This window comes from Calonectris borealis, chromosome 1, assembly GCF_964195595.1.
Source record: "Calonectris borealis chromosome 1, bCalBor7.hap1.2, whole genome shotgun sequence".
NCBI classification, from domain to species: Eukaryota; Metazoa; Chordata; class Aves; order Procellariiformes; family Procellariidae; genus Calonectris; species Calonectris borealis.
In genome coordinates this window covers 83,716,123-83,846,431 of record NC_134312.1, presented here as the reverse complement: position 1 = coordinate 83,846,431, position 130,309 = coordinate 83,716,123, and the positions used below count along the sequence as shown (strand labels likewise).

At 41.7% G+C, this 130,309-nt stretch overlaps 3 protein-coding genes across 4 annotated transcripts; all 3 read right to left on the bottom strand.

Annotated features, from left to right (window-relative positions):
• Positions 1-28,026: 28,026 nt before the first annotated feature.
• LOC142088103 (killer cell lectin-like receptor subfamily B member 1B allele B) lies at positions 28,027-42,514 on the bottom strand. Of its 2 annotated transcripts, XM_075163085.1 has the most exons (8): positions 41,900-42,514; positions 39,964-40,032; positions 35,555-35,644; positions 32,548-32,613; positions 31,757-31,837; positions 31,511-31,653; positions 30,745-30,854; positions 28,027-30,165 (listed from the first exon to the last, which is right to left on the bottom strand). In XM_075163085.1, the coding sequence occupies exons 1-8, from the start codon at positions 41,979-41,981 to the stop codon at positions 30,018-30,020; spliced, it is 789 nt and encodes a 262-aa protein (XP_075019186.1). In that variant the 5' UTR covers positions 41,982-42,514; the 3' UTR covers positions 28,027-30,017. The 2 variants fall into 2 exon arrangements, with proteins under 2 accessions (XP_075019186.1, XP_075019178.1); XM_075163077.1 differs by lacking the exon at positions 31,757-31,837.
• Positions 42,515-51,246: 8,732 nt separating this feature from the next.
• Positions 51,247-72,047, bottom strand: LOC142083372 (putative DBH-like monooxygenase protein 2). Its single transcript, XM_075153138.1, has 14 exons — positions 72,003-72,047; positions 69,130-69,342; positions 66,003-66,149; positions 64,286-64,441; positions 62,987-63,070; positions 61,630-61,797; positions 60,576-60,678; positions 59,623-59,789; positions 57,698-57,789; positions 53,996-54,092; positions 53,720-53,779; positions 52,602-52,732; positions 52,212-52,326; positions 51,247-51,486 (listed from the first exon to the last, which is right to left on the bottom strand). The coding sequence occupies exons 1-14, from the start codon at positions 72,045-72,047 to the stop codon at positions 51,247-51,249; spliced, it is 1,818 nt and encodes a 605-aa protein (XP_075009239.1).
• A 3,775-nt stretch (positions 72,048-75,822) lies between these two features.
• Positions 75,823-109,546, bottom strand: DYRK4 (dual specificity tyrosine phosphorylation regulated kinase 4). The gene is made up of 14 exons (XM_075162887.1): positions 109,269-109,546; positions 105,284-105,367; positions 103,763-103,912; positions 95,723-95,858; positions 94,367-94,530; positions 93,849-93,985; positions 92,782-92,922; positions 90,629-90,767; positions 88,222-88,303; positions 86,304-86,476; positions 85,081-85,141; positions 84,416-84,545; positions 80,635-80,789; positions 75,823-80,183 (listed from the first exon to the last, which is right to left on the bottom strand). The coding sequence occupies exons 1-14, from the start codon at positions 109,290-109,292 to the stop codon at positions 79,948-79,950; spliced, it is 1,812 nt and encodes a 603-aa protein (XP_075018988.1). The 5' UTR covers positions 109,293-109,546; the 3' UTR covers positions 75,823-79,947.
• Between the last annotated feature and the right edge of the window lie 20,763 nt (positions 109,547-130,309).

Below are 130,309 nucleotides of genomic sequence, written 5' to 3'. Positions count from 1 at the left end.
TGTAACACGTACTACTCTGTTTCTTCAGCGTAAGAGGACTCGACCTTGTAGGCTTTCCATGGCTTTCAGGGTCCTCCGTAGTTAGCTCACTGCCAGCGCTGGCGGGTGCAGTGTGCATTGCTCTAGAGAGCCAGCTCTGTGGGTACAGCACGGATTTCCTGAGCACAAGGCGGTACGGCTTGTGAAACGTGCTGACTCCAGTGTGTAGGAGCATGTTGACTCCAGAATGTAACAGCTGTCAGCATAGCCTGCCCAGTTACCAACCAATTTAATTTTTCTCTTGCAGCTCCAGATAAGGCCCCCCACCTTTTTTTTTTCTTTTGTTTTCTAGTGAACCCATCTAAGACAGTGGCACATAGCAATGCGCCCATCGTTGCTGTGCTGGTGTGGCTTTCAGATGTCGCTTCAGCTGCAGCTTTGCAAAGCGTGGCACCAGCAAGTGCGTTGCTACTGTTTTGAAGAGCCCGAGTGCTAGTTTCCTGGGTGGGCGATTTCAGTGGGGCTGGTCCAGCGATCAAGATGCTGGAGAGTTCATTGTTTGGAGGAACTTGGAACGCTTTTATCCTTGTAATTTGCTTTCAGTACTAGCAAATCAGTGTCAGATTTTGGCGACAGGACTGATTCGTCGCTTAATGGCATCTTTTATTAACGGGGTAGTTATGCCTTTATTCAGTTTTCATTCCTCTAGGGTTGGGAAACACTCTGTTCCTTTTTGCATTGGCAATATTTTGTTTCTTTAATTTAAAGACACATTTAAAAACACATTTAAAAATGTGTTACAGATTGTTGCCATAGATCACTTGTGCACTGTGTAATAAACCAGTTGTTCAAAGCACGATTGAGTTTCTTTCTCACTTGTTGAATGGCTGCCAAGGAATGAGTGGGACTGTGTGTTATTCCAGGTCCCTGCACTGGGAGCTTTAGGGAAAGGTACAGGATGTAGTGTATCCATCTGTCTTTTGTGATATAACCTGGAAAAGTACAGAGACTGTATCATGGTGTGTGAGAATGTGGAACTGTGCTCTCTGCATGGAAAAACCTATTTAATAAAGTGTACCATAATTGTGCTAGGCAATGAATAGAGCTCTTAATGATGAAGAATTAATTTGTGTGAGATGGCGTGCGTCTGTGTGCGTCTTTTTTGCTCAAGATAGATATCCTACTATGTTCTGGAAAAAAAATAGAAGCATGCATAGCCTCAAAATGTATTAATATAAAGCCAGGAAATGCTAACAATTTCTAAAATGCTTCTGAAAGTTTTGATTCATTTTACTGCACATCAATGAGTCAGTGGTCTTATCACTGGAAACTTTTTAAGAAGATCTTGCCTCTTTTGTCTTCAGAAATTGTTAAGTTCTTGTTGTTTTATAAGGACCCTATCTTGTCTAGATTTTATCATTCTGCCTGTGTAATCTACTTCCACATCAGTATGAACTCAGACTAATTTCTTCACTAGACAGTTTCTTGACTCATTGTGGTCATTGTAAATAAGACCTGGCTGAAACCAAAGCACAGAACCATATGATTTTTATTCCATTTTCTGTGAATTCTTTGCTGAAATTCAGTGGCTATAGTAGGGCACAGCTATAGACAGGGACATGAGTGGTGTTGGCCAAACTTTCAGATTGGTCTGTAGTCACTGAATTGGACCAAAATATAAAGAAGCTTCTGTCTTTACCATAAAGTACTGATGTGTTCAGTCGTACAAAAGATTGTCTTTCTATATCTCTGACCCACCGTGGCTGAGAGGGACCGGTGAGTGGCAACCCAGCTGAGGAGCTGTAACTCAGCACAAGGAGCTTCTGTGAAACGGAGCTGATCATGCACTGCAAAAGAAAGGTATTCTTCAAACTTTGGAGAATGGCAGATGTCACAGACAGCAGCGGTGTCATCTTCTATAGAGACAAGATTTGCCAGGTAGGAGCTTGTAAGAACAGGGTTTTGTGACTTCCTAGATCTTCTTAATAACGCAATTCTCTTTGGTGGACAAATGAAGAAAACACATGAGAAGCACCACACAAGTGAGTTCAAGTGATCTGCAAAACCGATGAATGTAGGGTATTGCGTGAACTTCAGTGGAAGCCATAAATGAGTGACAATGTGACCTTCAAGAGGTACTAGATCACAAAAGGTTCTTCCTGGGTGGAAAAATAAAAGGGTTTTAAAATCCTTTTATGTCTTGGTGTCACAGACAGCTGAAGTGATGAGATGGCTTGCCCTCCCTGTATGCACACCAGCTTTCGTGCTCTTTGGATCCCTCTGAGACTGGATTTACTCTGTCAGCCTAGAAAGAAATGATGCATTGTTTTCTTGGGTTGATTTTCTGCTGAGCTAATGAGCTGTATGGGCTTCCTACAACTCCCTCTCGGTGGTGGGGAGCTCTTGGTTTGGCTCATGCCATTTCTCGAATGTGTCTTTGTCTTTCTTATAAAACTAATAACACAGCATGAAATTCACCTGTAGGATTTCTAAAAGGATGGGGTTTTGACTCCCCTGTTGAAAAATCATAGCTGGTTTGCAGATGGATGAAGAATTATTTTGTGTCCATTTATACCAGTGTTTGGACAAGATCATACGCTCACAAAAGGGAATCTGTGGAGACTTGGACTGTAGTCCAAAGTGAAGAGCTCTCTTTGGTAATTGCAATGAAATTAGCTTTCCTTGTCTGCAGTAATAGAGTCTGGAAGATTTTTTGAGTCCTCCCTCAAAATCCTCTCCTTGGGCAGAAGACATTTTTCAATTTTGTGTAACTGCACTTTACACTATCAAATTCTTTATGCTTGAGACACACTAATTAAGATTCAACAGAGAGCAGGAAAGACACACAGAGTAGATTCCTGGCAATTACATTCGACAAAATATTTTCTTAAACTGTAAAGGGGTGAGATAATTACAGTAGATAGGGCTTAGTATGTCAGAGCTCTTGGCTGTATACCCTCCATTTATTCAAAAATTTTAATAGTAAGCTAGAAAAGAAAACCACTTTAAAATTTGATAATCATGGTAATGCCTTCGGCATTTTTTCTCACCTTTTATGGAATACTCAGTTGCTTTGCAAGCCTACTTGGTGTGTCCGAACTTCAAGGTGCATGTATACCAGCTAGCAGACCTCTCTTTTTTTCCAAACACACTCACGCACAGGCAATCATACCTAGGCTTTAGATCTTGAGTGGATGTTTTTATTTCTTTCATGTTACTGACTCAGACATCTAATTTGTAGAGAAGGGTTGGTGTCCGGACACAGCCTTGTGCTTTACAGTTCCTGGTGATTAGTGAAAAGTATTTCATACCCCATTCTAATGCACCCAGTTCTTTTCATGTGCTGCGTAGGGAGCTGAGGTGCTCTGGATTAAACTGGAAGCTAAGGACCTGATGCTCGGATACTTCAGGACCTTGTATGTCTGCAATGTGCAAGGAAGCACAGTCCAGAGCTACACAAGCTAGGACTGTCCAGACATGAATATTTATAGGATGCGCTATGAGGAGACATTCCGTGGAGCATGAAAGCAATTTAACCATGGCAGCGTGGGGCTGTATTTGGGTTCACCCTTCCTCTCTGTACTGGGCAGCATAGCTGCTGCGACAGGCAGGCTCGTGAAGCCAGCAGAGGCTTTGGCTATACATTATACAGTGGGGTTCTGCATTCAGGTTTTAAGCCCAGCTTTGTTATTTGCATCTTGTTAACGTGGTGGATGGTTTGCTTGCAGAAGCTTTGAGCAGCCCCTGTGCATTGTTTTTGTTGTCAATGAGTCAGCACAGATCCTGTATGTCTGTTCTGAAGAGTGTCCTAGTGTGGCCTCTAAACCACTCATTCGTGACACCGAGGCATAATGGCTGCAGCATTGAAAAGAAGCAATAACGAAGTAGAGAGAGAATGGGAGGTGGAAGCAGGGATGAGGCTTCACCAGACACATTATTCTGAGTTTTGCGGTAAGTGCTAAATAAATGCAGTAAGAAACAAGAAGTCAGGGGCAGATATTATATGTGGTAGGCTGGACATGACTGTATCAGTCAGCATACACGTGGTGGAAAAAATGCTATGAGTGTCTTGGCAAGAATCACAAGCAAGGGGTTTTTATTTTTAGGAGGAAACAGTAAATGAAGGCAAGGTTCTTAAAAAAAAAAAACAACAACCCAGAAGCTGTTGTATCTGCTAACAAAAAGCAAGTACAGTAGAAAGTGGATGAATAGCAGCCAAACCAGAACCATACACAAAACAGAAAGAAAAGATCAAATCCACCCAAAAACGAGATGGGGAAAAAAAAGAGGTGCGTGTGTGGGAAACACAAACTTTTGTCTCTTTGTGCTGAAAGCTCTCTGAGTACTGCTCTCTCTTCTTACACATCTGAACCTCTCGTGTTCTGGATAGGCTATTCTTCTGTTTTCCTTCAAAGGATGAAGCAAAGCCCAGGACCTTCTGCGTCGAATATTCTCATACCATGGTATTTAGTTTGTTGCAAGCAATTGTGGACTCCTGCAGGAGCTGCACTCTGATCATCCAGGTGCAGAGTACAACTTGCTTCCAACCTGAGTTACTGACTTGAACCTCCAGCTACCCAACCTATGCGGCTGTCACAGAGGAGAGTCAGATGACTAAAAGGACTTGCAGGAAAAGTATGCAGGGGAAACTGAGTAGCTGTGGTTTGTGTCTAGTTGAGTGCAAAATGAAAAATAAGGTTTTTTTCTCTCACCACGGGGTCTGTTGTCTCACTGTTTCAGCTTGCATTTAGCTTTACATGCAAGGTAGGTGGGCAAAAAACCAGGAAATTACATTTGAGAGGAATGAACAGCAGTAGCACCTCATTGAACAAAGGAGAATTTGCAGGAATCACCTATTGTTTTAAAACCAGTTCAGACAAACAGAACCAAATGCATTTGAACAACAAGAAAGGAACTTCAAGAAAGGAGTTCTGTGATCTCCAAGTGTACAGAGATGTCCGGGCAATGTGACAGAAAAGATTAGGGTACCCATGTACCATATGGTTTAAGATAATGCCAGTTTATAGAAGGCTGTGAGAGGTTCCAATGGGAAGATTACATGAGGTTTGTTCCTTGCATCCCTTTAAGGAAGTGTTTTTTGGGTAACAAATCTCATACTTAGAGAGATAGAGTCTACTGTAACAATTTTGTATTTACGATGGTACAGCTGAGCTTTTGTTATGCATTTTCCAGTTGGATCTTACTGTAAAGAAAAAGCAAAATGGGAATAAATTATGAAGATCTGCTTTATGGAAGGCTAAGATTTGCAGTAGTTTTGGCTCATTTTCTGATAACGATAGAAAACAGAAAGCCAGTCTTTACCTTGGATAAATGAAGAAGTAAAGGATAAAGCAAGATGATTTGCATCTGGCTTCGATTAAATGTGCTAATATCCCCTGCCAAATTGCTTACCAAAAGTAAATGGTGATCTCTCTGCTCAGTGCTGTTTCTCTGTGATGATGTTCCACTGCCCAGTTCAGTAGCAAGTACTTATACTCCAAGGTCTGATTTTCTCTGGCAACTAAAAATGGAAAAACACTATTTTCTATTGAGCCTTTCCATTTATTTAATTCATTTCAATATAAAAGTGTATGACTCCATGAAAATTCAGCTTCATTTTGAAAGTGTTTTCCTCCAAAGGTAAAACTGCTGTACATGAGTGCAGGTACTGTATATATGCTTTATTGCAATGCATTGAATAAATGTGTGCTTACACACATTTTTCTGCCAGTAGGACTTAGAGTTGTATCAATTATATAACTCCCACTGAAAATAAGTGTAAGTGCACAATCTATATTTGTTGATCTATAATGATGTTTTTTCAAATAAGGAGTAATAATTCTGTTTCCTGCTAAAATGATCAATGATGCCAAGAACGTTGAAGCAGAACCATTGAAAAGAAAAGGTGTAAAAAGCATCAGCTACCAGCACATCAGTTAGCAGTAGTGAGAGATGCAGCTGTGTGCAATCCCATAGCGGCAAGCGGGGCTTGCCTGGAAGGTGGGTACCCTCGGGCCACGCTACCCTGGGTGCTTGCGCCTGGGTGTCAGTGGCCTGCCTTGCCCTTGCCATGGGGATATGCCCTCTCTCCTCCGCCCTGTCCCCATTTCTCCACCCTGTGTTGGCACGTCTCTTGCTGTGTGCAATGACTTTTTCTTCCTCTTCCAGTCATGTAACAAAGAGTTATCCCTTGTGCTGAGGCCCTTAAGGTCGCTGCCGGTGTGATGGAGACAGCTTTGCCAGGCTGCTCCTCCAGACCTGCCCTTCTCACCTCTTCACCTCCACGCACCCCAGCTGGAGCTCCACCAAGTGCTGGGACCAACCTCCTCACCCACCTCCCCGAGGCCTGACCAAGCTAGCCTCCACTCCACCAGGAAAAGCAGTGTGGGCAAGTGGCTCCTGGTCTCTGTAGGACCTCCCGACAGGGAAGTCAGGGTCACTGAAACCAACAGCCGCTGGGGCTCGTGCCTCGCCTCTTCCCAGGCAGTGGGTAAATGCTTCCCTCCTCCTTGCCGCGCTGCTCTCCTTCACGCAGCGGCGGGGATGCCCCACTCCCAAGGCAATGCCCCACTCCCAGCACCCAAGGGCCATGGTGGGAGATGTAGGGAAAGGAAAGATGGCTGTTGCTCGGGCTCCTGGTCTCTCTGCTGGTGCTGGCAGCTCTGGTTAGTTTTGGTTTCAGGTCCTCGTGTGAGCCCAGCAGAGGGGAATTCCTTTTGAGGTGGAGGAGGAGAAGGGCAGGAAAGGGAGAGGAGGGCCTCACATGCAATCAGCTGGCAAAGGTGGGAATGAGGAGGCTGGAGACATTGGAGAACACCCTGCGCCGCTCACACAGTTCTCAGCAAGATGCCATGTGGCTTGTTCAGATGCTGGGCTTACCGGTGCTGGGCTTACCGGTGCTGGGTGAGATAAGAATATTTGGCATTAGGACACACCTGGTATTTACAACTTTGTCACCCCTTATTTCTTTCTGCTATCATAAAGCAAAGTTTCTTGAAAATTTGCATGCCAGATCTTTGCAAAAGGTAATATTTTCTAAGACTAATGAGGCCTTGGATGATGCAGGGAGCAATGTAGAGTGGCAGTACCTGAGCCTACTACACCCTCGTTGTCCATGGGGAACAGGCATCTTGCACCTTGGGTTTTTGGAAAGGTCAGTGTATTCTCCCCCAGCCTCTCCAGCGTGGATGGATGGACCGCTTCAGAGAGATTTTCACATCAAGAACAAAAACTCCCACAGTGAGTACATCTAGCTCTTATAAAGTGCTCCAAGGCAATCTGTTTCATTCCTTCTTGTCTTGCATAGCTAGGCTGAAGGGAAGGACAGCCTGTCTAAGAAGGTTCAGGACACTTTCTGCTGGTCTGTGGACACCTATCTGAAGAGGGCTGCTGCACTTACGGTACTTGCTCTTCTTCTTGCTTCTCCATGTTGATAATATGAAAAGCAGTGAACAATATTCTGTGCATTCCTAATGTTAAATCCCAAGTAGATAATACTGATATGTATCAATAAGGAGCTTTGCTGTTGCAAATGCCCAAACGGAATATATAGTTACTTATAATTACTATAGTCATTTAATTAAAATTCTAGCTGGATTAAAAACATTGGCCCCAGAAACAATTCCACTGGGTTAAATTAAAATTATGAAGCAGTGCTCACCAATGTGATGGAAGGTGAGTTGAAGCCAGTGACTAAGCCAGATGCTTGACACCCCAATTCCCAAACTCAGAGTCTGTCATCATTATCAGTGTGTCTGTGTAGCCAAAATCACAAGTGCATAGTGTAGCCCGAGAAGAGAAGCATGGACAGGCAAAATGGTATGCCTTTGGTAGGCAGAAGAGTTTGCAAAATTATGCATTTTATTTCTATCTGTTTTTATGGTGCATGATTTCATCATTTATGCTTTCATGGTTTGCTTTTGCAGCAAAGAATGATGGATTTCAAAGAGGAAATTAAACCCATTTCAGATACTTGTATTAGTGAGATCAGTTCTGCATTATCTGCAAGAGCAGAAATGACAGGTCTTCAAGGACCACAGGTGCTTCTTGAGCTGCCTGCACTGGCAGCCGATGAGACTCACCACATCGTTGTCAGTTATAGTAACATCCGTTCAGCCTGGGCGAGGAACCTTATCCAGAGCTTAGAAGGCATGATTCCTAATCTGAAGGCCTGTTATCATGAGAGGGACCTTATATCAGGTAAAACAATCGTTGAAAACATGGTTGAGACCGTTAAAGGAAGCCAGAAAATTGTCTTAGTCCTCAGCCCTGACTTTGTCCAGAGCAGGCAGTGCCTTCTGGAAGCCAGTCTCTCTGTCTTCCAAGACTGTGTAGAAAGGAAGCCAGTGATCCCCATCATGCTGGGCCCTGTTCTGTGCTGCTGCACCTCACCCATTTGACTTATATTGACACCAGTGATGCCCACTTTTTGGATAAAGTTATCAAGGTCATTTGCACTCCCAACCACGAGATGAAGAATGCCACCATGGTTCCTTATAGCCTTCCATCCCTTTACAATGGAAAATCCCTCCTGGCCCTACCTGAAGTGGATGATCAGGTCATTCCAAGATGGAGAGGAGGCACATTCAGTGAGGCACTGCCTGACTAGCTGAAGATAGTCTGTGAAGATGCTGAGGTCTACAGAAAAGTCATCTGGACGATTAATGAGGTATCATCTAGCGTAGCACCTTGTTCATCAGTCAGTAGTATCTTTGGGATATCAGCTTGCCTGTAAGGAAGCTTACATTTGATGATTGCCATCTTCTTATTTGCTTTGTTAGGCCAGGACTCTGGTGACTCCTATAAAACTTTTCTTGGCTGTATTATGGTCTTTGCAACTTTGTCTACCTTTTCTGCTTTTGTTAATTGTACCTACAACTACAAAATCAAATCAGCTGATGAGAAACTTCTGGAGATGTCCCAAGCTGCTGGTGAGGCCAACTCATTGCTGATAAAGAATTCCCTGCTGGTTGGCTGTGATTCCCGATTCCTTCAATCCAGAATGACCAAAATATTTTAGAACAAAAATAAAGCCAAATTCTGCTTAAGCACAATGAACTTAAGGAGGGTTTATATAGGATACAAACAATGGCAACATTTGGTCCACTGTATCCATCTATGAGTTTTTAAAATAAAATAAAGGCTTATAACAAAACACTTGGATAAAAATCAAGGTGATAGTGTTATTCTTTGTTTGTTCTACTTGCTTCTTTGATTTGTATTGCTGCTTAGGGGATCATTCATCTCTTAAGTCTTAACTGCACTTCAGCTGAAAGTTTTATTTATAAATAAAAAGGGTGATGCTTTCCATCCAACTTGCAAATTCAGCTTGGATCCAGGAAAGCAAATCTTGTCTCTTAAGCATTCCTGTCGAAAGGGACAGGCTCATCATTCACATGGTGAACTGGTAAATTTGATTAAAAGAAGACAAATGCATTACTGTTTATAGTAACCAGTAACAGCATCAGCTTTGTATCCCACAGCTGTGCTGGCTTTGCATATCCAAAAGAGTGAGGAAATCCCTGTGTTTACACTCTCCAGTTTTGTGTTTTCAGCTGCCAGCATATGCCACGGTATCATAGCAAAGCATGATTTGTTTCTTGTTTTTCTATTGCATAAAATAATTGCAGATTGCTTTATGGGTAAATGGACATGGATTCTCTTTTCTAATGAAACTGATAATCAGAAAGATAAACTTTGGTCAAAACTGATCAAAACCCACCACCATGCTGTCTGAAAGGGTAAGATTGTCTAGAGAAGAGAGAAGAGAAGAGAAGAGAAGGGAAGGGAAGGAAAGGGAAGGGAAGGGAAGGGAAGGGAAGGGAAGGGAAGGGAAGGGAAGGGAAGGGAAGGGAAGGGAAGGGAAGGGAAGGGAAGGGAAGGGAAGGGAAGGGAAGGGAGGGGAAGGGAAGGGAAGGGAGGGGAAGGGAAGGGAAGGGAAGGGAAGGGGAGGGGAGGGGAGGGGAGGGGAGGGGAGGGAGGGGAGGGGAGGGGAGGGGAGAGGGGAGAGGGGAGGGGAGGGGAGAGGAGAGAGAAAAGAGAAGAGAAGAGAAGAGAAGAGAAGAGAAGAGAAGAGAAGAGAAGAGAAGAGAAGAGAAGAGAAGAGAAGAGAAGAGAAGAGAAGAGAAGAGAAGAGAAGAGAAGAGGAGAAGAGGAATCTTGTCAATGTGGAGGGAATAAGGAAAATGGAACCAGACTGTTCTCATTGATATGCAGTGAAAGGACAAGAGGCAATGGGCACAAATTTAAATATAGGAAATTCCACATGAACATAAGAAAAAACCTTTTACAGTGAAGTTGATCGAACATTGGAATAGGCTGCCCTGAGTAACCTGCTGTAGCTGACCCTGCTTTGAGCAAGGGGTTGGACCAGATGATTTCTAGAGGTGCCTTCCAAACTCAACTAGTCTAGCTTCTGTGATTCTGCGATTTTGATATAGCTGATCACGTGCGAAGCAGAAATAAATGGGTCATTCACAGTTGAATTGCTGTATTACTACTGAAGAAAACCTATTTGTTACATGATAAGAGCCCTATAGTTCCCAGTAAGAATTTTACAGAGGATGTTACATTTAGCTTTGTGTTATTGTTTATATATGGCCTAGAAGTAGCATTGTTCATGTGCAAGTGGTGTGACAGCAGCAGTGAAGGAATGTTCAGAAAGACCTTGCCATGCACAGCAACAGTTGTTTTTTAATTATATATTTCACAACATCTGAAGAAAGAAAGGAGAATCCAAGGGAGGAAGAGCTCACCACTTGTGCCCATCTGCCGGCACTTGGGATGAGGAGGAATGGGGTTTGTCAGAAAGAGCAGCCTGCCTTGTCTGCTTTGGCACCATATCTCCAGCAGTCTGACTGGCCAGGGAGTAGCTTTCCATCACAGTGACTGATACATGTCTGTTATTCATCCCACCACTGGCTTAGGTGCTATCTACTGGCTTGTGTTTGACCTGGAAGTGAGTACAAGTGAACATGGAGAGTGCACAGGGAGAAGCCAGTTACTCTCATATCTCCCATTTCATTCCCTGTCTTCCTTGCCTTAGTGTGGCCACAGACGGGTATCTTATCTCCTAGTCTACTGATTAAAAAGAGGAACCACCTCCTTCTGCAGTTTTGTAAACTGAACATATTGAGCAAATAATGTGTACCCCAAATAAATGAAAAACCCACCATGTTTTGATTGAAGGATAATGGAATGATTTTGATTGTTTCAGTGTCATGCTTTCGATTTTGCAAAATATCCTTCCTTGTTTGCACTAAAAAACCAAAACCTAACAGACTTATTTGGTGTCTCCTATCACAATGTGTCTATAGTTTTACATATTTTGCATATTTTTAGTTTGTCTTCAAGCAAGGAACAGAAATACAATATGACACTTAAGTTGTAGCCCAGCTCTCCGTCTCACTTGTGCTTATGTTTATGATTTTTGTGCCTTTTTTTCTGATGCGTATGTCTACTGCAAACCTGTCTAGTCACTGTGCTGAACATCTGTGTGTGAGGGCCTCGAGTGCCTCCTCCTGGGGTTGGGCTGCCAGGGCTCAGGACCAGCTTGGAAAGAGCACAGCTGGTAACCTTGGAGAAGGCTGTTGTGAAGAAAGCTAGAGGTTACAGCAAGGGCTGAACCACCCCCCTGCCCCTTCCCTGGGACTATTTTAGGATGAGGGTCTCCCATTAAGTCCTGCCCGAGCTACAGCTACATCTGGGTCACAGCAATGCCTGTGCCTGGCCATGTACCCTGTTGATCCAGTCCCTTCCCCTCGGACTGATTTCTCGGCTTAACCTTGGACCTGCCTCACTGCTATGGAGTCACTAGACTGTCTCCAGACCTGATCCTGACTCTGACTTCCTGGCTTGACGTCTCGGCCTTGCATGGACCTGGCAGCTCTGGCTTTCTGTGGTGGTCTGGACTCTGGGCTGAACCTGGCTGCCACCACCAGTCCTGCGCTGCTCGCCTCGCTCTGTGGGACTGGGCCCTTCCTTGCTGGTGAGGCCACTGCCTCCACCAGCCATGTTACTGTGCGTGGCTCCTGGCTCCTCTTCCCTTAGGGAGGAGCTGGCCCTCGTTGCCCATTGACACTATCTATCTGTCAAAAAATGGATATTCAGTTTCCTAGCTGTTCCTTCTGTCCCTCCTCATCACTTTTTCTTCTTCTTGAGTCTTATTCAAACTAGTTTTTGTCAGAAGTTCCTATTATCAAATAGTGAGAAGACTTCTGGTTTCATTGGCCCATTCATCTTTGGGAAGACATTATCACTGTATAGTTATCACTGTACTCTCAAGGTGTGGTCAGAACTGGCTGCCGAAAACATTTAGACTTTAGATTTTGATAGCTCTCGTGGTTAGACTAGCTCAGGCAATGCAGGTATCCTCTCGGTCTTACATGGTGTCCACTGCGATCTGCATCTAACTTTTGGGTTTTATACACATACGTAGGTAACACACCCTGAGTCATACCTATCCATACAGCTCTTTCCCAAGCATTAAAATCATGTGCCTTGTGCTTTGTTCTGCTATGCCATTTGGGGCTTCTTAAGAGTAACAAGTTGTGGGTAAGTCCTGTCTTTCCAATCTGCACCAGTGCTGGGATGATGGGAGAACTCTGCTAAATCATCGCAGGTCTTTCCCGTCAGAGCACACTGTAGTGTCACACTGTGGTGAAGTCTCTAAGCAGCTCAGGCAATTGAGCAACACTGAAGACTGAGAAAGAGCTGAAAAAGTTAAATGAAGACAACCAGCGGTTGAGTGGTCAGCACTGGAGCAACAGCCCCAGTACAACCAAAGCCAATGTGGTTAAAACATTCCTGCAATCTGACGACAGCTTATGGGATCTAATATGAACTCTAGTTATTGCTCCAATGCAAATTGTTGTAGTTCTGGTAAATTTATCATAACTTTCATGATCGTTGGCATTTTCCTTAATTTTCCAGCTCCTGGAAACACCAGGAGTGTGTAAGAATCCATCTGTGTTTTTTTAAAAGGAAGCACCTAGCTCTTGTGCTTGGAGAAAAGGGATGAGAAAGCAACCTCCATGTAATTTAATGTTGAGAATCAGAATAACTGAAGTAAAAATAAATTACTATTATTTTAACAATAAAAGTGTCACAGCCCCTTGGAAGCTTACACCGTTTGGTCCCAGCAAAATGCATCTGTCAGCAACAGGTGCTTGTTAGCAATTTTAATAGAGAAGCTATGGAGGGCATGACAGGCTGGGTAGCTCTTTGATATCTCTATTCACAGCCGGTTTTGTCTATTTATGACCTGGGTGGCAGCAAATCCTGAAGGGAGGAAAGACTGTGCCTTCTCTGAGAGCATCCAAGCATGCTCAGCTGGGCAGAGGGAAAGGAGATGCTCTGGCAAGTAAGGCAGGGGTTCTGCAGGATATCCAGCAAGTAGAAAGACATTTGAGTGGGGATAGAGAAGAGCTGTGCAGCTTCATCTTGTCATTAATGAAAAAAACCCTTATTTTCTATTGTTTTTTAGGCATTGTTGGAACCCAGAAAAGTATGGCAAGCGTTGCTGGACTGATAATAGACTGGAGGAAAGGAAGGTGCTGTGGGTAGGGATGACTTGTTCATCGTTCCATTGTATTTGTCTTTTGTTTTAATCTGGGGTCATTGTCATGCATTTGCACTAGTAAAGGTTAGCTTTAGTGATAAAAAAGCCCTTTGGGATGCATATAGTAAGGGAAAAGTGCAGACTGCTCTATTCCAAAGCTTTAGAGATGGATCTTTGCACAACAGAAGTCCCTGCACAGATGGCAGTTCTCTCTGCCTTTTGGAGCTGCCCTGGAGTTTCCATGTTAGGATACGTGATCAGTGACTCCGTGGGATGCTTGCTCTGGTATTGCCTATACGTACTCACGTAGGAACTCTTTACCTCCCCTAATCAGCTATTTAAGACTGTGGAAGTAAATAATGTTCGATTCCCTCTAGACTTTCTGTTGAAAAAACGAAACAGCTTGAGCTACTCTTGTTTTGGGGTTTTTTTGGGTGATTTTTGTTTGTTTGTTTTTTTTTTTATTTTTTTGAACTAGAAATGCTAGAAGAGTAAAATCTGGTCTAAGGACATCCTACCGAAGTTCCCCATGTTGGTCATGGAGAAGAGCAGGGAGCCTGTTGTGTCCCCAAAGAAGCGGGTTGGCAAGGTTCAGAATGGAACAGACGACTTCTCCACTTTTTCTGTTAAATACATGTGAACAAAATTGGCAAGGATCAAACAATTTGAACAGTCAGAATTAAAATAACTTTCAACTTCAGTTATTGTGGGTTTGTTTCCATGCATCTTCTGATATCACATGGACTTCCAAGAAGACCAGGAGCAGAATGCCTGAATTTCTGATGAAAAAGTAAAACACCCTTATATATGTGCACAGTGTTTACATATAATGAAAACCTACCCCCAATTTCATAAACACTTAAAAAAAAAAAGGGCAGCCTTTCTTCTCTGTTTCCCTCTTCCTTTTTTTTTAACCTGTGAATCATCCTTCATTAACAACTTAATGATAAAAGCTGTTTAAGAGTCAATTGCTTTTACTTAGGAAGATTTCTATAGAGCACAGTGGAAAGGGCTGGAGTAAATCAGAAAGAAAAAATGAAAAAGGGAAGAGAGGGTTAGTACCCTTAGCATACACTATTGCTCCTGGTTTTATACAGCCAGTTCAGTGTACCTTAAGATAAACAGCTGGAATACATGAGTCACTGTGTAGCCTCTGAGGAAAAGATACTACATAATTGGGCCCATGAACTGCAAAGAGCTCCCATTTCAGTGCAAGCACTAGAAGAAAGATGAAGAAGGCACTGCCCAGCCTCAGAAGTTTTCTGGTAGAACAGGAAAAAATAGAAGAAACTATGTTGTGGAAGAGAACAAAAGTAGAACCTCCAAAGTAGCTGAAAAATCACAAAAGCTCTAATAAATCTCATTGGTGATTTTCTTAGGCTGATGTCTGCTGAGGCCTATTGGTGAAGAGCAGGAATTTATGATGTCTGCACAGAAATTCTTTGCATAAGTATACTTGTTTTTTACCTATGTTTCTACTCAATATGATTTTAATTTTTTCCTTGAGTCCTGAGTTCCTCTAGATTTTAGTGATTTTTTTTAGTGAATGATAGTGAATAACATTAATTTTGGAAGTCTTAACTTTGATGTGTCTGTCTTCTAAATACCAGCTTTAAAAAGACATGTGAGCAGCCCTGAAAACTGTTTATTTTCACGCAAAGCGCACAAATGGTGCCACAAATGGTTGAATGTGACTGGAACGTGCTATAGCAGCTGCTGAGAGATTTGCTGAAATGCTGGCATTCTACCATTCAGTAGCATGCAGACATGCCATGTGGAGAAGAACTTATTTGTAGATCACTTGTAAGATATTTGAAACATCCTAGGTCAGTAGGCAAAAGCAATTTGAACGAGTATATGGTGTTTCCTTGACTGATTATCATGCTCACATAGCTGGTACAAGACTCCTTTTTTTGTTACCTACTCCGAGTACTGACATACCTGTATGTTTTTTTCCACTCTCTGTGGAAGAAAACTTCCTGCTTATTTCTGTGGCAGGATGAAAACCAAGAAATGGTTGGAATTCCTATGCTAGGCTAGAAAGTGTATTTTGAAGTAAAGAGAATAACTGTGACGGCTGAGTCCATTTGCATGGGCTATCCCTCCATGGGAGCTAGGAGGCAATGATTCACATGCAGCTGTGAGTAGCCCAGAGGTACCTCTTCTCCAACCCCTGAGAGGAGGTGAGGTCCCACACAGAAACCCACGGTGCAGGGAAGCAGTGGCTGTGGGTGCACAGGCACCATGCACAAATCAGGCCAAGGATGTGTGCTAGCGTCAGCGGTTGGAGTTCATAAAAGGAATTTGAGGGGTCGTCCAGTGTGGGCACAGCTGAGGTGACCTGACAACATACTAGTGGCATGTGGTTGGGGGCAGTATGTCCCAGGGGCATGTCCCAGGGGGAATATGATGAGCACTGTGCATTACCTGCCTAGGGCAGAGCAGTAACTCTTCCCAAGCTCACCGTGACACTGTGGGCAGTCACTATCTTCTCTTGGATAAGAAAGGTAAATGCCCTGCAAACTTCTGCTAATATCTAAATGTTTTTACAGATATTATTAACACTCTTCTAGGTATCAGTAATGAGGCTTGTGTTCAGTTCCAAAGATACACACTTCCCAGGGACATTTAACTTCACAGATGAGAAGAACAGGACAGGCAATGAGGAACTGGAGAGGTTCAAGTGCTCGCTATGAAATTCTGTTGTCCTTTGCTTCCTTGGTAACAGCTGGCTGCTGAAGCAGCCTGTCTGCACTAACAAGCATGTTCTCAACTGGAGTTGCTGCCATGAACCTGCTAAGACAAGCGTTATGTGCTTACCATGGTGGAGATGACTTTCAGGTGGTTGGCAACATACCCTGTAACCCATCCTCTGTTCAAAACAGCATCCTGGGCCTTGAAAAGCAAGATGTTTAGCAACATGGCACCCCAGAAAGAATTGAGTCAATTCAGAAACATTTCAGAAACAACCCCATTGTCACCGGGGCCAAAGAATGTGGCATTCATTGGGTGCATCACATCCCCTGCCATCCACCAGCCTTGGAAAGATTGAGCAATACAATGAACTGCTAAAAACTATGCTGAGAGTGATGAGTGCTGGGACATGGAAACACTGGGATGTAAATTTAGCAGAAGCCACTTGGCTGGTTAACACCAGAGGTTCTGCTAACTGACCTGGCCCTTCTCAGACAAAGGCCCTACACACTGCAGGAGGAAGTAAGGTTACCATAGTACATGTAAGGGAACTGCCTGGGAAAGACAGTGCGGGTTGCTCCTCCCTTGGGAACAGGTAAATCCATTTGTGGGATTGCTTTCACTCATGGATGTGGGTGCACTTGGGGGGTAATGTGGGAGGATGGGGAAAACCTCAAGGAGATTTGACCTCGGGGGAAAATAAGTCCTGATTTGAGTTGTGTGTTATAGGAAGTACTATAGCAGGAACCACCTGAACCAACGGTGACTTGCGGAAACCGGACTCCACAATCTATGAGATTGTAAAGTAGGTATGTTTATTCAGCGCTGGGCGGCACGGGGGAGTATCCCACCAAAATCGTGCGCGCGCCAGTGCGGCACTCACCATAAATATATACAGTAAAATATTACATATTCATAAAGTTTTGTAATACGCCTATACATATGCATGACCTGTCCCCGCTTTGTATTAAAATGAGTTCTAAGAAGTCATTTCCATAGACCCCTCCCATCTGCGCTTGCGCATTGCCTCCTAGTGGTGGTCGTCGGGGGTCGTGGGGATGAAGGCTGATAGTTCCTCTTCATCACCGCTAGTAACCTTTTGTTCTTGCGCAGGCTCAGTTGTCTTCTTACTTTTGTCCATACCGCAGGGTCAGTTTTAGCTGGCTTCTTGAGACAAGTTTTTAGTCTTTATCAGGAGCTGTCCTTGTGAGGCGCCTCAGTTAATTTACACCATAGCTAAGCCGGCCTTATCAGGCTGAGCCGGCCTTGTGAGGAACAAAGTATCAAGCCCCTACCTACTGATTCAATCTTCTAACTACTATTAATCATTCAACTACTAAAATTCCTTAATCCCTTGTCTCAGTCCCCCCTTTTCTAAAAAGTTAGTAAATTCTTTTACTCTATACTAAACCCTACACTAATTTTCTTTATATTATCCCATTCTTCTCCAGGTCCTTTATAAGATTTCTGCCTGTTTCAATTTGTTGTCGGTGCTGATAGTCATACCTCAAGTGCCTTATTTGTTTTATCATTCGCCAATTTAAAACATACAGTATTGCAGATAAAGCAATACTAATAAAAACTAGAATTAGGAGATATCCTCCCTTGTCTCAACGGAGGATAAGAGCCTCACAAGAAACCAGGCAAGTGCAGTGGTAACCCTGCACAGACTGGTTTTAGCACCCAACAATCCATGACAACATGCCACCTCTCCTGTCCTGAGTGACTGTACAGATAGAGCCCAGGTCATGGACTAAATTAACTGAACAGACTTTAATAGATATTCGAAAGGATATTGGAATCAACATTTGATGGAGATGGCCTGTAGACTTAAGGGAATGACATCTGTGCATATGTCAAAGAATGGGACGGGTGTTGATGAGGGAACATAAGCATGATGCAAATAATATGGAATAAGGGTTGGAGATTGTACTGGCCATGGCTGGGATGGAGTTAACTTTCTTCATAGCAGTCTGCATGGTGCAGTGTTTTGGATTTGTGGCTAAAACAGTGTTGATAACACAGTAACATTTGTCTGTTGCTGAACAGTGCTTGCACAGCATCAAGGCTTTCTCTTTTTCCTACTCTGTCCCCTGCCTCCATCTGCCACGAGTGGGCAAGAAGGTGGGAGAAGACACAGCCAGCACAGCTGACCTAAATTGGCCAAAGGTTTTTTTCATACCATATAACGTCTTACTCAGCAATAAAAGAAGGAGGTGTGGGGGGTTGGCTTTCAAGGTCACCGTTGCTCAGAGACTGACTGGGCATCAGTTTGCTTGTGGGAGGTGGTGAGTGACTGCTTTTGCATCACTTGCTTTTTTCCTCTTACCTTCACCTATAAAACTGGCTTCATCTCAAGCCATGACTTTTCTTGCTTTTGCTTTTCTTACTCTCTCCCCTGTCTTGTTGCTCTGGAATTTCACTGGGACTGTCCTGTAGGAGCTGTCTGCTATTGAAGTTGGTATTTTTTTCAGTGACATCATCTCACTTTAGTATTTTCAGAGAGCAGTACTGGAAAATATACTGCTCCATCAGCAAGTCCAATGGATAAAAGACAGACACTGCATTAGTTGACGCCATGTTTTTAAATACTACAGATTCCCACTCATCATCCTTTCCATATACATTTCTTGATGCTGATTTCTTTTCTGTTAACATAATTTATTTAGAATTGTCCATTGTCTCACAGACACTATGTTTACCTCTCAGTTGCACAACTTGAATTTTGCAATCCAACAGAAGGAAATGAGAATGAGGATTTCAAGGTATGTTATAGGTGTTTGTGGTGTAAATAAAAGGAATTGAACTTAATGCACTAAGATACAATGAAAGATACAGTACAAATCAAATGATCTAAAAGAAAAATGATACACTAATCTTATATGATATTACCCTTATGTTATGGTTAAAAGCAAATTGTAAATTTAAGGCAGGAATTCTGAAATATTATGCATCAGCTAAAGTAATGAAATGCTGTAAGAGACTTCTCTCTAAAGATGAAATGCAGTGAGAATCCTGAGTGTGATATATGTATGGTAAAACTATTTGGCTTATCAAAAATCTCTACTCTGCCATTGAAAATAGGTGGAGTGGAGATAAATACATCTAAGGACAATTTTAGAGCAGATTTTTAAAATAGCCTTGGATACAGCTTCAGTTGCCGCTCGTGAAGCTTTATCTACATTTTCTCATTTCTGACACTCTCCATCAACAATATCTCAACTTACATCCTCATACAAAGTGGTTTGTTTCAGGATGAATTTCGTAAAAGCTTTATCTAGAATACACTGAGACAGGAAGAAACGGTTAGAGAAACAGTCATGCATTGCACGTCTTCTCATATCGTTGAGCTTAGTTGCACAAATCTTCATTTTCTCTGATATATAATAATAGAAATTTGGAATTTCTATGTTTCACTGCAAAATCAATGGTTTCATCTGCCAAAGTCAGATCCATTTCCAAGGAACTTGCTAAACCATTAAATAGTGATGCCATCTATGTTCTTAATAATCTGTAGGAACGTGCTTGTCTACAGGTACTTGTCCCTGTGGCTAGCTTTCAGGTCTGGCATTGTCTTCTACCCCAGACTCCTGTCCAATATGGAAGTTGAGTATACTTTTGTAGTCTAACAGGGTGGGTAGGCACAAGGCAGATCATTCAGAGCATCTAGTTGAATTATAGCACAGCTGAAACTGTAGCTTTCAGACTTTCAATTTGAAATAAGAAAGAGAGAAAGAAATGAAAGTCAGAATCTTCATCCTTATTGTCTTGTGTCCCGGCTGTTTTTGAGAACGTCACTGAAAATGAATGATATTGCTTCTACTAGTCATGCTCTATGTTGTATAATGGATGTTAAATTCTCCTGAGACTTGCAACTTTGCCATCCTTCTCACACACACACACATGCTTCTCAAGGTCCACAACCTTCTCCAAACTATGCAGAAACACAGTCAATTATTTCTGAGTAACTCATTTTTATGAGATGTTTCTCATTTGCTCTGGTCATTTGTCAGGATTATTTCCAACTCACCAGCTTATTCTAATGAGTTTTTTTCCTTAGTCTCCCTCCTTGCCCCTCAACGATATTCTGTTCATCTAAGAAAGCTGTGAGAAAGTAGCACGTCAAGGTATCTTCCATTCATATGCTAGAAGAGGATCTGTTATCAAATTATTATGCCAATATTAGCCATCTGTTAATTTATCTATTAACATGCCCATTGCTTTCTTAACCAGTGCATCTCTAATGTCTCTTGATACACATCTGGAAGATAATACTAGCAAGAGTTTCCGTGATGAGGCCTTTGGACTCATTGCGTGAAAACTGATCATGTCTGTTATTTCCTATAACGAAGGAAAAGAGTGCTTCTCTCTTTTCCAAAGTAGAAATTTGCACCATCCAACAATCTCCTTCCCTGGATATTATCGGATATGTAGTTAGAATGCAAATGATAACACACACACACAGAGGGTGGAGGGTACCTCCATCGATGGTCCAGGTACAGGTGTGCCCTTCCTTGGCCAGTCGTGCAATCACAGAATCACATCCATTTCTTTGTTTCCTCCATCAGTTGTTTCTTTTCTTGTGTTTGGGTTGCAGAGAAAGCATCTTTTATTTGCACCTGCTAAACTAGGCCCTGTTCTGTGGCTGTGACCTCAGTACTAGCACTTTGAACTGTGTTTGAGGAAAACATTGCAATGTAAAAGGGATTGGACAAAGCAGAATATATGAAGGACAGAGATCAGAATAGCAGCAAAACCTTCCTAGGTATTCTCTTGCTTGTAGGCTGCTTTAAAACTCAGTGCTATTGAGTTTTTACACTTTCTTTTGCTCAGATTTAGCCTGAAACACTTGCATTCTCCCACAAAAAGCTGAGCATGATCTGGTGACTAGCATGTGCCAAGGGTTATTCTGGTTACGTAGTTTGCCTGCAGCCAAACTGCTTTGGAAGGAGAGCTTCGCTGCAGAGAAGTGAGTTGTGTCAGATCAGATGTCATCTGAGTCAGAAAAGGATACTGGCCCATTTCACTTCCTAGAATAGACATTACATTAATAATCCTTCCCCCGTCCACTTGCAGATCTTTTTCCAAAGATTATTTTTTTTATCAGCAGAAAGATTTGCAGAAGTTTAAGCATGAAAGGAAAAAAAAAAAGATCAAGCAGCAGAGAGCTGCACTGCATTGTCGCAGGGCGTAAGAACATACAACTACAAGGGCTGGAATTCAGGTAGACTCTGAATTCAGGTAGACGCTGAATTCAGGTAGACGCTGAAGTCATTATGTCCCATAAGTGTGAAATACACATAATACGGTGAAGAATATAAAATATTTTAATTCAATTCCTCTGAGCTATTACAACTAGACCTTGGCCCTTTCCAGAGAGAGGCACTGTTTTGCTATGAATGGATGAGCTGCTTGTGTTTTGGAGGAGCTTGGCACAGCCTAGTGCCCAAGTGCTGGGTATTACTGCCCCATTTCCGATCACAATATCCATAAAATTCTCGTTGTGCAGTTGTACATCTCAGAGCCAAATCCAGAGCCCCAGGTCTCAGCTGCTTGGAGACACAGCCAAAACTCTACCTGATCATCCAATTTATGATTTCAAGTTAAATTTTCTAAAAAACTAGGTCTGGAAATCAGGGAATATAGACTTCAGAGCAAATTTTCCAAAAAAAAAAAAAAAAAAAAAAAAAAATCTTATATCCTAAAATGAATACATGGTTTCTGAACACGCTTTATTTTTAACACTGGACTGGTTTTCAATGCAATCCTGACATATCTTACCCTAAATCAAATTTTCATCTTAAAATTAAGATGGACAGTTTATTCCTTCCTTCATGCCAGATTTGTACTTCACAACTTTTCTCCCTCCATCTTAACCAATTCTGATACACTTATGGACAATAAATGCGTTCCTCCATGTATGTCATTTCAGTAAGCTAGTCCATGCAAACTTTCTTAATCATCTCTTGTAAGATCCATCCTCTCCATATTCTGGCTCTGCTAGTTATTATTCTCTGTACTTGTTACAGCTGATGTTCAGGTTCAACATGTGTGGCTTGAACTCTTTATATTACTACAGATAAGGGTGTTTTTTCCTGTAGAATGGTAGTAATATGTCTTCACCTCTACTGGAAATATTCATCCAATATATTCTAGGACTGCACTACTTTTTTTTCACAGCTTTGCTACAGTGGCGGTTCCCTGTCACTTAGCATTGACTGAGGTGCACAGGTCTTTTGTAATTTCCAACTGCTAAACTCCCAATTTAATTCTTGTTATTAGTCTGTACCACTGCACTTTCTGCTGTTCCATTGCATTCAGTGTCTTTTACTACAGTCCTCCTCAGGTCATGCAGTTTTTACTGTATTAGGCTTGGGTCTTCTCTCATTTTGACATTGTCTTCCAGTCCTGCGTTATTCAGACATAACCTTATGTCACTTTAGACATTACTAGCAGATGTCTGCGTTTTGCCACTACTGAATGTATTAAATACGACTTTTTTTCCCAATAAGCTTGTTAATGATTTCCTATGTGGAATCCTAGTCAAATTTTTAAATAAAATCCTAATTTCAGATGAATCAGTCACCTCCTCAGAGAAAGCTGACCAGGATGAGCTATCCTTGTGAACAAATTCACGTTGTTTTTTTCCTCCCGTTGACCTCTGTGATTTGTATTACCTTTTCCTTCAAAATTTACTTGAAAACTGCCTATCTTATTGAGGTGAGTCTAGCAGTCTGTATTTGGTCTAGATATGAGGAACAGGCAATATCTCTCAGAGATGGTATTTGGAGAGGGTTAGCCGGTCCCTTGTCCATCGCAGTCAGTGATCTTCCAGAAGCCCTGCGTCAGCAAGGGCTCTGACAGCCAGTGGAAGGTGCTTCATCAAGGCTGCATCTATGCTTTACTGGCCCTTTGAAGAAGACTGGATGCTTTAGAGTCAACAAAGGAAACGGGAATGATCAGATGCCACAGAGTTACGGTATTTACCACCAGTTTTAACACCAGCTGGCAGAGGCTTGTGACCCAGAAAGTCCTCTGGGATCACAGACATCTACACATTACTTGCGTTTCATAAAAAATGTCGCTAAATGGCATTAATTATACCCAGTTTTCCTGTACTTAATAATTTCAGACTTATAAAAATAAATTGAATAACAAACAGGCCTATTCATGCTCTGAACCTACCTCCCGCATCCAAGGGAAATGGATGCTATTCTCACGCAGTGAAGCTGCATTGAAAACATCATCTTAGTCTCTCAAGACCCTTTGTTTAATTAGGTATCACAAGTGGCTTTTGCAGATTTTTTTCTGTAAGGGTAATGGTGTCATTGACATTTTTCTAAATTTAATTTGCATGATTTAGTCAGAATCTGGCCTTGAACAAACGTCCTGCTGAACTGGCAAAAGGGCTTCCATAGGAAAGGTTCGGCATAGCTTCATCTCAGCCACTGACACCAAATCCAACTTCCTCACTCATCCCACGCCCAAGCTCTACAGGCAAGACACAGGCATCTTCAGCTTTCATGAAGCAGGTCTCTGTGTCATACAGTAATCCAGTGCTAAGGAGAGAGGAAAAACTACTAAACACAGTAAGTCAGGAAATGGACGAACAACATGTACAACTGTAGACAGATTGTGCGTCCAGTACATGAAAATGATACCTGCTTTACTGAGTTTTATTGGCATAAAGTAATAATGTGCTATTTGCAGGGCACAAAGTGTAGCTGAATCCAAATTCCTGGGGGAAAATGAAGATTTCTTAATTGATCTGACCTCTAACGCTGCACTAGTACATACCCTACATTCATTTTTATACTGTGTTAATTCTCCCAGAGAATAACTTTTGTGTCAATATTTTTTCCATTTTCAAACTACATCAAAGTCCTCTATAGGCCCTTCTGTGTTCCCAGCTCTACCATCTGAAGTGCTCATTACAAATTCTTGCAAAATACTGGTGCAAGTTATTTTCTGGATATTGTGTTATTCTCCTGCTTGTCTGGTAAAATACTACATGTTTTAGACTCATTACCCTTAGCAATTGTTATAGAATAATTAAGGAGCAAATAGCAAATATTTAATTTGCCTGCATGCTCCTTGCCATCTCTAGCTTGTAATGTTTCAGCAGGGTTAGTCTGTGGGCTGCTTTTCCTTAATATCATCACTGGGTATCACTGATACACAACTGAATTCAACAAGCGTGACTTCTGCTTTTGGAAACTGGATTTCTCTTGTCTTTTCCAGTTCTCTCTACAGTCAAGATGGCAATCGGGGAGCCAGCCGGGCTCTCCAAAAGCCTTTCATTGTATCCCATTGTGAAATTCTCATTGAAGAAATGAAGTAACTGCACTTGCAAGATGAAATCCTCTGGTTGATTTATGAGAAAGGAGACATGGCATATTTCAGTTAATGGTAAAGCATGTCTAAATGTTGTGCAAGGCTGGAAGTTGCTGTTAAATGACCTGGAAAAGATGGTGAGCAGGAAGTGGGAAAATAATTTACATCTAAAACCAAATTTTTGATATTTAGTAAAACATGTTAGTATGACAACTCCTACCCTCAAGTCTTTGGGACAGTTGCAAGTTTTTACAGTCACCTGTGCTATCATCAGTTCAAAAAATAAATTCCTAAGCACATTCAGAACATGACACAATATTGGGTCCTGTGTTATTGTTTATTCCAATACTAAGTTTCCTGATATATAATTTTCTGTTTGATTCTTAATTGCAAAAAAAACCCCCACGGTGTGTTGAAGCCCAGTGTAGAGAAACTGCTTTCTCAGCAAACTCCATATTTTTCTTAAAAAACACAATCAATCTGTTCTGTAAATGCACTTTATTCTCTCAGAGGATTCCTGCACAGTTGAAATAAAAATAATTATTTAATTATAATAAAAATAGTTTTCTATTATGTGTCTGGTTGTTTGATCTTCGGATTTTGTCCCAGCCCTCATATTCTCCCTTTTGATGATGTTTTACAATTTACACTCCTTTCCACTGACTTCCTGCAGAATATATTCTGATGTTTAAAAGAGGCCTATGGGACTCACATGTCCTTGAAAGCTGAGCATTTGTCATACTTGTTTGTTGCTATGTTGTTTCCTTTTCTACTTGAAAATGTAAATGCTGTTTTGCTAAGTAATTTCTGCCGCAATCTAAAGCTTTTGTGCTAACTTGTCCTTTTGAACTCATTTCTTTAAAGCCTCTTTCCCTAAAACTGTACTCAGTTCCCCTCAGAGCAAAATACCTCGGCTAGTTTTAAACACGTCTACAATCTCCATCTCTAGCAGATAAATCTAGCATCTTGGCGACACTAGAAGTGTCAGTGTCAGTGTTTTAGTTTCTGATTAGCACCTAGTTGTCTAATCTCCAGCCGGGTTTCCCTTCGGTGACTTCGTTGAGGTATTTTTGTCATAAGGCTACTTTTTCTAGCAAACCATGCTGATTTCCCAAATTAAAAAATGAAAGCAAAAATATGTTTCCAAAAATACGGTACGTCAAATGTGTTGGTTTTTTCTTCATACTCTGGGGTTGTCTAGTTCTCTAAAAAGATAAATACATGTACATAAACACCCACAAAGTCTGGAAGCCAAATTAAGGCCTAGCTTTATCTTTTTTTAGAGATGAACCCTCAAGAAAGAAGGTTCACACATTTTTAGTCCTTTATAACATTGAAAGTTTTAAAACTTTAATCACACAGGCATAGCTACTATGTAGTCACTCTGCTGTTCAGCTCATGAAGGAAAGAGAATATGCTTTACAAGTAGAAGCTACCTTATATCAGATCTAGATTAGAGAGAAATAACTGACCAATCTGCTTCAAGAAAATATCACACCTAGGCAAAGTAGTTATACTAATTGCAACATAGAGTTCAAGCGCTGGCTTAATTGTAGGAAGCCTTTGTACCGCTTGCACTCAGACTCCAGTCTAGGACCAGGAGGAGCAAGGGGGTCTGTGCGAAACTCCTGCCAGTCAGGGCTGCGCCAAGCATTTGTGTTCATATAGAAGGGTCCCTTTCTTAGCAAAGAAAGTTGTAGGTGAGAGAGCAAAACTGGCCTTTTAAAAGCAAGCCGATATGAAAGGCACTTTTAGAAACATTTGGTTTTTTCTTTTTTATAGATGGAGCAAACAGTAACGCCTATAGTTTAAGCCTCAGTTAAGCAATTCTGTTATTTCTAATGCTGAAATAAGGGAAAAAGCACATTTTTAGTCATGTTAAAAGTACATGTACAGCCATTTCACTGAAACTTTATAGCATCTCCACCAATGGAGATTAAAAATTTGGTAGGGAAATTACCCTTTCTCCTAAATACAGTCTCCCTATATCTCTGTTTGTACATGCTCATTAGAGACTCAGTAGAGTAAGGTAACTTCCTCTCCAAATATTTGGTAGGTACTCAACATGCTCAAGCATAAGCTAGCAGAACTAGGAAAAACACACACAAAAAAACCCAAACAAACACCAACCAACCAACCAAAAAAACTCTGTATGGATGAAACTTGCATTTCCTTTGCTGGAATTGATCCTTCTCTCCTCCCATGGTCCTCCTCCTCATCTGGTAGTTGAATCAGCAGAAAAGGAAACATTGGCTTTTTCTTCTTTTCAGAATGGCACCTCCTTAAAGTGGAATGTGGGCAGAGCTTAATCAGCAAACAGTTTTAACCAGGGAAGCTTTTCAGAGGGTTAATGTGTATATTTCTCTCTATGTATATGCATATATTCGCACACACACATTTTCTCTTCAGCATGTACTCAGCCACTTAGCTCTGTTTGTTGATACTTTCATGAAGGGATCATTCCGGTTAACTAAAATCAAACTGAGCAGGTGGAGAATTGCATGGAAATCATGCTTATATGTCAGCGGCGTCACAGCTAAAAATGGAGGAGACAACGCTCACCAACTAAAGAAGTGAGGCTGGAGGAACATTGCCCCTGTTCAGCAACTGAGCAGAGTAACCCAGTTAATCCCGAGTGGCTGCGAAACCTGGTATTTCCTGACTTGCAAGTTTCGAGGGTTTTTCAAATGTTTTTATATAGATTTTATATAGGAATACGATAACAGTCTGTGATGGGAGCATAAATTGCCTACCATCTTAACACAGACTGTAGGGGATAGCATTCTTGCAAGAATGGGAAATCCAGTGTGATAAATGTATATTTTAATTTTAAAGCTGCTGAGCATTTGTGTGAAAATAATTCTAAACCAAACAAACCCTGCCTTTTGTTGGCTCAAGGGTAGACAGGATGGTGGAAACAGGGCTGCAAAGAATGGCCCTTCTGGCAAAGGAGACCAGGATGGCAGACTTCAGCTCTGCGTCTCACTGCCAGCATGCTGAGCCCACTTTCCTAGGGCCACTTTTGCGTTGTGACTACCCTGAGTTCACTTGGTTAGCTGAAGAGATTTTTCTTGAAACACACTGGGATATAGGTCTATGAAAATAGGACAAGCCCTGAGGAACACCTCTTGGAGGTGTCCCTCAGTTGCAGGTTCTTCTTGATAATGGTCACTAATGTAGCCTGCCATGTGTCTAGGATGTGCCCTATAAGGCTGACACTATGAGCCTGACCTATCCAAATGAGTGTCAGCCTATTGCCCAACTGCAGAAAGAATTAAAACCGGCCTTGTAATTCTCTGCAGGCACCAACCAGAGAAGCTCTGAGAGGCTAGGCTTGGGTTGGTTTGGGATTCCCTGTCCTTGGCATCAGGATGAGACCCTGACCAAGTCAGAATTAGTGTGACATGTTTCAACTTTTCCTTGCAGTGGGCATGCCAAAAGATAATCAAAGAAACCCGAACTGTAAACTTAAAGTTTATTTGAAAACTAAGATAACAAAACCAGAAAAAGATAACTTTGTGAACAAAGAAAGCATAGAGGCAGAGTAAATAAACCACTTTAAACCAAACTTCCTCCCTTGTTAGAGATTTCCTTGTAAGCCGTATTTGCTCCTTAGTCCTGTGGCTTTCTGTGGCTTTCTGGGTTTGATGGACTTCATGTAGTTCCACAGTGGCCTTAGGGCAGCTTCCCCCTTTCTGTCACCTGTGATGCATAGCTGCTTGGATCTGCTGCTTGCTGAAGCCTCCAAACTCCCCCTAGGTCCAGGGTCTCCCAGGGAAGAGAGATTTCCCTGCCCCTTGCCTTCAGTAGAGCCCACCTGATCAAAGGGCAGCAGCTGGAACATGAAAATCAAAGGGCAGCCCTCTCCCAGGCTGCTCCGTAACACGATAGAGAGCCCTCTCCCACCCCTTCCAGTAAACTGAGTACAAACAAATAGCCCCTCCAGCACAGCTTCCTTCTGAAATAATAGCTTAAATTCTGGTTTCTGCCATTGGGATTATTCTGTTACAGCTACATATTCTTACTTTGTTGTTGGGTGATTAAAGGTCAGTGGGAGAACTACAAATACGTTTCAAAAGAGTCTTGATGAATGAGGGCAGTGAGAAGTATTGCTTGTCTGAGGGACAACCAAATGTACTTTTAGGTCAGAATGAGAGAGTTTTTCCTGTATTATTCCATTATCACTACCCTTGGCCACAACATTCAGAAATTCTTTGATTAAGCAAAAACTTTTTTTTTTCCAATGAGAAAGCATGACATCACTGTCACTTCATCAAGGAATTCACAGAGCTTTCTCCATCCTGCAGATGAAGGAGAGAGCCATGAATGGCACCATTTTAAGTAGGAATGATTCTGCCTCAAAGGACATGGAAAGAATGATAATCCTCAGAGTCACAAGAGCCGCTGAAGCACATTGGAAGAGCTTTGGTAATATTCACTGTTTGCTGGTCACATCTCTGCTCTACTGATACCACCTGTTTCTGGTGTTGGCTTTAACTTTTCTGTGCAGGAAAAACCTTAATGCATGATTTTCTCCTTTGATCATTATCCAAGAAAAACAGGACAGTCCGCTGCGTTGTCATTCTCTGTAGGTCACTCTTATACTTCACACCAGCTTCTTCACAGGTAACTGTGTTTTTGATTTGGGTATTTTCTGTCCAGTTGAGCCACTATTGTGACTCTGTCTGTCAGCTTTGGTGGTCTCTACTGCTCTTCATCCTGAGCCCTTCCCCAGCAGAGCTAAGTCTAAATCTGATATACTTTTCCTGACCTACACAGGACTAATGGTGATTTTATGCACAGAGCTGTGGTATAGGATCATTTCCCTTTTGGTGAATCACATTTTAGCCCCAGAGGGGCTAATGTATCCAGTGTGGTTTTTTAACAGCGACAGTCTTTTACACAGTGAGGTGTACACACACATACACATTTGGCTTTGTCCTGTCAATCATATCTATGACACATGGCAATGAATGTGGTTGCGTTTTTCTATAGGATCCAAAATATAAGTATGTGTTAACCTTCACTTGTGGCTGCAGGGAAGACCAGTGCATGGCAAGGCTTTGAAGTGTCTCCTTGTACACAAGCAGGACTGTGAATATATGGGTATATATGCATGTGTCTATGAGAGGTAGGATCTGTTTGTGATCACACCTGTCACCGAGGTTGGACTCATATCACCTAACAGTGGCTGCCTGAAAGTCAGGCATCTGGTATGAGCAAGCCACCCGGACTCCTAATGCGTGAAAATGCAGTCTCCTCTAGAGGGGGATCCATCCAGTCTGGACACCCATCTTGGGAAAGAATGTGCTAAGCTTGGCAAGGTGTCTAGAGGGAGCCTGTAAGAGTCCCTTTGACCAGGTATTTAGGCAGATTAAGAGAAGTGAGACAAATCCCATCTGCCATTCCTACAGGAAGCTGGGGATGACTTTCCTGCCTGGACCTCTTGTTTTTAGCTCTCCTTCTGCCTTTCTGAAATGTTGGCAGCTTTTTCACACATATTCTGTGTTGTTGAGGATCCACTGCAAGATGCAGTTTCTACTTTGCCATGTCCAATGACAGTGCAGAAATAGTCAGTCAAGTCTCCTCCTATAGTAAACCTGAACAGGAAGAGAAAGTCAGATTTAGTTGCATTCCTGACCTAGCTGGATGCAATGCAGTCAGTATCACTTCCATGAAAGACAGAGTGGCACCTGGCCTTGCTGCTAAGCTATATTACTGTCAGTGGGATTAGAAGATGCCTTGTTAGAGTTTCCCTCCCATTCCTTAATTTTCTTCCCCAGACCTCAGCAAAAGTATATGGGCTATGCTTTCCCATCCAGAGACCTTCCCCTTCTTTGGTAGCCTCCATTCAATGGTGCTCCCTCTTGTACCTGCCTGGTATATCCTTTCTTTCCGCACTGAACTCCATCTAGTCAGATTCCTCCTTCCCCGCCAGAACTACAGCTGTGTCCTCTCTTGCCATCCTGATGTGACATTCCTCTGTTCCCACGTGACTCATTTAAAGGCTCCCTTTGACTTGTCACAGGGATGTGCTGAAGCACCTGAATCTCAGGGAATCAGGTTGCTACAAATTGCAGTCCCTGATCTTGCTTGTACTCCTGTTGTTGGCTCTGGGTTTGTTTTTTTTTTACTGTTTCCAGACGTCACATCACAGTGACTTGCTGGAATAAGCTTACATGTCTGTGCTATGTTCCACGTTGTTAATCCACTTCCACTTCTTCTCGCTCTTAGAGTATGTGAGACCAAGTAAGTAGTAATGACCTCTTGATTGTGAAGTAAGATAATGCTAGAAAGGAAACAAACAATGATAATACATTAAAATTACATTTTCTTCAAGGTAAACAGAAAGCTTAGTGCTAAATAGCTAACACAGAAAAAACTCTGCATCCAGCGACACCATCTCTTTCCACAGCTTCAGAGGCTGAATTTTTCCATTTTTATCTAATCTCATCTCTCTTCCTGGGGCTTCTTAGGAATAAACTAAATAAGATAATACACCTGTGATACCATTAAAGCTATACATTGTAGTTAGCCAGGTGTGACTTGTTACCTGGAGACACTTTTCTATTCTGATTGTGAGGGAAAGCCTTTTCAGTTTTCATCAAAGCAATGGCTCTCACAAATAAGTGTCTGTTCAACTTGCTTGGTCTGGGTTTGTGTGCTACATCGCTTTAAAACATAAGCCAGGTAGGCAGAGAGTTTGCTCCTTCCCGTGGGAGCATGCTTGGGGAGAGAAGCTTCCAGATACAAGACTCCAAGAACTAAGGTGCGTCTTACTGTGAAGGTGTTTGCTACCATACAGAGATGCTTGGTGTATACTGCTAGCAGTAGATTAGAGACCCCCAAAGACATCTAACATGAGAAGACAGAAGTGTAACCCATCAGCCCTTTAGCATACAGGTCAAGCAACCCTCGAAGCAGCCACCTGAATTTAGATCTCACCAGTTCTTCCTTGTCGTCAATGATCACCAGGTCTGAATTCATGTCAGTACATTCTTTACGGGAGGCGTTCCAGTCTTTTTTTCCCTGGATTTCAGAAAAGAAGTAGCATTTTTTCCCCTTTTTTTCCCAATATGGGGGGCAGCCTGCAGGAGGGAAGAACAGGTGTGGAAAAATCCATGTTCACACTAATGAAGGGATCTCATTACGAAAGAAAGGTAAGAGAGTAAGTTACAGCCAGAAAAGTACCTGTGTGGTCCTGCTTATAATTTTCACCAGACCACCAGGGATCCCTGCCAGTCTCTGTAGCTAATACCAGCGCAAGAGTCACTAGGCATGAGTCAGAGAAGTAGAATCACGGATAACATTATCCAGCCTTTTAAATCTTTGCTCAGGAGATAAAGAGAAATGGTCAGGCTAAAAAGCAGCTTTCAGTTTTCAAGTGTCTTATTTGCCTGCTGCAAAATACAGCAATAGTGATGCCACCGAAAGAAAGAACATTCCTCTCCGCTGCCAGGCAGGGTACCGGGAGGAACAGAGAGTGGGACCTGCAAAGGGTGATATGATTTAGGGAGACAGGGACTGCGTGATACAGTTTTGTTGGTTATCCAGCAGCTCCTAAACAGAAAAAGGGAATGGCACTTAGTTAAAATGCTGAGAATGGAGGGGTATTTGAAAAGCAGTATGCGCACATGCTCACTACAATGCTGTGATACCAAAGGGACTGTTACATTCATGTCTGTTCAGCTAGCCACGGGCTCCTCTGCACTAGCACAAGAGGACTAAATCAGTTCTTCTTCCCTCTGAAACAGTAATGCAGTGCTGACCAAGCACTACTTTTAAAGAAGACGAAAATGTGAAATGTCTCTGGCCTTGAGAGCTCATCCTATGAGTGTACAGGACAAGGTTGTTTATTCCTGAGGTGTCAGACTTTTTGTTTGTTTGTTTTTCTTCTGAACAAAATCTATTCCCCCACCACCTTAAAAGGCAATCTAACAGGCTTCTGGAAACTGTCTTTTGAATGACAGAGGATTACCTACCTAGTGTCTCTTCATAGGTGGTGGGTAATGTTTTTGAGTCAGGTGGGCTGCTTGCAGTTGGATGATCTGGAAATAAGAATACAATTTCTGCTTTGAATGGCTGACCATTTTGCCATACGCTGTTAGAGCCCTTCTGGACCTCTTTGATCCCCACTATCACACCACACAGAATGCCCTCTCCTCACCTTTTTGCTCCTCCATTGAAAATAATAACCCACCTGTAGTACCACACTATGAAGCAGATTTCCAAAGAGCCTGACTCTGAAACTTAACAAAAAATGCTCCGCACATTTTCAGAGTAGAGGTAAATGTGATGTATAGTATGCACGTAACTATAGCAATAAGAGCCGACCTTGAGAGATCAGTGCTCAAGCCAATCTGTCCTTGATTAAGCCTGCTCCCACACAGCTTGGAGCTGCGGTCACTGTCTGCTCCTACCCCAAAACAACTGGGGTGAGGTATTCCAGCTATGCCCTAGCTGGAAGCTGGTTTAACAGTGTTGGTCCCCCAGACCAAAATGAGACAACGGTGTTCATTTTAGGTTTTAAAGCGGATACCCAGGCTGAAATAGCCTTGATTTTCCTCTTTCTTCTGACACAGTGGTTGTGAGGGATTTGTGCTCCACAGGAGGCTTCTGATTCCCGGAAAAAGAGACCGTGGAGGGAGGCTTACAGATTAATTGTTATTATCTGATGACTAGCTAGACTACAAGAATTTATCACAGAGAAAAAGGAAAAAAAGAGTTTTGAGAGGGTGGAGAAAATAGCTGAGGCCTCAGATGAAATAGACTTATGCTTAGTTTACTAGAGAAGCTCATGTGATTTTTATGTATTTTTCATACATAAGCCCTTCTCAGGGCTTTGGTTTTATCAGTTTAGAAACTCCCTCAGGAGTTTAGATTCTGTTGAAAGTATGGAGTTCAGGGACCACTCACAGTTAACAGGCTAAAGGAGGATTATGTTGTTCCAGCTGGCTCCGTGTAGCAGTAAGAAAATCTTGATATTCTCCCGGCTTCTCTGCTCAGGAAACCTCAGCTTGAAAGACACAGTTGCCCATGCCATGAATGGGTACTATTAGTTCAACTGGCTGGGAGTTACTAAATCGCCTATAACAAAGTTTAAGGAGGCATTTCTGAGGTGATTTGGAGTTGAACAATGAAGGGATGAATAATAACAGTAAAGAAACATTGAACTAAAAGTTGTAGGGGTAGAATTTTTATACTTGAAACCAGAATTGATAAATTGCTTTTAAAAAAGAATGTATTAAATGAGAAAAAAGATTGGATTAAAGAAAGTCCTAAGAAACTTGTACCAGAATGGCATGGAGCATGAAAGAACTGACATCTCTGCAGACTTCATACTAGAGGCAAACGATAAAAGAAACAGAATATTAAAGGAAGAACTCTGTTTACAGGCAGTAAACTCAAAAATAAGATGAGGGAAAAGAAGTCAAGAGGCAGTTAGATTAGGTGACACCTAATCTCTTCTGGACATTGAAAATTGGTAGTGAAAGCATGGATTACTAGCCCAAAGCATGCAAACTGCAACTATCAACAAGGAAGGTGGCAATCCTGAGCTCTTACTTTCCTTGGGGTAGAACCACTTCCCTAGGACCTATGCATCCTTACAGATGCAAGACTCTATAGTGAAGTAGGAATGATACCTTGGAAGGGGTTCAGCCCGCCAGAATGTAGCCGTAACTATGCCAACAAGAAGTAACTATTGAGTTTGAGAGACGAGCGCCTCTGTTACAGAGAATCCATTTTTGCTTTGTACCCACATCTGGCAAAAATAGGTTATTTTATCATAAATGTAGCATCTCTTCTTCCAATACATTCTCTGTAGCCAAATTTTTATTGACAAAAATCCTGAGGAGCATTTGTGCCCTGATTGAATATCTTATTCCAATAAGATTGTCAGTTTTCAGAGAATGCTGCAGAAGTTAATTTTTTCCTCAAGAAACAAAGAATACTGGCAAGGCAAAGGTTTTCAGGAAAGGGAATACCCTTCAGTAGGCACACTTTTGCCTGTTGTGAGAAACAACCTGACCAGCCTTTAACATGTGGGGATTTTTTCCACCAACTCCATCTCAGAGAGTTCTTCATAGCCATAGACATCTATCCCTTACTCTTTGCCTTAAAAAAGAAAAAACAATTTCTTCTCCAACCCTATTTTTTAAGTTCCATGGATCAAAGGTTTTGGCATGTCTTTACAAAGCGTGTCTCCAGGTGCATCTCTGAGTAGGTGGCAAACTCTGGGACTTGAGTGTGATTGATTGTGGAAACCTCTTAAGCTTGCTCAACTATCAAAGGATGAAAAGAAACAAGCAACCCTATCTGAAATTTTAAAATGTGTCCTCGAAAATATTGAAAGGAAAGTACCACATGGCTCTATTAAAATTTGTTTCTTTCTAATGGAGATAATAATGCTTTATTTCTAAATAAAAATATATGTATCTTTCTATGTAGCTCAAAGATTGTTATGAACTCCGTGATACATATGCAGAGAGACCTAGTATTAGGCTTTTATTTGAGTAAAGTGCAAACAAATTTCTTTAAATTGTGACTTAGCTACCTCTTTCAAATGAGCTTTTATTCATATTTATTTAAAGACTTTTAGTGTTATGGACATCTTGGTGACATGATACAAGATCATCTCCTTGAAATATTCTCATGGATAGCAATCATATTACTAACAGGCATTATCTAATCTTTAATTGTTTCTTCAAAACATTTGTATAATAAATTATTTATTGTTTGAACATTGTCAAACATTACAAACCCATTTGTAATTGGGTTTTGGCTTTTTTTTCTTTTGGAATTTTAAAATTTCAAACCACTCAACTCTTACGGATTTCTTCTTACGGCCACGGTTGGCTAAAAACTACTACCCTGTGCCTTCAAACTAGCCTTCTGTTCCTACTGGTTTTGGATGTCATGATTTAGATGTCAGTCAGTGGGTGAGAGTCACAAATTAATTGCAGTTATTACATTTTTAGCAGGACTTACAGATGAGTATCAGACACACCGCTAAGACCAGTAGGACGGTTATCACAGCAACCAATACAGCGACACGTGTTCTGGAGCAACAGCTTTTACCTACAGAGAGACAGCAAAAATAAAGATTAGGGGAACAACTGGGAAAGGAACCCTTCATCTTCATTCAAAGATGCCCTTTTCAGGCTCACTCTGAGACAACTCTTTCGAGTTAGGCAAAGCCCTTCAGTGCTGCCCCTTCTGACGTTTGTTCTTCTTGTGGTAGATACGTTGTGGACACATGGGGTTTTTTTGCTTCTGTCTTGGTTTCGGTTGGGATAGAGTTAAAATTTCTTCCTAGTGCTGTGTTTTGGATTTAGTATGAGAAGAATGTTGATAACACACTGATGTTTTCAGTTGTTGCTAAGTATCTTGTCAAGGACAACTACCCCTCAGGAAGCTACCAAGCTACTACCTTCCCAAGACTGGGAGGAGGGAACACAGCCAGGACAGCTAGCCCAGCTGGCTAATGGGGTATTCCATACCATGTGACGTCATGCTCAGTATATGAATGGTAGGCGTGATCCAGGAAGTACCAATCGCTACTTGGTTATCGGTCAGCGCGGGTGGTGAGCAATTGCATTGTGCATCACTCATTTTATATATATTATTTTTTATTATTATTTTCTCTTTTCTGTTCTATTAAACTATCTTTATCTCAACCCACGAGTTTTTTTTCCTCACTCTCACTCTTCCGATTCTCTCCCCGCCCCACTGGGGGGGCGGGGGGGAGTGAGCGAGCATCTGCGTGGTATTTGGCTGCCTGCCAGGTTAAACCATGACAGCTTCCATGACAGACATTCAACCTGAATCCTTCTGCCGTTGCCTAGAATACTTTGTTAAATTCTGCTGCACTTGATACTAGAGTTAAGTGCTCACTGAGATCCTTATCTGCCCTCTCAAAATACTGTGGAAGCAAAACCCAATCAACCTAGCAGATAAAGGTCCTGCCATGTTATACTCCTTAACAAAGCAAATTTTTCAGAGGAGTTGAACTGTCTCCTCTTTCTGTTTTGACTCTTGTTTATGGACTTTTGTTCAGGATTTACTTCAAGGGGATCCTTGCGATATTCATTAATCTGCCAACTCAGTGGATACTGACCGGGTGCTATAGAGCACAAGCAGGTCCAAGAGGGGACAAATAATAAGTTCAATGGCTGACTGGACTCATCAGACACTGAATTAAAAGCTAAAGGAGAGCTTTCCATCTCTTCCCGCTTCACATATCTGCTAGAGTATTTACTTACCTCTTCTGCTATCTTTGAAGTTTATGGTGTCTGTGTGACAACTAGGATCTGAAAACCAAATTGAGGGTTTTGCTGCTCTGTAAAGTAAACTGTTTTAGATAAATGAGGAATCTTCATCCTAACTGCAGTCAATATCTGGTCTGTTCTGACTGGTAACCTCATTTTCGCACCTACTTGTGCATTGCTATTTAAATTACTGAAATGCTAAGAAGCTGTCATACATAGAATAGTATTAAACTGGACTGATTTTAAACCAGTCTTTGAAAGAAGGTGGCACACAAGAAGAACTCTGTGCTGTCGAGTTTTCTGCCTGAGGAGGTTTGGTCAGGAAATGGTTGCACCCTGAAAACATGTTGATTGCACTAATCAATAAATCTATTTGATAAGTGCAAACTATCTACTGATACACTAGTCCATGTGGCTACCAACAAGGCTGGGAAGGGCGGAGAGAAGTTTTAGTGGCAAAATGGAAGCTTGTAGGAAGGAAGTTGGTGACCGGGAATCCTAAGGTGGCATTTCCAGAAATGGTCTCAGTACCCTATGCAGGACTGGAGGGAGAAACGAAAAGGCACCATTTTAGCAGCTGGCTAAGAAGATGGGGTAAGGATCCAGGTTTCTGATTCTTCAGGAATTTGGGACACATTTGGCGCAGAGTGTCCAAACACTCTGGAGGAACAGATTTCATCTGAAATATAAGGGAGTCAAGCTGCTGGACATGACACCTAGAATGTTTTCAGTAACTTCTTAAATTAATAAGAGCAAACTGACAGGTGCTGAAGGTTGTAACTAACTCTTAAAATGAGGAAAGGGAAGTTGACACGGGCTAAAGAGCAGTTTAGGGTGATATTACCATATGTGTGACTTCAAACCACTGTGTCCTCAGGAAAAGGAAGGGTCAGCATGTAGAAACAGTCAAGCAGAAGGTGCAGAACTGACTGTGATTTAAATAAAGTGTTAAGAAGCAAACTACAGCTATGGCACACCTGCTTCTACACGTATACTACAAGTTTGAAAAAAAAGCTGGGAAGACCTGGAATGTCCCACCCTAGGCTAAAACACTCAGATGTCAGGTAACTGAAAATGGGTGGCTTCTGCCATCTGAGATACCCTCAGGTATCAGATAACTGCACAGACCTGGAAGATGTTACTCAGGACCTCCAAGAATCTGTGGCCTTCTAGATTTGCATACTGAAGCCAGACCGAATGTCCTGATGCTTCCCAGATGGCTGTGGACACCTGTGGTTAGGTAACTGAACAGCATCCCAATATGCTATGTATATGGGGAAGTGGTTAAAAGGAAGAGAGTCGTCATAGTACTAAACTACATGAGGAAAAATAGTGCTAATGGGTAAAAGTGGGGAACTACAGGAAGCTTATTAAAAAGAAGCTAAAAAGGGCTGCTAAGAGAGAATTAAATCCACACAGGCAGACTATATATTATTGAAGGACAGCATCCTGACAACACATGGCCAATACAAGGCACTTACTAAGAATGATCTGGGAACAGGTGAAAAGAAGTTGACACGGCTACTAGAACAGATTGTTAACTTTCCAAAGCTGTAGACAACAAATGAAGAAAATAGAAAGTATCACAAACCCTGGGAGATCAAAGATTATATATAAGAAAAACCAATTAGATAGAAAAGAAGTTGAGAAGGAAAAGACTTCAAACACGTGTCTTTGAGCACATGTGTTTTCAACACATTGTGTCTTCAAACACATCAAGAGAAGGTATGTTCCTGGAGATCTGTAGGCCGGTGGAGTGTAGGCTACCCAGGAAGCTTTCAGAAGATAAGACTATAGCAGAGAAGCTAAACTAATCCTTCATGTCAGGATCGACCGGGTAAGAACTGGGTAGATCTTCCATTTCAGGGCAGTTCCTTGTGAGGAGCCACATGAACTGGAAGACCTACAGCCCAAATAAAAAAATGGATATAGTAACAAATTCCAAGACACATTAGGTGTGAGATAGCTGGATTACTAATGCCATTTTGTAATCCCACTCTTAAAGCTACCTTTGCACCCAGGGATTAGAAGGTAACAATCTAATGTGAATTAAAAATAAAAAATAAGAAAATTCTAGAGGAGATCTGTGAACTTCAGGTCAGCTGTCCTGACCACACAGTCACAGAATCATTTAGGTTGGAAGCGACCTTTTCAGATCACCTAGTCCAACTTCCCTGCTCAAGTGGCATCAGCTAGAGCAGGCTGTCCAGGACCATGCACAGTCAGGTTTTGAATATCTCCTAGGATGAAGACTCTACAACCTCACGTGTTAGGAATTATGCAGGAGGGAAATGAACAAAAATCAGGGATGTTTTGTCTGCCACAAACATTTATCTGTTTTATAAATCCATGATTCGCCTCTACCTTCAGTGGTGCATGCAGTTCTACCACCCCTGTTTCAAAAAACACATAGGAAATGGTTCAGAGAAGAGAAGCAGTAAATGACGGTGTAGACTAGAGTTCTGCAGTGTGGAAAAGATGTGACTAAGAAGAGGCTATGTCAGAGTTATATAAAATCCTGAGTGTCATGGAGACCTTGGTTAGGGTTTGGCTGCTTACTATCTCTTTCAGGGAACATCAGCTGAAGCTAATAGGAGACCAGCTCAGAGTAAAAAAATACAGCTGGTTCTTTGTGTGATGTCAGAAAGAACTGTGGATTCCCTCATCAAAGAATGTTATAGAAATCAGGGCTGTGTATAGAACCAAGAAGAGTTTGGGCAAGTTTGTTGAAGAGAAATCCACTGAGGGTACATAAATGTCTTAGGAAGTCCCTGAGTAGATGCATGCATGTGAAAGTATTACAAGAAGTTATCATATATGCCTACCCTCTTCTTATTCGTCTCTAGCTGTTCACTTATGCCCGCTGTTGGAGACAGGAGGCTGGGCTAGATGGTTTCTTGGTCTGGCCCAAAATTGCCTGTGTTCCTATGCCAGTGAAGCCAACAAGTGTTTAGTTGCATATAACGCAACACATCAACTGCACCCTGCTCTGGCTATATAAACCAGACAACTGTATCTTCCTGTCTCCCATACGGTTTTATATCACTGCATTTTTAGAAAATAAGGAACGGACTCCTCTCCTCTCATTGTTTAAATTCATATCATTCTAGCAGACAGCTAAAAACTCACCGGACGATGTGTAGCTAGCTGCAGCGTTTGCGTCTAGGGATTGCACTTTCACTTCTGCATATGTAGAACCTAAAACCAGGCAAAAATAACAGAGAACACAGAAAGTTGAGAAACAACTTAAATGGAACAAAAATGACTGAAATTATGAGAAATGCTAAACACATGACAGCACCTGGTTTACGTGACTGTTTTTAGCCATGCCCGAATAATATTTTTGTCCATTGCATTCACACCTTAGAGGACTTGCTATAAGCAGAAACAGAGCTGGTTTATCTTCAGTGCAGACAATAACAGAGGAGACACGGGCACATGCACACACATTTTAAATCTACACAGAAGTGGAGAAAAATGTCTAAGGTTGTCTGATTGTCTTACTCAATTCACATCCATATGTGAGTGGTGAGAATGGCTACAATATCGAAGCAAACCTGAAAACTGCAGATCATGCTAAATTTGAAGGGGTTACTAGTTAATAATAAAACGGTGAGAAAAGTGAAACCTATTCCAACATCTGCAGATAATAAATACAAACGAGCATGGAAGAAAGCACGTGGGGAAGGAAGGAGGGCAGGGACACATAAAAAGAGGGTAGAAAGTAAGAAATACAATTTTATAAATGTTGCGATTTTATAAAACATTCAAAGTCATCCTGATATACAGCACTGAGCCCCTTTGTTTCTATCACCATATAGAGTTAATGTCTCCTATGAGTTTAAATGCATTCTTCTGGCTTATGGAATTAATTTCATTCCTTTGTGAACACTGCATTTGATCCAGGGAATCAACTATCAAAAAGAAAATAGCAAAGTGGAGGAAAAGGAAAAGAAGATAGAAGGCAGTGTTTGAGCTCTTTTCTGTAAGATATGCGCAATCATTGGGAAATACTGTGCATAAATAAAGTGAACACATAGAAGGAAAGAGTTGATAGGGCTTTTCCAGAAAGGCACAAGCAAAGAAACATAAAAATGCTATAAAAACTGTATAAAAGCTGTAAGCAGGACTACATGGATTAAATTATAAGGAAAATGGAACTTTTAATCAGGTGGCATCTATTGTGGGTGCCTGCCAATTTAGTTGTGAAGTAACCTGTTGAAAGAGGTGATAGAAACGCTGTTTCTTGGGGCATTAGAAACTCCAGCCATCTGAAAACGGATGTCAAGGGATCACACTTTATGCAAAAGACAAGCACAGTATGTCAAGATACAGAAACTACTATTTCTGTCAAAGAGATAGTAAGGTTAAAAAGAAAGGGAAGAAAAAAGAAAATGAAACACAAAGTGTGTGAAGTCTGTTATTTTAGGATGTAATTTTATGCAGATATAGCAAAACCAGTGCAAAAGTTTATGTAATAATTCTTAGTGCATTAAAGAAAGATAAATTTTAGGTTAGAATTTTGCAAAGTCATTTATACTAAATCAAACTAAATTTGTCCATGAAACATTTTATGCTTGATTCATTAAACAAGTAGTTTGTACAGACAAAGCCAGGAGGAAAAAACCCTAAAGCAATGCCTACTATGGTCAGCAAGCAGAAACAGGCTACATGCGAGACTGCTTTGAACAACAGAAACATTAGGCACTCAATCTCCTGATTGTTTTGCTGCAGGAATCAGTCTCCTGCGTGAGATCACGCCTGGTTCAGGACCAACTGACGTTCAGCTGTGGAATAATCTCTTAAATTGATACAAACTACTCTTAATATCACACAAGAAACTCCCCCTCACATTGGCACCTTAATAAATGACAAGTAGACTTTATAACAGTCCCCTTTATTTTGGTAAAAAAATTATGTGGACACCCCATCTGTGCATTTTTCACAGCTCTACCCCCCATATTTTCTTTGTCCTCTTTGGGGCTTTGGTGCTCCACTCTTTCAAAATGTGTGTTAGGGATGCTGAAGAATACAAAGAAAGCTCAGTGCAGACCGATTGACCCACCTTGGACATCAGTGATCTTCTGTAGTCTGGGCCTGGTTGATTCAGTCAAGTTCAAGTCAGCGTAAATGAGATTTTCTGACATTCTTGCTCCCCCTTTTCCTTTTTTCCCCCTTGCTGCTGTTTTTAAAATGGTACTCTAGACTGAGAACGACTCACAGCTCCCTCCCCTTCACGAGGAAGTTCTTTCCTCTTTCTGTAATACGGAAACTCATAATGTGCGACGAGCGAGGGAAGGCAAGCAGTCGACTCAATGTGAGTGATAGGGCAAGCTTTCACTTTATTGCAAAACTCTATACATATTTATACACTGAGTTCTACCTTATGCATACTTGTCTATAAATCATTGGCTTAGCTCTAAGGATTACATTATCATACTCCTCCTACTTGCGGTTACTGCTACGTGGTCCGGGTTCCATTCTGTTTTTCTTATACAGTGCTTCTTCAAAGTTGTTTATCTGCACAGTGCAAGGTCAGCACGACCTTCTTTTCTCCCTTGTCAGCATGACTCGGAATTTACCGCCGCGGCCTAGTCTGGCTAACTTATGTCAAGATTGAATCATGACCGCGTTCCCTCATCCATTCTCCAACAATTCCCCCTTTTTCTTTTTGGACCACCAATACATTGTGGTTCATTTTTGCAACATTATGTAAAATACAGTGATATGCTATTTTTACTATAACTATAATTGTTAATAAAACGCCAAGCCAGCGCAATCCTTCTTTAATCAATGACAAGAGCCAAGGAGACAATCCTCCAAATATGGACTTGAACCAATCGTCAAAAGGACTGTCGCTCTCAGTAACCCTTCTTGTGTGGTCGCGCAGCCACTGCAGTTGCTTCTGAATAGAGTAACTGTGATTTGTGAGATTAAAACAACACATACCATCTACATCTTCACAGCCATGTCCTTGAGCCAATAATAGAAAATCAATGGCTGCTCGATTTTGTAAAATGGCATGGCGCAAACTGTCCATGTCTTGAGCCATTTCTGTCAAGACTTTGGTGGTCACATTAGCTTGTTTCACCGACCAACATGCTAACTTCTTGAGTTGAGCCAGCGCTTGCGCAGTGCCTATGTTAGGCACTAGGGAAGCAAATACATTGGCTGTGGTCGACCATAAATCTACATTGTCGTTACAATCTGCCTGCAATTGTTGTATAGACCTTTTGTGTCGATTTGTCGCTACTGTAGTTATATTGAGCCAACTTTGTCGGCTAACTGTGAGCAGAGTTAATTTACCTACATAACAAGGCCCTCCAAAGGCGTTCTTTGAGATACCAGGCCATGCTCCCTCCCAGCCCCCTGCACATCTGGCAGGGCATGGGAAGATGAAAAGTCCTTGACTAGCGTAAACATTACCTAGCAACAACCAAAACATCAGTGTGTCATCAACATTATTCTCACACTACATCCAAAACCACAGCACTATACCAGTTAATAGGAAGAAAACCAACTCCATCCCAGCCAAAACCAGGACAGTATCCACCCCTTATTCCATACCGTTTACATCATGCTCAGGTCCCACACTATCCAATACATTCTCATTACCCACCATCCCCCTTCCCATCTTTTGATATAATACACAGATATCATTCCCTTAGTCTATGGACCACCCCTGTAAAATGTCCATAAAATGTCCATAAATGTCCACAAAATGTCCACTGCGTTCATTTAGTCCATGACTTTGGGCTCCATCTGTTATGGTGGTCACTCAGGTCAGCAGAGGTGGTGCGTTGCGTGGAGTTACTGGGCACCAAAGCCGGCTCAGGTCGGGTCACTGCTGCACTTGCGCTGCTTCTTGTAAAGTTTGTCCTCCGTTGGTTCAGGTGGTTCCTGCTGCTTGGGCATGGGCTTATCCACAGTCACAGACGCCTCGGGGTGTCCTGTCCCGCATGGACTCAGCCACAGGTCACAGTCCCTTCGATTCGAGTTCACGCTGCAGTTCCAGCCTGTCCAGCACAGCAGCACAGAAGCAGCAGCGATGCCCTGGCCATCTGCCGGCCCAGGCGCATCCCCATTGCTGTTATCAGAATGTTCCCAGGCACAGCACAGTAAGACGATCAGCAGTGCAGCAGTACAGCAAGCAGCGAGAGCAAAAAAGCAGCCACTAACGAGCACAAGACTCTAATACACATTAAGGCAAGCAAGCCCCATGGCAAGCACAAGAGCCTGCGAATTAATAGCTAAACAGCAGTAACAGCTATAAATTCAATCTAGCACATTCCAATCAAACGTGTCGTTATCTTGAACCCTTCGAGCCCCACGTTGGGCGCCAAAAAGGACTGTCGTGGTTTAACCTGGCAGGCAGCCAAATACCACACAGCCGCTCGCTCACCCCCCCCGCCGGGTGGGATAGGGGAGAGAATCAGAAGGGTAAAAGTGAGAAAAACTCGTGGGTTGAGATTAAAGACAGTTTAATAGGGAAAGCAAAAGCCGCGCACGCAAGCAAAGCAAAACAAGGAATTCATTCACCACTTCCCATGGGCAGGCAGGTGTTCAGCCATTGTCAGGAAAGCAGGGCTCCGTCATGCGTAACGGTTACTTGGGAAGACAGACGCCATCACTCCGAACGTCCCCCCTCCTTCTTCTTCCCCCAGCCTTATATGCTGAGCATGACGTCATATGGTATGGAATAGCCCATTGGCCAGCTGGGCCAGCCGTCCTGCTTTGGTGGGCATCCAGAGGCTTCAGTGGGGCAAGAGCTGCAAACGCCTGTCCCTGCACCTTGACTAAATTTTCCCCTAGTTCTTTGATTGTTTCAACTAACGTGGCTTGAGCTCCTACAGGAACTCTACTCATTCGCTCTAACATGACTTCTATGGTGGCGTCTAAGGGTAAGGTGACAAGGATTCCCTTCGTATAAGTATTACAATTCTCTAATACACACTGTCTCAGCAAAGGTCCTTTCATAAAATCCGCCATATCTGCGCGGTTAATAGCGTCTGTGACTCTATCTACAAAAGATGCAAAAGGCTCCTCTCTTCCTTGTTTAATTGACATATATGAGGGAGGAGCTGGTGTAGTTTTAACTTTCTGCAAGGCTTCTCGTGCTAATTTCATAGATTCCAACAACACGTCTGGGCCAGTTTGCATCTGCATTTCTACAGAGGCAAAAGGACCTATACCCATTAGTTGTTCTACAGATACTCCAGCTAAACGATCATTTGGGGCTCGGGGCGAGTGCACAGATATTTCACAAAGTCTTTGCCAGTGGGCTTGCCAAAGTAATTGTTGTGATTGCTTCAAGATAAGCCTCATTATGTTCTTAATATCTTCTGGACATAGCATCCCGCTACCCCAGATATAGTTTAGCATTTGCCTTGCAGGCTCGCTATGCACTCCCGACTCATTAACTGTGTTTCGCAATTGATTTAATATTTTCCAATCTAGGGCCTCATGCACCCCAGTCATAGCCCCCGCGTTATCTACCTGGTAGATTACCGGGAAGGCTTGAGGGCTAATTTGATCTAATAAATCAAAATCTTTTTGTTCAACAGCTTCTCGTGCTATTTTGTCCCAACCAACCCGCACTAAATGCGGCTGTTGATGAGCTCGGGACGGTTTGAGGGGGGACGGTTTGGGGGTGGCCTTTAGAAGACTTTCAGCTTGAGCAGTCTCCTGTCCGCTACTGTCTACCCTCTCATCTTCACTTGGACCCTCCCTCTCCTCCTCCCTCTCCCCCAGCGGTGCGGAGGGACAAGCCCTTTCTGTTGGTGGATCAGGAGGGGGATGAGAGGGTCGGCGAACGACGGGAACAGGAATTCCCGAAGGCGGAGGTGAAAAATAGTCACCCCCCACTGTGAGACGTCCAGCGGCAGGATCAGACTGCTCAAGCTGATCAGAGGCAGCTGTAGCTATTCGCTTTTCAGTTTTATATCTTTTTATGCAATTAATAACATCTCTCCAAGATTTCATTAATTTTTTTGCTGATTTATCATCATCGATTACTAGATCCCACAAGCAATCTCCATAAGAACGCCACTCGTCTACTTCAAACATACTTTCAGGGTCTTTAAAAAACCCTTTCGCTTTCCCTAACGCAATTAACCCAGCCAGGTCTTTCAATTGGCTTACTCCCCGCTTTTCTAAAAAGCGTTTTAAGATATCGAACGCTACCTCTGTTTCCATTGCGCGCTATGTTGACCTTCTTAATTATCCGGTCGTTTGCAACCTTTTCCCACGGGTAGCCTTCTTTCGGACGGCAAACCCCTTCTAATCGTCCTGGGTTCAAGCACGGATCGGGCGCGCCGCGACAGCGTCCGCCGATCTTCTGCTCCCTGGTCGCTGCTACCAGTGCTTCTCCGATCTCGCTGTCCGGTGAAAAACAAGGATGGGGGGTCCCTGTTCGGGCGCCACTTGCGACGAGCGAGGGAAGGCAAGCAGTCGACTCAATGTGAGTGATAGGGCAAGCTTTCACTTTATTGCAAAACTCTATACATATTTATACACTGAGTTCTACCTTATGCATACTTGTCTATAAATCATTGGCTTAGCTCTAAGGATTACATTATCATACTCCTCCTACTTGCGGTTACTGCTACGTGGTCCGGGTTCCATTCTGTTTTTCTTATACAGTGCTTCTTCAAAGTTGTTTATCTGCACAGTGCAAGGTCAGCACGACCTTCTTTTCTCCCTTGTCAGCATGACTCAGAATTTACCACCGCGGTCTAGTCTGGCTAACTTATGTCAAGATTGAATCATGACCGCGTTCCCTCATCCATTCTCCAACAATAATGAGAAGGGAAGTCTACTTCTAATAGATCTTTTGATAGTAGCGTGTTAAATGTAAGGTTGTGGCCTTGATGTGGTCGTCTTTGTCGGGAAGTGGTTCTAGCATTAGTAGTATTTTGAGTTTCCAAATATTGACACCCTGTTCCCTCCCCACCTTGTATTTTGAAAAGACAAGCTTTATTACATGACATGGAAAGGACAAGAAAAGTACAGAGATTCGGAAGTCAGCCCCAGGAAGCAGAGTGAAGCTCTCAGTGTGGACCCAGAGCACATCACGGGGAGCAGCCCTGCAGAGTCTAGAAGGCACTGCTCTCAAAAGCAGACATCTGAAAGCCTGATACATTTGCCCCTGATACATAAAGGAATGTACTCAATGCTGCTGAAACAGGACCCTGCCACACTTCGGGGCTCTGTCATGTGTCTGCAGCTCTTCTAAACCAGAACCAAGCTGACTTGCTGTGTCTTGAGGAATGTGGGTCTCGTGCAGCTCAGAAACATGTTCTTCCGCTCTGTAGGTAACTTCTGATGGCAAATGGGGATTCATAAAGTGGGATTGGTCCAGCCTGTTTCAGGAAGGGCGAAGGGCAGCCAAGAGGGCAAACCGCATCCTGGGGTGCATCAAACACAGCATAACCAGCTGGTCACAAGGAGTGATTATCCCACTTATTCAGCGTTGGTGAGGCCTCACGTTGAGTACTGTGTGCACTGGGCCTCTTCTAGTTTAACCCCAGCTGGCAACTAAGCACCACACAGCCGCTCGCTCACTCCCCCCTCCAGTGGGATGGGGGAGAGAATTGGAAGGGTAAAAGTGAGAAAACTTGTGGATTGAGATAAAGACAGTTTAATAGAGAAAGCAAAAGCTACACACACAAGCAAAGCAAAACAAGGAATTCATTCACTGGTTCCCATCAGCAGGCAGGTGTTCAGCCATTCCCAGGAAAGCAGGGCTCCGTCACGCGTAATGGTTACTTGGGAAGACAAATGCCATCAGTCTGAACGTCCCCCCCTTCTTTCTTCTTCCCCCAGCTTTATATGCTGAGCATGACGTCATATGGTATGGAATATCCCTTTGGTCAGTTGGGGTCAGGTGTCCCAGCTGTGTCCCCTCCCAACTTCTTGTGCACTCCCAGCCTACTCACTGGTGGGGTGGGGTGAGAAGCAGCAGAGGCCTTGACTCTGTGTAAGCACTGCTCAGCAATAACTAAAACATTCCTGTGTTATCAACACTGTTTTCAGCACGAATCCAAAACATAGCCCCATACTAGCTACTATGAAGAAAATTAACTCTATCCCAGCCAAGACCAGCATAGGGCCCCACCATTTAAGAAGGACGTGAAGGTCCTTGAATGCGTCCAGAGGAGGGCAACAAAGCTGGTGGAAGGGCTGGAAGGCATGTCCTGTGAGGAGCGGCCAAGGACTCTGGGTTTGTCTAGTTTGAAGAGAAGGAGGCTGAGGGGTGACCTCATTGCTCTCTACAGCTTCCTGAGGAGGGGAAGTGGAGAGGGAGGTGCTGAGCTCTTCCCCCTGGGATCCAGGGATAGGATGCGTGTCAAGGGAGGCTCAGACTTGACATTAGGAAGCTCTTTACCGAGAGGGTGGTCAGGCACTGGAACAGACTTCCTAGAGGGGTGGTTGATGCCCCAAGAGGCATTTGGACAATGCCATTAACAACATGCTTTAACTTTTGGTCAGCTCTGAAGTGGTCAGGCAGTTGGACTAGATGATCGTTGTAGGTCCTTTCCAACTGGAACTATTCTATCCTATCCTATCCTATCCTATCCTATCCTATCCTATCCTATCCTATTCTTGTGTCTTAGAATCATAGAATCACAGAATCATTAAGGTTGGAAAAGACCTTTAAGATCATCGTGTCCAACCGTCAACCCAACACACCATGCCACTACACCATGTCCCTAAGGGCCTCATCTACACGTCTTTTAAATACCTCCAGGGATGGTGACTCCACCACTTCCCTGGGCAGCCTGTTCCAAGGCCTGACCACTCTTTCAGTAAAGAAATTTCTCCTAATGTCCAATCTAAACCTCCCTTGGCGCAACTTGAGGCCATTTCCTCTCGTCCTATCACTGGTTACTTGGGAGAAGAGACCAACACCCACCTCGCTACAACCTCCTTTCAGGTAGTTGTAGAGCGCGATGAGGTCTCCCCTCAGCCTCCTCTTCTCCAGACTAAACAGTCCCACTTTCCTCAGCCGCTCCTCATAGGACTTGTGCTCCAGGCCCTTCACCAGCTTCGTTGCCCTCCTCTGGGCACGCTCCAGCACCTCAATGTCCTTCTTGTAGTGAGGGGCCCAAAACTGAACACAGGATTCAAGGTGTGGCCTCACCAGTTCCAAGTACAGGGGCACGATCACCTCCCTGCTCCTGCTGGCCACACTATTTCTAATACAGGCCAGGATGCCGTTGGCCTTCTTGGCCACCTGAGCACACTGCCGGCTCATGTTCAGCTGGTTGTCAATCAGCACCTCCAGGTCCTTTTCCTCTGGGCAGCTTTCCAGCCACTCTTCCCCAAGCCTGTAGCGTTGCATGGGGTTGTTGTGGCCGAAGTGCAGGACCCGGCACTTACCCTTGTTGAACCTCATACAGTTGGCCTCGGCCCATCGATCCAGCCTGTCCAGGTCCCCCTGCAGAGCCTTCCTACCCTCGAGCAGATCAACACTCCCACCCAACTTGGTGTCATCTGCAAACTTGCTGAGGGAGCACTCGATCCCCTCGTCCAGATCATTGATAAAGATATTGAACAAGACCAGCCCCAAAATGGAGCCCTCGGGAACACCGCTCATGACCGGCCGCCAACTGGATTTAACTCCGTTGACCACAAGTCTCTGGGCTCGGCCATCCAGCCAGTTTTTTACCCAGCAAAGAGTGTACCTGTCTAAGCCGTGAGCCGCCAGCTTCTCTAGGAGAATGCCGTGGGAGACAGTGTCAAAGGCTTTACTGAACTCCAGGTAGACCACATCCACAGCCTTGCCCTCATCCACCAGGCGGGTCACCTGGTCATAGAAGGAGATCAGGTTGGTCAAGCAGGACCTGCCTTCCATGAACCCGTGCTGGCTGGGCCTGTTCCCCTGGTTGTCCCGGACATGGCTCATGAGCGCCCTCAGAACGAACCGCTCCATAATCTTCCCCGGCACCAAGGTCAGGCTGACCGGCTTGTAGTTCCCCGGATCCTCCTTCCGGCCCTTCTTATAGATGGGTGTCACACTGGCGAGCCTCCAGTCGTCCGGGACTTCCCCAGTTAACCAGGACTGCTGGTAAATGATGGAGAGCGGCTCGGCAAGCTCCTCTGCCAGCTCCCTCAGTACCCTCGGGTGGATCCCATCCGGCCCCATAGACTTGTGAACGTCTTGCCCTCATTAAGTACAAGGGAGGATGAATGTGTCACTCAGTACTACGGGCCTTGCTGTGACTTGGCTATGCTGTGAGTGAGAAGGAATGTGATATATTCCCATAGGAATTTGAAGAGGAAAATGTTTAGTGAGAATGAAGATCATGTTACTAAGCCCAGCACAATGATCTCAGTAATGTATGTTTTATCTGGGACATGGCTCTGGGTGTCTGGATGATTCTCTTGGAATCTCATGGATTCTCTTCATGAGCTTGCCTTCAAGGCAAATATTCTTTTTTTCTGTCCATGCTTCAGTTTTAGCCAAGATAATTACTAGCTAAAAAATGTTCATCAGCCCAACGAGGAAGGAATCTGCTCTGCGTGATTAGTTACCCTCCTAATCACTCTTTTTGTGATGTTTTGTGATGCTTGCTTTTAAAGTCTGAGGGTGTTTTTACCTGGTATACTAATTATTGTCAAAATAAGCAGAGACTCTGCCTTGGGGAAAGTGGGGAGAGAATTTGTGGAAAGCACCAGCATGAAATATGAAATTTGGAAGAGTCAGTATGGTGGCAAAGAACATAACTATCATCAGATTTGCTCTTCTAATTCTCATGTATACATTGGGGAAAAATACAAGAAAAGAGAACAGCAAAGGGTTTAGCTTTTGTAAAATTGGAATTCATAGGTTTGCTATGTGACAGTGTATAAGGTCTATTTTTCAGTAAACACCAAGTCATTACCTCATTATTACCTGTCAATCAGCAGGTAAATTCCCTGCCATGCAGTCATTGGAAAATATACTTTCTTGCTGGATATGGCAGGACTAGTCTTAGAATCAAATGCATTATTTAATAACTAAGGAGCTTAGTTTTCTATACTGACCTAAGTACAGGGAGTATAGCTTGAGACTAGAGAATGATTACTGAAATGCCAGTGAGCAAATACATATACCAGCCCATCTGTGAAAGCTCTGGATTTAATAATTAAGCAGCAGCAGCTATTGAAGAGATGACTGTATTCCTGTCTTTACTGCATTATAGTACATTGCTTTTCTGATTTAGAACAAACTATACTAGAAAGTATTTTTTATGAAAATAAAATAACTGCCAATGCCCGTTGAACCTATTTCTTCCAAAGGGAGTCAATTTTCTATTATGTGAGTATCCTCGCATGTTCAGGGCCATCAGATCTGGAATACCCCGCTACCAGGTGGTAATTACAGAGACTTCTTCAGCGGGCCAGTGATCTGTTCTGGTATTCTGCCCCTCACTTCCCATACTCAGAGGCCAAGATAAGCCAAGCAAACACCAGCTGTGTGAGAGAAAGTAGAGGAAGTGAAGCAGTTTCTTTGGTGGTTGATGACTCAGAAGTGCGTACTGCGGTCAAACAAAGATTTGCAGCGGCCCTCAGACCTGGCAGTGAGAGGCGTCCAGAAAGATTGTGACAGGCAGCCCGCTCTGGAATAATAATGTCTCTGACTAGACCAGTCTCGTTTCTCAGGAGTTCCTGGGGATGGAAGGAGAGAGGGAAAAATAAAATTACAGGATCTGTTTTTAAGTTGGGAGCCGCAAGACTCCAGCATAACACTGCAAGTTTTGGATGCGTTTTAGTCAGTTTTCTTGCTGTGTGGATGCATAACTAAGCAGCAGAGAAGCTCTCTGAGAGAGGAGAAGATGGAATCTTGATCCTTTCTCAATGTAAGAGATTTTTTCCCTAATTTACCTTTAAGATGAGTAGGTACTAGACTGATGCACTGAAATACAGCCAGACAAGTAAGAGCCAGGAAGCTATGTCCCATGTATGTGGATTTTCTGGATCATCCTAACTCCCTTTGTACGCACGTTGTCTGAGGGACCTTCAGCACTATTTTATTGCTCATTCTGTCAAAAATGCACTGCCATGGCATCACCCCTTGTTATATTACCAAGACGCAAGAGTGTTTTTCCTCTTTGGAGAAGAATTTTTATCTTTTTAAGTTCAAAGCTAAGTGGTCACTAAATAGTTAGTGGTGACTAACTGTCTTGGACAGTTACTTGCCACTGCAGCCTAAGAGACAGGACTTCATAATTCATGTAATCCCTTTCAGTTCCTATAGCCTTGGATAAGCTGTGAATAGTTGATGTTACTCAAGGTGGTGTGTGTTGGCTCTCTCTCTTAGCTGTGCTTTACTCTTGGAACATCAGAGCCAAGTCCATTTCCTCAACCACAAATTGCTCAGAAGGGGGACTTACATCAATGGTTTTAATGATGACGAATTGATCTGCCTCCTTGGCTGCATGCTCTGCAATTTTGACAGTCTCATTGTTCCAGTCAACAAAGTCCATGGCCATCATTCCTTCCAATGCACTGAGGACAGAATAAGGGGCAATGGGGAGGTGGAGAAGACAAACAATGAGAAGATGAGGAAGGAGGGAAAAAGAAAGGAAGGGGGAAAAAAGATAAAGGAGAAGAGATTGTTCAAGTATCACAGTTGATAGATTCCTGCAACAAGGGAGCTGAGCTTGACATGGCTCTTTCTTCCCTATCAGCAACATTTCATTTTCATTATCTTTTCCTTTTGCCATTCTTCATAGCTACATTTTGCTCTGCTACCTCCAGAAACATGTTAACTCAGGACTCACTCTGAGGCCTCCTGCTTGAGTGCGTGCACAACATGCAAAATATCAGGGTAGCCCATACAACTGGAGATGTTGTTACGAGGGTAGTAGAAGAGGAATGTGAGACACATCTCATTCATGGTGCTTGGCCCACCCTGCAAAGACACAAGGATGACTCAGAGGTCTGCTGAGACACAATGAGGAAACTATTTCTCCTCAGGAAAGCACTCTTGTTCACAGCTCATGCAGATCCTGCCTGGTGAAAAAAAAGGAATTAATTTCTTTGTCTGAGAGTTAGAAACAGAGAATCAAAGTATCCTCACAAGGGTCTGATAAATAGGCTGCTCTGTGGTTTTATAACTTAAATCTACCTATTCTCTCCTTCAGGAAGACTACTGATCCCAAAATCTGAAACTTTGGAAAGTTCAACTAAAATATTCAGGGAATTAACTGAGTGTGACATCCAGATCAGAATTTTTCAGTTGATCCCTATGCTTGGAATGGGCCCAACCAAATCAAACACTGTTGCTCTCTGTGAATATAAACTCTGTAACCCTCTTTAGGTCAAATCTCAGTTTCTTGTGCCCATTTCTAAGTGTAATAACGTCATTAACTCCTCCACATGGCATATGCTCTAAAATAAGTTATGAAGTATGACAATAATTGTTTACATGCTAAGTTCTGCAAAACTGATGCCTGGTCTGAATATGAAGAACAAAAAAGAATGTGTTCATGTTTTGAGAAGTCCAAATCAGATCCAGCTGCCAGATTACATCAGTTTCCGAATTTGACTTCTGCCTGTCTGCTAAATCCGAGTGTTCAGTGATTGAAAACCAACTCAGCTGCAAGTTTCGCTACTTGCACGTGATGTTTTGGTCAAGAGTCAGCTTGTATGGTATTAGATGCAAGATAGCTTTGGGATCTGTACATAAGTAGGAAGGTCTTGCTGGAGAGCTACTCTCCAGCCATGGCGCAACTGTGCAAGGCATGCCTCAGTATGTCTATGATATTGTGTCTGACACAAGAAGCTTTTGCTAGGGACATATTTGCTTGGGGAAGAGATTTTGATGCCAAAAGATTTTGATGGTGATAAACTAATTTTAAAAGCAATGGAAGATTTGTAGGTAGAAAAACAAACTTACAAAAGTACTCTGTGACCGATCCAGTGTCTGAAAGTTGCATTCGACCAGGATCTCATCCCCCTAGGGAACACAGTAGGTCACACTGTCAGAGCCGTACAGGCAAAGCACGCAAAACAACCGATCACGACATGGGGAACCAGGAAACTGTGTGAAAACAACGGGCCATAGCCTGAGGTGGAATGAAGGACAGAATATATCAACGTGCTCTGACATCTCTGGTGCTTGCCAGCTCCCCAGCCTGCCCGCCCATGGCTACATCCCAGAGGCGGAACATACTGATTTGACTATGACGATGTCCTTCATGTTCCGTATCTCCTGCAGACCAAAGTCATACTTATTGTCCTCACAGATGATCACCAGCTGCTCACCATTCCTGGGGAAGACAAACGAGGGGAGAAAGTTATAATGTTTCCAGGGAGGGGTGTGGAATAACTGATTCCTGGATGAAATAAACATAGGCAAGAAAAATCCCCTCCACAAATCATGCCTGATCTCTTTTGTACTGTAACTCACAGAACGTGTTTTCATCGACAGTCAGTCCCAAACATACACTTGAAATTTCTTACCCAACCCTCTCTGGTCTGGAGTCCAAATATGGACTTTTTACATGTTAGTAATTGTTGTGCCTTGAAACTTTCGCCTTTCAGGTGACAGTCTGGGATCCCAGAAGTAAGAATTCCAATACTTGCATTACAAAACACTGTCCTAAATAAGAAGACTCTCTGACCTCTCTATATTCCTTAAGTACAGATTTTTTTTTAAAACAATGTCACTTTATACAGAAACCAATAGCTAGATTCAATGCACCCTGATTAGTTATGTAAACAGATAACCCAAAAAAACCTCGTCAACAGAACTAATAAGTTGGTTCCTTCATAGAATGGAAATTAAAATCTCTCCCAACTTGAGGTTAACATGGTCAGGAGAAAAGAGCCTGGCACATAAATCCATCCAGGATGTGTATAAATTGCACTGTATCTGAATTAACAAAGTTGTGCATAATGAAATGCACAGTTTAAATTCCTCTGACCCTAGCACAGTAGAGTTGGCAGGCTCTTTAGGACCTCCCTTGCAGATGCAGAAGTATCACATGTGGATTCTTCCTTGCTATTTCTACAGTGTTTTGTGATATTGCTTCTCAGGTGGTCTCTGCTCTGCTTGAGTGCTGTTTCTCCATCCTTACAGGTTGGAGTTACAGGTCCTTAGATCTTGCTAAGTACATCCACAGTGCACACTGCAAGGTGCATCAAGGCACCCAGCACACAATCCTTGTGGCACTCATGGCCAGGCCGTCCCAGCAGCTGTTGCACACCCTGCTTGCTTGTTGTAGGCCCACTTTGTGACTGCTGGCAGCTCGGAGCAGGTCAACTGGTAGGCTCATGCTACTTCCAGCTATTTTTTTTATAGAAAAATGGGTTCAGAAGGGAGGAACCTGGCTTAGAGGCCAGGCTTTACAAAAGTTCAAGTCAAGAAGGAAGATGCTCTGTCACATGACACACAGTTTATGTGTACCAGGCGACTTGCAAAAAGAGCAGGAGCCAAAAACTATTGCTATTGTATGGAACAAAATAGCTCTAGCTAAGTCACTCATATGGCTATGTGTGACTTTTGGCCTATGCTGGGGTATTCAGGAATTAACACCTAAAAAGGAGACAGGCCTGCCCCTAAATTGCTATCAAAGATCACAATCTGCTATATTCTGCCAAGGTCAAGCTCCAAAGAGTCTGGGGTCTCCACTAATTGGACAAGGAACTAAGAACAACACAGTTATCCTACATGTTATAGGGGAAATCCCAGAAAAAAAATGGTCACCCCAACTGCTTACTGTACCCAAATCATCTCTGTTCAGAAGGTGTTTCAAACACTTGACCTTCTGCTCTGGAGCCGGTGCTTGAGATGGCTTCAGGACATGGTCCTAGCATGGTAAAGTCTGTAAAGGTCCTTTCTCAGATATATGCTCATCCTAAGTAAATTGAACGGTTGCCTTAGTCCTCTTTAGACTGACCTCAATTGATTCCTAGCAACGAGACAGAACCTTCCATTTTCTTCTGAAGCCTAAGGAAAACTCTCCTGATTATATCACTCCCTGCTACTTGGAGCATGGATTTGGAAGATGCTAGCTAGTGAGACAGAGGGAGGCTCACTCCTCTTCTCTCGCTGTCTAGCATAGCAATCCAAGGGTCAGACCAGTTTGGGCTGGAGATCACTAGCATTGAAACTGAGGGATGGCTTTGAAGCCAATAGGTTTTACTGATGTCTGCTTTGCTCCTTTTCCAAGAGACAACCACATTTGCCAGCTATAATGTGCAACTCCTGAGAGACACAGACAGGCATAATCGGGGAGCAGACATATTCACAATGCACCTTTCAAGTTACAAAAAACACGTTTCTTTAGGTTAGTTATAGCAGACCAAGTTTGTTTCCTAAGGTTCTTAAAAAGTTTTCCCCTGCTTTTGCCATGTCACAGTTAGGCTACAGAGGCTTCTAGATGAGTATTTTGCAGATACCACTGGCCAGCAAGGGGAAAATACCCATCAGAAAGTTGTGTTAGTCCCATGTTTCTGAGATTGCCTTTGAAGGAGCTTCTAGTCACTTGGCCCCATTCCTTCGCATGCTGGGGAGTGGGTAGAGAAGTGCAGGGCCAGGGTGTTTAAACCATGTTTGATTGTAGGGTGCCATTGGTGTTCAACGATAACTGAGGAAGGCCATCTTCAAGGGCAGATGTGCCACTTTGGAACAGCCTAGATTCTTCTGAATGGTATTTCATATGTGTGCTTAGAAGCCAAACTAGACAACATCTGCCCTGCTCATAACTCAGCTTTGCATTAGTTGTGGGGGGCCAGGTACTCTCCTGTCTTCCACAGCTTGCCTACAGTGCAGTTCAGGTTCCCTGCATACCTACACGATCAACTCAGTATGTGTGGAGTCTCTGCAGAGTGAATCAGCATGTGAGGCAGTATGTGAGACAGTGCAGGGGTCTGGGGATTTGGCGTTAAGCACAATCATCTAAGGCAATGCCAAAGTTTCCCCCTGCCATTCGAGATGGGACTCACATCATACCCCAGAGCATGCACCAGCAACGTCATGTAGACAAGCAGGGAACTTGATCTTGAAGGTGTCGCAGTGAGCACTCTAAGTTTAGAGTGTCACTGTGACATCTTGGGCTACATCCATATTGCTAAATACCATAGGATGGTGCATTGTTCTCTGGCTCACTGGCATGGACTAAGTGCGTCTCCCTACAACTGTCTGCAGTGTGGTGCTTGTCTCATGTTGGGTTGTTCTGAAATTAGAAATCTAAGGAGGGGTTAGGCCTTATACCTACACTATGAAGCACTTGGACCTCTGTGATGTCTCTTTGGCCTAAAGCACAATTGTTTTTTAGTTCTGGGTTTTGGGTTTTTTTTCAAATTCTGAGTGGCTGAAGTAGTGTTCAAATGCTATGCTGCAGACCATGATTTGCTATTGTCATAGCTTGAAACTGAGAATTCATGTTTCATGGGCTGTGGTGTGATCAGAGAGTGCATAGGGGTGCTGAAGTTTTTAGTGTGGGAGGATGGTGAAGGAAACTAAACCCAGTGTAGTTTTGCCCATGCGGCCCATTGGAACTGGTACACGCAATCCCCAGAACTGTGCCTGTGTAGCCTCAGCGTGAGTCTGGTTAGCAGGACCAAGCTATGCAAGGGCACTGTCTAGCAGCTGACTAGTGTGAATGAGCAGCAGTCCAGTGCTTGAGCTCACTGCCTGGACCTGTTTTATTTAAGAGGAGGCACGGTCCCGGTCTCATACTCTTTGCTCAGCTGACCCTTCTTTCCCGAGGAGTAGTTCTTTGTACTACAATTCAGACACTGCAGAGTCTCTTGCACTGACAGACAGATGGAGACTAATCTGGGAATATCATTCTCATCCAGTCTAGCCCAAGAGGCAGGGACTGATCCTGTGGCACGGGCAGCAATACTGTGAGTTTGCTTCTCTTACCGGTATTGAACAGCTTTCAGTCCTCTTCCAGCCAGGTGGGTGTGAAGCAAGTAGGCAAAGACATGCATATCTGGAATCGCCATCCCGTTCATCTGCAGTTCAGAATGAAGTAGGTCAGAGCCTGGCAGTCAGAGCTTAGCACTGCGTTTCAGGCCTGCCCATCAAGTCAAAAGCTTGATGGAACTTGTGTAATTGTCAGCTTACTATTTTTTTTTAAAAGGGAGGTTTAAGCCCGTTTCCTCATGTAGGTCACTACTGATTGAAAGGTTGCTCTGGTGAGCCTTTCTGAAAATTGCTTTTCTGGCTTTAGGTACTGTGGCATAGTTGTGTGAGTTTGTGGTATCTCATGCTGGGTACTGTAAGCATATCTTGCTATATCAGCTATGTAAAAAACTAAGACAAGATACAGGAGAGATAATAAGTTAAACATGCAGATACATGAACTTTAAGAAAGAGCAGATAATAGAAAGAGTAAAAGCAGAAATTGTAAGACACTGATCAACAGGCTGTTAAAAGAACCATCAAAATGTAAACCTCAAAAGGTTCAAAGAAAAATCTTTGAAACTTGATGAAAAGACAAAAACCAAGATTACCCCAGGCCTCGTAAGGGGAGCAAATTTATGGGTTGTTTGAGGGGGATTGTGGGACTGTGTAAAACTTATGGGATGTTCTAAGTGGATTGTGAGAATGTGCAAAATTTATTGTGGGATGCTTAGGGAAGAGGTCAAAGGTAGGGAAAGAGAGAAACAAACATGGGAAAATGGAGAGAGGAAGAGGAGAGTCCGGTTGTACTTAAGCAGACTGCTGGTCAGTATGTTTGTCTGACTAAACCTGGTACCTGATCTCTGCAATCTAGACTATCTTATTAAACTCTGTTCCTAATTATTTTCTGTGTGAGTGTGCTCTCTATACTGTGTATATGTGTGTGCCTGTGGTTTTGGAGTGGGATGATCCACCAGGGAACTTCAAGCTAGAAAGACCCAAGGTCCAGGCCAGAGACTGCGTGACACAGCCCTGGACCTGGGCACGGGTGCTGAAAGGACTTATGGTCTGCACCAGAATTTGGAGTGACCAACAAATGTGATTATGTATGGGAGCTGAGTGAACGTGCTTACGGTTATGTTCCTCTAATGAACTTTAAGCCTGATCAGTCAGAGAGGAGGAAGAGAATTGTGTCATTTGTGTTGTCCATGCTCGTGTGGGCGTTGTTCGTGCCTGTGTGGTGCCTGTAAAGGTACTGTACTCCTGTCTGTGTTGATCTGCTGGTGGCCAGCTGAGTCTGCTCTCTGAGTGTGTGTGTTCGGGTGTGGGGGGGTGTCTATATCTTTGGAATTTGCCCCCAGCCCTAGCACCTGCTGGGCCTAGGAAAGGGGAAAGTGGCAACCTCACATCTAGCAGTCCTGGAGGGACCTGTGAATGCCCTGGATCCCACAATCCTTCAGAGCTGATTATTGTTAGCAGCCTCTTGGCTGTGATTTGAGGGATGTTAGACCTCTGCTCTAGAGGTATCCTCTTGACCTGAGAGAGAGCACCACATCCTTCCAGCCTAGTACCTGCCTTCCTACACCAGTACCACACACCTATGGCAGGACAAAGGCCTCTTGCATGTGGTGGAGCAATCTCTCTTGGGGGTCTTGGGAAGTCACTGCATCCCTTGGGTTTTGTTTCCCTTTCACTTAGATGGGGTGAATGGGTATTCGAGCCATGGTTCTGACATGCTTACACAGCTCTGCTAATGCTCTTGGGCCAAATCTTGGGTCTCTGCTGAGCAGTTTTATTGGAATAGATACTCATTTTGCAACATGCAGAAATGGAGGGTAAGACGGCACCCTGCACCAAATGGCTTTTGGACATGTCTAGAGCAAGATGAAAACCCAAAGTGGGAAAGATCAAGAAGGACTTTGTATGGCTTTCCCCACACTCACTTCATCAAACTGGCTGGAATTGCAAAAGCCATAAGATCTGTAGGATTCTGCTCCAGGAGGAATGAAATGCACAGGGAAAGAGAAGATGCCTGTTTGCAGAATCCCCACATCATGTTTCCGTAGCTCTGGAGTATAGTAGATTCGTACCCCTGAGCTGTCGATCAAACCTGTAAAAGAAAAATGACCACTCCTTCAGCAATGTCTCCAGAAACAGCAGAAGTGGGGCCTGAAGCGACAACACATATGGTGTCTCTTTCCCAATCACAGGTTGGGAGCAGGGACAGATTAACAGGAAGACCTAAGCCCTCCACCCTACCCCTGTGGTATGGTCCACTGTAATGTGCAGCCTCAAAGTCATGCAAGGTGCACAGTTGCACAGATCTTCACTCATAGTGCATCTGGATCCAGCCCTGCTTATAGTCTCAGATGATTCCCATAAAATCGCTCCACACTTTTTTTTCCCCTTCTGTAAAATGATAGCAAATACCGTGGTGGCATTCTTCACCATCTGTCATAGGGATTGAGTGCTGGAGGTCATAGTAGAAACCTGAGGTGGTATTATCAGGTTCTCAGGACTTCATCCTGACCCTTGGTACACCTATTTCTCCCACAGCCGCTCTGTCCCTTCCCACTCTGCTCCCTTTTCCCATGATGCCCACATTTCCCTGACGTTTTCCCTGACACTCCTCCTAGTATCACAGCAGGAAGATGTGCTCAGCTTTTTCGATGGTAAGACGTGTCTAATCCAAGCAGATATAACTATCTATGTTTCTAAAGTTAAAGTTCTTCCTGAATGGGAGCCCAGTCCAGTTCTTCTTACTGTGCCGAAGGTGGTACTAAGCAACATGTGGAAGTGTCTCCTGCAGAAGCTGGTTTCTAATGGCCACGTAGGTAGGTCTGAGGCTTCCATCCTGAGGCTGTTCTTTGTCAGACAACTGCCCAGCATTACCCACCTGGTAACAAGTCAAAATTGCTGTAATGGATTTCTAGCCGGATATACTGAGGATCCAAAGGTGTCCCTATGGAAACTCCAGCTTCATCTGGAAATTGATAAGTCTTGTGGAAAGAGGAAGAGGAGGAATAAAGTTATATGAATTAGTTAGCTTTTAACACTTCTCTGTTGTTTCTTGATTGAAAACTTACAAAAAGAAAGCTTTTATTTTCTTGCATCTCTGAATATTTATTGAGACATTGTTAGAAATCAAAATGTTGGGGGAAATTCTGCCAGTTCCATTTCTTTTCCTTCTGAATCAGAACAAGGAAGAATTTTCAAAATTTATTTTTTAATTTATCCTTTTGATTGGTTTCATTTTTATTTTTATACTATTTTTAATAGGAAATGGTTATAGTATGTGTATACTTCTGCAGCAAATTTCATATCAGTATTGGCACTGCATAATATAAAATCTGAATAAAATTAATATAAGGGTTTTGTCCAAAACTTACCTCCTTCCTCTCTCCATCCCCATGTACATGCATACTATAGAAATACAAAATACATTTTGCTCTGAAAGGCAAAGTGACCATCACAAGATAAATGCTAAAATTTGTGCAGCACTGACTACTAAGTAGGCCACTCAGCCACAAGCACCTATTTCACTGAACTTTTAATTTTACTCTGCTGAAAAAGAAGCAGAGCTAGTAGAAAAAAAAGCAGAAAGTAGGTACACTTCTTTCTGTTATGCAAGACTAGCACAAGGAGATTTTTGTGCAATTAATGGCAACATTATCAAAAGGTCAGAACGAAAGCCTTCCTATGTGACATATAAAACTTGTTTAATGCAGGTATGCTGATAACATACACACATATGCAGGGTATTGACAACTACGTAGAAATCACCACTATCACTTGATGCAGCAGAAGTAGACTTGAGTGGGGACAGTATGGGGAAACTTCCCCAGTTTGGTTGGCCCTGCAGGACTGTGGGGTCTTACTGGACAAGCTGACAACAAGGTACTACTGTTCGTAAAAAGAAATGGGGAAGGGAATGGGCCCTGCAGACTCACCTCTCCTCCAACAGCCCAGCCCATAAGCACCTGAGAGCACAGGGAAAAATCTGGATTGGCTCCATAGCAATCATCTATGCCACTGGGTAACACGCTGGCATTGCCACAGCCGTAAATAAGAATATGATGAACCAAGGTTATGTTGTGGGGTGTTATTAGAGGATCGAACTGTAACCAATAGAAAGAGCAAACAAAAGTTATTGTCAACCCTAAAATATTTCTTTCTCAGGCAACCAGAAAGAGCAGTTAACCATAGCTTAGGCAAACAGATAGAATCTGATTTGCAAAATGGATGGTAAACTGGGTGATTTATCTACTCACTTCGGTATGCACCCAGCAGAGTCCATTTTTCCAGAACGGATTTGCATCTTCCTATAAAGCACATCCCCTTAATCAGAATCACAGGGGTGTCTATTTGACCTGTTATGCTGGGCAGTTGTGGCTCCAGACTAGAAATGTAAATAGTTTACCTCATACACCATTTTCTTGGCTGCAAAGCAAGATAAGGGACCTTGATCTCAGGTTCACTATAATTCACTGCTCCCTCAGTTGTGCCAAAAGTACTATAATCAAGACAGTTTAAAATAAACCCCGCAAATAACCTGGATCTGTTCATTAATCACTGAACTTCTTAGCAGCACTGATGAGATCAGGCCTCAAAATCCTGATGTTACTACAAGAACTGATTAAAGCTCCTGAGTTTATTCTGTAGGATTACCTGTCAAATTCTTTTTTCCTGTCCATGGAAATTCTTCCTTATGAAATTTTGCCTTATGCCATTGGAGTGGAACATCTGCTTTTAAACCTTCAAAACCCACAAAACTAAGAAGGGTCGCTTGACCTTGAAGCAAAGTTATCTTAATTTCAGAAGTAAATTAGGCTTGCTTTGGAAAGTTCCTGTTTCTTTATTTTGCTCTTCTTTTTTGCATATTGAATCTTGAAAACAGGACTGCAAAAATGTTAGTTTTGCTTTTTACACAAATATTGTTAGCAATTCCAAGAACAAAGGCAAAAGTCCTTTCAAATATAGAAAATTCTGGAGGCTCCTTTTGCTCTCAAAGTTACCAGTAGGTAACATGACCTGAGCTCGCTACACTGAGACATCAGGCTTGTAGCAAGGTTTCTTCAGGTGTGATGTACATAAAGGCAAAGGTACTTCCAAAGCTAGAAACAAGACAGAGTTTATCTCCACACAAGCCAGACAAATTAGTTAGCTCATCCCAATGGCAGTGAAAGACAGATGGAATGCTCCCAAATTTATACCAAAATGCTGTAAAAGACAGACTTGTACACATGATTGAAGAAGCAAGTCTGTCCTGTCCTGTTCTTTCCCCAGTAATAGAGCCTGCAAGTTTACCTTGTAGATATGGTGCTTCTGCTTGACCATGGGCAGTGGGATAAATTTACAGGCATACTTGGTTTCTTCAACTGGAACAGCAAACTGGAAAAGAAATAGAGACACGAGTGACCCGAAGGTTCCCTGACAACTCAATAATGTGCACAGGGAACTGGAGAAGCCAAAGGGAGGCAGTGCAAGGAGAAGTGGAGGGGGCAGGAAGGCTGATGCATTCAGCAAGCGTCTAATCGGGTTTTGGTTGCAATGAGTGAGAAGATTAAAGGGTCAAGAAGACGAAACTGTATTCTGGTGTAGGTAAACACATTTGTCAGCTCCACCAGGTCTTAAATCCTTTTTCTTTCAGATTTTTTCTGTATTTTTTCCAAAAGGGAATTGCATTACTAATTTGCCTCTTGTAACATGAACCGAGCATAGGAAATGTCCATTCGGTTCAATCCACGTTTTTAATTGCCGGTTTTCTGGAGTCACAAGCACAACACATGATAGCACTAATCCCACAAATCTTTACATAAAAATAATGCCTTCTTTACTATGGAATATTGCCCACACTGATCAGCAGATGCTGCTGCGCCTTGAGTGAGTGCTGACTGTGTGGGCTGATGCTGTTTAAAGAAGGAAGGTGTTAATGCAATACCACACTGAGCTGGTACTTTTGGACTCCATTTGACAAGGATGGCGCATGTACCATGAGGTGATGCTAATGGGGGGCTCCAGCTCTCCTGGTAAATTCTTATAGCTGACACTGAGATGCTGCATAAGTTAATACTGGAGGCAGTGCACACAGTAGTGTGTATTGCATTTTCTGAGCTCTTAGCCAGACTTGTCACAAAGCATTTAAATGTATTTCCATTATTTCTTTTCTCTGTGATATGGTGTAGTTCCCACAAAACTAAGATGGGAATCAGTAAATATCTTCAGTATATTATAGATATTTTTCTGTGGGTCTCCATGGATGGGACAATAGACCTGTATACATACATGCCTGAGTTAATAATTATATTGCAATTCAATAGCACCACAGCCTGTCTTTGGCTCCTTAAACTCTAGTCAAGGGAACAGGCTGCACCTTACAGCATTTTCCTAACAAATAAGCCCTTTACCCTCCACACAGCAAGCCTTCCCTTTCCACTTCATTCCTACTCTTGCCAGCTCTATTTGCATGTTTCAAAGATCAGTCATGTCCATTTCTTGACCTGTGCAATCCAAACCTCCAGCATGGGCATGGTCAACTTTGCAAAAAAAGGAGGAAGAAAGGGAAATTTTTTAACATGCCAAGTAAAGCTCTTGTCCAATACTTACATTGTTCAACCTCAGGTCATAGGTGAAGAATATTTTGGGGTCAGTTGATGGGCTTCTGAACCTCAGCAAGAAAAGGGACTTGGAAAATATTTGGCCTTTAAAGAATGGGACTGTGTCATCAGTACCAAAGGCAGCAACGAGGCGTGCTGTGTCTACCTGTAATGGGAGTGTTTAATTGGAAACTCTCCTTCATTCCTTCCCATCAACCACACACACAGGTATTCACCCCACATCACATGCCTTATACCACTACACATGTATTAAAACACGATCCACATACTAACCATATGCAATGAAAAGTAATCTAAAATAATATGACTGTGTGTATTTGGTATGTACCCAGACACTCAGACAATACGTCAGAACACACAACAGAAAGTAAGCAGTTTAACACACAAGATTTGTCTTGGCCAGACACAGACATGATATTTTTTTCCCAAAGAGAGGGTGCTGGCTAGAAAAGACCTAGGAAAGCTGTACCCACTGTAATTTCACACACATTATTGAAACATGCATGGATTTAAAGTGTTGGTATGTGAAATAAAAGAAAGCTGGGAAAAAGCTGTAAGGGATTTGATAAGATTTCAGAACCTGCATCCTTTTGTGTTTAAACATTTAGATGCTGAGTGTCTGGATTCTAGCTGTGGGAGCTGTACAATGGTGCTAAAGATTGGATTTTCAGATCTTTGCATATCCTAGAGCAAGCAGATGCAGTTCATTTGTCTGTATATACTGTTAATGCTCTTTGGGCGATTTTTACAAAGAATTACTAAGGGACTTACACAAAAAGCTAACAAAACTGTAGTCCCCTGATTCCCCACTAGCAGCTACTGTCGAGCATGAATGCACTCAATGATCCACCTGCATCTGCCCCATGGACAGCAGCAGCCATGGAACTCTGTAGGTTCTTCCCATTCAGAATGGGATTATATTTCTTTCAGTTAGTAAAGGTCATTAAGAAGGTTTGTGACTACAAAGGCATCTATCCAGTCATTTGCACATGTATTTGAACTCTGGAAAAATGGTGAATGCACACCCTAATTCTGGACAAACATTTTTGAGTGGGCTAAGCCTTGGATAATGCTGATTTACCCAGAGGTCCCTCAAGTAAAGGTGAAACAGTGTAAACACTGTTTAATATGCAGAGTTCTGAAACGGTGTGCATTACTGTGCTTGTGAACTTTGGCAAAGCATATTTTTGAAAAATCTCTGACTTAAAATACCGGTTTGGGTTGGCCAAGTTTTTAATGTCAGTCAATACCAGTATGAAGCTCTTCCAAGAGAGAAGGACCGAGATTATCAAAGCATTCTGAATTTTCTAAACATAATTCTTACCGAAATACTGCCTTATATTAGGCACATAAAAACCGTATATCCCATACTAGATTGTTTTTTATATGTGGCAAACAAGACAGAGACAGAGAAATGAGCAAAATTTTGAAGAGCTGTGTTCAAGCTTAAGAAAATGTTGAGATTTATATCTTCCCTATTCTTTGATGGAAAACATTGTAAAAAACATCAAATACATCAATATAGTGCCCTTGAAATGGGCATTATAAATGTGGCCGTAGGGTCCCATATTTTTCTGTATATTCCTCTTATTGTACTGTTGTGATAAAAACCTGTCATTCTCAGATCTGATCCTAGGGATCTGGGAATACAGTGGGACATGAAAGCAGGTTTTTTGGGATGTTGCTTCAGCAGTCCCCTGTCTTACTGTGATATCCAGGTCGTTTGGGTCACATGTCCGGAGGTGGCGTTTGAACAGCATGGTGGTGGAGGTCTCATTCTCTGTCACTGACAGCAGTTGGTAGTCCTGGCTCTCATCTTCCTCAAGGGTTTCCTCATCTACCACATGACAATCCTGGAAAAGGAACAGTGGTCAAAGCCATAGAAAGAAGAGAAGAGCTTCCTACACTCCGAGAAGTCATGTTTCCATGTAATGCTGGTGGGACCTGGAATCAAAGCATTTCATTCTCCAAAAAAGCTTCTCTGCTTTCACTGGTGATTTCCACAAACCAGTCGAAGAGAAGTCACAGCCAGTCCCTGCTATATCCAGCTGCTCAAGGAAAGAGCAGCCCCTGGGTCCCATCACCCAGAGCATGGCCTGGATAGGATGGATCCTAGAGGATCTTCCCTGCTCCCTGAGTGACCTGCTCATTTTGGCACATCTGGCTCAACCACACAGGGTGGGAAGTAAAATAACCTACTACAGAGGTAGTTCAAAAGTAAAATATTTTGGGCCTACCAAAGCTTCTACTTTAACTCTTTGGTTTTCCATACCACCTGGAACCTGGGCCTGGTTATGGATGCTAAGCTCTCCTAGAAACTACAAGCTGACCAATGGCTTTAGCAGCATAGGCATTGTGAAAAAGACAAATAATGCATGACTGAGGTAATCAAATGCAATTGTTACTCCGTAAAAAGGCACAGAAACGTGAGGCAGAGTTTGAGAAGCATCTAAATGTCTAGTTCCTGTAGAAATCTCACTGGGAACAGAATGGGCCACAATAACTGCTGCTATGAAAATACGAGGTGAAAAGGTGGGACTGTGGAAAGGGAAGAAGAATAAAAAGGAATAAAGCTCCAAGTTGACTGACTGAGATCACATCATATTTTTCTGGCAAAGGAGTTCAAATGACCAGAAATGAGAAGGCAGTGGCTGCAGACGTGATGAAAATCTCTCAAAGAGAAACCTGAAACATAATAAAGCAAATGTCTCCCTAATGTACAGCTGTTAAGTGCTACACTGACAAGTTTTGCTGCAGTACTCAACTTTGGAGGGATAGAAGAGAAGAGAAAAATTTTACCAGACAACAGTCTGGTCAAGGAAGAATATTTTTATGTGAAATCCTTCCTGATATTTTTCCTCCCATCTCTGTTCCTTTAAGTGATTATTTCAAAACCTGCTTACAGCTTTTGCTAAATTTCCCAGTATCTCCTCTAACATTCTTTCTTCTTATTGAATTTATCCATGGAGTTGGACTTTCAGAATACTCTAAACAGTTTTTCTGTAACCCAAATGATGAACTTACAGAGGGACATATCATAGTTTGAAAATACAGCTTTTGTTTAGCTACTATTTTGAAATACCTGTTGCACTCTTTCATTAAAAGATCAAAGTTCAAAGATAAGTAGTCTGCAGATGAGCTACTTTGAAATAAATAAAATATTTAAAATTAAATACACCTTATGAAAGAGGAAGGCAGTGAACAGCTGAAAAAACGCTGCACCTTTGTGAAAACAAGCCTTTTTTGCTAGTTTTTCACGCATTGGACATTACTCAGGTGATGATTTTGTTATGGTTGTAGTAAAAAGGAAAATTAAAACAAAAACCAAGGATGTGAGAGAGAGAGGGTTAGAAGGAAGAACGCAGATGGAAAAAACTACTTAAAGTCCATTTACAGTAACTAGCATATTTTTCCTTCAAACTGTCTGTTCCATGGGTTCAGTAGATGTGATACAGTGCCTACTGAGCAAATGTGGATTTTTGTGGTCGTTAAATGTGTTAGCTTAGTGGAATGTCTCTAGACCTAAATAATTGGGAGATATTTCCTGATATGTAAAAGAGTTGAAAAGAACTAAAACTTTTGTAGGACCAAAATTATTTTCTAATGTAAACAAAGAGTTTCAGCTACCAATGCAGAAAAACATTGAAAATGTTAAATATCTCTTTTGAAAATAATGGAATGTTTAATATTTTTGAAACCAAACCCTTAATTTTTTCCTTTCAGGATGTTCTTTTAACAGAAAATAAATGCTTTAGTTTTACCCTAAATAACTTTTTAAAAAATCATTATTAAAGAATAAAGAACAAGCGTTTCTTCTAAATTGATGATAATTTTTTTTCCTGTGGTCATTCACAGCCAAAAATACCCTGTCACAATCACAAAAAGATTTCAAAACTTGGTATTTCAAGAGCGGTTTTGCAACCACCTCACCCCCTTCAAAGTTCATATATTTTAGACAAGTACCAAGACATATTTCATGCAAAACACATTTTACTGATGTGTGAAAAGGGAACTGAAAACAGCTGAACAAAATAAAACCGCTGTGACTGGCAAACACTTCATCAGTGTAAACGCTTTTTCTTTCTGTATCAGAATAACATTAAACTGCCTGTTTCTCTTTCACGGTTAAAACAAAACAAAACAAAACAACAGCCTGGTTTTGTATTTAGCACCTTCAGTGGCATTTTGTTCCTCTAAACTCCAGCTGTTTTAACATCAGGCATCTATCCTTAGTGGTTGCCTTTACAGACAATTTTAAAAACAGCAAGTCCCAAGGATGTCCTATCCTATTCCTAAGGGAGACATTTAAGACCCTCAAGAAGAAGCAACCTTTGGAGGGGAACACACGTCTCCACTTACTACAGAAGAAACCAAGTAAATTAACCTTTAAAGAGCTTCAGTGAGGGAAAACGGGAAGTTTCACATCTGACTCCCACCTGAACTGACCTCTGGTTTGGATGAATCAGAAGTTACACTCCCAGCAGCCTCTTCTATGTTCATGGCAAGTGATTGCTTCAGTCATAGCTAATAGGTTCTGGCTGTGGTTTTGACTTGCAGGTGGGATCAGTTTATTTGCCTAAACAACATCGTCTAGTGCCATCTGGGATACCATAGGGTATCTCAGGTATCTGTTATGGGGCTAGCAGGCATGACACAGGATCTCCAGAAGACCTGGGCTCTTCTGGACTGTCAGTCAGAGGCCATGACAACTAAGGATCTCAAATGGCCTTGGACATCTATCTTTAGCCAGTTGAGCCCCTATGCTTTCAAGCCAATATACTTGGAGCATGACCCTTGGCAAAGGGGGATGCAGATGAAGTCTTTTCAACTTACAGAGAAGTAGATGCTGCCATTTGGGAAGACACCTCCTATCACAATGTCAGATCCAGGCAACTCTCCATGAGAGCTGAATCCAAATGCCACCCAGCCAGTTGTATGGACCTGCAGCTCAAACGTCATCAGCTCCTGTTCGTCATGGTCCCAGCGGAGGTAGACCATCTTTGAAGGATCCAGGAAGATGGAGAAACGCAGTGGTGGAGGTGCAGGCTGACCAGAACAAAAGCATGGGAGGAACAAGAGGAAGAGCATACCCTTGATTCTTGATAAGAGAACTGCCATCATCAGCAGGACCAGTGCAGTTTCTGAGTCTTGCTGATACCTTGGGCAGCTGTTCTGCTACGAGGGGCCCAGTTTATATGGAAGGGCATGAGGCTGGGCCTATTGCCAAAAAGGAGGAGTGGAAACCAACTGTTCTATATCCAATTTAACATGTAGGAAAGATCAACACTTTACATAATATGGCTGGCACCCTGCCTCAGTGAAACCGTACCAGGCCATCCCATATATATCCTAAAACATTTTTAAGAGCTGTTTTGTACTACACAACCAAAAAAGGCATCAAAGTGTTTACCTCCTGCCTAGTACTCCTTAGGGTGGGTGAATGCTGGCTCTCCTCACTAAGGAAAAGGGGCTAAAATGCCACCCTATTGGCTGGTGTGATGATTATTGGCAAGTTTGTTGGGAATGGGCTGGTGAGTCTTGGTGCCATGGCTTATCAGAGGAAGCTACTGTGGCACATAAGGGCTGGACTGTAGTGGTATAGTAGAGTAAGAAAAATGCCTTTGCTCCGTGCACTATACCTTGGTGGGAATGAGTAGAAGGAGAAAAGGGCATCATCTGTTGCCCTGCCTAAGACCTTTCAGCATAATGATATGAAAAACAAAGAGCCTCAGCAGGTTTCCAACCGGTTCTGCCAGGAAGTGCCTTGTGCATCTCATCTCCAATTTGCCCAGTTGCATAATCCACTACAAAACATAGCCCGGGTCTGTGGATTTTAAAGGACACGGTAGTTTATTCCTATTTACTTGCTAGGAAAGCCTAGAAAAGCTCATTTGTATTAATCTTCCGAGACAAGTGCTTGCAGAACAGATGAGTAACAGAGAAGGAGAGATATCTAATCTGATCTTCAGGGACAGGGCTTAAACAGATCAAATTCCATATAGATTGCTTGAATCCCAGGTTACTTTGTCGACAGTCCTGCTGTAGACAGCAAGTATATTTGTGGTTTCTTTTGTGAATTATGTAATACAATGCCAACATTTTAAATTCTCTCTGCTCCAGAGAGGCCCAAGACACTCACTGTTCTAGGGGCGCTAGGCAGAGCTGAGGGATACGGTAATGAAAAGTGAGTATTTCAAGGCTAGGACAGCACAGGGATATCAGAACTGAGGGACTTCAGCCCCTCTGTGGGGAGAACCAAAGACAGAATTAATGATGAAGGGGGGAGGGAAAAAGGGAAGGGAATCTGCATGGTTGCATTAGGGTGCTTTGCAGAGCTGCTGCTGCGAGAAATTTTCACCGTTGCTAGTTCTCCACTCTTTTAAGCAGAAAATCCCTTTCTCACATGGAGAGGAGCGTGAGATTAGGAAATGCAACTGAGACGCTGCTGGAAGACATGACTATCCTGGGATTACAAGGAGGGATGGTTTAGCTGTGTGACAAAGATTAAATTGCATGGTTTCTTTGATGGAGCAGGATGTGGTGTTTGCATGCCACTGCTGAGGGGCGGGGGAGAGAGATCCAGGAACAGGAAGATACCACAGATTGGCAGTGAGCAACATGCCAAAGAAGATTATAAAATTATAGATGACCTGAGTAGAGGAATGAAGATAAAACCCCTTCCTTTAGAAAACTAAGTGCTCATACAGGATCCAAGTGTGAAAAGAAAGAGGAGGATCAGAACCATGGGGTGCAACAGCACTTTTGAGGGTCTGCCTCATGTGGCAGACGGAGACACCCAGAGAGACGAGGAAAGCAGTGATGTTTCACTGTGTTTTCTCTTTGCGGATTACGACGATGTGCAACAAACTCGGGAGATGAAGAAGAATGAAATTGTTATGCCCAGTACTCTTTGGAAACAACCCTGAAAACTCCACTGATGAAACCTTTTGCTGGCAGCACACACATTCCAACTCCAGCCAACTCCAACCCCTATATCTCCCCAGCTCAACAACTCCCTGTTGCAGTGCAGCGTAGAAAGCATAAGATTCCTGTTACAACCAGTTGAAGCAATGTCAGTATTTAATTTCACAATATTTGACCTTCTGTTGAGGTCACCTGACACCTTTGCTTGTTCTTTTAGGCCAATTTTTAATGAAATACTGCATTTTACAATTAAAAAAAAGTCACAGAGTCTTGTTTTAGAAATGTGGAAAGAGATGCAACCTTCACCCCAAAGACTGCAAGCTGTCAAAATTGGATTTCCAGTCAAAGGCATTTATTTAGGTAGCCTTCATGATCAGTGGCAGAGGGAGCCTAGACTAACTTAGAGCAAACAACTCGTTTTCAAATTACTTAAGTGACATGGAATGAATCCAGAATGCAGCATTTCTATACCCTTTAAATTTCTTCTCATTTTTTTAGTATAAAGCTAATCACTCGTTTCGATACATTCAGTTCTAATCCCCCCAAACTCAAATTTAGTGTGAAAAACCTCAAAATCTTGCTGAAGATTAGCTATGAGACTTTTAGGGAAGGATTTATTTTGAGAGTAACGTGCCTAGATATATAGAGGTCTAAACATATACTGGTGCATCCCTATTCATAAACTGTCAGTGGAACCCTGAATTAAGAGACCTAATTCAGTTGCCCACACATAGGTGTCTAGTGCCATCTGAGATGCCCGCTTGTATTTCACCTGGCCTCACCTGCTGCTCCAGGAGGGCATGGGTTTCCTGCCATGCCTGTCTCATCTCTGTCAGCTCTGTGTGGATATCTTCAGTCACTAGGCCATCTAAAATAGCTATTTATGTATATGTTAAGACAAGAGATTCATGCCTGTAGTGACAATAAAAAGCCTGGACAACAGATTTATATCTCCTCAAAATGAGGGATTGATGAGGGAGAAAGGCAGCATTTGAAGAACATTCTGCCAGTGTTCATGTGTAAGGATAGTTAAAGGAGCCTACCTCCAACAATGCTGACACTTCTGCTGTGATGGATGATAGGAACAAAACTAAATATTGCTGTTTAAAATGGTTTAAATTACGATTTTCTGACTTCATCCTGCATTTTTTCAAGTTATTAAGCAACACTGCTCTGCACCTATGCTCAGACTAAGATTAAAATTTACTTTTTTCTTTACTTTTTGTGTTTGTTTTTTTGGGGGGGGGGAAATATGGAAGTTATGGAAGTATGCTATATTTTGGTTTATAGCAAAATGGTAGGAAGACCTTTGCCTGTTAGACAATACAGGGAACAATAGTAAAAGCAGCAGAGTCAGTCACCTATTTTTCAAATGAAATATTTTTCTCCAAAAATGTGGACTTACTGAAACCACAGCTTTTCACATAGACATACCACACTGCCAACAGTTTGTCGGGAAGGCTTTCAGTTCCAGGTGGAATTAGGGACTGAAAAAAAGATAAAAAGAAACAACTGCCCAAAGGAACTAATAAGAAAGGACATTTGGTACATTGATATCCAGCTTCTGGACCATGTGTTGTATTTGGAGCAAGGCTTGAAGCTGAACCCTGTATCTCAAGTCAATACACAGTCAACAGAATATCCGCTATTTTAGCATTGGTTCATTACCCTCCTTTAAAAGGTCTTAGCTGTATTATCCAAGAAGACGACGTTAATGAAAGGCAAGTGAAAGGACAGTGGCAAAGGGAATGCCCTGGGTCAAAATGAATGGGTTGTAAGCATTGGCAAGAAGCAGGGGGTGTCAGTGGGGGAATCCAGGTTTTCAACACTAGAACAAGTGCAGGCAGCTCAACTCTGTGCCTCACGCCCAAAACAAGGTTTGCTTGATAGAACTTGTAACAGTGCTTGCAATAATTATAACTATCCTATTCTCTGGACAAGGCATATTGGTAGAGTGCAAGTGTGTAGGTTAGTGGTGTATTGGCTTATCTGCTGACATGGGCAGAAGCAAGGCTGCATTAGAGAATTTGCTAACTTTGTTTCCCGATTCTCAGCAGTTAGGTTTCATGTATGACAAACACTTCTTGTCCCTTCCCATCTCCATCCTTCTCAATGACTGTGTCCTCTAGAAGACCTTAAGGCAATGCAGGACTACTTTCATTTGGGAAATGCATTATGTTGCAATATGTTGCACTATGAGCTGCTGCAGTTTAGATTGCTACGCGTTGCAATGTGGTGCACAGTACTATATCATACTGAGATGGGTGAAACTCCCTTATAAGATATTGTATGATATGTTATTATATTATGCTCACTATTTGAAGTAAAATTACCAGCAGGTTTAAAAAGGACTGGAGACGGATACCCAGACAGATAGGCTAACAGAGTGACAACTTGAACGTTTGTTAGCCAGGCTAAAAATATCCTTGCATTCAGCACCACACATTGCTGCACTTCTTTGACAGCCTTCCTTTTCCATGTTTAGATCCATCCCAGATCCTCTAGGTTTCAGAAAACTGTAGACTTTGTCAAAGATGGTGCCAAGCTGACTTACTTTTTGCCACACACCTGCAGGACTGCTTCTGCCAAATCATATGGGGAGGCCGTAGCAATCAGAGGAGATACAGGCTCCTCATTGGGTAAAGCATGCAGTCCCGAAGGAAAGGTGCTGGCAGAGATTTTTTCATGAGCTGCCTTGTGAAAGGACTTCACCTTTGCTTAACATAATTTTTCAGCTCTTTCACTACTGGCTTGTTTTCCCATTGCAGTGTTGCACAAACACTCCTGTTCCTGCAGTCATCCCACTGTAGTGGTGAAAAGCCCTCTCTCTTCACAGGCTGAAAATCTTGGATGCTCAGAACAAAACTCTGAGGACAGAGCGGGGATCATTTTCTTTATATTAAGTAATTTGCGTATTGGGCTAGGAAGGAAAGAGACAGTACAAGAGCATGTGAGGGATATTTAGGGAAGGGGGAATTGTAGGACTGTAGTACTTTTGCCCCCTTTCCCTTCCCAAGCTTCAAAGGGGTGACAGAAGTACTGTTGAAGGCAGGGGCATCATAGGTTATGGATAAAGGTCTTTCGGAACAGATATAAACAATGCAGTGTCTGCCTAGTCATTTTGCTGACAGACTTGTCGTTTGAAAGCTAAGAGCACTGGGAAGGATAGAGGGTCAAAGACAACCAGTTCCCAGGCTGACAAATTGGCTTTTGCTGTCTCACATAACAAATAGGAGGGCACATGCATACCTATAGCCGCAGAAATTTATGCCTGCTGATAAACCCTTGCACTGTAGACCAGGAGTAATCAGGAGGGTCTCTGCTTGTGGAGGTCACAAGCAGGCAGCAAAACCAGAGATTCTTTTCTAGCAGAAGGACCATGAGAGGAAGTGAAGAAATTGTCTGAGCAGTGCGTTGTCTGGAAATATGCTTGGAACGGTGAGAGTGGAAAGTGTCCCCTGCCGTGTGAGTCTGGCCATGCCCCAGGAAGCAGGAACCCATCTATCTCCCACACAAACACACAGGATCCCACTAAAGAAACTCTTGATTATTATTGCTTGTTTCTTCCTAGCAGAAGCAACAATTCAGTCAATGGTCAACCTTTTGGATGTGAAGAACTGGCAGTTTTAATGTGCTTAAATGATAAAGAGTGACTGTAACAACTTTTTTATTATTATTATTGTGCAATCTAGTTCCCTGTGTATAATCTGCATTATGTCCACCCCATTCAGTGCAGTGACATGTGGATACCGGTGCTGATACAAAGAAGGTCCAGTCAAGTAAAAGATAAGATTGGGTGTTTCATTGGAAATAATTCTTAGTGCTTTGTCTGTTAAACAAGTGACTGGTTCTCACAGCATGCAAGTAATATCCTTGGAGCATGAGGTCACTGAGCTGACCGTTGGGAAAGATTTACTTCTAAGAGCTTCAATCTTCCTAGATTTTCCCTGCCACAAATTACTGTAATTCTTCAATACATTGTGCCTACCAATAATTTTACTATGACAATTCTGCTTTAAAAAAAAAAAAATTCTGGAAATAACATGACCAATCTCTCAGTTTCTCTGTCAAGTCTCTTTGCAGACTGAAAAATTCAAATGGCTCTAACCTGTCCAATCTGAGAAACATTAACTCTTTTCCTCATAAATAGATAGTAAAAGTTTGATACATAGATAAAAGTCAGCATTACAAATAATTTATACTCCTGGTTAGCACCTTGCCCCAGAGTAGATGATCCCTGCTTATTGACATAGATGTTACAGGAGTCATAATGTGTTACGTGTGCATCGTCCACTGTGAAATCAAAACAATGCAAAACAAGGCAGTGGGGAGCAAGCTGCAAAATCTCTGCTTTAGGTTTCTTGTACTTTGTTCTGAGAGCTTCTCAGCTGCATTGACTCAGTGAAGCAATTGCTAAACTCACTCTTTTTTTCAATGTAGTACAGACATACTGCTGTACTCTCACAGGTCCACTCTGCACTTCTGTAATGTAGGGTGCTTTTGGTTTTTTGTTATTTGGGTTGGGGTATAACCTTGAAGCACTCTGCTCCCAGGTTAAGACACAACGTTCTAGATATAAGCATAGACCTCACCACTGTCACACATTGTTCTATAAGATGTATTTGGTGGACTTATTACTCTTTTGTAGGAGGCAGGGTTAAAGAAGAGCCATTAGCAATGAATTCAAAATTGAATACAAGCAACCTGTAGTGACACTAGAAGGCACGGGAACACTAGTGAAGGATCTGAAACCAGTGTACAGGCAACACCTCACAACCAGCTGCACTTCAGCATTACGTGAATTGGGATTCTGGTGTTTCAGGATGGTTGTAGATGATATCTTTATCGACCCTGAATAAAAGAACTAACTTCAGGATCCAGCACGAGGAAGAGCATGGCACGACTGTTAGGATCCCCGTGATCTGGTCTGGGCTCTGGCAGTGACTGTGCATTTGACTTGCAGCAATTATACTTAGGCAGCCTCCTACGAGGGGTCATGAAGTGCAATTGTTGCAAAATGCATTCAATTCCAGAAAGACAGCAGGGCTAGGAGCATGCATTATCATTATTTTTTTACAGACAACATTTTCTTAATGAGGTTTTGTCGTTGTTTAACCTGGCAGGCAGCCAAATACCACACAGTCGCTCCCTCACTCCCCCCGCCCCCAGTGGGACGGGGAGAGAATCGGAAGGGTAATCAGAGAGAATGAGAAGAGGTGTAACGGCTTGTTCACTGAGCCTTTGTGTTCTCACAGCTTGATTTCCTAAAGATTTGTGTCCTATATCCTGTAAATACCCACTGTTGCAACAGTGCTGATTCCTGCAGCTTCTCTTCAACATAATTTCCCAGCATTTCCCCATACCGTGATGCCCCTTCTAGCCTTACACCCCTAATCAGTTATCTCCGCTGTAAAATTCCCAGCTCTTTCTATGTCCCACATTCCCTTATGGCTTTTGTTTGGCCCAGCTCCTGGTCAAGGGGCAGCATACCCTTACAGTGATGCAGAACCATGCATGTTAGATTGGACATTAGGAAAAATTTCTTTACTGAAGGAGTGGTCAGGCCTTGGAACAGGCTGCCCAGGGAAGTGGTTGAGTCACCATTCCTGGAAGTATTTAAAAGACGTGTAGATGTGGCGCTCAGGGACATGGTTTAGTGGGCATGGTGGTGTTGGGTTGACGGTTGGACTGGATGATCTTAGAGGTCTTTTCCAACCTTAATGATTCTATGATTCTATTCTATGTGCTCCCTGGGCAGCCAGCGCTCTCATGCTGCTCAGTGGGCCGGCAGAACTGACCATAACCATGTTCTCCTGCCTTTCCCTCACTGATTACACTAATAAGGTCTCATTCCTCTGTCAGCTGTAGTATACAGAAAGAAAATACTTTTGAGAACACTGTTCCTCTGCCTACCTCAGCTAATATCTGTTAATAAGTTGAAGAGCTCAGGGGAAGAGGACACCAACCGGAAGACAGGCAGATCAGTGTGCAGAGACAGACAAGAAAGCAGCTACGTCATTTTCTTGGCTAAAAATGGCACTATATCATACAGAAAGAAAACATGATGCATGGTTTGGGCTTTTCAATTAAACAAATTGATCACTTAGTGTTTCTTTTCTCTATGAGTCTGCTCTGTTACCAATCTGAGGGTGGCTCAAGCAAAGCAGGAGTTAGAGGAATCTTCTCAACATTTTGAAGGCTGTCCTCTTACAGCACAGAGAAGAGGATGCTACCTGTACCTATTGTGTCTGCTTGTTTCTGCAGTGGAATGTGAAAGCAGTGATGATATCTGAGGGCTAGATCTTTCTGCCAAGTAATTTCTATTTATTTCTGTCATCTCTGAAAAAAAATCCAACAGTTATCTAAAAGAGCCCTTATTAGGAAAGATTTTGAAGATGGAAATCACTGTGGAGGCTGAAGGAATTAAAAAAAGAACAGCAGGTCAGTAAGGAAGGGAAGACAGGAAATACACGGCAGCCAGCTAGCCACAGTGAAACGCAATCCATCTGCCTTCTGTGAACAGAAGAATAATCAAACTCAATTGCAGTCTCAGGTGGCTTTCTTACTTTTCCCTCAACTCTATGAATGCCTTGAAAAACCCATCAGCATATGCCATGAGAAGTAATATGGTGCTGCTTACTAAAAAAAGCTATTGAAATGTATTAATTGTGAAGAAAATGCAGCTCCAGCACACGAGCTCATACATCAAATGAGGTTTACAGCTTCATTAGGACTAAGCAATACTATCAAGAGCAGCTTGGTATAATTGATCCCAAGCCTTGCCTCTGAGGTAGAGCAGACAAATACACAATTAAGTGCACAATTATAAGAAGACAGATATTTTGACTTGGAGTAGCCGAAGCAGTCAAGTGAACGTACCAAAACAGAGATGGAGAATGAACAGCAACTGAATTGAAACAGTAGAAATTATAGTTCTAAGGATATAAGGATCTGACCTTTTATGTTAAGTGGTATCAGGATAAGTACTCTTGCTGTTCTTAGTCCACATTGAACCCTTGCACTTAAACATAAACCCTTTGCTTCTTATCTTCTGTGTTACTTGCAAACAAACAGCCAAAATATTTTCCAAATATCTGCAAAAACCTATTTGAATATTCCCTAAAACTGATGATAAGTCTAACTCCTTCATTCAGCTCCCACCAGGGGTGGGACTCATCTGTGAAATGTGATAAGGGCTCTGCCTGCATTCTACCAGATGCTCATCTACCCTGGGTATTCTGTGCAATCACCAAAACGTGGTGCATAACAGAACTCACTTTTCCTGGTACATCATTCTGGTGACGAATGGGAGCATTTCATAGTCTCCAGGAGGGTTCAGTTGCAAAGGAGTCTCCCTGAAGCCAGAGATACAGACAATAATGAAAGCTGGCCTGCTTGTCAGTAATGTCTGCATCACAGCAGGATGATATTTGGCTGCCAAAATACTCTTGTAATTCACTGCTCAATTACACTCCATAACGGGCTATTGCCTTGCTTGGGTCACTCATCTTCCAGGTGTTTCTTCATGAGTCCCAGGATTTGCCTGAAGCCAAGAGAAACGGTCACACTGCATTGTGCAGTCCATCTTCTCTGAGATGACTGTTGCCATTAACTTTCTATTCAGTAGGAGAGCCTTTTGTCGTGCAGTCACCTCTGTACCCTGTCAGATGGCTTGTTTACTCATTGTTGTATTAGAACTGTGTTAGGACCATTTTCATATCCTTTGGGTTTTCCTTTTGCACAAAGAGCCTGCGGGAGTTTGCTGTTATGGTGACTCTTAACACCTATGAACACCTATTTCTCTTGGGACAACTGCAATATCACTGCTACGGTCGCAGCTGCATTTTGTAGGACAATTTCTTCATTATTTCCTTTTAAATTGTGGTATTATCTATAAGCCATAGTAAAGTGTAAGAGTCATAATGAGGTAGGTGCTTTACAAGTGCAATGACAAGACAGTCTATCGTCCAAGAGCTAAATGTTTAAATTAATTAAACATAGAAATCATAGTGGTCATAGAAATCTGCTTTTTTGAGAGTATTAAGTTAAACTTCCTGTGGAGGACAATTTCCCTGAATCAAAACAGCTTGCTTTAATCCATCCTTCCTGTTGATACGAATACTGAGTGGAGTCTCTGCAGAAGTGGGCCCAGAATACCACTCTGTTGCTGCTAAAGAGCTAAAGAACATAATTTAGATTTCTAAATATGCTAAGAAGGTGTGACAATGGCTTCCATCTAGTGCCTCACTATAAAAAAGTGGGAGATAGAGACGGAGGAAAGGGAAGGTGCTGGGTTTGATTTCTCATATTTTTTTATACAGAAGTAAATCCAGTAATCTTATCCACAAATTATTCCTGATTTACGCTGATGTAAGTGAAAGAGTTCAGATTCTTCAATCAATGCATTTGTTCTTTTAGCTCCAGGAAAATCTAAAATTCGAAAATCTATTATAACATCAAGAATAAGCCACTCTCCACCTCTACAGTCTCCATTTTATTGCTGCTGGTTGTGAAGGATCTCTGATCACAACAAGGATGTAGATGAGGAAAATGAATGGTTTTCAAATTCTGTTTTGGCTGCCTCAACTATTTCAGGGTAAAATGAAAATTAAATATACTTACAATGTGCACAGCTCATGGACAGACAGATACAGCTTATATTCCTGAGTACAAATAACACCTACAAAATATACCAGGTATGCAACTGAACCAATCATCACTTGTGTATTACTTAATTGGTGGGAAAAAAAGAGAATTTTTTGGAAGAGCTGTTTCACCACTGTGTTCTGCTTGATCATTTCTTATAGGCTTTTCCATTTCATTCTCCAAATGTTTCTCTGGAATAACATGTTTTCTTGTGCTCTGCACATCATTTTCTGTTATGCCTGTGGAGGGTACAGTGGGAGTGAGTCTTTCAGCCAGTTCACTTTTCACTTTGTCAGCCGTATCTTTCCAGATATTTTCTGTAACAATAAATAAATAAAATGATAGGGTAACACTGCGGACTCTTAGCAGCAGATAAACACATGATCACCACAAATTCACAAAAAATCAGCTGAAAATTTTCTCTGGGATCTTACAACCACCATTGATGCATTCTTTAGCTCTGAAAGTGAAGTGCACTACGGTGTGGTGTCAGATACCATAATTATTTTGCTGTCAGTAGGGAAAAGATCTTTCTATGTGAGTCTTTAGTACTGCCAGTCTTCTTGCTGGCAGCCGCTATAAAACGTAAGTAATGGGTTTCTACAGAAGTGAGAAATAGTGGCTCTATCCACCACATTCCAGTGACCATCCATTATCTGCACACTGTGTGCTATGACCTCACCCTACTTCAGACAGATTATATCAAATATAAAGGAATACTAAACACTAATGTAAATGTACTTAGTTCTCCAGGTAACACATGCTTACGAATATTCTCTTTTTTCTTTTCTGGTGTAGAGAAAGAGCCATCACTCAGCTTCCTTGAAGTCTGTGTTTTCTGTTTTGCTCTGTATATTTTTGGTTCCTGGATCCATGCATGCTTCATTGCTTCATCGGGAGTCATGCGCAGGGCAGGTTCCCACCTTAAATCCATGGTAGACAAATAGTTACTTAACAGTAGCTCTAACTGAAAGTCAGTTTAAGCCAAAAGATTCAGCATTGTCTTCTGGAAGTCATGTCATGACGACATTTTTTGAAACAAAAAATTTTTAATTTATGTGATCTTCTCCATCCTTCTAAACTTTTTATTAACTTCAGCACTGTGTGCTTTGCTGATCAAACCTTCTGCAGCATCAAACCATTTTTAATATGCAGTTCACAGTGTTATTAGGGTAGGGACCCTACTGAATATTTGTTTCAAGGTTTTCATATTCTGTCAGTGCAAGCTCCAAGAAAGGGAACATAAATAAGACATAGGGTAATTCATTAAAAGATATGTCCTTCCTAATTTAACTGCATCTGAAACTACTGTAGAGACTTAGTGTAACAAAACTCATGTGAGATCTTATTATGGAAATGAAAGGTGATTTTTTTTGCAAAACCTCTACATTGACTTTATCCTCTCACAGGTTTCATTCACTCGGTTCTCACACCCACATACTCACAAGTGTTCTGGCCAAGACCACTTGTGTGTTACACAGAGGACAAGGGTTGTCAGCTACTGAGTCCTCATCACGTCTCTGGGGTTTTTCTTGATTGGTGATGATGTACTAATCTTTAGACAGATCTTTTATATCCTTTAGGAGTCACCTGCTGTTTGGGCATGGTCCTTCACATCAGAACCTTGCTGACTTCAGAGACTGGCAGGTTAGGCAGAATGTTAGGCAAGGTAGCTACTCATGGTCTGTTTTTCCTTGTATTTTGGAATATATGTTTGTTTTCCTTTCGGGTTAACAGGAAAATGAACAGCATATGTGATATTCTGCAACCTTGTTGCCATGCAATCACTGTGAGCTTTGAGATTTTTCACTGCTAGTCACCTGTGCTGTGGTCCCACCAGAGTGCAGGTTTCCTGGCTGTGACAACACACTCCCCAGTTTTACAGGTGGGAGCACTGTCCTGGGAGCACTGTCCTTTGTTACCGATACACACAGTTCTTTCAAACCCTGTTGTGCTGTTTCTTCCAGTGCTTAAACACACATACATTTTCCATTTGTACTGCACTCATATCAATCCTAATATTTCTGTTACTAATCTCTACATGAGTTGCAGACTATTTCATTCTGTTTTGTCTAATCTCAGTGCTGTCCAGAACTGTACAGAAATAATGTAGGAAAAAAAGATATTCTTGTCATCACAAGAGCTGAGTGAATTTTTTTTTTGTCTGATGTTTTCATCCACAAAACAGGAGTATACAAGTTGAACAAAACTATTTGTGAATTCATGGCAAAAGTATCAGGCTGCTTTGGATAGACACAGATTGGCAACTGAAAAAGACAAAATAGTTCAATTCTTTTTTGTCTCAAAAAGAGTTTTCATTTCAAACCTTACTTCATTCCTTTGAAAATTTAAACAAACCCAACATATAACATTTTTTTTCTGTGTGACCTGAAATGACATGTTTACACTTTTCTTTGCTTCACTGAAATTATTTCCTAAATGTTCTGATTCAGCCAGCAAACCAATGTGGACCAATGATTCATACAGCTTTAGCAGAGAACATTAAAAGCAACCTTCTTGTGAAACAGAGAGGGATGATTTTTTTTTTCCATGTCACCACAGGCCACAAGTTAGCATGGATTTCTTTAGGAAAGTACTACTGAACGGATAGAAAGAAACTTACAGTCAGTGCTGAAGAAGACACAAAATATTAGCCTTGCATAAGATACAGGTAACACTTGAAAAGGTATAGGACCAGCTTCTGCCGCCGTTACACAGTACAAATTAGGATACAAGCTCACCCCGAAAGCCTTACCGCACCTATGCAAGAGGTCAGTATTTAAGGCAACCAGACAAAAGTTTGTTCCTGCATGCTCAGTCTTTTATTTTAATGGATGACTAAAACCTCTCCCAAGCAAAAAGACCTATTAATAAAAGGACACCCCATATCAACAGATTCCATGGAGTCCCACCCTGTAAAATGCTTAGTAACCTGACTGCCTTGGAAAAGACACATGATTATGTTTGAGCCATGAAATAGTTTTGCTTCTCCCACATTATTATATTACATTATTATTCATTTATTAAAAAGTCCCGTTTACTTTGTGATGACAGATGATACGCTGGTGACACTAAATCAGATCTCTCTTCCTCCACACAAACACACGGACACTTTGCCATGACTCTCTCACCGTCAGTGTGGTTCGCTATTGGAACAGGTTGCCCCAAGAGGCTGTGGATCTCCCTCTTTGGAGATACTCAGAACCCGACCGGACAAGGTCCTAAGCAACCTGCTCCAAGTTTGCTCTGCTTTGAGTGGGAGGGTGAGCTAGATGACTTCCTGGAGGTCCCTTTCCAACCTAAATTATTCTGCGATAATTCTGTGATATTCTGTTTTAGAGAATCTATGGGATTTCTACCTTGTGTGAAGACTGTTAACAATGACATGTTATTTGCATTTAGCAGTTAACAAAAATGTGCGAATCATCAATTTCCTTTAAGAAAACAGCTGTGGACCACTTGTCATACTAGGTATTCAGCAGCAAAATCCTTGAAGTCAACAGTTTATCCTAGAAATTACAGGATCTGAGACAAATTAGGCTCTTCTTGCATTCTGAGCTCCAGTGATCTATAAAAATCCATTCCAGTCAAGAGAATGGAAACAGTCTATCAAATAATTCTTGAACTGTGCAATGTGACTGCTATCAATGAAAAATAAGTATAACTCTGATAAGGAGAAAAAGGGCTTAAATCAGCATGCAAACTACAAGGTAACACTCTGGTAACTGTGCTAAGTAATTCTTCATGCTAACTACCAGAGTCAAGAAGCAAGCAAACAATACCATTGATTCTGGAGTGGAGACATGGCTGAATGCCTTTTTATCCTCTGCTAAGGAGGAGGCCTGTGGTGTATTGGAACTAAAAAGAGTCTAATCTCACCCAAGGGAACATGCACGCAGAGAGCAAGATCTTTGTGAGCAGATACTCAAAGAAGCAGAACTGTTTTCATACATATACCACAGCGTATCATCTGATTGGCATTTCCAAGGACTAGCACAGAAAATATAGTCAAGCCATTCAAGCCAGCTAAATCAGCTCTAAATATAACTCCTGCTGAAGGAAATGGGAAGACTTTCTTCCCACTGGAGCAGGAGTTAATTAAATACAAAACCAAACTTTAGTCTCCAGATATACATTGCCTTGGGACAGTGCATTACCATTATCTATATTATCTGAACGAACCTTTATCTCAGATAAAACAGAAAGGATTTAATACAAAGGCATCAATGGGTAAAAAGCATTGTTTTTAGAGTTTAGTCTCCAGCATCAGAAGATGAAGATCTGCTTTTAGATATGATGATGTCAGCTTTCTTTTGTACCTTGGACTAATCCCAGATAGTCTTTTTCTGCAATGATTTCTCCCTGCAATAAGCTCTGAATAATAATAGTTATCCAAATGCTACTGTGACAAAAAAAAAACCAAAAACCAAAAACCAAACAAAACTCCCCACCAAAAAACCCCAACACATACAAAGATTTTAAAGGCACAAAAGAATGAAAGCAAAGTCAAAACTAGCCTACTGCATATAGGTCAAAACTATGAACTCACATTAGACATCCTTTCAGAAAATCCAAGAAACCAGCATCATGGGTTTTCAGCACTGTGCTTAGATCCTTGGAGTCTGGGCATCTCTTTTTTCCCTTGCTGTTAGTTATGGATTTAGGAAAACCTTTGGAATCTTAAAAAAATAAAGACATGCTAAAAAAATTACATTAAAAATCCTTACCAAATCTTCAAGAGTTGTAAAAACAGTACCCATATCCATTCCCCTAACTCCAGTTTTGCCCTGTTGGATTGATAGTCGGCCAGCATTGTGGCAAACAATATTGATTACCTCCTAGAGACTCCATCCTACACTCTGGTTTTTTGTTCATTTTGTGTAATTTCCAAAACCAAATTATACCCAGAGGAATGAACTTGATCCCAAAGCCCACTGCATTCCTTTTAGCAATAATATTTTTAAGGAGTAACAGTGGAATGGATTTCCCAATCCCTTCCCTGTCACCTTGGCAATGAGAGGCCCGTAAGACTTGAGGAGCACAGTACCAGGTTCATTTGTAGGCCTCATGTTACCCTTTTGCTCCTCCTGAATACCTCTGTCTGAAAGAAGTTTTGTCAGCTAAGAAGCAGCTAAGGTTCTCTACCAGAGATATTAACTAGTGATTAACTAGCAGGGAGGAATCCTGCAAGGACAAACAATCAGAAGCAGTTACCAAAGAACGTTCGCTTTCTGGATGCAGCCTGGATGAAATCAGCTGGTGGAAGACCCAATACCTTCGACATAGAAAATGAATTCACGGAGTTACTCTTCATTTCACAAACATACATAACAAATGTCAGGAAAGATGAGGTATTTCACCCTCCTCCATGTGAAAAGAAGCTGAATGTAGCAGCTTACTGTGAAATATCTACAAACCATTTCCTCTTGTGCCAGTTATTGTAGAAGGAATTAAGGGATTCCTTAGAGATTTCTTACATAGAAAATGTGATCTTATAAGGGATGAAAGTGGGTTCTTCACTACCATAGAAGACTCTAGGAACAAGCATCTCTGTTAATGACACATGTAGGAGGCCACATGGAGAGATGCTGTCTTTGAAAAATCTTGTACAAACTAACATGGCACTAGACGGATCAGAACTTGGGGCTGAGTTCAATATCACATTGCAGTTTAGTGATTGGTATGGAGTAACTAAGTAACTTGCTTTCATGGGTTAGTTTTGCACCTATTCTAATATTTGCACTGGGTAGGTGATCTGAGGTAGGAGATGTCACAGTACATTCCTAAAACTCTGTGAAAAACAGTTGCAAAAGTGACAGAGCCAAACTCCTTGGTAGGGGCAGACAGTATAAGAAGGGGCAACATCCACAAATTGTGGCTTGAGAAGCTCAGGGTGACTATTAGGAAAAACTTTTTCACCAGGAGAGTAGAGCAGCAGTTGAGCAGGTCACCCAGAGAGTTTCTACTCAACCCTTTGAGGTTTTCAAGATTTGCTAGACAAAGACACAGCTGACTAATCAAATGCTAGCAAAAACCTCTCTCTCAGCAGGAGTTTGGACTAAGGAGATCCAATTCAACCAACACATATTTCATTTCTAAGAGAAGATGAGCCTGTTATAATTGGATTGCTTTTCCTTCCCCTTAGATATACTTCTTCTGTTCTAACTTCTCCATACAAATTCTGACCAGATTATAATGTTTCCTTCATAAGCAAGACAGTGAGTATACAAAGCAGTGTTTGGCACATGAAATAGAAATAACAATTTTGCATTAGAGCCCATCCTTTCAAAGAGCCCTTTGGCTGTAATAAACCCCCCTCTAAAAGGCCAGCCCATAGACAAATATATTTCATCATCATCTCTTGACATTGCTCTTTGTTGCTGGCAGTGTAGTTTATCAAATGAGTAGGTAATTCAAAAGACAATCCCAAAAGTTACCTCCATGATGCAGGCAAGTTGGTCAACTTCATTTTCCCCTGGAAACAGTGGGTAGCCTGTGTAAAGCTCAGCCATGATACAGCCTAAACTCCACATATCAACAGCCATAGCATAAGGATGACCAAGAATCACTTCAGGCGAGCGGTAAAACCGGCTCTGAACATAGGTGTACACTATATCAAAACAGAAAATTAGACAAGAAGCAAAATACCATAAATGGGACAGAAATATGGATTCCAGATTTCACAGAAAAGTCAAATACATGTTCAGGCATCATATATCTACTCTATCCATTAGCTGCCATTACAGGATTGCTCACATAGGATCTGAAAACCTTTTCTAATTCCATCCTAAAATCAATGGGTGATATGATTTCCACTATTCTATTTGGAAATTGTTCTTCAGCAAGTTTTACCGAAAGAGATTATTCTACTAATGCTGTGAGTCAGCTTACTCCATGTTTATTTTCCTATTTGGAGGTCTTCCCCTTGCATCAATCAACAGTTCTTTATTATCACAGGCTTGCACTGTAGGAACTACTGGGTTCATTGAGACCTAGGGAACATCTCCTACTGCCTTCTGATTTCCCCCTTAATGCATTATAGCCCCACAGCAGAGATGCCAAAAGATCTCATTCCAAGATTTGGACTCATCATAGTGAGTAGACTAATTCTTTTTCTTTTTGACATTCAGACAACTGAACAGGATTACTGCATGCAGGCTCTGTTATATTCTTATTCCTCTCTCTCTGATGGTCACTTTGTTTATATTTCTGCACGTCTTTGCATCCCCCCATACTCAAGATCTTTCTAAAAGGGAAGTGCCCTGAAAAGTAAGTGATTTCACCAATGTGTGATTTCACACTAAGTGATTTCACCAAATCTCTACAGTTAGAGAGTACCATGGTAGCAATCTATGCCCTTGTGCAACTATGTAATTGTTGTCTGCTTTTTGTCATTCTTGTCACAAATAAATAGCTGATTTTTTTGTTTTCTACTCTCTAATCCTGTACCACTTTAAGAGTTGTATCAATTCTTGTTTCAGCTGACAGAGTCTCCTCAGCCATGCTCCATCTTTCCTTTCACTTGTTTTGTTTTTCAATTTGTTACTCTCTGCAAATATTTCAGGCTGCATCTCAGATTACATTCTACTCAAACATAGGCAAACCTAACATGATTATCCACTCCTACAAAACTGGGATGCGTAAATATCAATCTTCCATAGGAAAAACATGAACCATTTAAGACTAGGGGTTTTTTTCTAAGTTCTAAATGCAGTGCAGATTTCTTTCCTGGGTTTTGTTTTTTGTTGTTGCGTTTGGTTTTTTTTTTAAACAGATGATATTTGCATTCCTGATGGTGATATCATTCTTGCTTCACAATACGTCTATTAATGTTAAGATGTATTATTAGGTGTGTTTTTATATGGTCATTTCTCCTTTAAAAATTTTGTTCTTGTTATCTTCTGCACATTCTACTTAAATCTTTGATAGAAAAAAAATAAAACTGAACCTAGACTTTCTAAACTAAAAGCATAGTTCCCATTCCCCGTTGTATTAATCTAAAAAGTACCAATTATAATTTAACCATCCCACTGAGAAAGGCTTTCTGGACCTGATAAACTCCTTGTTAAGCAAAGTATTGGGATTATTCTCATAGGCTATTTCAGCTAATGCCTCTTGCAAATGCAATTCTGATTTCAACATGAGTAGAGGAGCTGGGACAAAGAAAAAGCATGGTAACAGCTTGCTTGTGTCCTACCAGTATTTGTTCCACCACCAATGGTTGAAGAGTTCATCAGATTCTAATTAGGGGCATAGGTCACTATATTAGCTCAATAAAAGAAATAGTTTTTCCACATTATTTAAAATAAAGAAAGCTTATTAAGAAAATTACATCAACTTGACTTTTCTGCAAACCTCTTTGGTGTTCATAGCAGCTTGATCCAAAATCAATAACTTTAACTGAACCTTGGCCTTTGTGGTATAATAATATGTTCTCCTAAAGAGAAAAAAAAAACACAGGGAAAAAAGGGTTTTAACACCACCTTAGGTTAGGGAACACTTTGGAAAATAAGCAATGCATAACACATTGGGTTTACACTTATCTGCGTAATAAAAGCTTCAAACTACAACTTCCTTGTGAATGCATTTGCTAACATGAGTAGGCATCCAGTAATAGGGAATTAATCAAAGCAGAAGGGAGATTTGTAAAGGTACCCAGTTTGAAGGCTAGTTAGACAGGGACCCTAGTCCCTCACGTATAATCCAAGCCACTGCACTGGGCAGTGTGTGGAGTTCTCAAGGCACCAGCCAGGGAGAATGCTTGACATGTGAGCAGAGTGAGCTCCCCAAAACTCGTTGTTAATCTAGTAAAAGACAAACTGCATCTGGTTGCATGCTGTGCAAAATTAACCAGAACCATCCTTTTTGTAACCACAAAAAGCCCCTGCCCCATGAATGAGTCGTTCTTCACAGTTCTTCCCTCGATTGCTTTCAACCTTCTCCAGACTCTCTGTGAGCATACCTCTCTCCACCTCACAACAGTGCGATGCAGAGATCCCAAGGTAGTGATGAATGGAAATGATAGGGTCCTATGGATTATTAGCTGGGTGCAGATGGGTACAGCTCTGTGTGCCTACAATTACAGCTTGAGAAGTGATTCTTAAACAGCTAGCTCAGGAATACTTGCACTGATGAGTAAACACAGCCTATTAGCTCTCTTCTGCAGAGTTCAGTTTTATCCTCATTAAAAATCTATCTAAATCAAGGATTTCCTTTGATTTCCTTTCTGATCATACAGACTTCTCCATCTCTCAGCAGAGAGATGGTTACCTTTATCAACCAGTTTTAAAGTGATTATACGTCAAAGCTTTGAAGGACTGAGCAGTTCCCAGGTTGATGCCATATAATGACAAAGTAGTTTCTTGGGTAATTAGTGGACTCATAAGGAAACACTGTGCGTGACAGGAGGGAGAAGCTGCTAGTGATGAAAGTCAAGGCAAGGACTGACTTCCACTACCCAAATGCTCTTGGTTCTGTTAGAGGAAGAATCATCCTCTCTCCGCAGCTAGCCATCCCTTCATGCTCATGGTAGGACTTTGTCTCTAACACTGAATCTCTCACAATGCAAGGGAGCTGATTAACTGCAAAACTAGGTTCTGGAGGCAAAACTAGGCTAGGTGATTACCTAGCATGAAATACAGAGAAACTCCATGCTCTACCTTATGTTGAGAAATGTCATAGGAGGCAGATGGAATACCAGATGTGAGTTTCAGGCAACATAAATTAAATTAATGAAACTGTACAATTGTAGAATGAGAACAAAATTCTCTTTTAGTTAACTCACTAAATGTTCACTAACATTTTACTCTATTTAAATACAGACTACACTCATTGATCTTGCCAACCTCATTCCTTGTCAGTGGCTGCCTGGAAACAGATTTCCCATTGGGCTAATCGTTTCTGATTAAGATATTTTGGTTATCTTGCAAGCCTCACTTCCCACTGCAAATTGGTCTGGCAAAGATGTTGGCAAGACAATGGGTACAGATAGTATGTGACTCTTCAGACTTCTGAGTCAAGATACATTAAGCAAAGTGAGAGCAGAATTTCATCCTTAGCATTTTTACTTTAGAGCTTATTTATTTATTTATTTATTTATTGGTTCATTTGCAGTTTTGAAAAAGAAATCAAAAGAAACATTCACCTGAAATGAAAATAGAATTAAAATACTTTAGAAATCTCAGAAAATTGCAAAAACTTAAGATTGGGGCTTAAAGAGAATGGAAATGTTTCACCTACCATGAATACCTAGCAGATATAACAGCAGGAATTGGATCACAGATGTTCCTCCAGAAACAGGTGAGCACCCTAAATACTGTACTATTAGAATCGCTTTGTCATTTACTAGGCTACTTAATTTTATAGTTATGCATCTGAAATTACATAGACTTAACAGGATAACCTGAAATGGGCTGCCTTGTGATTATCTCCTTGCATTATAATGTCCCTCATATTGAAATACTTAATTTCACAAGTCCTTTTTTCTTTCTCTAAGCAAAAAGTCATTACCTGAATTTGATTCATATTTGCATACATTTTGGCAACCAGAAAATCACATGTAACACTGTAGTGAATGAACTGAATCAATGGAAAGAACCATTTGACTCTAGTACTAATACAGTCTGAAATAAACTATAGCTTCTGTACAAATACCCTGCTGGCTTTTAAGGATTCTTCTGAGAGTTCCTCTCGATCAATAAAAAATAGGATGAAGCTAATTTATTCTGTACAGAATAACAGGTTATGAAATGACTGTACTTACAGGCTTCAGATCACAGTGAATAATTCTTTCCTGGTAGAGCACTTGTAAACATCTCAGCACACACTGAGTGAAGTGTCGAATTAAAGACAAACTGAAACCTTGGAAATTGTTCTTTTTGATCAACTCATACAAATTTATTCTGTGGGGGTGGAAGAGAAGACGACAGAAAGCAGAAAAGAGATTAGGGAACTTATTTTTAAAGGCATAATTAGTTTACAGTGCATTAAGAGAGTATTTAGCCTGTCTTCCTGCGTGAGGGAGGACTCAGGCAGAAGAAAATGACTTAGCTATTTTCCTCCTTGAGAATGCTGTTCTGCATGTAATATGCACAAACATCTCCCTGAGCGTCAGTGGACTCGCTTGCCTACTAAACTCAGTGCTATGTTATGCACCTGTGCTGATTTTCACCAAGAACAACTATCATTCAGGAACTGAGAGAAATAAATTTGCTTCAGTCTCCTTTCGCTCTCATTTGTCTTGCTTTGGCACCTTGTGTAAATCTTTTTTGTCTAAAGAGTCTTTAATCAGCAGTAAATCTTTCTAGATAAATACCCCCATAAATTCAGGTCTCGTTAGGTTTTTATATCCCTCCTATTATCCCCGTATCTTAGCTCTTTCCCGTAGGGCATTAAATGATGTTGCTAACTTCAAGTGTGGTTGGCAACATGTGAACACCGCCCTGAGACCCCGAGGGCACCACCAGCCCCAACTGCCCTGCCCAGTAGCCTGGGGTTCCCCCCACCTGCCCACGGCCCAGGACCCCATGTCAGCCCCCCAGGGCCATCAGCCCCTGCCCCAGTGACACCACAGCAGGGCCGGTCTCCAGCTCCCACAGCCCTGCTATGGGCCCCGATGAGCCAGGCCCACCCATGGGCCTACGTCCTGGCCCAGCCTCGGCCTGTCCCCAGGGGAGGTGCCTGATGCCCAGGGCTGGGGCTGCCCCAGTGCCCCCCGGCTGCCCTGCTCCTGGCTGCCAGGCCCTTCCCCGATGGGCTCGAGGGAGCCCCCATGGCTCCTGGTGCCAGAGCCCCAGGGAGCCCCGAGCCTGGGCTGCGCCCTGACAACTACTGAGTGCTTAAGGTGCGGTCATTCTTCAGAGGAGGAAATGGCCCAGGGGTGGTGGCTGTTGAAGGGATGCACAAGCGTGTCCTCAGCAATACGTTCTCAAGTGTCCTCAGCAGGACCCCATGCATCTGCAATGACATAAACAACTAGCTTTCTGCCTTCCCCGCTTGTGCGTCCAGAGGTGTCAGGCAAGGCCCATTCCTTCAGAAGTAAATGAAGCTACCAGGACTTGGTGGAGAAGAAAGTTCAAAAATTAAGGGGTTTTCACTATATTTTAGAAGCAATAAAAATTTCACCAGACAAATATTTTTATATGACAACCAGTCTTCAACTCTTCTGTAAAAAGCTGAACATAGCGGCTATCCCATGAATGTTTTCCTACAAGTTTCCATAAAAGCTTTCTGAAAAACCTGGTCTGTGTCTTCCCTGGAGAGAAGGAGTCGACTCTTATCCCTGTGTGTCTGATTGACAGACTCACATGCAGCAACACAATGAATTTAGCTCTGTTTGAGATCAAGCCTTCCATACAATGATGAATCTTCAGCAAGGGCTATAACATGTGCAGCAATGGGGGCTTTACTTTAAGGGATAAGGAACCATGGATAACCTGTAACTCCAGTTTGATGCCCTGATTACAAGGAGGCCGGTGAATAAAATGGTCTGACTTCCCTAAAATTTCTCCAAAATTCCTCATAAGATGTGTCCTGCAGCATACATTCATAGAAAGCAAGAAACAGCTATACTTTTTAATTATTTAATATTATTCATATTTATATACCCTGAAGTTTACCAGTTGTGAATTCATTATTTTACTCTTTTCCCCTCAGGTCTTTTAGGGAAGAAGACTTCAATACACAGCACAGAAAATAAGGGATGGATCATGTCATTGTATGAAGTCTGAACGGGGCCTTTTTCAGTTCACATTTGGTGACCAAAGACTCAGTTATGCAGTCTGTATTTAAACAGTATTCCTTTCTTGTAACATCAAGAGAAGCAAATTCTTCCAAAGAAGGCATAAAAATTAAAGCTTGTAAGGCACAAGATCTACAATGTTCCTTAAGATTTGTGTAAAGGAAAGTATACTTTACCCCAGCAGTTCAAAGGAAATACAGAAGTGATTGCGAAAGTAGAAGTATTCCTTCATGTGGATGATATTGTGAGTATCATCTTTGTCCTTCTTCAGGAGAGCATCAAGGATCTTCACTTCTACCAAAGCCTGTCTGTGAAATCTGAAACATCACAGGACATGGGAATGGTAACAATAACTCAATCTAGCATTTGTAGCAATACAAATGTTACGAACACCACAATCTTACTGTAAACTCAACATGTGGGGCAATGATTAAAAATTCTCCATTTGCCCCTGTTAACTACTGTAACTTGGATTCATTATGGTTGTGCCTAGTCTAGATATACTGGCCTTATATAGCATTTAAGAGTAGTTATTTTGACTTGTCTGAAAAAAATATTTAAATGAAAAACAGTCTCAAATGAGCACCCAGTGTAAAATCTTAGTGCTTCATTCAGAATCCATGGGAATGCTTCCATTTACTTGAACAGGGCCATATTTCACACCCACCACTGTAAAACAGTCAGTTTTGAAGAACATCTTTACATTTAGTGTTCACTGAGGGGGGAAACCGAACAGCTAAAACTCTGTTGCTGGAGTCAACAGCATCATTCTCATCTGCTTCATTGACTCTGGTTCAAGCTAAACTCAACTAAAAATTTGTAACCAGTCACATAACAGGAAGAGGTTGCTTAGGACCATAGTGTAGAATTTTTCATGTTCAAATGAGCGACTGGAGCCTCCCAGCATATTCCTGTGGTTTTGGAATCTTGTGGGGTAATGTAGGCTCTCAGCTCTCAGTCATGCAGGGCTGGTTACCTGTGCTGTGTAGTAACTGTGTCACAGATACAGAGACCTCCTTGTAAGTCTGGAAAAACTGTGCCTGCTTTCATAGATTGTGGCTCCACTGGGTCCAGGCCAATTCTGAGTCCCTGAAATCACCTTTCTTCACTCTGTTCTCACTGTGTTTAATGAAAGCCTGATGTACAGGGGGTTTGATTTTGCTTTGTGCACATTATACCAGATTGTCACTGCCTATATAACAAAGAGCTGATTGTACTGATTTAAAGTCAACAGATGTCTCACCTTTTCTTATTCCTTATTATTTTCAATGCCACTAATTCATTGGTTTTATGATCCAAGCATTTAGCCACCTGCCCAAATGACCCTTTCCCAATCACCTCCAACACTTCATATCGGTACGCAATATGGTCATGTAAAACCTTCAAAAGAAAACAAATAGCTCAGACTCAGATAATACGACAAAGATCAGGGTTTAAAGTAGTTCATGTGTGTGGGTGTTTACTGTCTATGAAAGATGCTGGACTGCTAGCAAGTGAAGTCTACATTAAACAAAGGTGACAGAGAAAATAACAAGTGCGTGCTTCATTAATCCACCTACCTTGCATCAGTCCTGAATGAGATGCCAAGTGGGTCTCTCTTTAGGATTCTCTTCTGAGCTTTAAAGTGATTGGTACTGATGTTTTCACTATGTGAATATTTATCTTCTAGAAACAACATTTATCTCACATAGATCACTTAAGAGTTGGCAGTCACTACAAACTTATTGAGCTGAAAATGAATACCATAATTTTTCCGCTTACCTTTAAGTAGGAACCATGCTCATCATCGTAACAATTATTATTCTGGGTTTCAGGCAAACCTTCAATCTTTTTAGCTTCCAGCCCAAGAAACCATAGCTCTGTATAATTGAAAATTTCTTTTTGCTCATAGACTGTTAACTGGTTTCTAAAATTTTTCAAGGCTTCTAAATCAGAAAAAAAGAATATAAAACCAAAAATCAATAAAATATCAGAAACCTGATGCTTTTACAATGGAACATTTTACAGTAGAACATGCCACTTTGAGCAGGAGGCTGAGTAGCTGACTGTTAGAAGTCCCTTCCAACCAACATTTCTATGATTCTACAATGTTGACATTTTGCACAAATTTATGTTTCTTTTTCTGACTTACAGTATTATGTTCAACAAAGCATTCATTATCTGTCAGCAAGACTTTTAAGAGAGCTTAGGTAAAAACTTTGATTCTGAGCAAAGTTATGTACCTAGATGTTTTTGAAAATCCCATCTGTTTTCTATCTGCTTCAGCAAGCTTCATAGCTTACCTGAAAAAAACTGTATGTTTTTATTGATTTGTCTGTCATGTTTATAAAATGGCAGTAAGCTTTAGTTAACCAAAGCTTTCAAGAACTTCTTTTTCTGATAGAAAATGTCAAGTTCAGGTTGAGGTTAGGAATTGCATGAGGTTAGGAATTAAATGGGGCCCAAAACTGTTCTCCCAGTTCAGATTCTTTGTGCGTAGAAACATTTCAGCTACCCTAACATCTCCACTTACATCATTTAAATCTAGATAAATAATCAGACAGTAGCACTACAAATCAACATGTTCTCTAGGCATGCATGTGGGTGTTTTGTTAAACAGTGGCAGATCTTCATCCACTAATGCAGGGATGCTAAAACATTTCAAAGCAAAAGGCCACTACTTTTTTTTTCCTAGACTCCTTCTAAAAATAGATTAACTCTGCCAGAAACTTTCTAGGTCTGAGAACTCCCAAAATGCAATTTAGCCCACAGAGATAAAATGTGACACAGCTACAAGCAAGTAGGAAAAGTGTTTTGTCACTGTAATAGAATATTGCTGTCACCTACATGACCTGTCATAAGTCTTAGACAAATACACATTCTGTTGTATAATGCATACTTCTCTCATTTATATATTCGTGTTAGTCTATTCATTCTCCTGTTGCATATATTCCCAAGTAGGATTTTTAGAAATCACCGAGCCCATACATATTCCTTTCCTTCAAATCGTTTGTTAAAGATTTCAGCGACCACTTAGCATGGGACCTCTGGTCACTGAGTATCCTAACGGCATACACTGCCTATCTGTGCAGGCAGCCTGTAACTCCAGTCTTTTTAGCATGCTCTGTTATATTCTACCTGAAGCTGTCATAGGCAGTTTGACACTGATGCTGGTGCTTTCCAGTTCTGATGGCTTTGTCTGGGCTCTGGTATCGCTTTCAGGAAGACTGTCCAGAAGGTTAAATTGGGAAAAATTGCACTGAGTTCTGTTTTCCTGCCAAGCAAAAAAAAAAATAGGTAAATTTTGCTTTCAGATATTTCGATGAACATTCAGCTAATCTGCAATTATATAAATATACACAAATATATATTAAAAAGTGCTACAATCTCAAGACAAAGCTGCAAGATACTTATTTTGGATTTGTCGAGTGTCAACTTTGGGCTGAGACGGAACAAGCATGCTTAGGCACTAGAATGCGCTACATACCCAGAGAGCAAATTCTGCCAATAGCACTAGATGCTATTGGACCATGGAAAGATAAATCTCTAAATAAGAGAAGGAAGTTCATCTTCCATGTTCATTCAATACTCACTTTCTATAAATGCTACAAACTGCCATGGTTTGATTAAGTTGCAGTAACTCACATGAGCTAGGGAAGGGTCTGAGTATGGTCTTCCCAGTACAGAAGGCAGGAAAGACAGTATAATTATCCATTATCCATCTCGGATTTCTATGTGGGCACATCTGCTGGAGAGTTGTGCTAGAATCCTTGAGATTGCTTGTGCGGCCCACAGAACTGCAGGGACACCAGCTTGGGTCTGCACACAAACACATTGGCAACAGAAACATCAAGATTGGTATGAATGGGGAATGAATGGGCCTGTGTGGGTGCAGAAGCACTTGAAGGAACAAATTGCAGAAGAAAGGATATACAGATGTCACCCATATCAGCAGGTCATCAAGATCCTAGCACAGGCAGATTCTCAAGGCTCCCAGAATCGGAAAACAACAGACTACAGAATCAAGACATGAAGAGATGATGGAGGGTTGGAGATAAAAGAGAGCCAGATAAGGAAACAGAAGACTGTGCTCTGGGATAAGGATATAGAGTGTGGGGGCCCAGGCCATGCTCTCCTCAATCCCTTCATTGACGGGAAAAGACTCAGCTGGAGACAATGCATCCAATGGATCAATACCTCGCTGAAGCTACAGAGAGGGCTATGGTTTCTGCGAACACAGGATGAGGAACAAGAACTGCTGAGCAGAAACAGGATCCATCCGATGAAGCAGGGCAAGAGTGTCTGCTTTTAATTAGGTACATCAGGGAAGAGTCATCATAACCTAAAGGCTCTGATACTCGTGGGGTAATTCAGTCACCTCAATATCTGCTGAAGTAGCAAAAGCATTCTGGGAGATTTCTGCATTGTGTTCTTAATGCAGGTGAACTGAGATGTGCTGCTAGACCGCTTACTCACACACAAGGAATAATTGGTTGAGGATGTAAAGGTCAGGGGAAGGGCAGGTTTGGTTGCAGTGACCATGTGATTGTGGAGTTTAAAATCCTCAGAGAAGTGAGTGAGACAAGCAGTGGAACTACAAACCCTGATCTTCAGGAAAGCAACTTTTGGCTTGTTCAGGGATCTTCTCAAAAACCCATGGAAGACTGCCCTGGAGGGCAAAAGAAATCAGGAGAGCTCATTGATCTTCAAAGTCAATCTCCTTATAGCACAAGAATAGTCCATTCCAACATGCAGAAAATTGAGCAAACATTGCTGAAGGCCAGCGTGGATGAAAAGGGAATTTCTGACCAGGCACAAACACAGTAAGGAGCACAAAAAAAGGTGGAAGCAGGGATGGGTTATCTGGGATACATGCAAGAGACACTACCTGAACATGCAGGCATGTTTAGGAAAGCCAAAGCTCAGCTGGAATTGCAGCTAGCAAGGGATGTGAAAGTCAATAAGAATGGTTTCTCTAAGTATATCAACAGCAAAAAAGGAAGGGTAAGGGAAATGTGAACCCACTGCCCAGTGAAATTTGGGACCTAGTGACCAAGGATTTGGAAAAGACCAAGGTACTCAATGCTTTTAATTGGTAATTTTTGCCCTCAGGCCTCCCAAGTTCCTGAGTCTAGAAGTAGCATTTGTGTAAAGCATCACCTGCAGTAGAGGAAAATAGTTAGGGACCACTTAAGTAGCTGGACATAACTAAGTCTGCAGGACCAGATGGGATGCATCTGAGGGTGTGGAAGGAGCTGGTCAATGTCATTGCAAGGCAGCTCGCTGTCATCTTTGAAAATCGGTGTCAATCAGGAGCAGTTCCTAACCATTTGGAAAAGGCAAACATCACACCTAACTTCAAAAATGGCAAGAAGGCAGCTTCAGGGAACTACAGGCTGGTAAGCCTTACCTCAGTCCCTGGGAGGGCCGTGGAACAATTCTTCCTGGAAGCCATTTCCAATCAAATGAAAGACAAGAAGTTGATTTGGAACAGCCAATATGGATTTGCCAACATAACTTGTGAGCAAACGGTGTCTGAACAACTTGATTGCCTTCTCTGATGACGTGATGAGTTGGCGGGGCTCGTCGAGAGGGCTTTAAACTAGGTTCGAAGGGGGAAGGGGATAAAACCAGGCTCACTAGAGAAGAGCCTAGGGGTGGCACGCCAGTGTCGGGGGAGAAATCGGTAGCCCAGCTCAAGTGCATCTACGCCAATGCATGCAGAATGAGCGGCAAACAGGAGCTGAAAGCCATTGTGCAGCGGGATAGCTATGACTTAGTCTCCGTCACAGAAACATGGTGCGATGACTGTTGTGATTGGAGTGCTGCAATGGACGGCTATAAGCTCTTCAGAAGGGACAGGCGAGGAACGAGAGGTGATGGGGTGGCCCTGTATGTTAGGGAGTGCTTTGATTGTCTAGAGCTCAACGATTGTGATGATAAGGTCGAGTGCTTATGGGTAAGGATGAGGGGGAAGGCCAACAAGGCAGATATCCTGCTGGAAGTCTGTTATAGACCACCTAACCAGGATGAAGAGGCAGATGAAGCATTCTGCAAGAGGCTGGCAGAAGTCTCACAATCACTAGCCCTTGTTCTCATGGGGGACTTCAACTTTCTGGACGTCTGCTGGAAATACAACACAGCAGAGAGGAAGCAGTCGAGGAGGTTCCTGGAGTGTGTGGAAGATAACTTCCTGATGCAGCTGGTAAGTGAGCCTACCAGGGGAGGTGCCTCGCTTGACCTGCTGTTCACAAACAGAGAAGGGCTGGTGGGAGATGTGGTGGTCGGAGGCCGTCTTGGGCTTAGCGACCATGAAATGATAGAATTCTCAATTCTTGGTGAAGTAAGGAGGGAGGTCAGCAAAACCACTACCATGGACTTCCGGAGGGCAGACTTTGGCCTGCTCAGGACACTGATTGAGAGAGTCCCTTGGGAGACAGTCCTGAAGGGCAAAGGGGTCCAGGAAGGCTGGGCGTTCTTCAAGAAGGAAGTCTTAAAGGCACAGGAGCGGGCTGTCCCCATGTGCCGTAAGAAGAACGGGCGGGGAAGATGACCGGCCTGGCTGAATGGGGAGCTCTGGCTGGGACTCAGGAAAAAAAGGAGAGTTTATCACTTGTGGAAGAAGGGGCAGGCAACTCAAGAAGAGTACAGGGATCTCGTTAGGTTGTGCAGAGAGGAAACTAGAAAGGCAAAAGCTCAGCTAGAACTCAACCTGGCCACTGTCTTAAGAGACAACAAAAAATGTTTTTACAAGTATATTAACGACAAAAAGAGAGCCAAGGAGAATCTCCATCCTTTATTGGATGCAGGGGGGACTTAATGCCTTCTTTGCCTCGGTCTTTAATAGTCAGAGCAGTTATCCTCAGGGTATTCAGCCCCCTGAGCTGGAAGACAGGGACGGCGAGCAGGATAAACCCCCCATAATCCAAGAGGAAGCAGTTAACGACCTGCTATGCCACCCGGACGCTCACAAGTCTATGGGACCGGATGGGATCCACCCGAGGGTACTGAGGGAGCTGGCGGAGGAGCTTGCCAAGCCACTCTCCATCATTTATGAGCAGTCCTGGTTAACAGGGGAGGTCCTGGATGACTGGAGGCTCGCCAATGTGACGCCCATCTACAAGAAGGGCCAGAAGGAGGATCTGGGGAACTACAGGTCTGTCAGCCTGACCTCGCTGCCAGGGAAGATTATGGAGCAGTTCATCTTGAGGGGGCTCACAAGGCATGTGCAGGACAGCCAGGGGATCAGGTCCAGCCAGCACGGGTTCATGGAAGGCAGGTCCTGCTTGACCAACCTGATCTCCTTCTATGACCAGGTGACCCGCCTGGTGGATGAGGGAAAGGCTGTGGATGTGGTCTACCTGGAGTTCAGTAAAGCCTTTGACACTGTCTCCCACGGCATTCTCCTAGAGAAGCTGGCGGCTCACAGCCTAGACAGGTGCACTCTTCGCTGGGTAAAAAACTGGCTGGACGGCCGAGCCCAGAGAGTTGTGGTCAACGGAGTTAAATCCAGTTGGCGGCTGGTCACGAGCGGTGTTCCCCAGGGCTCCGTTTTGGGGCCGGTCTTGTTCAATATCTTTATCAACGATCTGGATGAGGGGATCGAGTGCTCCCTCAGTAAGTTTGCAGATGACACCAAGTTGGGTGGGAGTGTTGATCTGCTCGAGGGTAGGAAGGCTCTGCAGAGGCACCTGGACAGGCTGGATCGATGGGCCGAGGCCAACTGTATGAGGTTCAACAAGGGTAAGTGCCGGGTCCTGCACTTCGGCCACAACAACCCCATGCAACGCTACAGGCTTGGGGAAGAGTGGCTGGAAAGCTGCCCAGAGGAAAAGGACCTGGAGGTGTTGGTTGACAGCCGGCTGAACATGAGCCGACAGCGTGCCCAGGTGGCCAAGGCGGCCAAGAGCATCCTGGCCTGTATCAGAAATAGTGTGGCCAGCAGGAGTAGAGAGGTGATCGTGCCCCTGTACTCGGCACTGGTGAGGCCGCACCTTGAATACTGTGTTCAGTTTTGGGCCCCTCACTACAAGAAGGACATGGAGGTGCTGGAGCGTGTCCAGAGAAGGGCAACGAAGCTGGTGAAGGGTCTGGAGCACAAGTCTTATGAGGAGCGGCTGAGGGAAGTGGAACTGTTTAGTCTGGAGAAGAGGAGGCTGAGGGGAGACCTTATCGCGCTCTACAACTACCTAGAAGGAGGTTGTAGCGAGGTGGGTGTTGGTCTCTTCTTCCAAGTAACTAGCGAGAGGACAAGAGGAAATGGCCTCAAGTTGCATCAAAGGAGGTTTAGATTGGACATTAGGAAAAATTTCTTTACTGAAAGAGTGGTCAAACATTGGAACAGGCTGCCCAGGGCAGTGGTTGAGTCACCATCCCTGGAAGTATTTAAAAGATGTGTAGATGACGCGCTTAGGAACATGGGTTTAGTGGGCATGGTGGTGTTGGGTTGATGGTTGGACGGATGATCTTAGAGGTCTTTTCCAACCTTAATAATTCTATGATTCTATGATTCTATGATTGGCTTGGCCAATGAGAGAAAAGCAGTGGATGTTGTATACTTTGAATTCAGCAAGACCTGTGACAGCATCCACCACAGTAAGCCAAAGAGTGAGATACAAACTGGATAAATGGATAATAATGTGAGTGGAAAATTGGCTGGATGGTCAGGTTCCAAGGACTGCAGCTGCTTACTGGCAGCATCCCTCAGGGATCAACTCTAAGGCCAGTGCAGTTTAGGGTCTTTATTAATGACCTGGACAATGCATGAGTTCACCCTCTCAAATCTGCAGACCGTAGCAGGGATGCTATCCAAAGGGACTTCAGCAGGCTGCAAAAATGGGCTATGAGTATCTTCTAAAGTTGAACAAAGACAAATGTTAAGTTCTGCAGCTGGAACAGAACATACCCATGTAAGAGGAAAGGCTGGGGGACAACTGAAAGGATGCAGCTTTGCAAGGAAGGGCCTGACAATAACCTGAACATGAGGTAGCAGCGTGCCCTTGTAGCATAGAAGGCCAAACACATCTTGGGCTGTATTAGCAAGATAGCCAGCAGGGTGGGAGAAGTGATCTCCCCCCCTATTCAGCATTTGTGAGGCCACGCTGGGAGTACTGTGTCTAGTCTGGGGTTTCCCAGTACGAGAAAGACAGTGACCAACTGGACCGAATTCAGGGGAGAGGTTAGGGGATGGTCAGGAGCCTGGAGCACATGATGTACAAGAAGAGGCTGCAGGAATTACATTTGTTCAGCCTGCAGAAGAGGAAGCTTCAGGAGTGACCTTACTGCTGTCTAGTTACCTGACAGGATGGTATAGAGAAAGCAAAGCCAGACTCTTCTCAAAGGTGCATGGTCCTAGGACAAGATGGGTATGTGTCTAATGGATACAAGTTGCAACACAGGAAATGCTGATTAGATATTAGGAGAAACATTTTTACCATGAGAGTGGTTGGTTATTGCAACAGGTTGCCCTGAGAAGCTGTGGACTCTCCATCCTTTGAGATATTTGGAACCCAGCTCAACAAGGCCCTGAGCAACCTGCTCCAAGTTTGCACTGCTTGTAGTGGGAGGATGGGCTAGATGTCTTCCAGAGGTCCATTCCAACCTAAATTATTCCTTAATTTATTTATAATTCCTTGTCCTTTGAGAAAGTCCTGATGATTCATGGAAGTGGGACAGGATGGAGACACAAAAGATCAGTCTCTCTCAGTGTCAGAAGGGTACAAAAACTATATTAAAAAAACAGCACATGGTTGGCAAGATAAGAGGAACCCAGGTGATGTAATATGGACTAAGTGGGCAATATTAAATCCACTATGTCCTTACAAGAAGTCATGGCTGGTGCCACTTGGATACATGCACCTTGGCGCTTGTGAGTTTTGAGTTAAGAATGTGTTAGTGCAAGTGAAAATGGGTTTGTTTTAAAATAAAATCATCTTCCCATATTTTCATCTAATCTGGCTACTTTTTTTTGCAGTATTAATTGCTACAAAAGCAGGGCAACCAGGTGTGAGTGGTACCACTTCAACAGCTCAAGTACAGGCCTGTTCTACCGCTATCCTGCTGAGCCCCAGCTTGAGAACTGCACTCTGCCCATTCCAATACACACTCAATTCAGCAATGCTGTGTTATTTCTAAGGAAGGGTAAACAAAGAGGGTCTCCAAAACAGACAGCATATAATCATGCTTTCTAGATTTAAATGTTTATTGTCCCCTGGCATTTCTAAGCCAAACAAAAGGCTTTCTTATTGGTGTTTACACAGCTTCTTATAGAAGTCTAAAAACTCCATTTAAAGAATAAAAAAAACACCCTCTGTAAAACACTTGGTTCCAACCTTTTCGTGGAAAATAAAATGAAGGGATGATTCATTTTCAGATGCAAAGCTTAATCATTGGCATTTGTTAGAGTCGAGTGCAGGTTTGACTTATGAAGGCCACAGAATTAAGCTTTAAAGCAAATTTAAATTATTTTTGAGACTAACCCATTCCACTTCATCATTCATGGTATTTTGCATCTTGTAGCTTCACCCAGTGATACATAAACCCCTAACCAAATTAAATAATTTGTAGTAGTAGCAAGCTGCCAATTTCCAAGTCAAAGTATTTGAGAAGACTCTTGACTTCCCAAACAAAATGCATTATGTGGGGACTTCCAGTGCAAGAGATCTGAAAAGACTTCATACTGGAGCCCTATAGAACCTGTCAAGTCTCTCAATAAAGAGACTCATTGAAGCAGAGGCAAGGTGAAAAAAGGAGTGATCAGAATAGTGGTGGTGAGTAGTGCAGGTCCCTGATTTGTTGGGGAGAGAAGCAGCAAAGGAAGAAGAGTTCAGACAGGGGATGGACATAGGATTTGTGAAAAAATAAGAAAGAAGGAATGCCAAAAATGAAGATGAATTAGAGAACTTCCTGTGATGTTGGGTGTCCATTTAAATATCTGGAGATACACACAACCATGCTGGTAAGCAATTTATCTATTTAAGTGTTTATAGTTCTTCATTTTTTTTCTCTTTAACTATGGCTGAAAACAGAAACTGATGCAAATGCTGTTACTAAATTATTTATCTCTTCCCACACACAAACACACTTGTGACACTTTGCCACTGACACTCTCTTAGCAGTACTTAGAGAGAAGCTGATTAACCAGTCAAACACAAGACGTCTAAGAGCTTTATAACTCACCTGAAGAGAGGGGAGGACATTCTGCAAGCTCTTATTTGTTATCTGAGGCAGGCTGCTTTCAAGGGGGGGAGGTTTTGCAGTGTCTGCAACCAAACCATGCTTTGCTTGACCTTCCAGATGTGGGAGGGAAAGAACACCGCGACTGGCTTTCTAAATAGAAAGCATAAGTAAATATTACATAAGGACCTAGCAAGCAGTTCTGTGTAACACCTTCGAAAAACAGAGGAATTTAAAACCTTGGAAAATGTGTATGGTTCTCTTCTGACACCTAATGGCAAAGGGGAAAAGAGCAGATACTCTCCGGCAGCTCCCAGTTGTACTAATGCGCAGGAGGAGGTTGTCCAGGCAATCGGGCAGCCTGGCACATTTTAGGGCATGAAAGTTTCCCCACAAAAGCATCTCCATCCAGCATCAGAGCACTGACTGCTTCAGCTGGAAAAGGTGGTTGGGCTTGGAAACTGACCAGCCGTTCCAGGCAGCAGGACTCCTTTGAGTGGGAAAATAAAGCATATGTAGGGTAATACGCAGAGATGAAGAGTAAATGGCAGGCAACATCATTAGCTATTCCCAGTGGTAGAAGAAAAATTGGGACTGGGCTGCTGCCAAACACCAGGGTGGAGACAGCGGGAGGGTCTTCCCGGCACTGGTTTCTCAGTATTTCCTTCCCCCTCATTTCCCATGGAGTTCACTTTGACTTGGCCCTTTTGTGGCACTCCTTGTTAGTGAGGAAAAGGCAAGCTCTGTGCAAACTTTACTGAAAAATAAATGCTTATACTCATTTGAAAATTCTAGGATTATTAGTCCTTCCTTCAGACTTCTCCCATTTGTTATCTGCAAAACATTTTTATACTGCTCATTCTTTAAAGTCAGTCATTTAAGGATGCGGTTTTATGAATGTTAGGACCTCTAATATTCTTGGATATCTAAAGGGAGAGAGATCACACTCTCATCAGCAAAAACAATTTTTGAGGTAGACTATTTCTTTGGTAAATAATAAAAAAAAAGATTTGAAATAGATCTGAAATAGATCAACTATGCATTATCAAATGCAGAACAAGGTCCAGAGAGTTAAGGCTACAACCCATATAAGCCTGTGAAATTTTTGTCATTGGGGAAGGATAGAAATATATTTGTCAAGCTTTTGACAACAAAAGAAAGGTTTGATTTTTTTTTTCAAAAAGCAAAGAAACAAAGCTCTCAATCCAACCAACTTGAATGAGTAAGTTTTCTTTTCCAATACTATGGAAAATTCTTTAAAACCTTAGAACTGAGATTCCAGTGGACTTTTCGTGAAAGCTTCAAGAAACAAAAGTGGCTAGGCAGAAGAAATGCCTCAAATGCTAATGAACAGCTAGCAAAACCAAAATACTCGCAGGCACTTGGGACAGTTATACAGCTACAGGGGAAATGGAAGAGTGCAGGGAATAAAGGTCTTCCCTCTGCTCAGATTTATTTATTATAAGGGGTCTCTTAGAAAACAAGCATTCAGATATTTTTAAAGTCAGCTGAAGAGCCACGTACCTGATGGAAGACTCTGTTAGATCCCAGATGATCTCTCTCTTGAACAGTCAGTTGAGACTGAGAAAACGCATCCACATGGGAAGACTGCAAACATGAAATGATGCTTTAATAAAAATTATTCTGGAAAAAATCCTGAAATCTCTGTACGGTTTCTGTGTTTCTTTCCTTTCTGGCAATGCCTGTGCCAACACAGTGTATGAGAGAGGACCAGAAAAGCTGCTGAAAACGTTCTACGCTCTAGCAGTTCCTCTCCCAGTCGAACAGCTGTTTTGTGGGCAGGTGCAGAGACAGCTTGCTTTGCCTATTATGCCTCTCAGCATGCTTGATATGCCCATGTGGTCAGCGGAGGGGAAGGGGGGGCCTTCGCCATCCATAAATATGTGCTCAAAAGCAGATAGTCAGTCTGCTTGGAAGGACAGCTTTAAACTGCCTCACAAGGTAGATTGTGAGCCCATCCATTGTTAATACAGCATTAAACTGATCCAGCTTGTGGTACAGATTTTATAAAAACACAAGTCACTGTTTAAATTTACTGAGATATAGAAAAAAATCCATTGGTTCCAATGGACAGAAAATATTAGCAACAAATACAAAAAAAGAAACATGGGGAAAGTGCTAAGCAGTCATCATGTTTTAAGATTCTACTAGTGCTTTCAGCAGTTTTTTTATAAAAATGGACCTGATAAGTAGCACTGTACATTTCTGTCCAATAACAGACTGTAGTGAGTTGCAGAAATCTTTACAATAATTTAGATCCTGAAAACTCTGTGGCTACAGCAGCTTGGAGCTCTGCTCTATAGGCTGGAGTGAACCCCACTAGGTTTGGTCAAGTGTGCTCCCTTGTCCTCTGAGACACAATGCCGTTCTACTCATAGTCAAAAAAATTATCTTTAACCAGTTAGGCACAGCAATTCCACTACAGGAGTTCTGAAGTGGTAGAACAGCAATATTTTCTCTAGAAGCAGAGGAACTTGGAGGCATGAGCTGGGAACTTTAATTTAGAGTTTCAAAATAACAAATTTGCATCCAAAATTATCTTATGGATGTGAGCTGTAGATTAAAAATACTTAAAGCAGCATGGTATTCTTCTTTATCTATTTTGCATCCGGGGCTTCCATGACCTGTACCTGTCACACATTCTTAAATGGGCAGAGCACCTGCTGATGATAAAGTCATTGCTCTTTAAAATTACTTTTAGCCTATCCATTGCCAGTATCAGTGCCAGGGGATCACTTTTTAAAGGCCTTTGTCATGGACTTCAGTTAGTCCACGTGAAAATATGTCTGCATACTGGAGGAGTATGCTTAATGTGTTTTGTACTGGCTAGGGCCATAAAACATCTGCCATGATGCAGCCTAACCATGCTGAAAGGGCCTCTGTCTGAGCCTGGAAGAAGAAGGGACAGCTCAGATGAGACTGCAGCATCTGTGCCAATACACTGCATATATATAGGAGCTGTAGTGGGTGAGGGACGCTTGTGGCCAAACTGATCCATGCACACACAGTGACCCCAATAAATCCAGGGCACATCGGCATTGCTACAAAGGTGCAGATCAAGCTGAAGATACATGTGCAATGGCTCTGACACATCCTGCTCTGAAGTATGGAATAGGTGCTCAGAGAGGCTGTGGGATCTCCATCCTTGGAGATGAGGTTAGATTAGAGACCTGTAGAAGACACTTCCAAACTAAATATGGAGGGAAAACTCTATGTACAAATCTACCTGATCACATGAAGGAAATGCTGCCCTCTGACATGCAGGTTCAACTGTCTCACTGTCAACCATGAAGACACCACTAAAGCTGGGCAGACCAGCTAGAAACTGCCCTTTGGACAACTGTGCTGTTAGTGTCCATGGCAGGTATTTTCTCTTTCTTTTCATTTGAAAAGCCAGAGAAGAAAAACCCCACAAATAAAGAAGTCTTTCTGCAAGCTTAAAGGGTAAACTTCAGATTCAGAACAAGCTGAGAACAGCAGCTCTGGGTTTAGTCTTATTATGCTAATTGGGTACAGTTTGAGAGGAAAGCTCATGGATATCTGTGGAGCAGAGGAGAATATTAGGAAAGGGAAAGGTACTAAGACCTGTCTTTGCAGGACAGAGTCAGTGATTCCCATCTTTGGAACTAGAGATCAGCTGGCCAGGGGTAAGGGATTATGCGTTGTAAATCCAAAACATCTGCAGAATCACCACAACAAATTCCCCCGGAAGAGAACCACTGGATTACTGCATCCTACATATGAATGTCCTAGAGCATGATATACTTTGCCCAGTGCACCCAATGTCCTTGTGGTCACTATCCTCCAGTGTGAATTTATGTAGATGATCTATGGAAAACCCAGTGTCAGAGTATTTTTACAGACAAACACTTCACATGCAAATTATGTATCCTGCATTTCAATGGAGAATCACATTTGGTCTAAAGATGAGTCTGGGATCCACATTCATAAGTCTACTAGATATATGAACCCAGGTCTTAATAAGACTATTAATTTTAGTGCATGTTATACTTTTTCTCACACCTCATCTATACTTTGCTCCCAGCCAGCCTTATTTTTCAGTTTCTGGAGCTGATGAAAACCTTACATTCCATTTAGAGACAGTTTCTTAATCACTTTGTGCTTTTCTAACTACAAGTCAATATAAAGCCAGGATTTTAAAGAGAAACAGCTATCACTGAAAACCAAAGAAACAGTGGATTTCACATACCTGTACAGACTGCAGACTCTTCACTCCAAAATGGCATTTTATTTCTTAGCAGTACTTTTAAAAGGCTATGCAGTGATGTCTATATTACTAAATACAAATTTCAAAATACATTGTATTTAGCAATAGAGCATTAACAATTCACAAAACACCTTTAAAACTCAGCAAGAACTAAGGAAGCAGGTGAGTGAGCTCCAAGATGTGCTGCCAGAATTTGGAACCATTTCCGCTCACTGGAGAAAGATTAACAAGATTTTGAGATGGACATTTCTTCTTTTACACTGCAAAAGCAAAATCAGTCCATCAGCCCACAGCCATGCCTCTTTTTAGTCACGGAAACTTGTGACTCTCTTTGTCTCTCTTTCTCAAAACCTACTTATAAAGGGTTTATAGTTCTTCAGTGCTCTTTGGGCAATTTATTCAAAACACCTTAAAATAAATAACCGATCAACCCTCATAACATTCCCCCAAATAGGTAAATAGCATAATCTTTTATCCGTGGAAGAGCTGATCTGTGCCTACAACAGTCCTACTGGTGGTGAATGAGGAGCAGGTGGCTTGACCAGTTAGTCCGCACAGTAACTTATTTGATGGTCTTGATCCAGATGACCCATCAGCTGCTGCTCTAGCAAAATCCTGTACATCTGGTATGGAACCTACAGCTGAGCTGTTGTGACTGGTTTAATTCTGGCAGATGCACTCTAAAGAAACACTGCAGCAACTGTTACTATTCCACTCCATTTCACTCCTGGCTGTCCTACTCCTATAGGACTCGGCCCATCCTACAGCTCCAATATTGCACTTCAATCCCAAACTATCATCTCCTGCTATTCCAGCCCTTCAAATCATGTATTACCTTGCTAATTCCAGTTATCACTCAAGAAACAGAACAACGTCCTCATTCACTACCTAGTCTTCAGTCATAAGGAGCTTTAGGTACTGAACATACAGCATTCTGCGAAATCAGAAATTGTGACACAGTTTCATAATTCCCAAAATGTCAGCTTATTTTTTTCAGTACCCAGTTGACCATAGAAATCAGAAATGCATTAAAATTTTAGAAATTATTAAATATACAACTATATAAAATATACACTCCATTGTCTCCTCATTTAAACGCACACTTTCTTCTCTCTGTCCTCTATCAAAACTGAATAAAAGCCTGTAGAATACATAGAGAGAATGCAATGTAGGTGTTAAATCATGCAATACATTAAAAAGCCATAGCAAATGCAGTCTCACTCACTCAAAATAGAGTAGGAACATAAACATTTTCCCCACCTTGTCAACTATTTCTGTCAGCATAATTGAAAGAGCCGTTAATTGCAGGATAGAGGTTGTTTATTCCATTCGGCGAATGCATTTCAGGAAGCCAACCTTCATCTAGTCAGAGCATGGCAGGATCAGTTTCATACAAGTACCCTGATCAGAAAAAAATGGATAACCCTCCTGCTTGGCTTCAAATTTAAATTTTTATCCCGGAAATATGCCAGTGACTATTAGCTGCTCTAGTATTCTTTTGGTGGCCATCTGTTCCCTTTCTCAGCCTCCTTCTATCCAAATATAATTTTCCATATTTATCATGGCAAGTCAGTAATAAGAAAGGCAAATATAACAGGATTGGCTGTTCTCCTTGCTGTCTCAGTCTGTTCTTTCTCACTAGGCTCATGTGCTTGTGAAACCAAAAAACACTTGAACTTGTATTTTTTCAAAATTTGTCACTGCGACCTTGTTATACAGTGAGTAAAATCTATTCACCAAGACTGCCAGCCTGGAAAATGAAAATAAATTAATACCTCAAGGGTTGATTTCTCATTGGACATTATGTTTCATTTACTGAAGACCAAACTGTGGCACCTTGGTCTGTGGTTCTTGGCATCACTGCAGAGCTGCTCTGCCCTGTGAGATAATGAGGCTCTCATTTTGGTGTGGATAGTGAGACAGAGCTTAGCTGCCATCCTTCTTTCCTTTTCCTCTTCTGGGTGTTGTGCATGTGTTGGAGCACTGATGAAGGCATCCCTATCCCCCCACCATCTTACGGGAATATCTAAAACCAAAAATGCAATATGATCTCCTCCTTCATACAGCCAAGGAATGGCATGTTCCCCGCTGGTCTTAAATCTGTCAACAACCCAGAATAGTTCTACTTTCACTCAGAAACCAGGGTTTTCAAAGAAGAAATACATGCTTACCCACAGAAGCTATTCTAGAAGGCTGCCACTTTTATTGATGCTCCTGGAATGAGCACTGCTTTTCACAGTATGATCAAAGGACAAACAGCTATTCTTTTGCATTCATGGCAGTCCAAGCAATGCCCTTGCCTAATATAATTGCTGAGGTGCACCATCCTAAAAGGCACATCACTCTCATTTCCATCACTCCCACTTTTCCATTCTCCCAAGCTTGGCAACTCTCTAGTCAACAAATTCTCCCCATTATTACACCTCACATACAAGAGAAACTTCTCATTCTCTAGCCAAATAACCACACAGACTGTCATGCCAGCAGGGCAGGTTCAGCCCTGGGAATGCATGGAGATGCCATGTTCTGGAATACAAATTAAAGAGCACAAACATGCATCAAGTATATTTAAGTTAAATCACTCCTACAGACAAACAGGCATGTGCGAGCACATACAGCTAGTTACACTCCAACTCTTGCATCCCACAGGTATATCAAGCATTTCTGAGCAATTTTCACCAAGGTTCATAAGGAAAGATTTAACTAATGTAGTGTGTGGCATATATTCTAACTGTGAATATATAGATTTGTGATACTGGAAATTATTAGTGCAGTCCACTGTTGATATCATGTTTATGTACTACATAGATGAGGAAGTGCCACAATCACTACTGGCACTTGCTAATAGCACTCAGTGTTCTTTCAACCAGCTGTGCTAAGTATATGAGGTGGGGTATGTGACAGAAAGCTGCACACTGAATTCCCTCTGGTTTGTTGTAGCGCAGCCATTCTTTTAATTAGAAGATTTATAATATAGATTTACGTAGCTCCACAACCCTCTGGGCCATACCCTTCCATCTCAGGTTTTGACTCCTGTTGAGAAACTATAACATTCCGAAGATAGCCTACATAAAAAGGAATGAAGGACAGATCTGGCCATGCATTCAACTGTCCCCCATTAAGAAGAATGTCCTCTATTTTCTTTGATTCATTTCTGTTCTGTGTAATGCTTTCTATTCTCCTCATTTTATTTTATTACATTCTTGTAAGCATATTCAAATTTGCGGCACTACCATGCAGGAATAAAAACAATATTTAGGATGATTCTTTTCTCATACCTGAAGAGGACCAATTAATTTTTGACAACACAAGAAACTATATAAAGTTTTCTCCTACATTTCTCAACAATACTCCCAAAGCAAGAGAAATATGCCAGGTTTACTACTAAGTTTCAGTCATGAAGTAAGAAGCAGTGCATAAAATGTTTCAGCCATAAATTACAAAGCAGTTTTATTAAGTTTGAAGGAAATATTTGTAACTCATTATTAAAAAAATACCCATTTCTGAAAGAGATTTAATTAAAGGAGCTAAGTGCAATGGTAGATAAATTCCTTGTGGATGTGATCACTGGCTGTGATCATCACGTAGACAAGACCTTAACTACAAATTTATTAAGTTCGGCAACATCTCTGTGAAGCAGAGTAGTATTAAAGGTAAAGGAAATTAAAGAACTTCCCTTGCAAAGCAACGGGCATTCTGGAGTGGGAAGAGGATTCATTCTATCTTAGCCTAAATGTTCAAGGTAAACAAATTTCCCTCTGGAAGTGCTCCTGTCTTTTTATTGGCTTGACTTGAGAAGGACCCCATGTAGATAATGTAGACTAGCTATCCTGAATTTTTACATCCCTAAAATTAGATTATATTAATTCTACTCTTTATACCCTTTACTGTGCTCATCCTGCACTTCAGCCCTCCTGATTTGAGTGAGGACAAGAGATACAGAGGAACAATGAACCAAACCCTTTTTGTCCAGCCCTGTGCTGTGGCATACATACATGACCAGTGCCATGAAGAAAGCTGCTACTGCAGGCTGAAGCAGGGAAGGTGAATACCATAAGTCCCTAAAGAATAACGTGCGTGGAGTTGCCAGAAAACTTCTTAAATCAATCCTGTTCTATTTGCAGTAAATAAAGCATATGAACTATGTCAATAAGACTGTTGCAAAATCAGTGCAAAGGGAATGGGTGATTTAAAGTTTTGCATACATTTACTTGAGCAAAGATCCCACCAGATGAACCAATTAGTCCAAGTCTGCTGGAAATGGAAAAGCCAATCATACAGTTTCTGACTTCTTTAGAATGTGTCTTCCACAGAAGAGTGCAAAAGCTTGGGATATGACAAAGTCAGGTTTCTCACATTTAAATTATTTGCTAGGAAGTTGGCTCTTTAAAGTTTATTAACAATTCCTATCATGGTTAGGATCTGCTTTTTCTCCTAGCAAACAAGAAAAACGCATTAATAATGTTGTTCAGCTCTAAAAGGACTCAAAAGCTAAATAAGAATCATGAATACAGTTTTACACAGGAGGAAATTAAGTCATTGTGTAGCTAAGGACATAATTATCATAACCTTGGGAGATATTCCTAAAATCTGAGCAAGGGTCCGTGACTGAATTCAAATAGAATTTGGGTACATGGGGATTTTTCAAACAGCTGTTTGACTGTACGAAGCTGCCAGGACCCTAGCAACATTATCATTTCTAGGAAACAGACTGGGCAAACAAAGGACATAGCCTAGAAATCAGTGCTCAAACAGGTTTTTCTAAAGCATCAATCTGTTCTTAGGACTACTCCAATAACAGAAAATATGGTTATTCCTGGACTCACAAACTGAAGAGGAATCACATGAGAAGCAGGAATTGGACACGGACCAGAACAAGCTGATTTAAATTGAGTGGGGTGCACAGATGAAACGTAGCTCTAGATATGTTGAAAAGTCATAGGCAAAAAAAAAGATGATAGGCAAATAAGATCATTATCATGACGGAAAAGAATTTTTAACTTTCCTATAAAGACCTGAAAGCCTTGCAAGATCTTCCTTTCAAGAAAGAGCTCCAGCTGTTTCTACCAATCTGCAGGTCAAACTTCGGATACATCTGTGTCACCCCTGTGATGAATGGAAGTAGAGGCTGGAGAGGCTGGTCCAGAAGAATCAAGGCCTCTCAGTCCTTGTATAGTTTGTAATTGCACTTACTAAATGCCTTCCCAAATACTACTGACATCAGACATTCACCGATACATTCAGATGACTTCCTAAATAGTGCCATTTGGAGAGGAAAACCAGGGGCATCATTTCACAACTTCATTAATTCAGAGGGGTTATACTAGTATAAAATTAGTAGCACATCAGTGAATGACCCCTCACATATTGATTTTCCTGTAGAAGGTCAGTTTAAACAAAATGATCAAATGTTAGGTTTAAACTTAGAAACACGCATTTTTAAAAAGGTCGAACTTTTGATTTCAGATTAATACAACTCACTGGGATTTCTACAGAGCATCTTTTTTTTCTCTAAAATAAAAAATAGACTGGCTGTCTACAATATACATATATTTTTAATAAACCACAAAGCCTCTCACATAAACCAAAAGATCAATCTGAAATCTTTTGCAGAACCCTAGGAACTCTGGGATTCTACAAATGAATCATTTGCTCACCATTTATGCAGAAACCCATAAGACACTCCTGTAACTTAAAAATGTAAATAGTTCTTAACTTCGCAGCATTAATAATGTTTTCATTAAAAATTGTCATCTTAAGTCCCCTTGTCCAAACAAATTTAAATAATGATTAATCCAATAAAAATATCATATGGAATTGATGGTAGATGGTACAACTGATCAAACTGTCTTTTTTCTGTTTCCTAATAGTTATTTTCCATTCCTCACAACAGGTATGTCATAACCTAATACAAACATTCGTACATCAAACAATAAAAACAAATGCCAACCACTGTTACCTTAGGCTGGATTCTTCTATTTCTTCTCATTCGTAAACAAGAGTTATTGAAGAAGCTGAAATCACAGCAGTTCTCGTTGCTTCTTTCTTTCCCCATAATGACAAAGCTCCATGTTTTAAATCTGTCTCCATTAAATTGTTCTCCTTGTAGTTTGAACCTGACGCTACTGTTCATCTAATCCAGCCCGGCCACACAGGTGCCCCTCTATGAATAATAGCATGGGCTGATTGATGATTTTTATGGGTGAGCTGGCTGGAATCAAATCACACGTTATTTTACCACAGTTCCACAGCATTGACACAAACCAAATAATATCAAACTGAACTGCGAATAGTAGCATATTTGCTGACGTGCTAAGAAATCTTTGAGGACTTAGCGCAAGCACAACATGTTCGTCAATTAGGCTCAGCATGATTGCAAAACCGTCCCTTGAGGCACCACAAGGTGCATCATTTGCTTTCCTTTTCTTTCTTCTTTTTTTCTTTTCCTTTTTCAAAGACACAGCCATAGCTTTAGCTCTCCTGCTATAAACATAAGCTGTCTAATGAAGGTAATTCAAGGGTAATTCAGAGTTTTAGTGAGAATCCAAAGAGTGCCCCCAAGCATTTCACTCACAGCTTCCTCTTAGCCCTCAAAACTACTTGCAATCTTGGAATGACTGTTTCTAGGTAGTCCTGTCTCTGCTTAAATTTTAATCCTCTATGCGCCCTGACAGCCTTTTAGATATTCCATCAGCAAAACAAATGCTTGCAGAAGGAGCAGCTTAAGCTTGGAATATTAAGGGAACAGACTTCAGTGATCTTTTATTCAGCACGCTGTAATCTATTTTTGTACTCCTGACAGGCTCCAGGGGGAATAGCTAACACTTAGTCTCAATTCATTATTTTCTTTACTTTTCTTCTGAGAACGATAAAGCAATTCATGTTTCATAAAGAGCAGAAAAATGCAGGCAAAATCTTTGTCAAAGTGAAAGAAAGATTTAAAAAAGCAGAAGAGCAACACAAGCCTTATGACAATAAAGCCATAGTGGGTTTGGAATAAAAAAGAGAAAAGAAATCTCTAAATCTGCTTTTTGGAAAAGACTGAAATTAATACCAGTTAATTTTCTTATATTTTTAATGTTAAAAAATCATTTTATAAACACTAATATTATTTGATCCTTATTTCAAAATGTTTTCATGCAAAAAAATATTCAGGGCCACAGAGACATTGAAATTATATTTTCTCCTTATTCAATTTTTATGTCCTTTGGAAATTTGAAAAAAAAAATGGGAGGCAAGGATTGAGAAGGATGAGAAAAAAGACAACTGGATGACAAAACATAAATGCCAAGAAGTCAAAACCCAAAACTGTTTTAATTAAAAAAAAAAAACAAACAAACAAACAATAAAATCTGAAGACTATAACTTTGCTTACAAAACAAATAGAATCTCAAAGCTTGAGAAAGATTTTAGAGAATCAGCAAAGAGTTTGTTCCACATGGCAGGAGATACAGCAATAAAAATAATAAATGGAAGGGCTTGCACTATAAAGTCTATAATGAACAAATTCTGGCTTTTCTTTCATATCCTGCTCCAATTCACATCAGTGAAGTGTTATTCTGTTTCCAGGAGTCAAATTTAGAGCTTGAAAGGAGACAAGGGAAGTGATGGAAAATGGAGAAACTGTATGAAATCAAATAAGTTTTTTGTGAAGTCTAACAGAAGATGGATCATTCCCCAGATCCTGACCCACAGTCACTATGAACTGAGCAAGTCAATAAGGGAAATGTGAGCTTTCATTCAAGCATTGAGAAACCTGTCATGACTCCCCTAGTTTTCATAAACACAATACTTATGAATCTGACAATCAAAAGATGCCAAATAACTCTGATCGTTTTAGTGTAGGTTACGATATACGCCAAATTAATTTGGAGGTGTTGGGAAGGGGCAAATTGACTCTGTTTTCAGATACTTGAAAAAGTTAAATTGATTTGGAAGGAGAGGAGAGACAACTAAGTGAATCTGCACCAGCTCCTTTTAGAGCTCAACAAGTGCCCGTGCATGGCAGTGACTTGACATCAGTACCCTGCTGGAGCAAATATTATTGACATTTGGAAAATAACAGATATTAAGAGGTGCTTTGCCTGTGTGTAAATTTAACTTGTAAATTGTAAATTTAACTGTGTAAATTGTACCTCCTGCAAGGTCATAATTTGATCTGCACTTGTGGAAAACTGAAAGGGTATGTACCGCAAATGGGAGTCTGAGCAGGGCACAGTCCAGATCTCGCCGTTTCCCAGCATGGATCTCCCAACCAGGCACGTCCCAGTCCCTTGATTGCTGAACCACCTTCCTGGAAATTAAAACTTACAGTGCTGTCTGCCATTGCAGCATCTACTTCAGCGGTTAAATGTTTGCCCACCTCACAGTGGATATCTCCTGCCCCTCTGCTGAACAGACCCCAGGCATAATCAAACAACAATGCCACTGACATTATATGTCTTCCCATACTTTTCCCATTTATATTACACTTATATTTTCATGTCAGTCTTGCAAATAATTTACTGCTGTATTTCCCTAGAAGTTTCTGGAGACCTGCTGCTAATCATAGGCACGTCTCTTCTAACTGTCATCAGAGAGAATCACTTCATTTCTTCATACAGAGTGCTCAAGTAAAATAAAAGAATTGGTTTATTACAACTGTACATATGACAGTTCAACACCCTCCTCTATGCTTGCACACTGCTTCACTACATCTCTGATTCTTGCAGTGACCTGTATGGAGCAAAACTCTGCTATACACGAGAAGCCTAAATATAAAAATTACAAAGCAAATTAGTGCATATTAATCAATATAGATGCATGTAATGAATTACATTTGTTTGCTGCCCAGGTTTGGGGTTCCTTGAGGAGTTTTTATTTGATGAACCTTTTTTCGTTAATGTTTTTATACATTATTTGACTGGAGTTATCAGTCAGGTGTTAGGACAACTTTGTGCTGTTAATGATACTTAACACTGCTAGGCAGGGACTGACTCACAAAATGTGGTCCAATGTGAAGCTGACACCAGTGGTCATAGCCAACGGGAAGGTAGAAGAGAAGGAAGAAAAGATCACTGCAGAACAGTGAAGCGTTACACACCAAGAGGCAATCATAGACTTTTGCAGCTAAACAGCAGAAGTTGATAGTAGGTAACCTGGGAAGAATCTTGGAAGAAAGACAATTTAAGAAAAAGACAAAACATTTTCAAAACTGGACAGCTCAATTCTGAATGCAAAATGCAAATAAAGCAGATAACTGAATAAAAAAAAGTGGGTAGCTGTGTATGCAATCACCTGAAAATATGAAACTTCATAACTTTTTATGACTCCTAAACTGAGAGAAATCAAGTCCCAGTCAACAAAATAGGTGGCCACAGTTTTTCTGGGCAACTGCATCATGGCTGCCAGTGAACCATTTAATAGAAAGAGTCCATAGCAAATATAATCTGAATGAGTAGATAAGTACAGAAACAAACTTTGTCTCTGCAGATGAACTGTCTAATTATTATCAGAAAACAGAACTCAGATTAAAAAGAAGAAAAAAACAACAGTAACAACAACAAAAAAAAGAAGTAAGTTTGTGTCTTTCTAACATTTTGAATTAGGCTCATGAAAGAAATTACTTCTCTCTCCAAACCTTACTTCCCTTATATCAATTACATGGCTCTTACTGAAAAATAAAGACAGCCCTATCCATATATTTTTGATTAGGAATAAAAACAGATCTAATCATTAGGTGGAAGTATGTAAAGGCAGGATGCAACTTCCAGGCACATCCCTCTGCCTACATTTTTCTTTTGACTAGCTCTGGGTGATTCCCTCTGGGTGTTTTGAATGGTTCTACCTTCCTGCAAGGGCTATACGTGAAGGCGAGGGACCTTATTTAGGGAGGCTGGACTGCCTACTGCTGGTATCTACTTTTAGCTATTGCAAGATAGCTATCTTTAGCTACACAGGTTCTAGTGGCCAAAAACCAATTTTCAGAAATGTTGTAGGCAGTTAGGCATATCAGAAATGCAGGTGCATGCCGAGTGCAGTGGTTCACTGCTGTCACTTCCTCCTGCTCTCATCCAGTGCCTCATTTTGGAGTCCACGTCCACCTCCTTCCTCAGACCTGCAGCAGCACTGAGCCTCCGTAGAGGCACGGCGCTACGGCTGCAGCCAGAGGTACAGAGGTGCTGTAGTATGAGGAGGAAGGGGCACAAGACACGAGAAGGGTCTGAAGTGCCTCCCATACTAGCAGTGCTACCATCCCCGCTGCCACCTCCTCGGGGTGTTAACAGCTCCTGGCAGCGCTGTGTTTGGCAAAGGGGCCAACTGAGCAAGCCTGGCAGACCTCCTTGATTCACCTCTGATGTCGATATGCATCACCAGCTGGCAACCACTGGCCTAGAGTGATATTTCTCAGTGCCTGGACACCAGGGGAACCCCCTGGGATTCGGACTGCAGTCCACACTTCACGCACTGTTATTAAACTGAGCGGTCAACTATGACTTGTGGTTAAGGCAACACCTCTGTGGGGGAGACACGAGTTAATTTGTAGTCTGAGGCACAGATTTAGTAAGATACGTCAGCACACAGTTAATTTGAAGTATGCAAGCGGTTCTATGTACTTCAAAGGTGAGTGCTTACAGTCTTCGCTAGATCCAGGTACTGACACAATCTCAGTATACATGCTGAATTTTAATACATTAATATCACTGATTAAAGACAGATGTGGCAAAAAGTCCATACTTGGCACATGTGCATTGCTACCATTAATTTAAATAGAAGATTTTAAGTATATATTTTGCCTCACTTTCTCTTTGGAAAGGAGGAATGTGTTAGAAATCATGCCCCAGTGGCATTTCAGGAGAAATATATATTTAATAAAGGAACTTTCCTATTATTTGGGGAAAATATTTGAATAATACTCTCTTCACATACATTATAAATACACAGAATATTAGGGAGATTTCAAAGGACAACTATTTCCTTAACCATTACATATTATTGTACATATTATCGTATGAAGAATAATTGGGGTGGAAGCAGATGATCTCAAGAGGTGCCTTCCAACCTAAACAGTTCTGTGACTGTAATATTGCAATATCACTGCTTACCATACACACAAAGGTTGTGCTGACCTGTCTTTTTACTGGTGTTACCACAGTCTTGTCTCACACTTTGGACAATAACACTCATTTTCTTACCCTGTGTCAAAGACACCCCGTGCATGTTCAACTACGGAGCGTGAAATAATATCATCAGCAGAGTAGTAAATCATATCACATGTTAACAAAAACAAAATTTTCTCATAAATCCTTTTTTCCTTACAGGGACATGCACAGAAAGCATCAAGTGTGTACAGAGGAGCTACTGCAGTATGTGCTGGGTAACATGTCTCAGGAATGATACAGATCAAAATGTGGGAGTTGTGCACAGTTGCTGCTTAGGAACAGGCTGGCTGTGATGTGTGGAGGACATAATGCTTCACATCACTTTAATAACATACTTCCCCACTCTTTCAGGAGCAGCTGGAAAAATCTGCCTCCAAATTTATTTGGCAAGAAAGATGAATCAAAGCAAATGAAGAAAGGGGAAGCTGGAGCTGATCTCTGTGAAGACGAGCTCACTCATGCTGCAAAGTGCACGCAGTTCAGCAGAGAATATACACTCTATTATCACTTATTGTTTATTACAACCTCACTGTGGCTAATGAAGATACAGCGCACAAAGGTGATGAGTGAGGAAAATCAGACTTTCTATATACAACTGCATAAATTAGAGTGGAAAATATATCCCATACAGATCATGATTTTTCTTTAAATGATGGCTTCAAAACTGTTCAGTGCTATATCTATATCTTGCTGATTTAAATGTTCTCAGGAACTTTGGCAGCTCTCCACTTCACATTTACAGTTCCTTTGCAGGTAGCCTAAATTCAGCTAGCTCTTAGTAAATATATCTCATCTGCCTTTGTTTTATGGGCACACTTCAACCCTCCTAGAAGAGGCTTCGGGCCACCGTGTCTGCCCAGCGCTGGCTGCAGGGATCTGTCAGAAGGGCAGGTGGAATGGGTGGGGGAAGCCAGGCAAGGCACAGGAGCGCTAAGACGCATCCACGTGGCAGGAAAACGAGCTCAGAAGTGTTCACTTAAGGAACTTTCTCTCAAGCGTACCAGCTGGCCTGCTTCTCCAAAGCTTGCAGGCTGGCGTGGCTTCATGGTTACTTCTGCACAGCCGTGTGACACAGCCAAAGAGAACATCTTTTATAAGGGATTTGAGTTCTACCTAAAACCACTACAAAAGAATTAGATATTATTAAAATTACTATGATGAAAACCTGGTAGGTCTTCATATATGCAGACACAGAGCTTTAGCATACATCATCTCCTGCAGAAAATTAATGCCTGTGATGACTAAATCATATGACTAAATATGACTAAATTCAATGAATGCTGAAGTGGTCAAGGACAAGTAGAATTTTAAAACTCTAATGGTTACAGATTATATAAACCCATCATTATGATTTCCATCTTATCTTCAATTTCCTGAAAAAGTTATAACTTCTAACAAGCAATGTTCCAAGATTTGTTAAAGCCAGAGTAACCCATAATCAAGTAAATTGTACACTGGAGGCAGTGAAAGTGATTAATTTTAGTAGAATTTCTACAGATGAGGTTCTAGTATTTTACTATATTTCAAAAACAGCTTAAAAGATTTCAGAATATAAGCATTTCCTTTGGAGCCCTCTAGCTTGTTAGACTGAAATAGGGGTCTGGGAAAAGAAAGATGATTACCAAAATTGTTCATTTTTAAAGTTTGGAATCTTATGATCAAGCATAACCAAGTATGAATTGTCACTATAAGTGGAAAATGGGGAAAGAAAAATGCCTCTAAGTCTTCAAGTAATGGTCCTTAAAGGAATTTTAACAATATTTTTTGGACACAAGTACAGGAAGCAAGAAACTGCACCTTAAATTAGTAGAATTCTGTTGTCTCACTACATTTGAGACTAAGGCACTCTTCAGTGTCAAAAGCCCTTGTGTTCTCTTGCCATAACCTGTTAAACAAAGACATATTTAATGCTCAGCCAAATTCTTCTACACTGAAAAGAATGTGGCTCAGCCACCCTAAAAGGCAACTCTCTCATTATCTTGGCTCCTCTTAAACAGAGATACCCCCCCCATGCCAAGAGAAATTATCCATCTTGTTAAAAAAAAGCGATCAAGTGCAAAAGATCACAGGTAAAATTAAGTCTCTATAGGCCAAGCAGTGAGAACACAATGATGCCTTGCTTTAAGTTCTTCCTAGGGTATCCACCATAGGTCAGCTGAGAATTGCTCCATTCAGTGAATTCTGCTGGGCTTTTCCAAGGTCACCAGAAAATTATTAAAAAAAAAAATTAAAAAGATTTGACAATCTAGTTATTGCTGGCTATTATCCTCAAAAGACCTGACCAAAAGCCTCCCGAAGTCAAGACTGATCACAATTTCGTTGGCTTTGAAGCAAACTTCGAAGTTCTGGATCCGGTGACTTAAATCATGTTGCTATCATTAAGAGTGAATTTCCTGAAATGAGTGGGTTGAAATTCAACGTCATATTCTGAGAAGATAAAATGTAGGTAATTGGCAGATACCCCTCACATACCACATCTTTTCCTACTGGGACATGTTATCACAGATAAAATGCAAAATACAGAAGAAACAGCATATATCCAACATTGCTATTATCTGCTCTCCCCCACCATGGGTTTAATTAACACACGTTTCAAAAAACATTACTCTTTCATACACCAAACTAATATTTAGAATTAATATCAGCAGTCTGGATAGGTCCAGACTGAGAACAACTGAGAACAACAAGGAGATGTCCAAGATGTCTCTTCACGCATACTGAGACAGACTACAGAAGGGCAGAGAAGAGCACCATAGTTTCATGAGCATTTTAAATCAGCACTGTTGCTAAAAGGGGGCTGGGGAGCGGGGGAGAAGTCTGCTTCTCCCTTCGCTATTTATTCTTAATCCTCAGCTGTCCCCTTCTTCATGCCAGCACAAATGTTCATGAAGTCCTACAATAAATTGGATCAAAAAATAACTCAGGTTAAAATTAAATCAGCAAAGCAAACTCAGCTTAGTTTCAACCTGCATCAGTCCTCCTCTTCCAATTCACCATACAGTGGCAGAAACTTCCCCTGTGGTTAAGGACAAGTGATCAGGGTCAGGGAGGTATTTGAGTGCCTCTTTTAGCAGTGGTTGTCAGTTTTTGCTGCCCTGCCATGCTGATGGAAGTACTCTGTAGGTAGCATCTCTGTTGTGCTTTGACACTGCCATTACTGTCTGACTTTTAAACTGGGAGCACGGAAATATCTCAGCAAGCTGTGGCCTCTTTTGCTGGGATTTTTAGAAGTAGAATAATTAATATACTCAATTCCTAACTGCTCACGGTCTCAAAGGCAGCCATACCAGGTGAGAAAGACAGATATCAGGAGGAAAAGAGAAAGAGAGATACTGTCTTATAGCTTATAAATAATTCTTAGCTATGAATTCTGTGTCAACTTAAAAACTTTGACCACTTTATTATTTTAAAATGGATTTTTATTAAACACTGAAATGCTATCCCTCTTGTGATTACATTTGGAAGAAAGTAAAAGCTTGTGTCCCTGCTCTGTAGAGCTGTGAAACCCAGCATACATTAGCTGAGGCAGTGTTAACAATCTTCATTTTTACTTAATTTTGAAATGACCATACAGCATGTTATATATAGCAGGAACTTGTTTAGCTTCTAGTTTCTTATGTTTTATTCCTTTTATATTCCATAAAGCTTAGCTATTCAATAGGAATGTCCACACAAGCATTAATATTTCCAGCAGTCAGTTCGTTGGATCACTGATTTTCCTGGTAGCACCAAAATAACAGATCAAAATCTATGCCAAAATGCTAATGATATTTAAAAGAATAATTGTCAACACTCATGAGATTATTTTTATTATCGAGAATCAATATCATCAGAATTTGAATAATTAATCAAGACTTGACTAATCCAGCAAAAGTGAAAATCACAAGTAGCACCCAAAAGAAATCACAATATCATGAAATCAGCTATGAATTCCACATTTAATGACTTATTATTGAGAATGAATTGACAACATCAGGAGTACTGTGATTACTTGGGTTCAAGTAAGAGCAAGGCAGCTATTCTGCAGTCTGAGTGTTTTAAAACAGCTGTGAAACTAGCAATGTATGGAGGTTGTCCCTTATGTCAAATTTGATTGGAACAAACATTTAATACAAAAAAGATATAATTTTGAATTTTTCTCTCATTCTTATTCTATTGCTACCTCCACAAGTCTCTCAGTGGCTGATTCCCTCACTTTCATTGACATTTAGAAGGAAAAAAAAAAAGACTACTTTTCCTATGTTGCATATGGATCATCACTCTGCTCATGGACCTCCAGCAACACACAATCCTTCCAATCCCCTTTATAATAATCCAAGACGTGTAACACATGTGGCACAGCATGGCTCACTTGCTAGCATAGGTTAAAATATATAAATGATTGTTTAGAGCAACAACTTTATTTTTCTATTATTTCTGCAACCCTGAGTTAGAAAAAAATATCAATTTTGGAGGAGAAGAGAGGATTATTTGAGAATCTTGCATTATTACTATCACTTCTTGTTTTCACACAGGGCACCCACAGTTAGCAGTTCCCCCAGTCAATAGACCTCTGGGTCTCCTTCAGTCGTCAAGGAGACAGATCAACACTTCTTTGAAAACTTTGGGCAATCTTTGGTCAACAATGGTAGAAGGTGGTCAAGAATATGTTGACTGTGTCACAGAGGAGGCTGGAGGTGCAATGCACTGAAGAACACGGGGTGCCAGGCTGTGAAGGAGGGTGGGAGCCACCTGCTATGCTCTTCTGAACATCCTACACAGGCAAAATCAGGAGAGGAGAGCCTTCTTGAGACAGCGATCAAATATGTAAGGGGAAAGGAGCAAGCCAAGCTAAGACACAGTCTACCCTGCCACCGTAGGGGCCTTGGTCCTCTCCGACTCCTTAGAGGAAGGTTTGTCTTAAGGCACAGGAAGACAGATTTCCCTGCGCTGCTTCAAGTACAAGTGCATAATTGCAGCTGGCCTTTGTGCGAGGAGCACACAGAATGAAGGAGGATTTGAGTGATTGCGAACCATCTGGCCCTGGACAATAGCTGCCAATTGCTACCTAATTTCAATACAGGGAAGCACTATGACATTCTGAATTATTGGTAAGTTAAATGTATGCCTCCAACTCCTGAGGTCTATGCAGTTCTCTTACCTTTGGCTGTCCAGACTTAGCTATGCTGGGGAAGATGGCAAATCTGGCTCTTGTTATGTTTTCTGACTTGTAGGTAACTTTTTCCTGTGAAATGGTGACAGAGAAACTGAATCAGCTGGACTGCACTCACAAATTACATCAATATGATTTTTACACAGGTAGGGGTAGGTAAAAATGTTTGAGAAAAATTATAGCAAACATCTGGAAAAGAACTATACATCAGAGCTTATAACTGAATGAAATAATGCAGGAAATATACCTACTAACATTATTACTCACTTCATCTATGAATTAGAGTAAAATCTATGTACTAGAGTAAAACTGTGTTTTGATATACTTTGACAAAAGGTAAGATGATTAATGCTTATTAAATTTCCATTTGTTTTTCTATACTAGCTAGTTTAGATTCAAAAGAGAGAGTTGGAAAATAGATAGAACACCTTCTAGGTTTTTTTTTTTCCTGTTTGGCAAAACAAGTGGCAATACTAGGTGTTTAAAGCTGCAAGATACGTAGGGCACTAGTACTGTAATGTAATGTAATATTTTATTTAAGTGATAATTGCATTTTTTATAAAACACTTGTGTTCAAAGAATCATAGACATCAAATACAGAAAAAATTTCTCCTCAAAAGTTTATCCTCAAATGTGTATTTGTTTTCTATAGGAATTAGAGTCAAATCTCACTTAGAATTCTAAGACCCACTGTCACTGCATAATCAAATGCTAGGCTGTTGATAATTGAGAAGTGTCAGTCACTGCTGATGCAAGTACAGTATAGATATTTGAATGTCTTCATTCTTATTTTGCCTTCTGCCAAAATACAACATATATTCAAAAAATCTACAGCAGACCCGAGGAACAGCTAACTACACTGGCAACTACCACCTAATAGTCTCATTGTCTGTTTTTATCTTTTTTCCCTAATTTCATTGTAGTGCATTATTTCTGTTTACATCCTCTGGTGCTCACATCTAACTATTTGATATGCATACACTTTGCAAATACAAATGTTAACTATATTCCTCTATTGTACTGGAATAATAACTTAATGTACTGCCCTCTAACGTTGATTTCCTACATAGTTACAAGCTTCTGTTTGCATTCTAAATGTGCACCTTTCTTCTAATGTTTCTGCTAAGATGGGGTTCACAAGGTATTTCTAAAAGAACTACCTGATTATAACTTTTTAGAATCCTTCAGTTTAATGAATCCTGCAAAAATAACAAAATGAAAGCAAGATTTACACAGATTTACTGGAAGTAAAAAAATGTGAAATACCCAAGTAAGATCTCTCATCTGTTCAAGGAGGGAAACAGAAAGATAATCTGTCATCTTTGGCTCTACTTTAAAAGACGGTCTATCTCCAAGCAGATAAATATCATCTGTCTTTCATGTTTGATCAGTTCTGTTGTCTCATGCCAGATGATTACTTTGTTTGTCAGAGTCTTATAATTTTTAATGACACCATAAATATGATTGCCTTGGCTCCAAGGACTGTCATTATGAAAAAGAATTTGGTGAGAGGAATTGAGATGCCTGAGCATTAAATAGAGAGAAGCTTAATTACACTAAGGAACATGTAGATTCTATCTTTTACACACAATGCCAATTAGTCAAGCTTTAAGTCCTTTTGTGCTCTTATTCAGTCAAGGCTAGGGAAAACTAATCTTTACCTTTTTAGAGATTAGAGCTATATTCAAAAGCAATTAAAATAAAAAAAACAAACAGTGAAGAAAAAACCCAAAAGATAAGAAATGAAATTTCAGATTTTCAATATCCCAAATGTATGGGAACAACACATGCTCAAAGTCTTTGTTTAAAATGTCCACAGGCATCGCGAATATTGGGTGTGTGAGGACTGACAGATTCAGCACAGCAGAAACAGTCTTAATTCAAATAAGATTTTTTTCACAGCTTTTTGGCTCCCTCTCAAGAGACCGATGCCACACATGAGTGGAGACAGACCAATAATTCTTTGAAGTAGCAGAACAAACTTTTACAATGCAAAGAGCAGGTTTCTGCACAGAGGATCACAGGAAGTGGTAACATCGGTTTTTCATCTTTGTGGTTTGCACTGATACATTACTAGTCTGTTGGGTAAAAGAAAGTTCAACAAAAGTGATCAAACATGAAAGACGGATGACATTTACCTGCCTAGAGATAGTGCATCTTGTAAATTACACCCAACCCCTCCGTCAAAAATTAAAGAGCAGTTTAGAGAAGAGCAGCCCACAGACTTGCATGGAATTCCTGATGCAACTGATTTCAGGAAATGGCATTTGAGCATTCTTGTTCCTGTTACAAAAATAATGGGAAAAGGTTTGTTTCCCTTATTAAATCCCATGGCTCTGAGTAAGCATTAAGTTACACCTTTATTATTTAGCTACACCAAAGATACAGAATTTCACATTAACAGAATATCTGAGAATAATCAATACAGACCAGGAAAATGAGGGCTGGGTTTCAGACCTTTTAAATCAAATAATGAATTATTCACAAGCAGAGAGCTTCTAAATCAAAAGTAAATTCAGGTTTTTTTCAGAAATAATGAAAGTTGAAATAGTGATCTTTGTCTTATGATGGTAACATGATTGAGAGCAAATAGACAAACAATCTGCAAGCAAAAAATCAGTGAAGCCACTAATGGAATGCTTTGCAAAGGCATGGATTAAGGACGATGGCAGCAGCATGCGTATTTGACTACATATTTAGTGGTAGCTAATGATTTTTCATAATTCATAGCGATATGACACATATCATCCCATGCACATAGCATTTTCTACAAGATAATGCTAAAGAATGGAAGTGATTCCTCTCTAAGAATTGCTGGTCAGTTAAGTTGCATTAATTTCTCAGCTGTAAAATTTTGATATTCTCACATGCTGCTTCCCAGACGTGTTACCAGAAACATGAGGACAAGACAGAGAAACACAAAGGAAAAACTCAGATTGATATAGCTGTACTAAGACAATATCCATGAGTTTGTTAACAACATTTTGAGGTAGAGGAAAAATTACACTGCATAGAGAGATTCAAACAACGTGACATGTCAGCATTAGATTTTGATTAGACTCCAGCTCTAACAAGTCTGAAGAGATCAGCTTATACCGGGAGATGTCGAAGAGTGTAAGAAGCCCACAGGCTACATGAAAAACTCAAAGATCTCATCTCATTACCACTACTGAAAAGCTTTCTAACAGTGTGCTCTGCTAGACTCAAGTTCTGGAACAGATCACCTGAGGAAGCTGGGGACTCTCCACCACTCTCAGAGAAGATTTAGACAAGCCTCAGTCAGGACAGGATTAACGGATCCTGCCTCCACGTTGGGGATATGAACTGCTCAGAATCTCTCCGCACTTACTTCGTCTAATCCCCAGGAACGGAAATTTTACAGCTAGTTTCTGTTAAAAGTTCTTAGATATCTTTTGTTGAAATTCAGTGCAGGGCTGAATCTGAGCATAGAAACAAAGCCTAAACAAATTATTTTCAAGAACTTACGAGTATGTAGATAAATATTTTATAATAAGCACCTCAAACACTAAACACCAGCTTTTATCATAAAGATTACTCACATATTATATAATCTATTCCACTAATTTACAACTCATCAGTCACTACAACCAATTATTTGTCTAGCCCCAAGTCCCTCAATTATAATTGTATACAATGACTTTGTTTAATTCATATTTTTCCTAATGTTTGTTGTTTATGTCATTATTTACTTTTGTACACAGACTAGAAAACCAGGATGAAGAAAAATCATATTCATAACACTAATAAAACCCTATTTTGAGGAAGAGTACTTATTCTTCCAAAGCAAAATCTCTAACTCCTTCACCCCACTATGATACTTCAACACCATAGAAATAATCATCTGTGACCATGTTATCTCAGCTGTTCTCTGACCACCACAGAGGAATTCAAAATCGGTGCAAAATCCAGGCTTCATAAATACAGTGCTGATTTCCTTAGCACACTTTCAAATCTCATTAGTAAACAAAACTCCCACAGAAAATAAATGCAACTTTTTTATGGACTACAAATGTAGACTATGCAATGGAGCTCTTGAGCATGGATAAGAGTCAGTGAACATAAATGAGGAAGCTGGGTCCAAGAACTTGGTTTTCATTCTCCTGAATGCGATACGAGGCCTTGTAGAGGGATCTAGATAGATTGGAGCATTGGGCAGTGATTAATGGGATGAAATTTAACAAGAACAAATGCTGGATTCTGAGATGGAGTAACATCAGGCACAAGTATAAATTGGGAGAGGAGTGGCTGGAGAGCAGCCCTGCAGAGAGGGACCTGGGGGTGCTGGTTGACAGCAGGGCCAACAGTTGCATGGTATTTGGAGTTAGTGCGGCCTCACCTTGAGTGCTGTGTGCAGTTCTGGGCCCCACCATTTAAGAAGGACGTGAAGCTCCTTGGATGCGTCCAGAGGAGGGCAACAAAGCTGGTGGAAGGGCTGGAAGGCATGTCCTGTGAGGAGCGGCCAAGGACTTTGGGTTTGTCTGATTTGGAGAAAAGGAGGCTGAGGGGTGACCTCATTGCTCTCTACAACTTCCTGAGGAGGGGAAGTGGAGAGGGAGGTGCTGAGCTCTTCCCCCTGGTATCCAGTGATCGGACGCGTGGGAATGGCTCAAAGTTGCGTCAGAGGAGGTTCAGACTTGACGTTAGGAAACATTTCTTTACCAAGAGGGTGGTCAGACACTGGAACAGACTTCCTAGAGAGGTGGTCAATGCCCCATGCCTGTCAGTGTTTGAGAGCCATTTGGACAATGCCCTTAATAATATGCGTTAACTTTTGGTCAGCCCTGAAGTGGTCAGGCAGTTGGACTAGAGGATCATTGTAGGTCCCTTCCAACTGAAATATGCTATTCAGTTCTGTTCTGCTTTATTCATTCTGATGCTGGAGGTTCCAAATATACTCCTGCTGCAGGTCTGTTCAGCATCTTCTGAAACCCTGTGTCCAACCAAATCAGGAAGGCCGAGCCCTGGTCTTCCTTTATATCCTATTAGAATATTCTCCTTTAAATAATGCTCTCTACTTATTATTAGGAGTATCAAATCTAAAGTCTAAACCTTAATCCATTAAAAGGTACTGCAAAACCAGCAGTTCTTAAGAGTTGCTGTGGCAAAGCATCAATGTTAACTGCCAAGCTGTCATTCACGGATCCTAGCGCAGAGACACGTCTTCTGTGAAATGCCCAATCACCATTGTCTAAAACAGAGTCTCTGTGGCACAGAGAGCGAAGAGGTGCCATAGGTGTCTCCAAACACAGATTTATCCCACCAATCCGCAGTACTTAACTTTTTGTTTTGTAGGTTTCTGCTGGTCTTGTTTGTCTGGCGATTTCCTCCTCTCTTTTTGTGACATTGTAAGTACTCTCAAATAGAGTAAGTGAGAGATGCACTGCTGACATTGAACGTCCGGAGGTACATAAATCTGCAATTTCACGCTGCTGTGTCCCTAAATTTTAGCCATTTTCAGCTGGGTTTTTTAAGCTTGTCTCAGATCAAGCCTATGTATCAGTCTTGGAGCACGGTGTCTTCAGGCTGGTGGAATTCTGTGGAGTGTTTTTGTGATGCAGTCCTGTTCTGTATGACCAACCTGTGTCCTCGTGGGCATGGCAAACGAACAGCTCACACAGCTGCGCAAAGGCAGCTTTCAACGACCGTGCACTTGATTCCATCTCTAGGAATACCTGGAGTCACAATCAACGCTGGAAAAATCCTCTGCTGTTCTGAAGCAAGAGGTGATCTTTAGATGAGACAGGGTATCTACTCGCAGTCGTGACTTTGAGGGTGTTGGCAGCAAAGTTTACATCTACACATAGCGATCTCTTCTTTAACAATCCTGTTCTTACTTTTTTACTAGTACAGATGAAGTTCTAAAACAGCAAGTATGTGAAAACTGTAAACTCTGACATGCAAACCAACACACTGTCTGATTACTTTACAAATTGAAATCAAAACGCATTTCATATCATATCATTGTGCAACCACTGAAGAAATGATGC

Bases quoted from the DNA above. Each gene is read 5' to 3' on its own strand.
- LOC142088103 (XM_075163085.1), bottom strand. From the start codon at position 41,981: ATGTCAGAAAATCTCATTTACGCTGACTTGAACTTGACTGAATCAACC. The intron at 35,645-39,963 runs GTGAGTTTTTAG...GTCTCTCTGTAG, and splicing joins AGCTAGCTACACATCGTCCG to GTAAAAGCTGTTGCTCCAGA. The intron at 30,855-31,510 runs GTGAGATCTAAA...TTTCCTTTCTAG, and splicing joins TTGACGACAAGGAAGAACTG to CATTATCTTACTTCACAATC.
- LOC142083372 (XM_075153138.1), bottom strand. From the start codon at position 72,047: ATGAGACAGGCATGGCAGGAAACCCATGCCCTCCTGGAGCAGCAG. The intron at 57,790-59,622 runs GTGAGTGTGGGG...TCTGAACTGCAG, and splicing joins ATTCCAGCCAGTTTGATGAA to ATGAACGGGATGGCGATTCC. The intron at 54,093-57,697 runs GTAAGAGAAGCA...TGTCTTCCCCAG, and splicing joins CTGAAAGCTGTTCAATACCG to GAATGGTGAGCAGCTGGTGA.
- DYRK4 (XM_075162887.1), bottom strand. From the start codon at position 109,292: ATGCTGACAGAAATAGTTGACAAG. The intron at 85,142-86,303 runs GTAACTTTTGGG...TCTATGTCGAAG, and splicing joins AACTTGCCTGCATCATGGAG to GTATTGGGTCTTCCACCAGC. The intron at 80,184-80,634 runs GTAAGCATGTGT...TTATTGTTACAG, and splicing joins AAAGAAAAAAGAGAATATTC to AAAATATCTGGAAAGATACG.